Source organism: Aythya ferina (genome assembly GCF_964211825.1).
Source record: "Aythya ferina genome assembly, chromosome: 6".
NCBI classification, from domain to species: Eukaryota; Metazoa; Chordata; class Aves; order Anseriformes; family Anatidae; genus Aythya; species Aythya ferina.
The window spans coordinates 11,424,929-11,566,784 of record NC_140303.1 but is presented as its reverse complement, the minus strand read 5'-3'; the positions used below and the strand labels follow the sequence as shown (position 1 = coordinate 11,566,784).

Genomic DNA, 141,856 nt, shown 5'->3' with positions numbered 1-141,856 from the left:
GGGCTGCCCAGGGAGGAGGTTGTAGGCACCATCCCTGGGGGTGCTCAAGGAGAGGTTGGACGTGGTGCTTGGGGACATGGTGATACTGGCATTAGGGGGATGGTTGGGCCAGACAGTCTTGGAGCTCCTTCCCAGCCGTAATGGTTCTATGAAATGCTTCACTGTGAGCAGTAGCTCCGTTTTTGCTTCCTTCAGCAGTACTGTAGTTATAAAACTGCAGATTTTTAGGCTGGTTTTGGCGGTGGTTGGTTTTCCATCTGTTCTTCCAGTCTTCTGACAGAAACTAATGAGTTTTCTTTAATTTGTCATGGGGAAACACCAGAGGTGAAGTTGCATGGTGCTTGTAGGTAATATTGCTTGAGTTGGCTTTGTTTTAGCAATTATAATCCAAAGAGCATTTGCAGAAACTATTCAGGGTAGGTGATGATCCCTGGAAAACAGTAAGAATAGCTGGGGATGATATCCACTGTGGCACAGCTAATCACCTCCTCCTGGCTTAGGTGAGCTTGTAAATCACATGTGTAATTAAATCAAGTAGCTGCATAATTGGCTTCCTGAGAGTGCCTGCTGCACTGCCCTTTTGCAATAAGCTTTTAGCAATTTATCAGTCATTTCACTTTTTAAATTATGGTGGGCTATCAAAATTTTATAACTTTGTGATAATTCATTTTTCCCACTTGCATGATTTGTGAGGCCTGCTGAAGTGTGGCAGTGCTTAGGCTGCTTTTTAGGAAGGGCAGCTTGAGTGAGCAAAGAAATTGTGCTTTGGCTGGAACTTCCAGAATGGAAAGTTCCAGAATGGATGGAATTTTTCTTCCTGCGTGGAACTGAAATTCAGGTCAAGGTAGATGAAATCATGAGTACTTAGAACAGCTTGTGAGGAGATATAAAGATGGTTACCACTTCCCTCAGCAAGAGCTAGAACATAGCATGGTGAAATGTCACTTCCTTGTTGATGCAGCAAAACAAAGCTAAATTTTCTAACTAAAACTTGTGATGTGTACAAGTTACTCTGCATAGAAAGATACAACGACTTACAAAGTACTGCAGCAACTTGTCCACAGCTATTACCTGATGTGAAATCAGCAACTGCCTAGGAGTGCTTGGTTTTACTGAACTTAGCTGCTTGCTTAGTTGGTAAGATGTCCTGCTTTTAAAATATCTAACTAAATTCCTTGTGCCTGTTTTTTAGGCCCCTGGAGGAATTGCTACGCCTCTTGTTTATGGCCAGCTTCTGGCTTTATACCTGTTGCATAATGACATGTAAGTGGCTTGTATTAATCTTCAACTTCAGGTAGTGGATTTGTTACTGTTAGGCTGATCAGGACTGATCTGTAGCTGCCAGAATGCTAATGGTTTGTTGTGGGATTAACAAAATGCATGTAGGTAATGCTGTGTTCTTGAAGTAAATTAAAGTCTAGACTTCAGCCTCACAGCCCCTTACTCTGTTGGAATATTTTCCTCTGTTGGCTCTTGTCCACCTTCGTAACTGAAGGGGCAGATTTCAGTTGTTTAAGTGGTGAAATGGGCTCAACTGGAAAGCATGGAACACTTTGGTGTTTGACTCGTGGCTCTTCCAAGCTTTGCTCACTTTGAATAAGATTGCAGGCTGCTGCTTGTGTCTACAGCGTGGTAGGGCAGCTTTAAACTAAAAGTGAGGGACACTGATGGTTTAAAGATGTTAAATCTGCATCTGCATCCCTCTGAATGATCCTTTAAATTTAATCTGGTGGGCTGTTACTGCATCCCTGTATGAACTTGATTCTTTGCATTTAGTTTTATTGATGTGCTGCTGGTTACTTGTTCTGGCAGAGTAAACAACACTGCCACATTCGATGACAAAGCCAAAGCTAATGTCAGGGTGGTGATTCCATGATTTTAGTGTTTTCTTGTATTGTAGCTGTATGTTATTTTGGGGCAAAATTCCATTCTGTACTGATGTTGAATATTAGCTTTAGTTAATTAATCCTGACTTGGTGTTGTAGAACTGTGCTTTAATAAGATGCAGTGAATCTTATTTTCTGTTTTGTGTTTTAAATCTTTTGGAGCATTTCTAATCAGTTCCATTCTAGATTTCCTCAGCTGTGCTCTAAAGATCGATGACTAGATATTTCAATTAAATGCATGTGAGAAAGCTGAGTTGAGAAGAGCAAGCACTCTAAATCTTTGATCCCCAAAGCAGGGTGCAGGCACACTAAGAACACTTTCTTGTACTACTAACAAATAATGTTAATCTGGAATTGCATTTTTGGCTCATCATTTTAAGGTTCTATTTCTGTGTTTTATATCAGTACAATACTGCATCTGTATAATTTCTAAATAAATGTTTATTGGTGGTGGTGCTACTTAGAAAGGTTTTACTGATAAGTGCATGATCCAAGTTTGAAGACCACCAGTCTAAATGAAAAATTACACTGTAGAAAGTTAATTTTGTTTGTATTTGTTCAATATGCAACTGTTCCAAAAACGGTGTAAACCTATTTTTTGTGAAGTTCTGCTTGTGGTAGAAATGTGGAAAACCTCTTCTCAGCTTTTATTCAATGAGTCCATTAATGAACTATATTGTTGTGACTGTCGTGTCTTCTTGAAAATAACTTTTTTTCTACTTCATCAGACATAAAAGGAATTTGAAACCACCAAGATTGTGCCATGCTTGTGTTAATTTTAACATCTGAATGAATGTTTTGGTGTCCCCTTGTAGCAAACATTCGGTCACTGAGAAACATTTTTGAATTTCATTTTTCTAGGAATAATGCACGATATCTTTGGAAAAGAATTCCTCCTGCTATTAAATCTGTAAGTATTTCATAAAATGCCAGCTGATACTAAAACAGTTTTGTGTAAGCTTGCACATGATTTTTTTCCCCCTCCAAGGATTCTGTTGGGTGAGTAGCTTTGGGCTCAGTTCTCTGCTGTGAGCTGCATGTCCAGCAGATGGCATACTGGTCTTCCTAAAGTCTTCTAGTTGCAGATTTGACTATTCTCTCTTCTTTACAAAGTAATCTGTGATGCAGGATTCTGTAAATCTGGAGTTCTTCTTTGAAAGCCTTGTGGTAAGGGGTAGTCAGCTGGAGGAATTCAATGGCTGTGTCCTGAATACCTGATTCTGAGATGGGGCCACATTCCACCTGAAGGTGTAAAATACCTTGTGCAGTGAAATGCAACTTCAGATAAATTGCACCATCAGATTTAACTTTCTGAAGGCACTTCGGTTTGCACTGCATGTGGATCAAAGATGTATGTTGAGCATTTAGCTAAATATACTAGGAATGCCTCCAAACCTTACTTGTTGTTTCAGTTTGAGATGTTTTTTCAAAGAAACAGTTGGGGTCGTATATTTTACAAGAAACAAGTGCTCTGTAGTCCTGAATTAAGAAGTCTCAGGGTCAAGATGGGACCTGTCACATGGTTCTGAAAGACTTTTTTATTGAAAAAAAAAATATCAGTTCAGTCAGCAGTTGGCTGAACCAAATCTCATCTGGGCTTTCTCTGAAACTTGCTGTGTTTGAACAGCAGCATTCTGTGAGTAGCTGGTCTGGTTTTTAGGTGTAACTTGTATTTGGTGTGAAGCAACATTCTTATTGGGGAGTGGAAATTTGTTGCATGGGTTATTTCAGGAAGGTTACACCTCTGAAAGCATAGCATTTTACATTGGTAAAATGGTCATTGCAGAGAACAGACAACTATGGATTAACTGTTTTTTGTCTCAACAGGCAAATGCTGAACTTGGTGCAGTTTGGTCAGTAGGCCAACGAATCTGGCAAAGAGACTTCCCAGGAATCTATACAACAATCAGTGCGCACCAGTGGTCTGAGACCATTCAACCAATCATGGAAGCACTTAGAGGTACCTTAATTTTTTTGTTCTTGACAAGCAACAGCTTAGTATCATTATAAACCAAAGGTATGTTGTTGCCAAGCATTTGTTTGTTTTAATTAAGGGATCTCAGGTATCAAGTGTAAATGAAAAAAGCTCATTAGAAAAACTTTTATGTATGACTTAGAATGCTTTTATTTATTGTGTCTGGTTGTGTATTCTTACTGGATTTTCACACAGCGTTTGGCTCTGTAATAGCAAAATGGGCTACTAGGCACTCAACTTTATCCAACTCGTTTAACCAGAAGCGTAGGCAGCTTGGTTTGACATTTCAGAACCTTGTGATGCTTATGAAAGTTTCTTTTAAGTGTGGCTTTAAACAAATGCTTTAGTAGTTATAGGCTGTATAATAGTTACATGCAAATAAACAGTCTTGCTACTAGAGGGCGCTACAGACTGCTAAAAATCTTCCAAGTTGTTTTGCAGTAATTTCTGTGAGTTTTAGGAACAACTGATTTGTAGGTGCTTTGGTACTAAAGACGTGGGGGTAAAAGAAATGATTGTAACTAATTGCTATTTTTCATGATTTTCTGATTCAGAACTATTTGAGAAATCCATTTCAAATGGCAAATGCAGTCAAAAGTGGAATTCCTCAAACTGCAGTTTACATCCTGGTGGTAGTACCCAAGCTGCTGCAAACAACATTTTGAAGTTGAAAGCAATCTGACAGATTTTGCCATGGACATAAGCAAGCTATTGTCAGTATCTGCTGACTGAGACTTGAACAAATTGTGGAAAGGAAGGGGGAACTTTGAGGTTTTAGTGGTTTTCCCATCTGGATTGTGTGCTGTTTGGATTGGAAACATATTCTGAGGTTTCTTGGCTATGGAGATTAGTATGTCTGCTTACATTTATCTCTTTTTAGATGCAACTAGGAGGCGAGCTTTTGGACTGGTTTCTCAAGCATATACATCAATAGTTGCAGATGATTTTGCAGCCTTTGTTGGGCTTCCTGTAGAAGAAGCTGTGAAAGGTACTTTCTGCTAATTCACTGAGTAACTTTTCTGTGAAAGATTGAGATCAGAGAGCCATAAGTGGTAAATAAATGTATATATATAGCTTGAGTTTATTTTAGAGGAAGTTGATGAGGCAGTGCATAGAGGTAAATGGCTTAGTTTTAGATAAATGTTTCAGTTTTACTTGCTACCAGTTACCTTTATCCCCTTCTACCTGTGGAAGCATCAAAGCAATTCACTGGTAAACAGTGAAGGTAGTGGGCTAAACTGGTTTCATGTGCTATTACTTTCAAGAGCTTGCTTGTTGAACTAAATGTCTAAATACTTATGAGAAATATCTCTGTTACAGCATATAGGCAGCATACAGAGATGCTTTTCTACTGGTCTTAGTGTGTATCTGTTCTGTTTCTAACAACTGTATAAGATTTGTTCTTAAAAACTTTAAAAATGTCTTTTCAGGTGTGTTAGAACAGGGCTGGCAAGCAGACTTTTCCACTCGTATGGTAATGCCTAAAAAGCCAGGTGGGTGGAGCTGTTGTTTCATTGGACATTGAATTTACCATTCTAATAACTATGCAATAGTTTCTAATTAAAATTTTGCATAATGTTATTTCAGATATTTTATGTGGACCTATGCAGCTGTAAAACATGGGATGTTTATGAAATGTAGGAAGTACAGAGTAGTGGGTTTTGTTTGGTCTTACAAGCAGTCTGGATTAAACTAAATCCTCAAATTAACATTTTTAAACAAAAGCAGACAGGATATGCTGACTTCTCCAGCTCCTCCTCTGCTGCTGGCTCTGACTCATTGGAACATAAGTTGGATGACCTCAAATGACATGTCTTAATCTAATAAAGATGAGTAAAAATATACCATTTTTAAACCTGAGAACTTTTTCAGAAGTTAAACTTCTTTAGGTAGGGTTTTAGTAGATCTTTGTGCTGAGGACCTCAACTTGTTGAATAATTTCCTTTGCTTTTAAAACTTTTTCTATGGAATCTTTTAACTGTCTTGGTGTTGATAACAATCTGTGTTGCTGCAAAGCTCAGCCTGCGAAAACACTTTTTCATAGTGGTATCTACGGCTGTTTTCTGTTTGAGGCAAAGATAAATGTTAAGCTGTGAAGGCGGAGATAAAATGACTGCTCTTAAGCTGTACAGTACTATTCTAGAAGCAGGAGCCAAACTGTCATGCATCTAAAGAGAACATAACCAAACAGAGTCCTGAGCTCTTTGACCATTTTTTTCATGAACTAGTTGCAAAATAAGCTGTTTTGAGAGCTAGTTACGTGTGGTTCTTTTCCAAAAATGAGCGCAAGAGCTACTATTGGGACAAAAGAAAGAGGCAGGAGGTGTTCACTGTTCTGAAGCTGCATGTCTAGTTCACTGAGCACTGGGTATTGTATGTTTTAAATATGAACTAAAACCTGGGCAATGAACAGCCTTAATTTTAAATACCTGTTTATCCAGGTTTGGCTTGGTGCATATAATCATTTAAAACTGGTCCATGGGGCTAACTTCTGTTATGTTTTTTCTGTAGGTGTACTGGAAGCGTCCTTTAACAGATTTATTCCTTCATCAGGTACTTCCTGTTTGTGTACAATTTGCTTGCACATGTTGAAGACTTGCATGATTAATATGATCAGTTTCATAACTCAGCACCACAGAACAGGAAAATACAATTGGGCTGCTTAAATATTTCTCCCTCAGTCTTCTCTTCCACTTACATACGAATCTGCAATTTAAATGGTGCTCAAGATTCACACTTACACAGCTGATTCCAGAGCAGGAGTAGGCAGTTGCTGTAAAACAAAAAGGGGTTTGGCTGAAATTTCTGATGAAAAGGCAGTTTTTTCACAAAGCAGCTCTGAGTAGCCTTCATTGCTTTCATGAGGAGGGATTTCTGAAGTCTTCTGTGTGTAAGAAATTTTTTTCTTAAAGTGTAGCTGTAGGTTGAGGTGTGTTGTATTTTGTCATGCTGATTCCCAGAATAGTTTCTTTTTTTATGAGAAGTAACAGATCTGAATTGGTGGCTTGTTGTGTCTAACACAGTTGCCAGAAGTGTCTTCAGTTTACAGATTTAGTTTGAAGAGCTAGGGTCTTGCTTCTTGAAACTATTCTAAGCAGTATGTCTTGCTCAACTACTGCTAACTTTTCAGGAAGAATAAACAATGCAATTTTCCTGACTTTAATTTTTGATTTTTCGTTCCTGCCACGTCTAGCTGGTTCTAGCCACTTGTCTTCTACCCCGTCCTTAAATTGTAGTTCCACATTGGTGTTTTTTTAAGTATCTGCATGTGCACTGCGTTCTCCTGCAACCTGTGCAGTGTTTTGTTGGTTAGGTAACCAACAGATCTGTGGTATCTTCAGTATGCCAGCTTGTAAGGAAAGGAGCACCTGAAGAGCTCCAGCAGTGTTTTTATTCAGGTCCAGGGAATATTCAATAATCACAGATCCCAGTATATGCAAAAAAAAAAAAAAATTTTGAAGCCTGCTGACAACTGGAACTTGGTAGAAGTATCTTTGCTGTTAGTAACTCTTTTGTGATTTAGTTGTGCAGATGACAGAAAAGTATTTTATCAGCTAATGCTGCATAGGCAGAAGTTACAGTTCAGATGTGCCCCCCCTAAGATTCTCATGTGTTTAATATTTTCCATTGATTTATTTTCTTAATTTTATTAATGCTGTGTTTTTGACTTTCATTATTTTTTCTAGAACCTGCTCCTGTTCCACCAATTCCAAATGAACAGCAGTTGGCCAGATTGACCGACTATGTGGCTTTCCTTGAAAATTGATTATCCTGCTTCTCTATCCAGAGCAACTTGGGAATCCTGTGTACTGACAGTTCTAGAAATCTAAGACTTATTTGTATCTGTTAAATGTTGCAGCATCCCTTACTCAAATGTGTAAAGTATATCATGTATGTTATCCCAGTTTGCGTTTGCCAAAGCCAAGATAGCAACCAAAACAGTCTTTTAACTCCTGTAATTTTTGTTCAGTAGGTACACAGCAGTATTACTTAGTAAGTTTTTTTTTTTTTTTTTACTGGCCTGTAGCCAAGAGATGCAGAACTTTTTTTTCCAGGTTTATCAGAAATGGAGAAGAAAAGCTTTGAGGAATGAAGCAGGTTAAGTGTACTGGGGGATTAATGTTACTGGGTTACCTGCTTCTGCGGTGAGCACTGCTGTGCTTATCGCAGGTCAGTTGTGTGTTGATCTAAAGTACAAAGCGTGGAAGACTGCTATCCATATCTGTAGAGAGCAAATGTTTTGATGAAACAGTAACTTAAATAAGAAAACTATTTACAGTAACCCTTTTGCAAGTCTATTTGTGACATTTTTTTATAGTTGAACTTTTTTTTCTTGTCGGTCTTTCTGATTTGTTCAATCTTCCTTTTTGTTTTGTGAGAAATTTCACATCAGGCATGTTCTTATGGCAGAGTAATCGATGTTCACCTTGAGGAAGAATTTTACTTTTTGGAAGGCTTTATTTTTGAGTGAGCGCACATAGGACACTAGAGTTTTTGCTTGGGAACTGTACCCCTTAGAGCCTGTCATGTCATGTTTCTTTTCAGTATGCTGAGCCAGGATCTGCTACAAACGACTCTTACCTGCCTAAGCTTTCTGGATTGGTCCTGCAGTTACTGGAAAGGAATTTGAAAATCGGAGTAGGTGTTCTGGAGTAGAGGCCAGTCAGGGTAGGGATGATATTTTATGCTGCAGTATCAGTTTGAAGAATAGATTTCCTGTACCAGAGCACTGCTTTGTTAATTTTTAAGTTGAGAGTGGATTTTAGAAGCAAGAAAAGACTTGTATTCCCTGGCTTCTTATTCTTCTTATTATGCTGGTAAAAAGACTGTGGGAGAATAGTGGTGCTCTAAAGGGCAGTGCATGCTTTCACTTCTCACCCCCCATTCTTCAACATATTCGGTGGTTTTGTCATTGAAGATGGCAGGTGTGCTCTATGTTTTGATTGTTTTTCCAGTGTGCACTACCTACTGTACATTCCTTTAGGGGAATGTGTTTGGGAGGAATTGTAAACCGTGCACTGCTGCTTTGAGAGCTCCCTTTATATGTAAACATTTAGTCAAAGTGATTATTTATTTGAAACCCACCTAAGACTTGGATTTCTTAAGATGATGCAGATTTATTTTCAGTGATATTAAAGAACGCGTTTACATTGATCTTGTGTGCTTGATTTTTAATTTTCCTTAGAGTAAAATTCTGGTTTGGATAGTTTAATGGATTCTTATTGGCCTAATTTGTACAGGGCTAGTTACAGATTAGTGCAATGCTTTGTGCCTAAACATGTATTCAGAACAGCTTCATGTACAGCAATTGTATGAGTTTATATTAAAAACAAAGCACTGATGCCACACAGGAGTCCTGTAAAAATGTTTGAAGGTGTAAAGTACTTGAACTAGGTGAAAATTTCCCCTTCTATGCATGTACTGGGCAACGCTGTTGCAGTTTTTGTGCAGGACATGGAAACAATCCTACTTTCAGTAACAGAAGTTGAACATGATTGCTAACTTGGCTAAATACTTGGCTAATTACTTGCACTTAAGTGTTAATAGGAGAAGAGTACTGTGTATGCTGTTAATCTGACTAAAGTATAGTAGCTTGGCTCTTTTCTCCAGTGCTAGCAAGCTCATCACTTTGGAATAGTATCTGGTCTGCTGCAAAATTAAAGCTGGCTGTTAACTTTGGGTGTGGGATTAACTTGTTTCTTGTCTTGAGTTCTGTGCTCTCAGCTTTGCTGTTATGTTTTGTCTTTGTAACCCAAACTGTTCCAGATCTTTTATCCTCGTTGCCTTTTTGGGGAGTTTCTGGTTTCCTGTTAGTTTTTAAGTCCATCTGCTTGTTACTGTCTCAATAGTGGATATAGCATGGCTTACCACAGTGGCAGTGTATCTTGTTTTGTTTTTTTTCCTGATCCTTTTGAAGATTGCCTTTGTTCTACCATCTTTTGAACACTGCTCTGTTCTCAGAGTAATAGTGACAGTTATTTCAGTATCTTTCATCAGTAGTGATAACTAGTTTGTGCATCACTGCATATCCATATTCATTTTTTTTCCCTCTGGTTAATGTGCTACATGCATGGATAACAAACGCACAGTGAAACAGTCGGTAAAATTAAGGTGTTTCTGGTCTCTGCAATCAGAATTTACTATCACTTCTTGAGTAACTTCAATGTTTACATTCTTGCCTTGCTAGTGTAAATAAGTTTTGAATATAGCAGGTTTTGTGATTGGTGGTGGTCTCCTTTGTTATGAGAACTAAACTCCCTGCTACTCAACCAGTCACTGATATATGGATAGATCTTTTCCATTAGCTTGCAGAGGTTTTTTGGGGGGGAAAATCACTATGTGAAGTAGGCCACTCAATCCACATCTGTTGATTCTTCCTGGAAAAAGCTAGCAGATCTGAAGCTGCATGCAAAATGCAACTCCACACTTCCTCAGAAATACTTCTCTCCTTTTTTCACTAGCACAAATGCTTTTTGATTCTCCTGTGTAGATACTGAACACCCTGTCTTGATTTTCAGGTTTAAATAGGCAGGTGAGGAGTGGGCTGAGTCTTAATACCTCTAGCTCCTTTATGAAGTTGTAAATGTTAGTGGTGTTGGGGTGTTGGAGCCAAATGAAATGCTCTGCTTAGTGTCTGAGCAAGGCAAATGGGACAAGCTGCTGTATTCATGTTAATTTGGAGTAAAACTAATGTATCATTGGCAGTACACTAAGATACAGCTTAAAACAAATGCCTTTGTGGGCAAAATTCTTAACTGTCATGGGACCTTTAATGAACTTATTTGGCTCGTATTGAGCTAATATAAGGCAAAAGTACAAATTTTGCAATGTGCTCTTCAAATCAGCGAGCCTTTTCTCATTTTGTAGCTGACCATCAGTTGATTCGCAATACCTCCAAATAGGGAATTTACATCCATTGGCAGGTGTGGCTTAATCCTCCGTGGAGATTGCAATGTGCTGTCCTGAATAACTTGGTTTCTGAGGTTAGTTATCCCATAGCTCCAGAGTGGGAAGGAGGGATATCTCAGAGTACTCTGAAATGATGGGGTTCAGTTTTAAATTACTGGATCAGAGTTTGGAGTTACAGCAGACAACTGAATTTCACTATCAATTTAGTGGCTGAAGGCAAATGCAGCTTTTCCATGTTAGCAGAGGGTCGCTAGGCAGGGTAGAAGGAGGGATGTTATTGTATAACATAGCTTGCCTAGTGAGCTTAAGATGATTTCTCTCAATGTCTGAGAAAGTTGTGTGTAGAGCTATTGTCAACCAAGCAAGCTGAGGGTAGAAGTTCCTTTCTTGTAAAGGCAGTGAGGAGTCTGCAGGAACTGCTGTTATGATGTGCATTAGAGCAAGCCTGGCTTTCAGTTGGTGACTGTACTTGTATATTATGGAGAAGTATAAACAACTTAGTGACACATAGCATTGCAAAAGTTGAAGTTATACATCTTTGCTTTTAAAAAAAAATGTTCCTTTCTCTTTTGGCTTGGGCCTATTTTGTTCTAAAATACTGCAGTCTCCAAGGGGTCAATAACAAATTCTGCTGAATGGAAACATTAGTCCATCTGTTAGATGTGATCCATGTTAAAAGATTTCAGTTTACACTTTCACTGCTTTGGCAAGCCAAGCATAGCTTTGTGCTGCTTTGTCCAGAGCTCTGTCTTAGTAAACTGTTTGTGTAAATAAGTTTGTAAAGTAAGATCTTTTGGCATTTGAATGCTTACCTGGGCTGCTTTAACACTGTGCTTTCAACCCAGCAATGAAGAGGAAATATTTTTGTGCTTTCATTTGTTTTTTAATTGAAGCAAGTAATGTGGGTTTTGGAGTTCTTCCAAACGCTTTTGTCAGCAGTGTGCTGGAACTCTGGAGTGGGAGGACCTTTGGATTAAACCATTAAGAATTCAGCTGGGAGCAGGGATTCTTGAAACTTTTTGAAAAAAGTTCCATTTCAACTCAGTGTTTTCCATTTTCATCTGCATCCCACATGTAACTGAAAATCATTTCTTTGCGTTGTTAGTCTCTCCTACACAGGTCAGTGATCACTTACCTGTGGTTTCAGTTACTGTAGAGAAAGCTGTCTTCAGCTCAAATATGGTTAAAGGAGAAACTGGATATGGAGGCAGAATAGTGAGGTACGGCTCCCTGCTGAAGATCCTCATGGAAACCTTGCCTGGGTTTGAAGGACAAAGCTTAGTAAGCTTTTGAGGATCTGATGGGAGATGTTAGTGACTCAGTTAAATGCATTCTGCTCCATTTTCCTGTAGAAAACTGTCTTGCTGAAAATTACATGGGAATGGCACAGATGTTGCTATGGTACACTTAGATTCTGCTGCAGATATGTTACTTAGGCTAATATTTTTCTGTGGTTTTGTAACCTGGATAGATGGTGAAAACCAGTGCAGGTTTTCCTTCATTGCTCAAATGCTGAGTGTTTGAGAAGGTTGTGTTATGAAGGAAAGGGCATCAGCTCAGCCTGGTGCTACTCATTCCTCAGGTGGCATGAGAAGTGCTGGTTGCGACCAGTTTGTTCTGGTGATTGGACCCAAGATACACACCACTGTGCTTTGGGAATCTCATGGTGAGAGAAAAGAATCCAATAACTTCCAGGTTTTTAAAATGAATGCTGAAGATGATTCAAGGTGGTCATAAGGCTTCTGTCTAGGCAAAGGAGAGAGCTAACATTGTTGTCATTATGTCTGTATTCCGGCAGCCTGCTGTGTATGTGGCAGTAAAGCCCTGTGAGAGAAAGTAGGGCAGAACTGGAAGATGATCTTGGGTGGGTGGCTTGTTGTGGCTGTGTCCTTCCGTGTTGGAGTTGGATGGGCTGTCAATGTGTTGGTGTTCCCTCCCGTGCGCTGCAAGGATTAGTTTGGCCCTTCCACTTCCATAGCCAAGAGCAATTCAGAGCATCTGCTGCGCAGAGCCTGGCTTCCTGGATTGACAGCAGCAGTTCTGACACCCTTGTAAGGTGTCAAATATTTATTAATGTTTGATAGTGTCCAAGAGCAACTAAAATATAATAGTAAAAAAAAACTGCTTAGGATTTTAGTTTGAATAGGCTTAGTCTTGTGAAAACCAGAGCTTGTAAGATACTGTGCAAGTCCACAGGGAAGCTTTTCTCTTCAGGTCCCAGCTGGTGATCACATCTGTTCCCATTTACTTACATATGCATCTTTTAATATGTAGTTTCTTGAAACTTTTCTTGTAGTTTAGTAAATGATTAGTAAGCTTTGTACAGTCCATTTATGAATGTTAAAATCAAAGCCCAGGTTTATTTGTTACAATCTAGTGTTTCTGTCAGAAGCAGTGGGAAACAAAAGTAAATGGCTGTTTTATGAAGATGCCTCAAAGCGCCTAAATGTTGAGATAGTGGTCTATGCACTTTGACACCAACTATCTTAAGTCTGAGAAACACTGCTGGATGCTGCTGATGGACCTTGTGGCTCTGTATTTTGGAGCTGGTGCTCCAAATGATGCAAGTTATGAGCCACCTTGCTGTTTTGGCAGTCTGCTGCACTGAGGTTTTGTAGTTTCAGCCTGGTTTGCTGTTGATACGACTTTAATACAAAACAAACCCCTGCTTTTGTCAAGTGTCAGATTTCAAACAAAAGAAGGTTAAGCAGTTAGCTGCCAGTGGACCATGACAAATGGAAGGCAAATGACTTTCAGGTTGGTGATGAGAAGCAAACATTAAAAAAATATTTGATTCTCATATTATGCCAACTAGCCTGGGAAGCTTGCTACTTTTTTTTAATGTATTTGTGTTGAGCAGCAGAAAGTAGCTTGCATTCCTGGTGTCCTGTCCTTGGTGTGGGTTGTTAATGCTTTCACAGCAAAGAACTCCAGGTGGGATGGTAGGGCTGTGAGCCATAACTCAATGTAAATGGTGAGAGGACTTGTTAAGCATTAGAAATCAGGATGCTTACAATTGATTTTGAAGCACTGCAGTAAATGGATGTCTCTCTTGAGCATGACCTCAGGCTAAGTAGCAGTACAAGGCTGGGAAGGAATGGAGACTTTTGGAGCAGGAGCCCAGTTTGTTTATTCTATGAGAGCCTTTTGTTATGTTGGGATAACAACAGAACAGACAGTGCTGAATTAACAGTGCTAACTCATGACTAGTATCTCACTTTGTATTATAACAGCACAGCCAAGCTGAGATTAATGTAAAAGTATGTGATGAGAATCTGTCTGAGGTGAGAGGACTTGTAGATCACTGACTGCACTGAGAACAGGACTTAACCTCTGATTCGCAAGGTAGGGCACACTCCCTTGTGGGTGTTTTAATCTGACAGATGCTTGAGGTATATGAAGCCCGTTTTATTTCTTTCTACGTAGACTTGAGCCTGCCTCAGCACACAAGCTCAAATGGCAGTCCTCTGCTTCTGACCCTCATGAACTCAGGAAAGAAGATGACACGTTGTGCTTTCCTGTCCTATTTGGGATCTGGCTTTAGACTTCAAGTGTATGAATAAACTCGTGTGACTTAATGAAGTATGATGCATAGTGAAAGTCTCACTGTGTAACTGAAGTCAACAGCAAACAAAGGGAACTGTGCTTCAAGCATATTACTTTAGTTCCAACTCACGTACTGCATTTTTAGTCTGTCAGTACAGTGCAGCTGATTCGAGGTAAATGGAGTATTCATTTTATTCTGACCTTATGCTGAAAGCAAGGTTATATAGCTGCACTTTTCATATACTCCTATATTTTTACAAATTGGTTAGCTGCATATATACTATCTGCTCCCACGTATTTAATGCTTAATACTGTTTGTGTGATAACTCACAATGTCAAATGGGCTCAGCCTTAGTCTGATGCATCACCAATGCTTGATCTTCCAGAGTTGGGCTCTTGGGATCTAGCTGACGTAAAATCTGTGGAACTCCATATGTATTCAGTCTTCCAGGTGAGCCTGTGCTAAACTTTGAGTGAAAAACACTGGAGATTGCCTTCTCTCATTTTGTGGAACAGCACCTATGTGAGACTAACGTTGTCCACACAAAGGACGTTGTTCATGCTACCTCTGCAAAGGCTGAAGCAAACATTATTACAATGAAATCCAAAGGTAAATCAGACCACCTGCATTATCAGTTGACTCACCTACATTGCCAGTTGACTGACACATGAATTTTGGGTGATGGAACAGGAGCAAATCTTGCAAGTGCTTCTATACTAGGTGGAGAACCTGAAAATACACACGGTAACTAAACTGCTAGACAACAATCAATCACCCGGCTGTAATGTGCTGGAATGATAGAGGTAGTGTTACCAGGCCACAAACATTACAGGAGGAAGTGGGATGCGCATGGGATAACAGTGTAAAAATACTGGGTGTTTTAGGGTGGGACTTACTGTGAAATCATCAAGGCTGATGTCCTCTATTGCTTTTTTTATTGCCTGGATGTTAGAAATATATCCTTAAGAGCAGAAGGCTGAGAAAATGCTTGGGACAGATGGTAGTAGTGGGGTATTCCCACCTCATAGACCCCAAAGTCTCCCTGGGGTGAGACGTAGAGAACTTGAATGCAATTGTAGTTGCAGCCTAGAGCAGCTAGTGGTAGATGAGAAGACTTGTTTTTTGTTTCAGTGCCAGTTTGAGAGATGATAGCCAGAGATAACAGCTGTATGATAGCTATGGTAACATGATTAGGCTTCAAGTGTGGTTGGAGAGAGCAGACAGATGTTCTTTTTGTAGTTTTGTTTTTAAACTATCAGAAGCAACATGCCTACGATGCATCTTGCAATATACAACCTGGATACTTAAAGCTAATGTCTCAGAAACCCAGGTAAAACATGCCTTGCTGCAAGTAGAAGTGTAACATCCCTCTAATGGCTTGGTGGGAAAGCTGAGGAAGTGTTTTGGGAAAGAGCATGTTAGAAAGCTTGTGCAAACAAGGAGCACTGAAAAGCCTGTAAAATGTGGAATATCAAATGTAAACAGGAAACAAAGGGCAAAACCAGAAGCAGTGATTTGCAAAAGGTGCTTGAACATATGGGACTGTAGGCCCTTGATTGTATTGCAGGTGCGAAGTCAACAAGGGAATTTCCAGGGACGTGCCATGGCAGAGGAAGAAGTGGTAGGAGCTTAATGACTTTGCATCTGTCTCTGCTGCTGCAGGGATTGGGTGGATTTCTACCTCCAAAATGTTGTCTGCATTGGAGTGGCTCTGGGTACCTGGATAAGCATACGGTAGATGTACAGGATACATCAGGCTGTGTAAGCAAGGGAGATAGCAGGGAGTTGCCAAGACCGTGATATTTATCTGAGAGTCCTGAAAGAACTTGAGTATTCGACTGGAAAATTGCAGGCAAATGTCCAGCCTTCTGTTGCAAAGAGTTACTGTGTCAGAGGCCTTAAGGGTCTGTCGGGGTTATTCCTGTTCACAGAAAGGTCTCTGGGAGCTAGAAGCTGTCAGTTATCTTTCTGTGAATAAAAATTGGTGGTAAAGATAATGAACACTAAACATAAAGATAAGTACAGTTTATTTGGGAAGAACCGCTATGGCTTCTGTAAAGAAAATTGTCTGTGAAGAAAACCAGCCTTATTTGCTGGAACACTAGCAGTGTGTCTTTAGACATGTGGATAAAGGGGATCTAGTCAATGTAAGAGCTGTCTGACATTGTCAGAGGCCCAATATTCACCAACCATTGAGGAAATAATATTACTATAGGATCAGAGGAAAGTTTCTTCAAGTTCTAAAAGCTGCTTAAAGGGTAGAAAGCAAAAGGTAGGGCTTACTAGTCACTGCAATAGAGAAGAGTCAGACTTGGGGCCCCAGAAGTAAATACTGGGAAAAAATCATTTGGTATTTTTCTTATTCCAGGAGAAGGCAAACAATCTGTCAGTGGTACTGTGCTCTTTCAGGTAGTCAGTGCAGCACTGTTGACAAGAAGTGAAAATCTCCCCCAACTGACTGGATGACTGAAGTGGTAGCAGGTGGGTTTCAGTGCACTGTGGATAAAGGTAGGACAGAACATCTAGAAGGGAAAATAGTCAACAATTGTCTGTGTGATGCTGAACTTAAAACTGGCACTTGTAAATTTGGAAAGAGACTGGAGAGTCCTTATTGATAGCTATATAATGTCATAATGTGCAGCAGTGGAAAAAAGCCAAGAGGCTGCTAAGCATCAAGGAGAGTATTGAGAGCAAGATGGTATCATCCTGTTAGGTAAAACTTCGGTGCACTTGCACAAATGCCTGTTTGAGTGTTATGGTTCAGACTTCCACTTCAAGAATTAGAGTGGGGTTGGAGAAGTAGAAAAGGGTCTGTGAAATGATGTAAGGGGATAGAGCAGTTTCCTTCTAGGTAGCCACTGAAAATGCCGGGACACTCCAGTTAAGAAGAATGTATAGAAGAGCATGAGGCTTATGAAAGCATGAAGGCAGTGGATAAGCTGAATGCAGAGCTACTTTGATGAATCCCCTGATTCCAGAGGTAGGGAACACTTGAACGTTAGTTTAAAGCAGGTGAAGCATAGTTATGTACAGCACATAGTGAGCTTGGGGAACTTGTTACTGCAGGAGGAGCTTCAGGCAGAGTGTGTAGTCCCAAAAGGATTGTGAACTCAGAGGCGTCAGACCTGTATATAGAAAATAAAAAGAGGTAAAGATGTGCCTTCTAGCATCTCTATTCTAGTGGGTGCTGGAGGAATCTGAGCCAAAAGATCCACTGAGAACAGCCAGGCCTAAACAGCATCAGATTGGCACCATGCTGGGCAGGCTGATGGGCTAGACTGACCTTTGGTCTGACCCTGTGTGATATTTCCTATGCTCCCATCTTTTTGAGCCCATTTCTCACAGGTAGTGTGTTCCTTTTTCTGTCTCACACCAGCACTTGGAGAACAGTACATTTTTCTTGGCTGATTTGGGCAGGAGCCTGTGAGTTTTGGAGGACAGTTGTGAAAGAGCTGGTATGGAAATATGAGCTGTGAATTTCTAACATCCTTGGATGCTGGTTGTAATGAAGCGTGCAGTTACATTCTGACATGTCCAAGAACCTTGTTTGTTTTCTAAGCAGTTATTTACTAAATTAAGGATTACTTACTAGATTTCAGACAAAAAGCATCTTACTGTATGTTCAAGCAGTCAATGGATGAAAGCTGCTTTTGGAACATAAAGACCCAAAGGACGTGAATCCCTGCTGATTTGTGGGGCATGTCGTAGCATTTTGTTTGCCTCCCATGGCCCCTGCGTGTTTGTGGTCCTTTAACATCTGGTGAGTTAAGTTCAGGATTAGTAAATGCTCCCATGGGGTTCTGAACAGCAAATTCCACTTTCATGTTACAATACTAGCTGGTTACAAGATAAACATCTAATTAATAGAGAAGATTCCCCTTTGATTAACACTCCAGGTCTGTGCTGAAGTAATTGATTTAGATTTCCAACCTGGTCTCATTAATGCAGACTACGGTGTGTAACTTCAAGTAAAATCAGTGTGAGAACCTTTTGTATGCTACTTCAGATAGCTGGAGAGGAAATAGGTCAATGGGAATTCCTGGAATGGCGTTCAAAGGTTTAGTGTCTCTAAGCCCTAATGCTGGGAAAACTTTGTGACCACAGGAAAGTCAGTCAGACCTTTAACACACTATCTCTTAGGCTCTATGTCAGGGCAGAGTTCCTTTCTCTTGCTTCCACCACTCCTCTTTTTACCATATGTCTCCTCGGATTATGTCATTTTACATGTATATATGATGTCTGTCATGATGTAGTTGACTCCTGGGGTGCTCATGTTCCACTTAACGCTTTAAAAAGTAAGGAAGCATGTGGGAGTAGAATTGGGAGTGGGATGAACTTGGATATTCCAAAGCAGTTGGATTTTTTCCCCCTTGCTGTTCAAAGTGACTCATCCAAACCATGTGTTGTGTGTCCAGTTGTTACTTGGTTTTGTAATAGCTGATTTCCATGGGACTTCTTAAATGCAAATCACCTGGGGGGTTTATCTAGACTCATTCTTTCTTGCTCTTTGGCTACCTGCCCAGGTCTCAGCTGGTTTAAGGATTTAACAGAGCGCAGCTGAGCTGTTAATTGATTGTGATGAGTTTTCTTTGGATGCTGGAGGTGAGCACACCTTTGGGAACAGAAAAGAGAGAGTGCCCTGTTTTTAAAATGCAAAGTGGTTAGTTTTAAAAATGGTTAGTTTTAAGACCACAGTAAGAATGGCCTGAGGGTGGACAGATGAGGCTTGGTTTTGAAACTTGTGTCAACTAGTTGAAGGTCTGAGATTGCTTGAAGTGGGGACATAGTTTTGTGCGCTTTCAGAACGTAAGGGGAATTTTGTTTCTTATTCAAGGATGGGATTTGCCTTACTGCCTTTAGGCATGTGCCAGAAAAGCTGCTAAGACCACCGGCAGCACTGGAAGTGAGCAAGTTATTCTCCAGGCCACATAGTCCTAAAAATCTTGGTGGGTTATTAAGATGGATAAAGCTGTCAGCTGGTGCCTTTGATCTGCTTTTCAGTTCAGATAGAACCTGCTGCTACAGAGGGAGAGATGTGTTAAGCTCGTGTAATTGTTGGTTAATTTTCCCCCAAATTAATTACAGGGATGTAATTAAGACACACATCTTCACCGGTATCTCCCAACTAGCACCTTGATCCAAGCTTGGAGTTGAGAAGACACTGAAATCTTCAAACCAGCAGAGAAGAGACTCGCTGCTGTGAGCACCCCAGTGATTTGTAGGAAGCCCCTGACCTAGGGAGGGAGATGAGTTTTGCTGATGTCTGGGAGATGAGAGGCCTAGGCTGAAAGTCCACTATGTTGCTGGCAGCAGCTGCAACTTTCCATACCTTTGGTTGTTCAGTGCAGAAAGAATATCTATGACTTATTCCCCTTTAGCAGTGTCAGTTCTCAACCAAGGAAGAAGGGAGAGCTGTGTTTTACTGGCCAGTCAATTAACATTTTTGTGAAATGCACTTTGGGATGCTTCTGTAGCATGAAATAAACTTTCATTGCTTGAGGGTGTTTTTACTTAAAAGAATGTGTTTGAGAAAACAGATTATAAGCCAGGCACTGCAAAGTTTATACCTGTCTTGGAGGGTTAAAATAAGGTGTAACAAGTAGCTCTTCCTATCTTCATGGCTTGTCCAAATACCATAATTAAGCCAAGGCTTTCAAAATGCAGCAAGCTTCACATTCTGACTTTATGGATCTGAAAGACGGATGGTCTTCAGTGTTTGTTGCGAAAGACTGAAAAAGCTCAAGTTCTTCTTGGCTGAGAAATAAAACCTGGTAGGGTTGCACTTAATGGCATCCTTTTAAATTTCCCTGTGGATGGGTCAGTGCCTGTGACCACAAAGCCTGGTGAGAGGAGAAAGTGAGCATGCTTCTGGTAGCCTGCACGGTTTGTAGGTAAATCCCCAGTCCCCAGGGAAGTGACAGGTGGTATTACTGACAGCTCTGAGGACCCTCTGGAGGCTTTGCTGATGCCCTTATTGTTAGGTGGTGGGTGTGTTATTTCCCCCTTGCAGGAGGGGTAGCTGTGGAGTGCTTAACCACCTGCCTTAATGGATTGCTCCCAGATGGCCTTGGAGAACGTGGCTAAGTCCATGCAGCAAATGGACATTGAGTTGTGTGTTAACTGCTCCCATGTCTTCTTGCAGCATGCTACACCTTGCACAGAGGGCTTCCACTCCCTTGATTTGTGGGAGGTTGCAGATGTGCCAGCAAGTGCTGTAAATAATGTCAGCAAGTCAGCTGCTCTTCCAAGGGAGCTTCAGGCTTTCTTTAATCAATGTCACCTGTAAGCAGCACTTCCTTGAATCCACAGAATACCTCTGTAGAAATCCCAGGATGGGGATGGATTATTTTAAGTTATGATGAGGGAAGGTGTGTACAGTGTGAGGCAAACCAGGGCTTGTGAAGCTTATTTATTACCATCAGCTTCCTTTTCTGAGGAGTAATAGCCAGAGGGCGGGGAAAGAGGAGAGAGGAGAATAAAGTTTGAGTGTGCTGCAGACGCTGGTGGTGGGACAGGAGGTCCTGCACTAAGCATTACAAAGATGCAGTTGTGTTCTCTCACTGGGAGGTGACAGAGTAAAGGAGGAGCAACTTGGGCAACAGCATTTTTTCTGTTTGAGAGCGTCTGGTAACCTGCAAATGTGAGATCTGCAGCATCACTGTTTGGTCTAGTATAGTTGATTTGTGAGTAAGTTGGCTTTTAAAAACAAACCAAAGCCCAAACTGTGGGTTTTGAGTATTTACCTGAGGATGAGATCAGCGAATGTTTGTTTTGCCTAGTTTAGTGGCCAAGGGAACAACCATGTCTAATAGCTGGAAGCAGCCTGTAGAGATCACATGTGGCTTCTGGGGCGTTCTTCCCCTTAGGCAAGGAAGCTGAAGGTTTCTGGAGCACTTATTTTAGTAGCAGTCTGGTTAATGCATGCCATTCTGGTGATATGCAGAGGCACAGCCATGCAGCTGGCCTTTGTGTGGAAAATGCCAAAACCTTGTCCCTTCTGTTACAGACCAATGTGGGTTTTAGATCGCAAGCACCTGTTTTACACCTCAGAAAACAGCATAACTCTTCTGATCCTGGAGATCTGAGCATATGTAGGTGTTCACATAGTCACCGATGGCTTCTGAGTGGCAGGTGCTATGGTATCACCTGTGTAAATTATCACTACTATAAAGAAAAGGTCTTTTATTGGGTGATACAGTGGTCAGACTACTATCACTAAACCTGTTGTTCAAAAGCTCGTACTCTAAACTTGTTTTCCCAAGTGTCATCTTAGCAGATGATTCTCCATGTACTTGTGGGTATGAGAATGTATGTTCACTGCTCAGTTTTGCCTTCCTAGTAATGATCAAAGCTTGAGTGTTCAATTGTTCTAGTTAACGGTATGGTGTTTTTGTTTTTTGTAGTTAAAAATCTAGTAATTACTCCATGGTAACACAGGTCGTAGAGGAGCGTTCTGTGGTCACTCTTTGCACACAAGCAGTGATTTTTTTTTGTGTCAGAGGATCACTACCAAAAGCCACCACTTCTGTTGCTGCATATTTGGAAAGACAAGCTGTCAGGGAGCCTTGCTCTCTCTTCTTGGACTCCTCTCCTGACGGACCATGGTGGGTGATCATGATGAGAGCATAACCACTGCAGCAGACCCTTTTCTAAACTTAGCAGCTCCTGGACCTGCAGACATGGATATAGAGGATATACAGAGGAAGTGCAGGTGGGAATTGCAAGCAGACAAAACTTTCCCTAGAGTAGCTGCAATGTAAAAGAGCCAAGATAGCAAGATAAAAATCAAAGAAGGAATTTCATGGTGGTAGTGAGTTCATTGTTTCCATTTGGATGCTGCTAAAGGAGAAAGTCCTGAAACCTGAAAGGGAAAAAATAAGTCTATATGCTGATGGACAGGAAAGGAGTGAACCTGTTGTTCAAAATTCTGCCTGTTCATTCAGCCACCCTTTTCTGGAGTAGTTCAGCTTGGTGGAAAGCAGGTACCCAGGTATTATTCTGTCTAGGTTCTGAAATCAGTTCTGAACTCTCAGTTGAGTGAGTGATGGAGGTTTTACTGCAAGGACCTGACTTGCTGTCTCTTGTGAGAAATCTTGGGAGCAGTTCTCAGTCCTCATTCTGCACCCCGAGCATTCACAGTGCAAGAAGAGATGCTGATGTAAAGAACACCAAGCCCAGCCAGAGGAAATAGGGAGATCTGGCCTTGAATGTGAAGTGAAAATATCTAGCTGAGTAGAAGAAAACCAAACATCAAATTAGTGGATTATAGCGTGGTTCTGAGTCTGCTGGTAACTTAAGGAAACAAGACCCAGCTTGGCCACACTCAGAGCAGCTTCATGCCATGCAGGGTTCTCTCCTCCTGTGTCAGCAAAGTGAAATGTTTCCTTAGACTCTCCCTGTTCCTCTGCAGATAGGAAGGCTGGGTCTTGTAAGAATTTATTCTAAGTCTTGGGAGGTCTAGATTAGCAGAGTTGATCCAAAATCTTTACAGATTTTGGAGAGCAGTTTCAACTGTTTTGATTCGTTTGGACTTGGTATGTTGGAGATCCATTTATCTTGAAATAGGAAAGGTTCAAATCTGGATCTGCATGCTCACCTGGCCTTTACCTCTACTTTGAGAGATCCTTGGTGTTTACTTGGAGCTTTTGTTGTTGCAGATGGAAAACCTCCAGTTCTGTCCTCATAAGTTTAGAGGTCATTCAACTTCAGAGAAGTGAGAAGGATTCCTCCCCTGCAATTTAGTGCAAGTACTCGTTGGATATCTGAGAGGTTTGAAAATCTCTTCATCAATAATTAGCTCACAGAACATTAGGGGTTTCATTTCCAGGCATGCTACAAAACAAAAGCTTTCATTTCTTCTGTATTAGCTGAAGCTGGAAATACTCTGCAATGATAGCAAAAAGCCAGTAGGATATTTCAACTGAGCTGATGTCTGGGGGAGGAAGGGAAGTATCTTCTTTTACTGTCTTAGATACATGTTTGTTTTAAATCTTTTGGCCACAGCAGAAGGCTGAAAAAGAACAGTGTGTTTCTGTAGTTTCCTAGGACTGTCTAGCCTTGGGGGCAAGAGGTCTCTCTTTAAAAATCATTTCCTGTTCAGTTTATCTCCTCAGGGTTTTGACAGTTCCCTCTGTAGCCAGTTAAAGTCTTCTGCTGACTTAGTGCAAGTTGATTTGGATCAAAATACACAATTTTAAGTGTGGAAGAACTTAGTAGATCTGACTAATTAGTGCTTGAAAACAAGGCTGCGTACTCTGATACAACAAGTAAAATGGCTTTTTCTCTTCCAGCTGCTGTGAACAGGAGTAGTAATACTGGCTGTGGAGCTTTAAATGTCACTGATATTAGCTCATCAGTAGAAGTAATGGACAATCAGTTTGAATACTTGCATTAGTCCACTGGGAAGTTAAATTGCTCTGTTTGTTCTTTCATAGAAGGGTGTTAATTGATACCACAATGCTTTTTCTTATAAGCAGCTTCACTGCTTTACTCTTTATAGAAATAAAACTTTTATGTTGGTTGAATGGTCCCACTGTGACATTAGCATATGAGCTAGGAAGCATATAGGAATCTAGTCAAGCTGAGAGAATATTTTCACCCTTTAAAAAATTTTTACTCTAACTTGCACCTATCCAGTTCTCCGGAGTTTGGTATCTGAAGAGCTCTTGATGAAGCCATAATTATTTTTGATGTTTTTTTTGAGAGCAAGACTCTTTAGAGGAACACTTTTGCAAATATTACTGTCCCAACAAAAAGCCATTAAAAAGAAATTCCAATTTACTTGAAACTTAGCAACCTTCTGTAATTACTACTCAGAATACCAGGCTGTAGGAAGGGCCCTGCAGGAGGCACAGCTGTGGTGGGAGTGCGCTGCTTTTAACGAGGGGAATATGTTAAAAGGATTCAAAAGGTAAGGAGTGCTTGTAAGCTGTGACCCCACACATGTCCCAGTGCCTGTCCTGGAAAGCACTGAGGTACCCTGGTGGCAGTGCCTGTACCAGATTGTGGGCATCCCCCTCTCCCCAGGTGACCCAGGGCTCCTTTGATTCCCTAGTACCACCCTGGTAAAGAAATGGAGGCAACACCAGCCCAGTTACTCAGCCTGTCTAAACAAGAAACACGATTGTGTGCTGAGATCTTCAGAAAGTGAGGCAGAACATATGGGAATCCAAAAAAAGGGGGAAAGTGCATTAGTGATTAGTCTTTAATAACCAGCTTCTTCCAACATTTTTGCAAATATCAACTGAATCATTCTGAAGGCTTGTCATTTTTCCTGTGGTTAGAGTTCCCAGACTTTTGTAAGATGTGTCCCATTAGAAGCACGGATCTTCTCCAGCGTCTCTTAGTGATCTGGGCTATTATAAACAAAAGTCAAGAAACCATAGCTCAGAGCTTTTACAAAATATCTATAAATGTAGCATTGACACAGCCAAGGTTGGATGTAAGAGGCAGTGTCATGATTCATGCAGGGCTCTAACAAAAATTTACTTAATGCTATGATATTTGTAAAAGGTGCATTTCTTGTGCCTTGGTACAGCAAATGCCAAAGACTATAAACGATAGCACTTTGCCTGGGCTCAGTGTGGAACCAGATATTTGGATTATCTTGCTCTCAAGGACCCATATTTCATTCTTTTTGTCATTTGCCATTTGTCAGAATGCCAAGTCTCATTATTCCCCAGATTCCACTATTCTTTGGGGGAGCAAGCACAATAAAACTTAGCGTGCTAAACAATTTTTGTAAACCTTATCAGAAAATAGTATTTTTTTAACAGAAATTTGGGGTTGGGAGAGAACATTTTATAATTCCTGCTTGAATGGTCTCATGTGGTGTTTTTGGGAAGAGGATTGAAACTGGGAATTGGCTACGCAGTCTACATCGTGAGACCCAACCAGACAGTAGGAACAATACATCTTCCAGAGCATGCAAGACAAAAGGTGGAGTCGTGTTCCTACTAAGCCCAGGGGAAATCTCCCACTGACTTCAGAGAGAACAAGAAGCCACCTCAAATCTAGCACGACATCTGGACCATGCATCTGGCAAGAAGGCAAGAGAGCTGTGGGAAGGAATTGTGCAGGCTCTGATGGCTTGGCACATGGTAAGAAAGACTGCCTAAAGCATAGAAAAAAAGAGGAAAAAGAGGAGGGAAGAGGTTATGGATATCTTTAATCTTCGTTTCAGGTCTTTTTCTCAGTTTTCTAAGAGTGAGAAGATAAAGCTGCTCCCCTTCCCTCTTACCTATGGATCTCATGCTATCTTTAGGTATGTAGTGCAGAACTTAAACTTCACTAAATGAGTAAAGTTTCCAGCTATAGTCACCAAAACTTTTTTTTAATGAAGGAGTGGAGTTGCAGAAATACTGGTACATCCAGAGTCTTGTCACACAACACCACCGCTTTCTTTCCCGTGGCATCATATGCAGCACATATCCAAATGATGTCTTTCCCATTGAGCCTTCTTGGGCAGCAGGTGTGCCGTTGAAGTGGTCAATTAAAAGAAAAAGCTCTTGACTCAAAGAAAGGCCTTCCTGCCCGGTTACTGGAGGGCTCTCATGTATTATGTGCAGTTGGCAAACCCTAGACAACTCAGCTTCTTGTCCCTGCAGTGTGTTTAATAGAACTCATGACATGTTGCTCAGAGATTCTTCAACATGCATGTTTGAAAGCTAGTGTGTTTTTTTTGTTTGTTTTCTTGTGTTATAATATTTGGCAGAACTGATCCCAGCACTTGCCATTGCAGTGATTTGTTGTCCTGCAGATGGTAGTGGTCAGCTCTGGAGCAGTAAAGTCAGTAAGAGGAATAACTGGGGAAATTGAAACCCTCATCACATCTGAAGTGTTAGAGTTACAATATTTTGCCCTGTTGAATTGCTTTTTATGTAAACCCACTTAACTGAGAACTCATAGGCATTTCTTGCAGGTGAAGGCAGGGAGTATGAGCTGTGATACTTGGTGGTACTTTCCCAGCCTAAGTGTGTGATTGAGAAGAAGGAGCAGTAGAAGGCATGTTAGGAAATGCTGTATTTTGGAGGATTTCTCTCCCCCATGCTTTTTAATGTGATTTGGCACATTTTTGTGTAATTCCTCTGGCCCATGTAGAAAGGTACACCTGAGATAGAGGAGATGGATTCAGCTAGAGGAGCTCAGAATTGGAAAGAAGATGAGACAATATGCACCAAAAAAAAAAAAAAAAGACATGGCAAGGTTAACAACAAAAGCTTGTATTAGTTTTGATATCGAGGCTGGAGCTTTGACTTACTTTTTTTTTTTTAAATTAGGCCATAAGCACCTCTGCAGTTTTGTAACCCTCCCAGGGTACATGTTAAGGACAAAGTAGAAACCCTTGTGGTTCAGAGATACTTTACCACGTCTGCAACACAAACACAAAAGGTAGTGTAAGTTTAAGGCTCTAAATCATGTCTACGTTCAGGTAGAGGCTGGCTGTAGCCTGTGTGCTGACTTCTTTCACTCCCAATGGCAGCCTTCTCTGTGCAACCCAGTAGCTTGCTGGGGAATGAATCAGTAGGGAGAAGAGCTGTAATTGATTACAGCGGACAACTTTTACCCAGTGCAAGACAGGAGAGCTCCTCTGACTCTTTTGGAGCTATGCTGACTCAGAGCAGGAAGAGACCTCCCTCAAGTTTCTCCTGACTGTCTCCTGGGCTCATTTGTTTTTCATATAGTGGTGGGTTCTGCTGCATGGACCGCAAGCCGAGAGCTGCTTTCCTCTGACATCTCTGCTTTGCAGTCCTGGAGGAGGCCACTGGCACAGACCCCTCTCCTTGAAGAGGTTAAGCAAATGGGCTATATTGGCTTCGTTGCAGGATGGAGCTGGTAGGAAATTGAGTGGTGTGCAGTGCCAAACCCATGATGTGTGCTCTTTCTATTGGGAACACTGAGTCATAAAAGGAAATAAAAGCTGTTACATTTCTGTGTGATGAAAAAAACGGCTCCAGTCTAGCCTCGTATGAATTCATACGATTTCTGTCCAATGAACACTTTCCCTATTATATATGAAACCTGGCTCCTTTTAGTAGAAATTCAATTTATTTCAGTCGAAAAGAATCGGGCGTCACCTTGGATAGGCCTTCTCCTTCCTCACCCCCAAGTCAGGGCCAAACGCTAGTCTTGTGACTTTCTAAATACAATCTGTGTTCCTTATTTGCTGTTATTTTAATTTAGCTGAGAAGACCTTGGCAACATCTCCCTTTGGCTGTGTTGTCAGCTGGTTGTGGTGTTGGCCAGTTGTCCAAAGTATGTTTGGTAGAAAGTAGAGAAGGAAGTGCTTCTAGTAGCCATGGGTCCCAACTCTAATTCTGGTTTCAGGTGCAGAGCAAGATTATAAGATATCACCAGGAGAAAAGCAGCATCAGCTACTTTGAGGCAAGGAGTCTCATGAGAGCATGTGAGTGTTCTCACTTCCTACACCCCACCGTAAAGTGCAGTAGGTAAGTGCCAGGTTCTATTGCCTGACCAGGCACAAAGAGGTGGTGGTCTGATGCTGTTTTCTTCATATGTAGGCAAAGCTTAGGCAAAAAAAAAATGATTTCTGACTACTGAAATTATGAACTCATGCACAGTTGAGTTAGTTTGTCCACAGACTGCTACAGTAATTGAGATTTCTGCAGCTGCTTCTTTATGTTGCCTCTTTGAATAAATGCCTAATGTAAACTGATAGAGCTCCATCTGCCTTTAGTAGAAGCAGTGTAAGCGGAAAGGGAAACTGCCCGTTTGTTCTTGCTGGATGGTCCATGTTTCGCTTTGTCAGTGCTCAGATGTAGCCGAAGGAATTGCTGCTGCTCACATGCCACAACAGTTGATAATTGTGTGAGTTTTCTCCTGTGTCTTAGCTGGGCACAGTTGCTCAGCTATCATGGTTTTGCTGGTGAGAGGCTAAGTTCTTGGGGTAGGGTCACTTGGCTGTTGAGAGGTTGAATAAGAGGATCTCCTGAGTGAGGCTGTTTTGAGGTGGCAATGTGACCGAGCTATACAGTAGCCAGCTAGCTGGAAAGCGTGGAGCCCAGCTACTGTCAGAAGGCTTCATGTTAAGAAGCAGCCAGCTGCATGAAGGTAAGCTGAGGAGCCTGGGTGGGAGTGCTGTGGCCACTGGCTCATAGATGGATGTTACCTTTCTGCAGTTGCACTCTGCTTTTATTAGCCAGGTGATGTGGACATTGGGCATGGTAAACTGCTTGCTTCCTTGTCTGAGCCAACCCAAAGGGCAAATGAGGTGCTTGCTTCTTATTATGCTGCAGGTTCATGTCACCAGTAACAACTGCCTGCGTGCAGACTGGGTCCAAGCAATGGGATTCTTCCAAGCAGCATCTCCTGTGATGTGTGTGTTTAGGAGAGCTCTGCTGTTCTGTTCTCCAGTGCGATGTATGAGCGAGGTTAGACACTTGGTGAGAATTGGATTTGGCAATTGTCTTGACAAACTTGACAACTGGGCAACTAAATTCACTTCTAGCTACCTTACATTGTGCTAGTGAAACTTTGTTTTGATTGAACTCGTTTTAAATGGTTGTTTTCTGTGTGCCCTGCAAATGCACCCTTGCTGTTCAGTTCAGCATTCTGAATAAAATGCTGAAGCTCTCAGTGCATGTGAGTTCTTGGAGGCAGGTTGGCTTCCTGCCCACAGAGGGAACAGAATTTAGAGCCAGGAACTCTTGAGTTAGTCAATTCCTTGTTAGGGGTGTGCACTGTGGCCTTTGGCATAGCAGTGCTGTTCCTTAACTCTGCTTCTCTGCCAGGGAACTGGAGGTAATTATGGTACCTACCATTTGCAGGAGCGTGGAGGATTAGCTGAGATGTATGCAGCTTCTTTCAAAATGTAAAATGGCACATCAGCTGAGTATTATTTTGTTATATTTATTGAGCGCTGAGCACTTTGGGGTTGTTGGATGAAAGATCTTATATAAATGGCACTTAATTATTATTATTACTAGAGAGGGACTAGTACAAAAGCAGTTTATCTGGGAATCCATGAAACAAAGGTCTAGAGCATACTGCCAACATCTGCTACCGCTTAGAACTTCAACCCACTTACAGTGTGAGCTACTTGAGCTTGGAGATGCACACAGAGGAGTTGTTTTGCAATTGCTGAGTTGCAGCCGTCCTTTGGTCAGGCTGCTTGTATGTTAGATAAATTCTCTACGCCCTGCCCTGAGGGAAATACTCTGTCCTGGTAGGACCGTGACAGGGATCTCGTGATATTTGTATCACAAGTCTGCTGTAAGCTTTGCTGTTTCCCTCCTCACAGAGCTGAACAGAAACGTGCACTGATGTTTTTCGTTTGTGACCTCAAGTGTCCTCCCTAACGCGAGCAGGACTGTACTGTACAGCACAGCGCAAAGTTTTCCAAGGCAGGTAATAAAGCTTTCTGTTGGCTTGAAGCCCTAACGGCTTCAAACTGTTGGGTTTCAGCAAGTGGAAAAATCCATTAGTGTGTTGCTTGGCTCTGTGTGCTCCAGCTGCTTTGCTTCTGGAGTGGTGGGAAGGTAAGCAGGAGCTCACCCCTTGGCCTGAAGAGAAATGGTAACCTTGCACTAACCATCTACTGTGAGGTGTCTGCCCAGCGCCTTCTGAAACCTTCTGCCCCAAAAGTTGGTTGCTTATTACTGTGGCAGGCTCTTTGGGCCCATTTCCTAGCAATTTGGCTGATCCTATAATGAGTTCACTGACAGGCTTGCTTGCTTCTAGCTCTTTCTGCAGGGTGGGAGCAGGTAGGGTGAAGGGCTTTGTTTTAATGGTGCTGTTTCTGTATATATTGTTGGCCAACAAACCATCACCAGCTTGTTTCTGTGAGAAAAGCTGTTTGTCATGAGGAGCAGACTGTAAATGAGTGGTGGAAAGGTTTTGTAAGGTGACTGAACTAAAATGTTTTACCCCAGAGAACCATCCAGATTCATCTGCTGTATCTTCCAGCAGCAGTTGTATTTTAATTTTTTGTACACATACTTCAACATTTTAAAAATAGTTTTGCATTTATACTTTTTACTCAGGGAAACCTTTTCTTTGGGACTTGGGGAAAAGAGAAGTACTGGTGAGTACTGCTTTTCCTATGGGACCTTTCTTCTGGCCTTAGCAGCTCAACTACACACAGAAGCAACAAGCACACCTAAAAAGAGAAGCTGTGAATAATTTAAGTACTTGTATTCCTGTTTGTTCTTTCCTGGTCTTATGACATGTATTTCTTTCCACCTGAATATGTGTGGAGGAATGTTTTCTCTAGCAGCTGCCCACCCATGAATGCGTACAAGAAGAGACTTGTGGTTGCTCAGCATGCTTGCATCAGTAATGTTTTGGCTGAGAGTAGTGCCAGTCACAGGAGTGCCCTGTGCTCGGGTTACATCTGTGATTGCTTTTGTATTTGCTTTGTTAGAATACCAGGAAGGAAGATTAGAAGATTACTGCAGTAGTTTGTAGTCCATGCTTCAGGAGACACATACCATTCTCCATTCCTTGACTGGGCTTTTTGGTGGTAAAAGCTGGTCAGCCTCCCTTCACTCTGTACAAGAGAGCCTTGCAGGGGTAAAGAATGGCAGGGATTAGTTCCCGGTTACTTATGGTGACAGGAGCTGTAATTTCCACTGATAAATCTATGGGTTCTGGTTTTGAACGTGACTCTGGCTTCCCACATGTGCTGGATCATAAGAGTGCATGGCAGGGGAAATATTAATTTAGGCATGGAAGATCAGTCCTTTTGCCAGTGGCTCAGTAGAATGGAACTTAGTATGTGAATTCTTGTTTTTGCAGAGATCTTGCTGCTTTTTAGTGCAGTGGATCCAGATTTCCTTCCAAAGGCAAGTGAGAACATTGCACATAATGACCTGTCTATATTTGACTTCGAGGACTGACTACATTTCAAATTGCATTAAGTAGTACTTATCACATCATTTCTGATTCTAAACTGCTTGGTTTCAGTGCTTCATGATCTGCTTTACCTAGTTATTGATGTTTAACAGGATAATTTCCTCTATTAATAAGGAACTCATATTCTTCCCAGTCTTCCTAAAGTTTCCCTTTGGGAGCAATTAAAGCTGGCTTCTGACATTTTAACCTTTTATACTGCCTTTGATACTTTTCTAACCAAAGTCTTAAGTCTTAGAGCCTAGTGGTTTTGAATCTGTAAGGCAGAACCTCCCAGATCGAAAAATTGAAACATTTTTTCTACATATTCTCTTTAAATTTTTAGGGCTTGTTAGTTCCGAAGGCCTTACTGAACTATAGCTGCAAAGTTAATTCTTCATAAAGTATGATTGCAGGAGAAGGGTCTTAAATACATGCTAGATATGTCAGAAGTTGACAGCACTGCATGGAGTATTGTTGATTTATTATTCCCTGTACTGATTTGAACAGTCACTGATATTGGATATTGCTCAGAAGCTGATGTAAATATTGTCACCTTCAAGCCGTATATATAAAAGTTACACAGGCTGAAGTTCAGGCTGATCAGATGGCCCTGCTGAGAGCTTTCTGGCATTTAAAATCTAGGCTGTATGGGGAACACACTGCATATGTAGTGTTATGGTGCATATTCTAGCAGGGGAAGTGAGATCAGGACATACCATACACCACTGTGTTTGGGAAGGTCATAGCCAATCTCATGCTGATGGCGTGTGCTGCTAGGGTAGCCCCTGGTGCTGGGGAGGAATAAATCCTGGTACTGCTGTAACTGAGTTGGCACTCCAGTTTTGTAATGCCTGAGAACTCCTAAGCACAGCCACTGCTGAATTTGTTCCTCAAGACCCTTGAGCAGACCTATATTGGGTATTTGGAAAGAAGGCCTGGTCCTTCTGAATGCTGTGCCCTCTTGGAGCAGGGGCTGAGCAAATTCTTTGTCTTCCTTGCAGTAGATCCAGGAAATGTTTTGTTCCTGGTGATAGTCCATCAGGGCTGCTTTGAGGAGATGCTCTGGCTGGCATTCAGCTCAAGCCTTGACGCTTGCTCCAGAAGTGCTTCTGCCAAATGCTTTGCCACTTACTGCTGCTGAGCACCAACTGTTTGTTCTCTGCAAGGTGGGGAACTGCTGGGAAGTGGATGTGTTTGGTGATTCATAACTCCCATGAATGCATCCCACTAATTCCCAGCCAAAATACTTTCACCCTCACTCACACCAGATACCACCTTTACTCCAGGATCTTTTCCATCAGTCCTGCAGACTGCAGTGCGTAAAGGTGATAAAAGGTTTAGTGCAGAAAGAGGCTCTGGGGGCTCCTCTGAAAAAACAGATGGGTTGACCTGAGGCAAGAAACACCCGTGTGTAGTCAGCAGGCATTCAAGTTACCAAAGTAACTTCTGTTTTCATCTGTTACTGCTGCTAGTTGCTATTGCCAACACAGAGGAGATAGCAGAAAAAACACAGTTACCCCTTGATTTGGCTCTAGGAATATGTTGCAATTCAACAAGAAGCAGGATCAATTTAAGTAGGTGCTTTGAGAAGCTTTCTCAGCTCTCCTCGTTTTCAGTGGGACTGTGCTAATCCTTCATTGGATCTATATTTAATAGAAAGCCAGACATGATATTTCCTCTGGATCTTTAGCTATGTATAGCAGGGATTTGTTATAATAGGGCCTATTTTAAGCACCTTAAAACATGTGCTGACACTAAAATGGTTTAAGGTTCGTGTATGTTGATGCCAAAACAGGACTCATTCAGTCATTCATCTGCACTATTAGACACTAGAAAAATCATGCTCAACCAGATTGTGCTGCTTGTGCTGCTGCTGTGAGTGGTTAAACTCCACGTTTCTCACTGATAGCTCAGGTCTGAGGTAGGTGCCTCCTGAGTCTGCACAAAACCAGCCTCCAGAAGTGAGGCTGTATAGCCTGCAGTCAACAAATCAGTTACATCTGCTTTCCCTAGGGAAGTGAAGGGGATGAAGTGGCTGCTGTTTGTGCCACTGAGATTTGAGGCAGCAGGACGAAGACCCAAGGTGGAGGCAGCACACATGTGGAAAGCCACAGACTGGAGACACCAGGCCTGAAGATTGTAATTTGTAGCTGACCCTTTCTTCTGGGCCTGGATCATGGAGCTGCTTCTTGCCCGAGGGTCAGTGTCAGAACACAGCACCAGTTTGAACCTTAATCTTCCACAGGATGGAAGCTCAGCCTCAGGAAATGGGGAGCATCAGGTCAGGTGTTTGCATCTCCCCGTAACTATTTGAGCTCACTGTGTAGAGAAAAGAAAGGCAATGGTGTCTTTACTGGCACAGCGTTTGAAGGACCTGGATGTGAGCATCAGGCAATACTTGAAGCTGTTGTGACCTAATGATATTAGCAGAGCCTGGAAAGGAAGAAATTGTTTTCCTGCTGGTGTGAAGTGGTGGAAAAATGTTGTAGTACCATTAATCATGAAGCTATGGGCCTTGATAGCCACTTCCATCATATAGAGAGATGAGTGTTCTTTTCATCAGTTCTTTTCTGTTTCTCATCCGTGACATGGGGATGATTTTGGTTGTTAATTTCCCTAGATGTAATGGAAGGATATTTGTCCTGTGCTTTGAACTTACATTTGGTTATCTGGTGAAATGGATGGACTTTGACCAAATCCCATTAAGCATATCTAGTCATCAAAGAGATGCCTGGGACTGAATCTGCTAGCTACAGTAAGTTCTGTTCAAGTGTGAATTGGGCCATTTCAGCTGGGCTGATGATGTTGAAGGCTGTTGGGAGCGATGGGAGCTGGCTCATGCTTTGAGGGGGCAATGCCAGGCAGGAGTTGGTCACCGAGTGACTGATACTGCCGCATCCGCCCTGCTCCCCTCCCTCAGGCTAAAGCTTTTCTTGGAAACTTTAGCTATGCTGGCTCTGGCTGGGCTTCTGGGCAGTTTGTGGAAAACTTAAACATCCTTGTACTTCTGTTCACTTTCAGGTCTTCAATAAAGCACAGCAATGAGCCAAGCCCTGTCAACTTAATCTGGTTAATGTGGCCTTCCAAACAGTGATGGATAAAAAGTTGGCCTCAGCCCCCCAGTTGGTGGTAGTTATTTTCTTTATGGCTATTCCTAGCAGTCTCCAGGGTGTTCAGGTTACAGAAAAGGGGTGACTCAGCTATATCAACATTTGAGCTGCCTTACAACGCTGTCTGTCTCTCAACCATGTGAAGAGCTTGAACAAACTCGGAGTGGAGCTGATGCGTGTGGTTAGCTGAGCTGAATCTTGGCCACAGCGGGAGACGGACTCTTCTCCTTTGCTCAATGATGAACCATTGACAAGTTTGGCTGGTGCTAAAGTTTAGCAACCTTTGTTTTAGAAATTCAGAATTAAACAACAGTCTCGAGATGTTTGTTTTGTTTGGGACTGAGATACAGAAAACTTCAGCATGTTCTGACTTTTTCTTGTCCATGAAGTAATATTTTATTTTACAGCTTTGTTCAGCGTTAGCTGGAGTCAGGGCTCAAGAATCTGCCCAAGTTCACACTGTATCTGTGGCAGAGCTAGAAATAAGCCCCGTGTCTACAGAGACGTGGCCTTCGTGACAGGCAGTTCTTGAGGTGTTTTGTCCCCTCCTGCTGTGTGAACAGAAGGCTGGACTGGAGCGCCTGCCTTGACGGAGTTTTTCCTTTTGCAAGGAATAAAGGAGGATTCACTCCTTCCAGTGGGAATGAGGATCGCCTCTGTGCTAAAGTCCATGAATTGCGAGTGATGAAGCTGAACACTATGTACAGATCAGAAATGTAGCTTTGCCTGAGAATTAAAGATTTAGGAAGAACTGAGTCATGGCCTTGGCAGTGGCCTGGAACATACAGCAAGTATTTATGTTGGGTGTGGGATGTAATGCTGCTGCTCGCTACCATTGCAGTAAAAGCTTTAAGTCTGTCTAGTAATGATTGCTGGAGACTTCCTGGGAGCAGGAAGCTCAAGAAGGCTGTTGGGCAATGCTGTGGGATTTCTCTAAACCAAATCAGCTTCCTAGCCATTGTCTTAAATCTCTAAACCTGCTCTGCTCCCCAAGCTGAATGCACCCGTTGCTGTCAGGCTAAGTCATGCAGTTTAGGCACTTGGATTAGAAAGCAGGAGGCATGCTTTTTTTTTTTTTTTTCTGGGAGATGGAGGTACAAACACATCTAGTACAAACAGCTTTTTCCCTTTACTGTCTGGGTGGGGAGGAATTTTTTAATAGGAATGAAAAAATGAGGTGTAATTCTTTTTCCATGTGGAATCTGAGGGGGTAGAAATCACACCTCCAATAAAAAGAGAAAAGTGTATTTTTGGATCTGTTGAGGACATGAAAATCTTCTTGTTTCAGTTCAGCTTCAACAGCTGAGCTTGGAAAAAAAATCTGTAGAAGAAAGAAACATTGTTTTAAATAAAACCACTTTAGGCTCTTGGAACTTTTCCCTTGAAAAAAGTTGAAATGAAACATCTTGAGAAATTTGAAACTTAAAGCTCATCTGGAATAACCCTTTCCTGTGAATATGTTCACGAGGTCCTGTTTGCTCCCCTGCTTTGGTGAAATATTCCTAGACTAATCCTTCAAAGTCTCTTCCCCGCACTCAAACCAAATGTTATTCAAAGAATGTTTCAATGGAGGGAGTAGAAATGTCAAGGTGTATTTGTATTAGGGAGCACCTAATATCAGTTTGAATCATATGAATGATGCTGTACTTGAGACTGGAGAGACCAGCATGCTGAAGGCTGAGTGCTTTGTTTTTTCCCCCCTACTTTCCTAATTTCTGTCTACAAACATATATTGTTGCCATGCTTTGAATGCTGTTGGGAAACAGAACTTGATCACACTTTCCCCTATCACTTGCTTTCAGGTAGCCAAGTTACTTAAGACCAGTGTGGGGAGAGATTGCTGGCTGGGACAACTCAGAGCATCTAGAGTAAGCTTCTGCTGTGCCTTGCCCTCGGGGGCAGTCTTTCTCTGTTAATTATTTAAAGAGAGATTCTGTCTGGCTGCGTTTGGTCCCCTAGAACAGCACGATGTGATAATCTCCCCATGAAATCCTGGCTTGCTGAAATGATGAAAATATCCCTGTTGACACCCTGGATTTTACCTGCAGCCCTACAGTGACTGAGCATGACACTTATTTTCAATCCAGTTCTTCTGGGGGCTCAGCTTCTTAAAAGCAAAGCCCTAAGGATCACGTCTGGCACTGTCTCCTAGGTAATGTAATGGACTGTGATCCTTAAAGGCTGCTACACGCAGGGAAGAACTTGGTCTGGTACAAACAGGACAGCCACGTACAGCTATGGTTAATTTATGCACTCTGCTATTCGGCTGAGACACATCCCTCTTGGTTTTGCTTGCCATCAGCTTCAGCTGCCATCGTGGTCATACAGAGTACAAAGGCAATACCAAGCAGGAGCTATGTTAATTGGTTTATCATTTTTTCCTCTAATCTTCCAGTTTTGCCATCTTCTGTTCCTCTATACCTGTTGTTTTATATGGAACACTTCGAATGGAAACACTGAGTTTTTACCTGCTGTTAGTTGCAGACACCATAACACTAAGCATGCAGACAGAGCCAGGACTGAAAGCTGGTGTTGGGGATGCCAGGACTGGGATTCTGTAAGTTTTAACCAACCAGACTGCCATCATCTGTGTAACTTCCCCCAACGTCACCATTGCTCAAGAGGTAGAAGCAGAATCCAGCGTGAAACTTCTCATGCTACAAGGTTTGCGTGGTCACACAGTGACTAAAACTTCCTGATGAGTTAATTCCACTGATGTGGAAGGGCTTGTGCATGTCCCAGCTGCTGGAGAGGGAGCTGTGGCTCTGTGCAGCCAGGAAGAGCCATGCTCGGTGTTCTGTGGCTCCCCTGGGGGCTGGTGTCACTGCTGTCCGGGTGCCAGTGGTGGGATATAGATGAGAGCTCTGCAGGTTACTGCTTGGGCACAACTAGATTAAAGCACAAACTTTAAGGCAAAGGCCATGTAAACTCAACTAATCAGGCTTAAAAACGGCAAAGCAAAATTAGTGAGAGCCAATAACAGGAGAAAGCAGGTATTTTCTGTGTTTGAGAATATAAAAACGGCTCTGCTAGATCAGACTATAGGCTTGCCTGGTTTGGCATCTCAATCCTCACATGGTGCAGGGTTAGAGGTCTAGTGAGAGCATAAGAATAGAGCACATACGTAGCAATACTTCACCCAGATACCCTCCGGGTCTCCAGCAGCTGTGGCTGGGAGGCTTCCTGAGCCAGAAATGGTTCCTTTGTTTATTCTCATTTTTATTTCTGAAAACACTTATCTCCTCCAGCACAGGGAATTGCAGAAGGTCCTGCTGCTACCTGCTTCCACAGCCCAGTGTAGCTGGCCTTCCTGGGTGCAACGTGACTTCCTTGGTGCAGGTCAGTTTAGTCCAGCTGCTCTTCTTCCCCGTGGGGCTGTGGTTTGCCTGGCTTGGAGGACAGCCTGTGCTCACAGAGTGAGCAGGATATGCTCCGCTGCCTTTGGCTTCTGACTGTGATGCCAGCACGGGTCTGAAGGGTGGCTATCGGGAAGGAAGAGGGCAGCACTCTCAGCTCTTAAGCTGGTAAGAGAGGAAACCCAGGCTGTGGTTTATCTGTTGAAAATAGTGCTTTCTGCAGAGGCAGACTTGGCTCTTAAGTGAAAAAAGTCAGTTTGCTGCTGCTACAAGCATCTATGTGTGTGCTGTCTCGTCACGACATTACCTTGGATGCCCTGGTTTCCATGTCCATCAGCTGGAATGGGACCAGTTTTTGCTGTCACTGGGACAGCAACATGCCCATTGCTTTTATATGTGCCTTGCAGTTCAAACCAAATCTGATTTGCACTTGGCATCACAGACTAATGAAGTTGAGCACATGCAGGGACAATGCCAAGCAATAACCCTTGCCATATCCCAGGACTGCACTAGAAGTCACTCTTGTTCTGTACTGAGGCTGTTCTGGTAGCTATCTGACAGTTAGTAAAGAAATATGTCACCACTAAGGATACCACAAAACTTCTTTGTATGATAATGGAGACATTCCTTGTCTGGTTTCCTAGTGAATCAGAGTGAACGTTTACTTGCCAGGACTCCTACTCAAATGTTTTCTGAGAATATTAGTCTAGGGTCCTGATGCTGTTCTCCAGAAGTCTCCTAGGCAGCCAAGCCAAGACAGCAGAAGGTACTTCATGAGCCAGTCCAAGGTCCTACAGCCTCCAACCTTTTTGCATGATGAAGTTTCCATTGTGGCTTTGCAAGACCAGAGTCCAAACACAAAATTGACTTGTGCAGAAGGTGCAATTCACTTGTTTCAGTGCACCACAGTGGTGTCGGGGGGGGGTTCGGGTAAAAGCCCCACTCTTCCTCTTTCTATGAAGTGTGAAGTCTTGCAAAGAGCTTCAGGTATGAATCTCAGAAGCAGTGTCTAGTTCTTTTCCAGTGTAATCACTGGGAAATCTAATTACTGTTTATCTGCCTCTAAAATGCTGTGGTATGTACCTCCTGAGATGAATTCATAGTATCAATATATAATACTCTTGAATGGAAGAGGGGATGAAAATGCAAACCTGAATAGGTGGAAGGGTCAGAGTCTGAATCAGTGCTCGAGGGTGACATACATTTTCTGGGTGTTTCTAAGAAGATTAAGGTAAGTACTTTGCAAAATGAGTGGCTTCATCTCTTGTGTTTCCTTTTTTTTCCCCAGTGTCTTGATCTGCCATGCTAGTAGGAATACTGTTACTTCAAAATTTGATGCCCTCCTTTTCTTCTGGCGCACTGAACAAAATGCTGGAGCCTTAACCACAAGCCTTGCTTTAATTAGGCCTGTTTCGAAGAGCAGACATACACACATGCTGTAAAGAATTATGGACTGTCCCTGCCAAGGATGCCATCAAATGACTGAGTAAAAAGGAACTTTTACAAACAAATAAAAGTCGTTACTGGGGGAGGTGTTAGTAATGAAAGGCCTGCAAACAAAATGCAGTCTGTCTCTGTCGTTCCCAACCACCACTTTTTTTTTTGAGCTCATTTCTTTTTAGTGGACTTCATGGGATAAATACCCTGCACTTCCTCTGAAGAAAGGGACCTGCAGGTTTCGCAATAGCTCCTGTCATGTCTGTCTGTCCACCCTACTACAGATGTAGTTTTGCACAGATGTAGTGACCGTCAGTCTGCTCTAATAAGCACTAGGGCTGATGAGGTGTGGGAATTCAGGAGTGGGGGAATGGAAAAAGATAACACATTTGGTTTGGGCTAGCTAGGAAACATGTTGATGGAGCTGGAAAATATGACTTGGCACTGAGGATTTTGTTTAGTGAGTAGAGGTGAATAGCTGAGAAATGGGAACTGGTTTGTCTTCCTGGCTTTTGGATCATGTAGTCAGTTTTCCTTTTGTGTTACCTTTGTTTGCCTTGCTGGCTGTTAGGGCTTTGCAGGGCACTGAGCTGACAATGTGAGAGCAGCAGCTCTTTGCTGCTGGGAGGTCACTGCTCCCTGGCAGAGCAGCACTGCTGTGTCCTTCCCCTCCAGTTCCTTCAGCAAAGCAATTGTTATTTCTTAGTGTAATATTAGGAGGTTGGTGACACCTGGTCTGCGTGCCCAAGAGTTCTTCATATCCTGGGCTGGATGTAGGTTTAGGTTCCCTAAATGACCATTTAGGTTTCCTATATGATGGCTTTATTCTCCTCTCTTTTGCTGGCATCCCTTATCAGCTTAGCTTGATTGCTCTCTGAGCCAGAACCTGGTTCTCAAGGGAAGCAAGATCAGTGACTAAAGAGGCCTGTCCTCCCAGCTCTTTCATTGGCAAAGATGCCACAAAAGAGTGCCTGCTCCTCACGCCTCTTTAATCACTGATCTTTTCCCTAAACCCTTTAAGGAAGCAACTGGCAATGTGAAGAAGAGAACCCACGTCTCTTGAAGGATGAGAGAAGCTCAGCTCTGAGCTGGAGGCTGACTGGGGCTTTCCAGGGCAAACTGGAGTGGTTTGGCAGATGCCTGGGGGCTGGAAGAGGTACCCGAAGGAGAAAGGTTGATCAAGAGAAGTGGGAGGGCAAGGCCAAAGGGCCTGGGATGGAGGAGGCAGTGTGTGCAGCAGTGGTGCTGGTCTGATGCTGGTCACGAGCTCGAACAGCTGGTAGAAAATGGATGATGCAGGAGCAGCATCACTGGAGTTGGAAGCAGTCAAAGGCTTGGCTTCTTACACAGCAAATGTTTCTGGGAATCGTGATGGGGGGAAAAAAAAGCTCAGCTGGAGCAGGAGCGTGCAGCTGGGAGCTTAGAGACCCTGCCAGTTTCTCCCTCCTTGCTGTCAGTGCAAAGAAAAGCAAGGGAATTCATTTAAAAGGATTTCACATGATGCAATTACATCTTTCCTGAGGTTTGTGAGGCAGATGCCTTGCTGATATGTCTTGCTTTTGCATCCTACGCAGATTGCCCCTGAGGGCTGTATCCTGGTTGCTCTGTCTACGCAATCCAGCCATGACTTTCTCCAGATGAAAACCTCTGCTCTAGAGAAACCAAGGACCTAAGCTGCTGCTCTGAATGAAACAGTGATACTGGACAGCTTAGGTAGGAACCTTAGGTGGGAATAATTCCCCTAAATGAGGGGGAAAATGGGAATAAATAGGATTTACTCTGTGCTAGTGCTCACTGCTCCTTTCCTGCTGTCTGCATAGCCTGGTAGTAACCTCACTACCTAGTGCAACATGTACTTTTAGCGCTTCTCAGCTTCAGTGACACAGCACATATGTGCTGTGTATCTCCTACAAATGCTTGGAAAGCCCCCGTACTGTGTGTTGCTGAGCTGGCATTCACAGGAGCTGTGTGTAACTACTGCAAGGCACTTGCTGGTGAAGACTGCAAGCTTAGGTGGCTGAACACAAAGCAGAGATCAGGTCCCTCTGTTCAGGAGCTGTCTCACTTCAGAAGCATGAGCAGATAGCAACATTTTCCATGTTGTATCGTTAGAACTCTTGCATCTGGTGTGGCACGTGCCCAGCAAGGCTGCTGTTAGGCAAGGGGGCTTGTGCTCAAGGATCTGGATGCAGCTGCCTGCAGCAGAAAAGGCTCCAAACCCCCCTCTGTCCCTTGCTGGACCCAATAAGGCAACCCTAGAAGTTGGAGTTGTCCTGCCCAGTGTTTGAATGCCCTCCAGTTAAAAGAGGATCTCAAGGGAGGTGTCAGAGCAGCAGTAGCTAAGTGCCTTTACCTGCTAGAGCTTCTGACTGGTGCCAGGAGCTGGGGGCAGGTGTCTGTCACAGTGGAAGATGTGGGCAGAGGTCTACGAGTAACTAACTCATTTGGGAATGTTTCCCTGCTTGCTTCATCTTGAGATGACCCTGGCTTAACTAAAAGGGTTGCTGCCTTCTGTACTGAGCAGGAGGAGAGGCCATAGGCACAGCCTGGATCCTCTGGATGATGAGAAGGAGTAATCCTCCAACAGATGGCTTTCTCCCCTTCCTAATAGTGTAAGATTATCAGGGCAGCTATGGTTTAGGCCTTCCAATTTCAACCCATCCCACATTTATTTTGAAAATGTTCCTGTGTTGAATGCTTGTGGTCCTGTTTGTAAAACTGTGCTTTGAGATTCTTGCTTGTAATGGTCCTCTGCACTTCCTTTCCCTTGTGGCTTGATGCTCTCCAGTTTTGCTTCTGGGTTTGCGTTCACTTTCTCCCCATCTTTCTACATAACTTCCTTGGCACCCTTACATTTGCTTGCATCTCTCCTAATTGTTTGTGTGGCTGATGTCTGAGCAGCACGCATTTCCAAGTGACCTTGACACAGCAGAGCTGGATATCTGCAGCAGGGTGATTTAGGCTCCTTGTTATTACACTGTTCAATGCTCCATAGCAAGCTGGACCAGAAAGCAAGCCTTCATTAAAGGCTGTAGAGAAAACACTGCACTTTGATAGTTTTCCCCCCTTTTCAGGTTCAGCCTTTCCACTCTGTTACGATCTGTGTGCCCAGTGTCAGTGGGTGCATTGCAGTGACTCTCAGACAGATGTAGGTTAATGCTCAGGAGGTCTGTGGGCTTCCCCTTACACCTCCATCTAGTTCTGCCACCTCGGGTATTGCTTTTGTGGGTGAAACTGATGGATGGACTTATTTGTGTAAGTAAGGATGGCAGAAGGGAGGTGTAGTAGGAAATAAATGCATCATTAAAGACAGTGGTAAACATCCACAGGGATCCACAGCTTCATGTTGTAGTTGTGTCTGTAAAGTGGGGGACAAAATACCAATGGAGAATGTATGGGGTAAGTTTTTCCACAGCTATGATTCTTCGAGAACTATTATTTGAAAACCTTTATATTTAACAAATCAAAACAAAAAAATGTTTTTTTTAATTGCATTTAATTGATTGCCCACTTCTGGGAAAAGCCTTACTCTGAAAATATCTATTTTGGTCGAAATAAACACTTTCCACTGGAGTAAAGACAGTTAAATGTGGAATGTTTTGACCCATTGTAGTCTTACTCCTGACTTTATGTAGTAATTAGTCTGGAAGTATAAGTTTCTCTAATGATTCAGACTACTAGAAACATCTGCTTTCCCATGGAACATGGGACACTCACTACAGCATTTGAAAATGGAGAGCATGCATCACTCTCATCTTAGTCACCATAAAACCATCGGCTCCACAGTTTAAGTTGAGGGACTTTAATTGCAGTGCGGATATCTTATTCAGCCCAATGCAATGCACTTCTGGTTGTGCTGCGGGGATCCCTTTTCCTTGGCTGGACTGGGGCCAGCTGCCCGTATTTGGAGTGTGTGGCCAAACATCAGATGCATCCGAATAAGCAGAATAATCATTAGCAGACTAAACACATTTCAAATTTGTTTAAAATGTTGACCGAGTTTAATGACTGGGAAATGTCTCTTCTGTGACATTAAGCTACTCTTGTGTCCCTGCCAATGCCAGTCTTTCTTGTGGTTAGGTCTAAAAGCTCCGAGTCCCCTGAACTGTACCAAAATCTTCCTTTAATTGCAGTAACTGCTGGATGGGGGCCAATCTGTCATATGCCTGAGCATCTACAAGCATTAATAGTTAGGTCTTCACAGCAACCCCTGGGGAGTAAAACGTTATAGCCATTATCCTCCTCTTTCAGATGGGAAAGCTGGATCGGGAACAGATAATCCTGGTCTGTTTAGCTTGGGGTGACCTGGGGGAAGCTGGTGGCAGAGCCAGCTAAAAGCAGAGATCAGTCATTAGTTGAGTTCACTGTACAACCCCTGTTTCTTTAGCAAAACTGGTTGGTGATTGCTGGTGGCCAAGGAGAAAGGGAAACAGAAGTGTTTCAGATCTCAGCTGTGCTGGAAGGGAACAAACAGAGCCCATGTGTGGGTAACTTGTATCCCTTCCTCTTCATGCACCTAGTAGGTTATACCTACTAATAACCAGTTTCATGGTTATGATTAAGGCTTTTATCTGTTTTGGTTCTTAGTCCTGGTCTTACCCCAACATCACACTCTGTTCCTTCTTGATTCCTTTGCATTTGTACTCAAATTTCCAAATCACGAAGGTGGGAGTATCAACACTTACATTGATTTGGAGATGGAGCAGCGACAGCTGTGATGAACAGCACATGTGCTACATCCATCTAGGGGCTGATCTGACCGTGTCTCACACCGGTATATCTAGACCATAGGCAGCAAGGGTGGCCAGCCCTTGTAGGGTCTCGTGCAAATGCTCCCACAGCAAGAGGACAGCAGTGCTGCTGTAGATCCTGGCCCAGAGGTGTGCCTTTTGGCTAAAGCTCTGCTCGAGGTACAGGGGTACTGGAGTGCAGCCCTCCTGCCTACATGTCTGCTCCTTTGCTAATTTGACTGTTTTCTCCCAGGCTGTGGTTTTGGGAGAGTTTATAATGCGTCTGTGATCCATAAAGATTCTCTGGCTCCCTGTTTCTCTGGAGCTAAGGATGTTATTAAATATAGCCTCCCACCAAATACCATTAATAATCACACACAGGCTTTAGTCACAAACCAACCTCTGTGAGTAATGCAGGCAGAGCTAACACACTTCTTCCCTGGCCTTCCACAGGCAATGGGAATGCTGAATAAGAGCTAAGCAAGCAACAAGGATGGTTCTTCTTCAGCCAAAAAAAAAAAAAGGTGCCTGCAGTCACTAGGTATTGTCTGGTGTTAACATTGAGCTTTCACATGGCCACAGCTGAAACATGTTGAAGACACTGAGCACAGATCCTGTGTAGTCCAGGGGTAGAGCTGCTTTTCCATGGGCAGTCAGCTGGTTGGCAAGGCAGGAGCAGAAGTTTCCACCACGAAACTGTCCTTTGAGTTTAACAAGACATTTAAGCACATACCTCCTGGCAGAGGTGAGGCCTTGGGCTCAGGGATGCTGCTTATATTTAAGGCTAAACATAAGTTTGAGCATCCTGATGAAGCAGTGCTTTGGATGAGAGTTAAAGGATGAATTCCTGAGCAAGCCTTTCCTACCTAGAGAGAAAGTTTTCATCCTAGGCTTAAGTTCCTTACAGCTGATCCTTGCCTTCCTCTTCTAAAATCATTTGTCTTGAATAGCAATGTAGCTGGTTGTTTCAACCTGCTCCTGTTATGTGTCTGCCTGCTGCAATTATTTTTGTACAGTCAAAAGTTTAATTTTTCTGTTTGTACCTACATAGTAAAAGGCATGTTGACATGGGCAAGATCAGAACTTTTTTTTTTTTTTGAAATCCTTTGAATGGCAAGAATGAAGATGTAGAATTCATGGCAGGTTGCTGTGTTTACAAACTGAAGGACTCAAAAGATTTAGCTTTCCAAAGCAACTGCAGTCATTAAAACATCTTTCTAATTGTTTCTGGCTTTTCTTAAGAATTAAAGCTTCTTCAGAGCTTTAATTTTGTTCAGGACAGGGCATTCAGAGCTCAAGTTGGATGTGTAATTTCATGTTATGCTTATGAAGTCATGAAGGCATCTGGATGCAGTATGAAAACCCTCAACCAAAAACTTTGATGTCTCTTTCAGATAATCACAGGGCTTACTCCGCTAAACCATGTGTTTATTGGATTTGGTTGGAAGACCAGGTAAGAACAAAACTGATATTGTTGAATCTAAATGTTAAGACTAAATAAATCACTTCAGGGATGGTCAACTGTGAATGTTACCTGTTCTCAATGCCTAGTTGGTTCTTTAACAATTAATTCACAACAATCACGCATATCAAACAAATTAAGTAGAGAGCAATCTGTGCAGTGGTAATAGGCTTGTGTAATAAATACGGATTCAAAGCAGCATTGTTGGCATGCTGTTATCCTTATCAGGAAGTAAAGAAGTAGTAAACTGTGCGTGTAGCTTTGCATTTGCAACACGTGACTTGTTTAAATTCATCAGCATCAGTCCTTTAGTTACCAAGTGGGGATATGTTTGCAAATTATATAAAAATTTTTGTTTCTGTTAATTTTTTTGCAGAGTTCTTAAAAATAAGTGCTCCCAAGTACCCTTGACTTCTTAATGCCCTCCTTTATCTTGTTGTAGTCTTCAACTTGAGAATTGCAGCCTGAGTGTTTAGTTTAAAAAAAAAAAAAAAAAAAAAAAAAAACTCCTGCTCTTACAGACATCAGAATATTTGGAGAGACACTGAATAGCATGTTTGTCCTGCCTGATTCATTTACTGCTAACTTTCCAGTGCTTTACATCACTTCTAAATAGGAAAACTCAACTAATGGTAATAAAAGCTGAGGCAGCACCTATTATGCATTGTCCCAGGATGGAGAGCTTTACCCTGGTTTTATTGCTGGGTATCTCTATTGCTGCTAAACCTGCAGTTTACAGAATAATGCAAGATGTGGTGTACTGATGACATCCTTATTTATCTTTCCCCAGTCTTCTGTAAGCTTTTCAATAATATTTCTGTGTTCTTAATGTCTGATACGTGGTCATGCTGTTACTGGCAGGTGTGATGATACCTGCTCTGATGAGAATAGCTCTAGCAGATCAGTCAGGGGGTCCATCTTGCCCAGCATTATGTCTCCAGCAGCAGCCATGGGTGGGTGCTGTAAGGCAGAGCTCAGCATCGCTGTACGTGATGTCTTCCTCTTATATTCACCTGGCATTCAACAACTTTCAGTATGATTTCTATCACTGATAATTGCGCTTTCTGTGTTGTGTTTGTAGGAGAGTACTGTTTTAAGAGAATCTGTCCATGAAGAAAAAGTAGCATTGTTGGCTGTTTATCTCCATGTATTTTCATATATGCTCTTTCATATATGCTTTTTCACCACTGTCTCTGCCTTAGAAGTTTCTAAAGGTATCACAGACACCCCTAGGAGAGTTTGTTTCTGAGCTGAGCAGAAAAAGTTAATTAAGTTTCTGATTATAGTGTTCCTGAATTCTGCTTTTTCACATAGCAAGGTCACAGCTGTTTAGTCCGTGGTTGGAATTACCCCTCTAAGTATTTCCAAGGAAGTCCTTGAAGTGAACTACTTGAAATGATGCAGCATAAAAAGAATGCGATCGCTATAACATTTATCTCTTCCTGTTTCCAAGGCCAAAAGAAGCTGGAAAAGAGGGAATGCAAAGAAGTATATTGGAGTGTGACCCTGGTTGGAAAGTAACTTTGTTCTTTATGTTGGGAAGCTCTCTGCTATCAGCCTGCTTCAGGATGGCTGGCAAAACATCTCATGTTCCCTGCATACACAAGCCCTTCACTGCATTCAGCACAGTGAGAGAGATCCTCAGTGATCAGTAGAAGGCAGACAGCAATGAAGTGGTGTCAGTTTGTGCCAACTCATCTTTAAATCTACATTTAGGCCATGTTTTCTGTGTTACCCAAGTAGCTCACAGATTTGGAGCGTTTGTGTTTCTTGCACACCAGATGAACTCTGCTGTAACTGTCTTCTGTTGTGCTCTGCAGGGACAAGAGATCTTCAAAGAGAAGAAATGCATCCTTTACTACGAGATAGGAAGCAAACTGGGATGTCTTCCAAAGGATCCGTGCCTGAAACTGAAGCCAGCTGACGACTGGCGGAGAGTTCCTAGTCTCTTGAAATCCCCCTTCAATCCCCACCCCTCGGCTTGGGGGGTTGCTGAACTGTAACAGGTAATGGGGAACAGAGTAAAGAGTCTTCTGGGAACTGCTGCAGGATAATGGCTTGTGTCTGAGCTGAAAACAGGTCGGGGACTGGTGGATCAGCATCCAGCAGCAGCCATGTGGATGGCCTGGAGGAAGCAGCTGAAAGCAAACTTTGTTTACTGTATTGTTTTCAAGGATTGGCTAGGTTGCCTCCTTATCTGTGATTTATGCATCTCTTGAATATGCTGCTCATCTGTCTGCGTGAGGGGACTCACTGCCTTGGGATTAAAGCTGGGAAGTGCTTTTGGAAAAACAGAAGATGTGCTGGATGCGGATAGTGTCTCTGGCCTGGCAGGTTCACACAGTGCTTTTTATTCCATTAAGAGGAAAATTGATTATATTATTTGGAGAGAGGTATTCCTTTGAGGGGGAGATCATAATTTACTTACAAAACATGCACGCAATGTCCTGTTGCTATGATCTCAAGAGAAACAAACAAGTTTCCTATTCAGTGAGCTGTGCCCCAAAAGCTCTGTCTTCCTCCTTATGCGGGCATGCCTCCCACTTGAGGCTTTCTCCTTTCCTTAGGTACCCAAAAGACAAGTTGCCTTGCCTTTATCTAGGTCTCTGATTATCTGTGGATCTCAGAATCAGGTGTTACCACCTTCCAGAGCCATTGTGCATTTATAATATCATGGGAGGATGAAGATGGCCCTGGAGTGAAGCATTCCTGCTGACCTTTCTTTCACTTCTGACTCTTTGGACTATGAATAGATCTTTTCACCAGGTGGCAGATTCTTCACCTCTTGTGGACCTCAGAATAAAATCAAAAGGCGGTCAAGGTAGAGGATAATTGGATTAAAAATAGGTTTTGAGATAATGTGATGGTTCCTCGTGGTCTTAGTCTCTGAGCTTATAACTGAAGGACATGCAGTGCCTAGTGTCAAGGTTGTAGTGAGAAGCAGCTAAATGTAGCTAAGCACCAAACTGCAAGAGAGACTGTGCTATAGCAGGGTGGGATAATCTGGCCCATGTGGGACCACATGTGCTACCCCCAGTGTCTCAGAGCACCATTATTACACGAATAGTGGTCAATGAAATAACTACGTGAGCTGGACCATGCTCATTCATCTCAGCTCTCTTCTGAGGGCTGATAATGGTGAGAAATTCTGGGCCAGCCACACCTCCCCGGGGATTTCTCGGCTGCTTGTGTAATCCCTGATTTGCTGGACCAGATGATCTCCAGCAGTGTGGGGCCTCCCCTTCCGAGCATAGCTGCTGTTTGCTCTAGGATTTCCCAGCATGTTCAGGCAGCAGTGAGTCTACTGCTTGCCTGGAAGGCTCAGACCTCTTGTGGATGCATGAAGTGGCTGAGTGGCACACCAGCAGCCCTCTGAGAGAGCTGAATTTCACTGCCAATAGTCATTGCACAGGTCTGCTGGATGCTTCCTGAAATTTGGCTAATGGAGAAGATCTTAAATGCCTTCTGGACTCAGTCTCTGGGCAGGATGGAAGCACAAATACAAATATACTCAGTGGGATTTAAAGAGATACAGGTTACAACTAATTTATATTTTGTGGTGTAACCTGGCCCTGCCTGAGCTGCAATAGGAAAAAAATTTCTGTGCAATCCCAGTTGTTAAATTCGTATCTATTTCTGTCAAACCAAGTGGGAAAACCCTTGGGTCCAATTTAATGGGTTGAGAGAGAAATGACTCAGTCACCAAGCTTGGAGTCCCAGCTGAGTCTGTCGCCCTGCCCCACTGAATGCAGTATTTGACAAAAAGATTGATTTCTGCTGGCTTACTGGGGATTTTTGTTCCATGTTGCAAAACCATGTCCTGATGGCTTCTGTTCTCCACTGTGCCCTGTCCTATGAGCTAGACCTTCAGTGCTCTCAAAGCGTGATGAGGAATGAACAGTTTCTAACCTGTTTATGTGGCCTCTGTCTCCTCATCACCAGGTTTCACGGACTATTTCTGCAAGCATCTTTTCTCTTATGTATGCCCCACAATGAAGGGGTGAAGACTTTGCATATTACAGCTGCTAAGGATTTAGCAATGTGTTTTTTTCTAAAGCACTTACCCTATGATGAACTCCACTTCTCCTGAAACTAATGGTGAATGATCTTGATTTCTGTGGGTTACGGTTAGAGCAACAATAGGATTTTCATAAAATCCCACAGGTTCAGCCAAGATTTCAGCATTCACCATCCTGAATTCTCTTTAAAGACAAAGAAAATCTCAAGAGAGCTTAAGTGAACCATTTCCTCTGTTCGTTTCAGCCCACAACATGGGAGGAGAGTGCACTCATGAACTTGCTTTAATATGCAGCCTAAGATTATCATGTAAAAGAGGGAACCTGAACAAACGTTGATGAACTTCCAGATATGTGAACATGTCAACTGAAGTTAAATGAAACTTATCCATGAAGTATCAGGGCTTCTTGTGACTAGTCTCTACCCTAAAATAGTGATAGTGACATTACTCTTAGGGGAAACAGATTGCTGCTAAAAATTATCACCAGTACCAATCCTAACCCCAAAATCCATGTTATTAGGCTATAGAGTTAAAACCTCACTAAAATGAAGTGGCTAGGTTATATTTCTCATGTTTCTCTTATTATTCGTGGGTTTTTTATTTCCCTCTCATCAGGAGATCGGGGTTTTCAAGTTCTCTGTGTGTTCTGTATATGAGACTCACTCTCATATTCCCTGAGTGGACAGATAACTGGCTTGGGGAATGACAGCCACTGGGTATGATGCTATCTCACCTCCTTTGCTGCTTGCTAGCCCAGAGGACCATTAGGCACATTTGACTGGGCTCAGCTCTTGGAGAAAGACAGAATTTCCATTTCACTGCATCTGGGGCCTGACCCTTGAGTCCCTACTGGAAAGTGTTTGTCCATCAAAAAGAAATATTATAGCTCTTTCCTGCAGCTGATTAAAACAGTTCAGTGTCCTCAGCATCACCTGGCTTGGCAAAACACTGCAGGTTGATTGAAGCCTCCACTGAAGCCAGCTTTTAAGCTCTCCATCTCCTGGAAGTAGCACTGTAAGGACTGCAGCTGTCAGAGCAGGCAGAATAGAGCTGCAGCTCCCTGTCTGCTCCTAGCATGTTTTCCTGGCTCTGTACCTCTGTGTGGTAAAAAGTGATGTTTAGTATCTATGGGAAATACTAAGGATTTCACTGTCGTCTGCTTTGGAGCCTCCTTCAGCTGCAACTGAGGAGATAGGAAGAATTTGGCTGCTGTTCTCTGCTCCTGCACCACCCAGCCCATACTGACAGCTACAGCAACTCAGTGGCTACTGTATTTTTCATGGCCCTTCTGGCAGGGAGAGAGGAGAGGGAATGCAGCTACTTCAATACCCCCTTGTCTCAAGCACGTCTGTCTTTCCCCAACAGCCCCCTTGGTGGTGCATAGCTCTTACAGAAGCTGGCTTCGTATTAGAGGGAAAGTAAAACCTATTTATAGACAGCCAGAGCATGTTATTCAAGGGTAGGCTGTTGACTCATGCCCATCTGATATCATTTAACGGATTAGTTATTGCCGGTGAACAAAAATAAATGGTGTTACACCCTTCTGGTCAATAGAATTAACTTTTCTTAAGCTGGCATTTGCTTGTCCAGCACAACATTAGCTCTCGAGGATTCTGCTATAGGTGTATGCATTGTTGGGAAGGTGCCAATCTGAGTAATCTGAGTTTCTTTGGAATTATGATGACGTAAACAGAAGTACGAGTTCAGCAGAACTAGTGGAGAGCCTTCAACTTTGTTGCTTACCTTCAGTCTCTTTTAAAAAGACATACAGAATTCAGGGGGAAGGAGACAGAAAGGCAGCCCTGTTAACACCAAAGGTTCCTCCTCTTCTACGGTAGAGTCTTAGAAAGGTCCTTCTCTCCTCCTCATCCCAGTCTGTCTTGGGAGGATTTGGTTTGTTAAATAGGAATTACATTCTGTTTCCTGTCTGTCTTGAGCCATTTGCTCTTGGTGTCAATTTTCAAGCCCTGAATCACTGTTTGGGGATGCAGGCTGGAAAGCTGATGGGAACTGATTGCCTATCAGCAGCTGAGATGCACTTCTTGGCTTCGCTGTTCTTGGGAATCACACAGTGCAGACTAGGAAAACATCATGCGCATAGTGTAAGAGACCAAACACTCCTCATGGGATGAGTGCATAAAATCATAAAGCAAACACTGATTGCAGACTTTGGGACATGAGAGAGGTGTGTATGGGGGGGGAAATACCAACTCCTAATGCTTTGTCTTGCTGTTCGGGGGCAGGGAAAGAAATACTAAAGGAATTAATGCAGTTACTTTTCTTTTTTTCAGGTCAGAGTTGAAATTAACCATGAGATATTTAACACTGAAGTAGACAGAGCAAATACTTAAATTGTTGGACCGAATGTCTCTTCCCAAAGAGGAACACGCACAACTTGCTTGGTGTAAGGTCACACTCATCAGCAAGGTCCTTGGTTCCTTCATACAGCTGGGATTATGAAACCAAGCCAAAGCTGCAGGCATCCTGCTGCAACGTAACAGAAGGGAGATACAAAGGGCAGGTGACGAAAACTGGCTTTGGAACGGGCCTCCCATACAAACCTTATGCTGCTTCCACTCTGGCTGCTCTGGGACACGTTGGCTCTGTGAAACCAGACCAGTAGATAGGTGAGAGATTGAAATTTGGGACTGTTTTTATCCCAAATGAGAGTGGGAACCGTGAGAATGGAACTCAGAGCTAACGTCCTAGCTGATGCTAATCCTTCATAGGGTCTGGAAAACCTCCTTTAGTATTCTGCTCTGACCCATTAGATAGGAAGTGCAAAACTTAGTTGTCTTCTCTCCAGGTTAGAGCTGCATATGCTGGGCTATGCTCCTGTTTAACCAGAAAATTTAGCCTGGATTTGAGGAGGAAAAAAAAGTCTTTCCTTGAGATAAACTTCATCGTAAAAGTGTATTTATTTTTCCTGACAAAACACTATTTTTTCATTTGGTGAGAAATCCATCCAAAAGCACACAGTAAGAAAGCACATCACAAGAATACAGGCAAAGTAGTTGTCAACAATTAGAATAGTCACTTGGAGAGGGGCCTGAAAAAGCTAAATAAATAAAGCTGCTGTATTTGTGATATGTTGATTAATGATGTGGCAATAGCTGAGACATGTCTGTAATAACTAATTGGCTTTAAAAAACCTATGCAGAGCCAGGATCCTCTTTGGGCTGAAGGGGCATTTGCAGTTTGCCAGCAAGGCAAACATTGGGATCAAACCCAACAGATCTGGGAAATCACAGCAAAGCCCAGAAAGCACATGCCTGATCCTACCCTTCCTCCAAAAATAATTGATATATATAGATAAAATGGAGCAGAAAGAATATTGCTACCATTGGAGAAAGGGTGAAAGACTGAGGTGTCCAAGTCAGGCAGGAGGCCCATGTCAGAGCCAGGAGCTGAAATCACCTCTCCTGAGGACGGTCTTTTAATGTCACTGCCAAGAGTGATATTAACTAAGAGCTGACCTTCCTGTGGCTCCTGTCATGTCAAATCCCTGTGCTCTGTGGGCCCTGCCATTTGCATCCACCTTCTTTGGTTTATCATTTTTGTTCATCTGCCCTCGGTCTGCTCTCTGAGTGGGTGAGCATCACCAGGGAAAGGTCTGGGGATGGATTAGTGTGGGGAAAAAAACAGGTTCTTTTCAACCCAAACTCCTGCAGAAGTTTAATGCTGTGATGGAGAAGGGTTAGGTTGTGCAGTGTGGTTCAGAAGGGGGGGGAGGAGGAGAGCAGGAATTAACCCTGAGGCATGAAATGAGAAGATTCCCCAGGACAGCCTTTGGGGACTGCCAGGATCTCAGGATCTGCTCTGTGCAGCCTGGGGGAAACAGAAGAAAGCTCGGCCCTGACAGCAGGCAGGAGGGATGGAGTTAACTGATGACAAAATTTCACCTCTTTGCTTTTCTCCTCCTTTTAGGAAAACCTCGTCTCGGAGAAAGGAGCTGGCTTTACAGAGTTAGGTGGCCCTAGGAGTTCAGGGTGCTGCTGGAAGCTGGCAGAGGCTGCTCCATGGAGAAGAGGAGATGGAGGGGGTGAGTGAACAGGCTGAGCCGCTGTGTTTGGTTGTATTTGGTGGTGGCGAGGAGCATGTCAGCAACAGGTGCTTCACACGTGCTGGGTGGCAGCGATCATGCTGGAGTTGGCTGTCTTCGTGCCAGCTCAGATGGGTTCAGCGGGAGGGGTGGGCTCTGGCCCAACAGCAAAGCAGGTGTAGGTCTGCACCCTGGTACTTTGGTACCAGGCCCCATTCACATTGTGGGAATAGGAGGAGCAGTGTGAGAAAATCTAACTTAAAAGGGAACAAAAAGGGAACATTATCAGAGGAGCTGGTTCCATCCTCCCAATGCCAAGATGTTCACCTTGCAGACAGGTGCCTTAGATATGTCTTGTCCCAAGAAAAATGGTAAGGAAGGGACAACTTATGTGAGCAGAGACCTCTTCCCTTAGAAAGAGCCTGTTTCACAGGGAGTGGCAAAGCCTCTTGAACAGTGCTGCTCCACCAACTCCAGTCATAACGAGCTTTTCAGCAGCTAGTAGGGGTGCAGTCCCTGACTAGTTGCATTTGCCCAATCCCTGACCTTTTAGGTCGGTGGGAAGAGTCCCAGGCAGTCAGCAGGCTTGAGAAAGAGCCCCAAATGACAGAGGAAATCAGGCTTTGGGATCTTTAAGCTGTTATTGCTGCTTGGCTCATGGCTGTGGGTATTTTTGTGTGTGTGCAGCTGTTGGGAGAACTGGGGGTGGCTACTGGGAGATGATTAAACGCATGTGACATCCCTGAGGTGAAGGAGCTCTGCGGTGAGGCCGTAGAATGTTACAACAACACTAAGAACCAGCAAGTCTGGCAGGCATTACTATTTGGCAGGACTGTACCCTGGGGAGCAGATATTGGCTCTGCTGTGAGATTTCTCAGGCTATTTGTGCAAAGACAGCACCCACCACTCCCAGTGTTACATGAACAAGGCCAAAGATGCTCTGTTGCCTCCACAGAACTTACTGCTTAGAAAAGAAATGAGGAGGAGAGCTAAAGGGGCTGTTTAAAGCTTGAAATCCTAAAAGAAACAGGGATTGCTCAAACGTGGGTGCTAAAAGCCAGGCTTTTCCAGCCACCTTTAGGTGCCTTCTTAAATGGGTCTCTGCCCCCTGTGGAGGAGGGAGAGCTCATCTGCTCCAGCAGCCTGCTCTAAGGATCACGCCAGCCTTGTTGGCCTGGTCCTTTATCAGTTGTACAGAGGAAGAGAGGCACTTAACCTCCCATGAGAGCTCAACCACCCTGGGGTATCTGTATTTATTGGTGCCAAGGGTATAAGAGCAGGTCTAAAAGCCAAATTATGGAAGTCCTGGGCTTGAGACCCAGTGGGAATGTTGAGACTTCAAACCTTCTTCAGAGAAAATATCTAAGAAGCCACAGAGTTTATTATTATGTTTATAATCGTCTCCTGAGCTTCAGAATTAAAGAACGGAGGGTGCAGGCTGAGAGATCTGTTGGTCCGTAAAGCTTCTGGCTGTTGTGGAAGCTCCTGCTTTCAGGTGTGCGCTGTCAGGCAGCAGCTAAGTGAGATGCATGGCTGGGCTGCTTGCAGCTGCTGGCTCCTCTCTCTTCCCAAATCTGCTTCTAAGAAGGGTCAGAGTCAGGGCAACAACCAAAGTGCCAGGGAAAACTTTCAGTGGTGATGGCTCTAGTTCTCTGTCTGCAGAGCTGAAAATGGAGAGGGACCAAAAAAAAGTCTGAAACCCCACAATGATAATAATAATCCCCAATTCCCTCACGGTCAGTCTCATCTCACTCCACCCTTTATTTTCTCCTCCAGCAGGAAAACGTTCCCCCAGCACTGCTGGCACCCTTAGCAGGACAGATCCGGTGCTGGGGGTCAGGCAGAGAGATAGCGAGAAGGACTGGGTTTCGTACAGGACAGGGAGTCCAAATCATTGCTGTGCCAGAGGTTTTTTCCATGTGACATGAAGCCTGCCTTTTAAAGCCTTATCTGTCTCAATCCTACAGTTACATGGGAGAGTTCTTTACCCTACCAGCGTCAAGGAGGCAGGATTTGACTCCAACTTGTCCCCACTCTCAGGTGTGAAAGCACAGCACGTGTAGCACCAGGCAACCCTGTACTTCACAAGTACATCTGAACAACGTTGCTGCACAGCACAATTTAGCCAGGCACACTTACCAGAAACAAAAAACCACCATGGGGCGGTCTCTGCTCAGAGAGGGAGGTCCCAGAAGGCTGCATATCAGCCCACAGCATGCCTTGGGATGTGCTGTACGGACGCTGAGCAGCTGGGTCCCTCTGGACCGCTGGGCTCTCACTAGCAGAGCTGGCCATAGGACTCAGAACAGGTGTTATGAATTTTGAGGCTTTGCTTTTTTTTTTTTTTATAAAGCGGCGCAAGAGCATCTGGTCTGTCGTGCTCTGAGGTCATTTAATGATTTCCAGGACTGCCAGGAAATAGAAAATTCTTCTGCAGTGTAGAATGTGTAGAGCAAACAAATATATATACATATGCAGGGAAGCAGAGCAGGGTGTAGTATTTTATGAAATATTACAGTGAAGCGGCTTCCAGCGATTTTGCCTTAGGAAGCTGCGCAGCTGTTTCAAGCTGTCAAGCACTCAGGGAGATGATCTGTATTTGCATGACAAAGGCAAAAAAAACAACATAGCATCTGCATTACTTCTTTCTTTGTGTGCCATGCTGGGGTGCCTTCCAGCTCCTCTCTCAGATAGGGGATAGGGCTGATTCTGCCTGCAGCCAAGGATCACGGAGGTGTTACCTTGTCGCCAAAACCCACCTTTTATCTGGAGAACGTGATGTTTTGGGCTGCAGCCCAACAACCCAAATGGAAGTTTAATGAAGCCAGTGGGAATCTTTCCATGAAGTGCTCAAGGGTTTGCCTTGGATTTCATTTGCTCTCTGTAGATCTGACCCAAGGCCAGTGGAATGACTCTTATTTTGGGATATGCACACTGTCCCTTTGAGGAATGTTTCAGAGGTTAGGAAGAGCTCACCTCCGGATGAGTACCAGGGTCCTGCTTCCCCGTGGAGCACGTGGGGTCCCACGGACCTCCTCATCCCTGATATCTTAACGAGGTGCTCATAAGGACATGGAGTGTTGCTGCCAGGGGCTCCTAGTACAAATCACCCACTGCCTGCAAGGCAGCTGTGCATGCTCATGCTGTTTTCCAACTGGCCATCAACATCTGCTTTGTCAATGTATTGATTTTTTTTCTTAGACAACTCACTGATGAATTTCCACAACATGTGATTTTTATTTAATCTGCCTTGTTCTCTCTAGGAACAAGCAAGCGTGTTGTAGCTTTCCAGAGAACAGAAACTGTGCTTGCCAACCCACCTGTGTTTGGCTCTTTTTGCAGAGATAAGGATGTATTCATTTCACTAGTGTGGGAGTACCTTTGTAAAACTCTCCAGATCCATGTAATCTGGTGCTTGAGAACCTACAGTAATTTAGCATTACCATCTCTGTAGCAGTTATTAAATGTACCTGGATTACAACAGCACCCAGGGGCTTTAATTGACCCTGGGGCTGCACACTATGCAGACAGAGCTGAAAAGATCCCCTGCCTAGTGTAATCGCATAAAATAGCCAAACAAGTTACTGTTAATCCTCCTGTTTTACATCTCAGGGATTGGGGAATGGAGAAAGTGATTATTTTCCAAAGTTTGTGCAGAGACGAAGCTGTGAGTGCTGCTCCCTGGACTCCCACACCATAGCACCAGGACCCCCAGCAGGTGCCACTTGTGTTTCCCATTTGGTCTTGCTGATGGCTCCTCTAGATCCCGACCTTTTGTAGTGGGAAGCCCTATAAAGCTCTTTTAGGAGCAACTGCTCTGTCATGTCATTTAAAGCTTGGCTTTCTCCTTGAGGAAGCTGAAGTTTTCCTTTCACTCTTGAAACTTGTGGTGTCTTCAGCTGCTGCATTACAGGAGATCAATCAATATGATCCTGCATGAAATTTTCTCAACAGCTCCATCCCATCCAGGATTTGTATTTTCTGAAAGCTGTCCCAAAAGCGATGATGAATGCGTGCATCACTTTGGATCTGCTCAGAGCAAGCGGTATGCCAGAATTATTACAGACTTTAAAAGTCAAATGTGGGAGTAATAAAATGCTTAAACAGATTATCGTGCTTTGATGGTCCTGCTCAGGTAGAGGAGTGCATCTTTGCACCTCTTTTGCATGCATGACCTCTCTTCCCATTAATCCAAAGGACAGCCAGACTTCACTGCCAGAAAACTTTTTTTTTTTTTTGCTCTATCTGGATGAAACTGGGTGAAACAGCAAGGACTGGACAGTCTGATTGCAACACGTGGGTAGGGGCTGCAGTTTGTGGTATGCTGGAGCCAAGATTGGGTGCAGCAGAGCCTGGCTTGAGGCAGGGACTGTAGATGCACAACTCTGCTAATACTTTGGGACAGATTTATACATATGGTGATTGGAGACAGACTGCCCTGCAGCATGATTTGTTTGGGTTTGCAGATTTCGAAGTGCTCTAATTGCCTTTTAAACAGCCATCCCTTTATTTCAGGAAACCTGCCTCAGGCTTTCCCCGTTCAAATTCCAGATTCCCATGGAAATCCAGGAGTCTGGGAACATTTCAGGCTGGTGTTTATGCTTTGTGGTGTCTTGGCTTTTTCTGTCAATGTTAGACGCTACATGTAAAGCAAATACTATAGAAAAATACCAAAATAAAGATCTTAGGAAAGGGTTCACCTTTAATTTTGTTGACAAGATGGGAAACAGAGCTTTAACCCCAAGCCTTTCATCATGTTGCAGTTACCCAGGCTTAGAATAAACAGTCTGAAGACAGCAGGATAGCACACGGCTTGCCAGTGGTTTGCTTCATTCAAGTCTTACCTACCAAATGTTCAGGCTAGGCCAGCTGCGTTCTTTATGTATTTTGTGGCATTCTGTGAGCTTTCTAGGAAAAAAAAAAAAAAAAAAGTTTCCCATTACAAGTTCCTGCAACCAAATATAGTTCTAGCTCCTACTCTAAGAGCACTTTTGATGTGCTGTTCAAAGCAAATCCATCGAAGGAGGATCCTGTTAATAAAACTCGGGAGACGCGAGAGGTCAAGTGACGCGAGTAAACAGAGCTTTCTGTCTGCTTGGAGCTCCTATTCACAGCTGAGAGGAATTTGTCCTGCTGAAAAAGCTAGTTTTAAATATGGAGGTTGCTCGTTGAAGCGGAAAAAATTACTTCATGCTTTTGGATTGCATAAAGACACACATCTATGTTTTTCTGGTACTCCCAAATCTATCCAGGGACAACTCCTATTTGATATTTACTTTCCATCAAAAGAAACTCCAAACCAGCATACTTAAGCCTTTGGTGTTCTTTAGATTTGTAACGGCATTTTAGCAAGTCAGTAACAGAATCATTTGTAATGTGAGATGAGTTGTCATTGTTTACATTTATCACCTAATTAGAACTTAGAATCACAGGATATCCCGAGTTGGAGGGGATCCATAAGGATCATCGAGTCCAACTCCTGGCACCAACTTAAATTAGTGTCAGACAAGGCATCAGTAATACAAACTCTCCCATTTAGGCAGCAGTATAACTCAGTGAATTTAAAAGACACCAAGCTGGCAAAAAATTGCTTCTTCCTCAAGTCCGTCCATTTTCACCTGACAGCTTTTTGGGGGAGTATGCAGGTATCTCACGCAGCACCCATGGATTCATAGCAGAGGTGAATATGTCAGTCAATATGTAAGTCTTAACCTTTTTTGTGGTTTCTGAGGTTCATGCATCACTTCTGAATGGAGTCCAAGGTATTTGATCTCCTCTGTAGGCTCATGATGAAGCCATATTTCCCCATAGATATGTGCAAGCTCAGCTTAATGAGCCTCCCAGCTCTGTTACAGCTTCTAAACGGTTGTCTGCGATCATGTCATCAGCTTAAGCTACATCAAGCTTTTGTCAGGCAATTTTTGCAATATTAGAGCAATGCTAAATTGACCTGATTTACTGTCCTTAAAACTATTCCCACATAACTGAAATGCCCGAACAATTAATGTTCGATGTGTCGTATGCCTTTGGCTTGAACTCAGCCAGACTACAATGCTAATGGCTTTCATATGGCTCTATTCCCCCCCACCCTGGAAAGGAAAAAGGACAGCTTTGCGTTGACATGCTAGGAAGATTAACGCTGATTAGGTTTTTGAAGGCAAAACTTCCCCCAGAATGAGGTATGATGCCAGGGCTAGCTGTTAATACAATCCAAGCATATCTGGTGCTGTGCCCTTGGCCCAGGGCTGGGAAGATTCAGTTTTGCTCAGCCTGTTGGATGCTGTTGGATGTTTTCAAGCTGCTCTTGCAGGACAGCGCTGCTTTCAGTGGTGAGGGCCAGCCTGTGGGCATGTAACCTGGGGAAAGGGTCAAGTGGATAAAAATTTCCATGAGTATATGCTGATTTTAGGATAGCATGTGCGCAAGTGGAGGAGATCCAAGTTCTGGCTTGAACTGCATCAATAAACAATTTGGCATTTAATTAGTCAAAGAGAAACTTTGGGGGGGAAAAAGTTCTTGATTAAAGAGCGCTTGAAATCTTGTCTGTTGATCTTTCAAAATAATAATTAAAAAATAAAAGACCAAAGTGTTCTGGATTTAATTAGATATTTAGTTGGTGAAGAGATTTCTCTATACTGTTGAAAGCTAGTTCCCTTGTTTAACATCAGGAGTGATTTGTTTTCAACAAGAATTGTTGCACAACTAAATGTTAAACTCTTCATTGTAAAAGGACCAAAGTAAAACATTTTGGCTTTACTGACAACATTTCTAGTGTTTTCCCAAGCAAAATAAATTTGATGAATTCTGCACAAATTCATTAATGACTTCGTTCAGCCCCCATGTACAGTGTTGATGAGGAGCATGGGAATGAGATTGAATAAAAAAGAGTTTGTTGGCTCACAAAATGCTTATTTTCAATCTTTCAGTTAGGTTCCCAGAGACGTTCTCTGCCTGAACTTCTGAATTTTAGCCTCCACATCTTCAGTACACCCTTACTGTATCTCAGGAGAGCCATAACTTGCATGGAGAGACAGACGGCAGGGCGGTACTAGTCACTGCTGGTCCTGAAACGAATTCAGTGGGCAGGAGCCATTCCAGGGACAGAGACCAAGTCCCAGATGGATGTGTCCTTGGAGAAACATTTCTTCCCTACTTCCTACAAGCTCTGAAGACCCAGTGTTCCTGAAAATGAAGTCACTTGAGTCTGCCTGGAACTCATTGGATGTCTTCCTTGCTCAGCGTACGTTTTCCACGTTCTTCGTGGAGTCGGGGTTGGGTTTGTCTTGCTTAGCCATAGGCATCTAGAAATATGTTACTTTGCCCACACTTGTACGCACTGATAAGAGCTAGAGGAGGAGACGGTGCCTTCAGGAGGTGCATCCTGCAGCTGCCAGGCTGGGTGTCCATCTTCGATGTGTCTCCATCCGCAGAGGTCAGATGTGCACTTTCTAATAGATGCCAGACTTGTAGACATCTGGCTGTGTGGTGATGAGGTCTGTACATCTTTCTCTGCAAGATATAGTGGAAACCCTCCCATACGTCTGTAGGCCTGGTACTTTTCCACCTCCCTATTTTATCAAATGATTAATAGTAATAAAATGTGGCAATTTATCATTGAATTTCTGGCGTACAACTGAGACTCCAGTCCTTGTGTTGCACCAGCCAGAATCATTTTTAAAGGAAGTGCAGGCGGATGCTGCAGCCTTACACGTACATAGCTGGAGGAGGTGCTGGTGATCTGCAGGAGATTGCCCCAGACAGCAGCTGGCCAGGGCTATCTTTAGCTGAGGAACCTCTGTTTTTGAAATGTGCTGGATTTTTGTTGTTGTTCTTTTTCCCAGAAAGAGACTCACGATATCACTTTCATTTGCACATGGCCTGGTGCTTTCAGCTGGCTTTCCACCCTCCCTTTCACTTAACTGGGATAACTCCAGCGGGCAAAATACTTTGTCTGACAGAATGCTTATGCCCCAGATGTCTTATATGGGAGTCCTGCGTGTGAGGTACTGATCTGAAGGAGCTGTAGCCTGCCTTTGGGAAGTCTGCCCTGTATACTGGGTAGCAGGCAGCCCACTGGGCTGGATTCCCTGCATCTGCCAGGTTTTCACCAGTTGTATCTGTTCTAGTTTCAGGTTGGTGCCAGCAAGATTCACGTCTCCCATAGCTGATAGGGACAGCTGCATGCAGGGGAAGCTATCTGTACCCAACAGCAATGACCAGTCACATTTCCCTGTAGTACACCACCTTGGGGGATTCATTTGCTGCTGCTGTTACAGAGATAAGGAGGCTAATTGCAGCTGAAAATTTCATTTCTGATGGCACACCCAGCCCCATAGTTTTTTTTTCTCTGCTTCTTGTCATTCGATAACCCTGAGCTTCTTGTCAGAGTGAGGGCTGCCAGCAGCAATGGAGAGAGGTGCTCATCTCTTGGCACAGATGCTTTATGTAGCCACAAACCCAGAGGGCTCCTACAGCGCTTGCTGCTCCCTCTTGCTCCTGCCTATTCCTAACATCCAGAAGTGGCCCTGCAGAAGCCACTTCCTGTTTTTTCAGTCCTCCAGCAAGGTTATCAAAACAAGACAGCTTTATCAAGAAAAAGCATGCCTCACAAAATAAAAACTGGAAGATTTGGCTTCGTTTGAAGGTTTTGGATCTTATTGAAATACCTCAGCGTGGGCACAGGCACTGTGTCAACCATGTGGGCCATCAGCCTCGTAAAACGCATATTGTGTGTGAGCTTCTGTGTGCCCTGAAACCTCAAACCCACTCTTTCAGTGTAACCTGAACTTATAATTTCTGGCTAGGGAGACTGAATTAAGAGAAGCCTGTGGTATCCTTCAGGGATGGAAAAGAGCATTTTTGGAAAACCTGAACTGGCCACAGCCTGCTGAACATCCAGCGAATAGCTGCTGACAGGAAGATAGCACATGGTGTATGCTCTGTGGGGACTCGCTCCCTTCTTTCCTCTCCTTCTTGGCTTCGTGCCTTCTACTAGCAATTTCCATGGCTATCGTCCTGATGACATTCCTGTCTCATTCATCCCTCAGCTTTTGGACGTGGTCGTCAGTCACAGAGCAAAAATCCTGACCTGGTTTGGCTCAGAACTGGTCACTGTTCCCAGCCCTCCCCACAAGCCCCTACGCAGATTTCTGTGGCTGTGGACGCCTACAACTCTTTGAGTCTCACGAGCAGCACTGAGAACCAGCTCCATCCACAGCTCCAAGGGGGCCTCTCTTTCTTCCAAGTGACTCACAGTCGACATCCACGAAGGCCCTTTCTTCCAGAAGGCACCCAAAGACCCTGGACGTGTTGCAAAAAAAAGGCAAAAGTCATTTGGAAACTGCTGTAACATTGGGCCAAAATGTACAAAAAAAAAAAAAAAAATTGCAAAGTGGGGTTTGCCTCCACAGGGAAGAGGCTGGCTGAAATACATTCCTCCCACCTACCTTCAGACAGACTGAGTCATGCTGTGCAGCTGCTTCTCTCCCTCTGTTGGCTGCAGAGTCCTGCTTACCTAGCTTAGTGGGCCTTTTAACTTCTAGAGTCCTTGCAGGGTTCTTTATTACCATAATTTCTCTTCTCAGTGGAATTTGGTGCACTTACTTAGCAAGTCAGTAGGCAGTATTTCTGGATGCTCATGCAACACGTTGAACCATAGCCTCAGCTCAGCCTAACACAATGCACAGAGAGAGAAAGAACATTGGGAGCTTGCTCCTTTTAGGCTCCTGATTTTAATAGGTGAGGATTGAAAGGAAATTGCCACTGCTGGGGTGGATGCACAAGGAATGAGCAACTACTGATGGGCACTGGACGTCCCCAGTGCTGCTCTGATGGAAGCACAGGGAGAAGCTCCACAGGTCTGTGAAACTCCAGGCTTTGAAGTTTTCAGGTAATCTGCAAAAGCTCTCAGTTATATCTGTGAGAAGTCCCAGAAGTGCAAATATTTTTACTTCTTATGGGCCTCCTCGCTATCGAGACAGGCTGAAGTGCCCCTGGTCCTTCTGTGTGGTGGTAGAAGCTTGCCCAGCCACCGAGCAGCTGGTTTGTGTTTTAATATAACACAGGAATAGACTAAAGAGTGTAAAACTTATGGTTTTAAGGCAGGCAAAAATTGTTTGGGCACATGAGAAGGATGCTTGCAAATTTTGGTTAACGTTGTGTGTGTCTGAAGGCAGAGTTTGGATTTAAGGATCAGTTCTCTACAGTGCTGAGTGAGAGGAGGCTAATTTTAACAAAGCTATTTTTCCCATAGCATTTCATATTTCTGTGACTGCACATCCCACTGTACAGCCCTCACCGCAGTTATTACATCATGAACTTAATATCTCTCCCTGGGAAACGAAAGACTTCTTAGGAAAAAAAATAAAAAGAGGGGAGAAAAAGAAGGAAGTGTTCGAAAAAATCCAGAAAACCTCCAATTCCTCTAGGGTCCCCAGCTGTGCTGTGTGTTGTCCCAGCTGAGCTCCAGATATTTCCGCTCCGCGCGTTAATGCATTCAAGGAGAAATCAAAGCGACTGTCTTGAGCGTGCTCCGGACCCGGGGTGTACGTCCTACCTCGGAACAACCCTAATCCCTGAGGTTGCAGTCCTTTAATCTTCCCTCCGTATGGGATTAGGGCTGAGCACAAGCTTTCCGGAGCTCATTAGGGCTTTCTGCCTGTCGGGGTGTGAACCCACAGGCAAATCTTCAGATCCTTCACGGCCCCTGTGGTCTGGAAGCCACAGCCCCTGCCAGATCACGTCGGGTGATGCAGCGATTTTTTCCTTCCATGGTAAGGAGAGGAAAAGCAGCGCTTCTCTTGTCACCATTGCGTGTCTTGTCACTGCTGCTCTCCAAAAGGAAGTCTCCTCTGGTGGGTGGCCAAGCACCGATGGCCTTGAGGCAGCCCTGGGTGGCAATTGATGCAGCACAGCAAGAAGGGACTGCTGGATGCCTTGCCTCATGAGGTGGATTCAGTCTAATGCCAGCTGAACCCAACCCTGAGCACAAAGCCAGGGTTTGGTGAGTCATAAATGAGAACCCTTGCCACAGTCCCCTTGTCCTCGTGTCCTTAAGGAATCTCTGCACAGGGTTGTCACCACGAGGCAAAGCAGAACCTTGTGCCACAGCACCACTGCTCTTGGGGCTGGCTCTGCAAGGTGGGAGCCTCCTCTCCAGCCTGGTGCCTGCATCCCTGCAGAAGCATTTCAAGGAAAAGCAGGAGCGTGACGAACTGAATGCCTGGCAAAAATGATCTGGCTGCCTCCTCGATGAAGATGCAAGGAGCTGGGCTGACCTTGACTGGTGGATTCATGCATGTGGTTTTCCTGGTTCGTAAATCTCCGAGTTCTGAGCTGCTGTGGCTGTCGTGCAGACATCCCCCAGCCCTAGTGCCCTGTGCTGTCCCTCAGGCTTCAGCAGGATGGGGTTCGTGTCCTTGCCAAAAGGCCCCTTCCCTCCAGGTTCCCTGTTCCCTCTGATTGCTTGCTTAGATGGGAAGTTTGGTAGCTGAGAAAAAAGCCACGTCACTTACCAGCTAATAAAGGGAAAACTGGAATGGCAGGCAAAAGCCATCACATGGATTTATTTTTTTTGGAAGCCTACCTACATTTGTATGTATTCTGCGTTTCTATGAATGCTCAGATATAGGATGTCCTCATGTGGATTTTCCTCCAGCAACTTCAAAACATTCTTTCCATTGACTTCAGTGGCAAGAGCTCAACTGGAGGCAAAGAAACAAAGCAGTTTGGGGAAAAAATGAAGTGAAAAGTGATAAAATGTAGTATTACTTGTGTAGGATTGCATTTCTTGGAATTTGAGTGATTTTTATCATCGGCTACAAGACTGCCAGAATTTAGGCTATTGCTTCATGATTCTGCTTTGAAAATACTTGAATTCAGTGGAAATAGCTGAAAGCCAACAACTGCAGAAGCATTAACACTGAGAGCAGCTGACAACAAGGGAAGAAAAACTGCTTGAGAAGGGCAATAGTCATGTTGTTGGGGGTTCGAGAAACACAGGCTTTATCCCTGGTTTTGCCAGGGACTTTGAGTGATTTTTGGTGTATATTGATTGACCTCAAGGGTTAAGACGGGCTGTGACATGATCTGAACCACAGCAGGGGTTCATTTCTCTGGAACAGCCCTGAAACTAGCCCAGGTTCCTCATCCAAAGTGAAGCCTGCCTTTCCCCAAAGGATTTGTGTTTCCTTCCAAGCTTGCATCTACTTACAGGCAATAGGAAGAGAAAGGTGGTTTTGAGAGCACATGAATTTCGGAATAGAAAATTATGGTGTTTTGGTGAGCTTCTTGTGCTCTGCTGAGCTCCAACTCACAGTAGAGGTGGGGTTAAGGACTGAGTGAGAAGAGCCAGATTTGTACCTCGTAGCTCAAGTTTTGGATTTAGGCACAAGATGGATGGTCGCTACAGGGCAGATGCTGTTAGGTGTCATTATAAGGTGAATGCTGAGGATCTGCGTGGCCCTGCTTTTCTTTCTTCTCCTTCCCATGCCTAATTGCCATGTTCCAGATACCTTGGTAATTTCTTTATTTAGGCCAACAGAAAGGGCAAAGGCAATGTAATGGGTTTTAGCCTTAATTTCCTTCTACCCCTGGTTACAAGGCTATAGGATGCAATTGCGTAGCTGTAGGAGGAGGTCCTGGAGCTTTGCCCCAGCATACTCTTTGGTAAGCCCCATCACACGTTCAGTAGCTTTTAGGCTATTTTGACAAGCTGTCCTCCAAGCAGCCACCACCGAGTGCGAAGGAGTCGGGGAGATTTGCTGATAATTAGAAGTACTGCGAGGAGGAGAACGTGTTGTGAAAGGGCTCCAAAAAAAAGTGAAATAACGGCTCCCTTCCTAAAAAGGAAATATCCCAGTATGTTTTTCCTGGCAGAGGACTCCTGTCAGGGTCAAGATCAGCAAGCAGTGCCCCTCACCACCACTGCCTGCGTGGTGCTCAGGAGATGTATGACAAGCATACATCTCCTGACACATAGCAGGGGACTTCACACCTTATAAAATCCCCTTAATTTAGCTGTAACTTTGCAATAAGCAAACTTCAACCTAAATAGTGTATCTGTCCTATAAAGAAGCTACTGTTTTCTGGCATGCAACCTCAGGCCATTAATCTCACTGCTCACGTTGCTCCGATCCTCCCTGGGGCTTAACAAATGTTTCGGGCACATTGTTAGCACAACAAATTAAAGTGGGAACTTGGGAAATGATACGCTGAGAGTTTATTTGCACGGTTTAGCAGCATAGACTCTTCTTCAACCGTGGAGCACAGGCATGGGTCCCTCCCTGCAGTGTAGGGAAGGTGGTAGTAGAGGAAAACCAAATACACCATGGGACTCTTCAGCATGGGGTGGCCCAACATGGCCAGAGCAGCTGCTCAGAACAGCTGTGTTCCCCATAATTTAGCCTCTTGACCTATGCAAGCTTTTATTTTATAGTTCTTTTCTCCGTATTCAGCCCTTCATTTCTCCAGAAGTTTCTCTGCCCCAAAAGGTTCCTTGACAGCATCTGACCGCCCGATGTCTCAGCTTGCTTGAGGAGTTGGATGAAACTCATCTCTTTCAGGACGTATCAGGTGAACTTCCAATGGCTGCTTGTGCAATCCAGCTCAGCATGGCTTTTCAGATTTATTTGTCACCCCAGCTCTCAGCCCAGTCATGGCTTGCTTTGTGCCACCTAGTGCTTACATTTCTTGGAGTCTTTTCAAATAAGATCTTGCGTCTTCGCAAAACCAACCAGTTCATGGCATGGCTTATTGGGAAATAGAAATTCAGAGGTGGCAATCATGCCTTACTGGGAAACACAAGTTCCTGTTGCATCTCAGAAGTGGCAGTCATCTTGCTGAAGGTCTCAGCAGAGTCCTCACCCTCATCCTGCTGATTTCAGAATGACATCTAACACCAGCACAACCAAAACTACACAACCTACAATCAGTAGGAAGCATGTGGCCGCTTTGACATCGTTCCACATATTTTAAGATCACGGATCACGAACAGGGAAATTTGTTCCAGAAAAAAAAATCACTGGAGCCATTCATTCATGTCCAACCCCAGTTACTGAGGTTAGTCTGTGGATTAACACATGTGTGCATCGCTAGGTGTAGGCATGCACACACACATCACTTCAAGCCAGGGTGGTTCTCCTGCAGAAAAAAGGGGTGAAGTCTTGCCCTGATTCATGCGATGGGCATTTGCAGACGTGTCTCCCAGCACAGCATCCTGGCCAAGCTGGGCATGGAGCCGGTGGGTGGAGGAGTGAGGCTCAGTCCTGGGAGGCTGAATTTTGGCTGCCCATGCTCCATGGCAGACCTGGCTCAAAAAATCTCAGCAGCCAATCTGCAATTTCTGCTTTATAAGCCAGTGAAGCATCTGATGGGGTTTGCTTTTGCTTTGCTTTCTTCATTTTTTCTTTCAGGAGCAGGAAAAGCGGGAGTGAAGCCAGAGCGATTACTGGGGTTATGGAGCTGCCTGGTTTTACTAAAGTCACAGGTTCTGCCCCAAAATCCCAGCTCGCTGGGGCTCAGGGAGTCTCCAGTCCTCCGTGGGAAGGATCCATGGGAAAGCTTCAGCAGTAACCCCCTAAAAACCCACTGGAATAAGTGACGGTGGCTGTGAGGAAAGAAAATTCTGGTATTTTCTTAAGAAACCCTAACTTTTAAGGTAACAGCAGGACTTTCCCAAGTTTTGACTCATCTTTTTTGGACGGGCTGTGGCCAGAGGTGGAAGCTTGGCTTCCCATGGGGTGGCTACGAGGTCCCTGGTGGAGGCCACTGCAGCAGGGAGAGCACAGCTCCCACGTGCTTGGGAAATCCTTGATAGCACGAACTTCTTCAAAGTCCTTGGGTTCACCTTGCGGGTTTCTCACTTTTCCCCCCCCCCCCCCCTTATTTGCTTGTTGGCCTGAAAGCTTAATTTTTTTGGAACTGGATGTTCCCTTACAGAGACGACAGCCGCATGGCTAATTCCCACTCATTGGACACCTTTCCTGGGGCAAATTCCCCCTTTTTCTGTGCCTCTCCAGCTCATTAGCTCCAGGCTGGGATTTAGGCCATCGGCTAGCTTTGAATTTGGTTGTTTTCTTTTCTGTCCTTGGCACAGGAGGGACACAGGCCATGACTAAACTTTTCTGGTTCTGGTGCCAGCACAATCATGTGAGAGGTTCAGAGGCTGAAGAAAATGCTTCGGAATCGCATCTGAAAAAGGAGATTTTGCAGCTTTTTGTACATCGGGCTGCACATGAAGAGGAGGCAGAAGTCAGACAACGCCAACCATCAAGCATTTTCCAGCCTGGTGCATCTCTGGTAGCAGCCAGAAGTAGGTACCCTATGGCAGAGGAGTGGCAGGGTGAGAAAGGAGCTGACAAAACCCAAATAAACCTGGGACCTGCTCTCGGGAGCTCTTGGGTAGGGTTTTCTGGGACATTGATGGGAAATGTGTCCCGGCTCACAGAGGTCAGCATCCCAGCATCTTGCCCTTGCTGCTCACAAGCCCTGAGCACATGCAGGAGGAGGCAGCCAGCACCCACCGCTGCTTCCCTCATCCTGCTTCCCCTAACGAGGCTGTTTGTGGCCTTGGGCATCGTTTCACCCACATTAATCATTCCCCTTCTCCATCCTAGGACAGGAACAGGGGCACAAGGGACGTGTGGTGCATGCAGGCAGCCCTGGGCTCTGGCCTAGTGCCCGTGTCAGTGCTCTCTGCCTGCCCTTCATGTTTTCCTACAAACCAATGTGAGGCTTGTAAAACTGCCGTCCCTTCCACATTAACCCAGCTCACACCTCTGCTTCTTCCAGGGGCTCGGCTCCAGCGGAGCTCAGAGCTGCAGGAAGCTCCCCAGCTTTGAGGAAAAAAAACAGAAAAAAAGACAAATGGGGTTGGTCCTCTGGCCGTGCAACGGGCAGGATGCTCCTGTGGATGGCTCCGTGATGGCAATCTCCACCCCACCTGTCCCAAGCTTGCAAGACTGGAAGTATTTGGCCAAAATGTAAGTAAGTAAATGGAAGAAAAAATATCTTTTTGTTCTTTTTGTTTGTTTGTTTTCCTCTCCTCGGGTGTAAGCGGAGGTGCAGAGCCACGTGGAGGGGGGGTAATTGGGGTTTTGGACACGAAGCATCATGGGTGGCGTCCTGGCCAGCTGTGTGCTTAGATCAGCCTGGACCTGGAAATGTTCCTGCTCCTTGCTGGCTCCTTTTGTCCCCCTCTGTGCCCCCTCCACCACCTGAACGAGTGGGGTTTACAGACCCTGGAGCTGGCAGGAAAGGGAAGCAAACCCAAAAAACATGTGAGCTGCCTTGTTATTGTCCTCACCTGATGAAACAAACAGTTAGAAGCCCCCAATGAAAGGCATCTCTGGGGGGGAGGCTTGCAGCCAGCTCATAAATCAAAAGTGCACCTAACTTTTTCCCTCCTGGCTGTGCCAGCTCTGTTTGGCTTGGCAGCCCGTCCTCATTTTCAGGGCATTAAGGAACCGAATTAAATAATTGAGAACCTTTTCCTTTGCTAGTGCTGTCCCTTGGCCTGCTGTGAGAAACATCTCAAATAATTTTCTTCAGACAGGATCTTCTGTGAAGCTATTTTATTCGCGATTGCAATGGCAGGCATCCTGTCAATCAGGAGCGCATTTTAGTAAACAATTCCTAACCTTTTATTCCCCATTACCCGACGCCTGATCACCTCCCCTGTTTCCTCATTGGCTGAGTACTACAGGTTCACAAGCTACTCGACGCTCCTCTATACCATATATGTACAATATTTCTTTTTTTCTACCCTTTAATTTCTCCTTTCTTATGTTTTGAGAACTTGTGCTCTTTGTTTTACTGTTCACAGAATCATGGAATCGCAGAATTTCTAGGTTGGAAGAGACCTCAAGATCATCGAGTCCAACCTCTGACCTAACGCTAACAGTCCCCACTAAACCATTTCCCTAAGCTCTACATCTAAACGTCTTTTAAAGACCTCCAGGGATGGTGACTCCACCACTTCCCTGGGCAGCCTGTTCCAATGCCTCACAACCCTTTCAGTAAAGAAGTTCCTCCTAAGATCTAACCTAAACCTCCCCTGGCTCAACTTAAGCCCATTCCCCCTCGTCCTGTCACCAGGCACGTGGGAGAACAGGCCAACCCCCACCTCACTACAGCCTCCCTTGAGGTACCTATAGAGAGCGATAAGGTCGCCCCTGAGCCTCCTCTTCTCCAGGCTGAACAAGCCCAGCTCCCTCAGCCGCTCCTCGTAGGACTTGTTCTCCAGGCCCCTCACCAGCTTCGTTGCCCTTCTCTGCACCCGCTCAAGCACCTCGATGTCCTTCTTGTAGCGAGGGGCCCAAAACTGAACACAGTACTCGAGGTGCGGCCTCACCAGAGCCGAGTACAGGGGGACGATCACCTCCCTAGCCCTGCTGGCCACACTGCTTCTTATGCAAGCCAGGATGCCGTTGGCCTTCTTGGCCACCTGAGCACACTGCTGGCTCATATTCAGCCGACTATCCACCATCACTCCCAGGTCCTTCTCTGCCTGGCAGCTTTCCAACCATTCCTCTCCCAGCCTGTAGCTCTGCTTGGGGTTATTGCGCCCCAGGTGCAGGACCCGGCACTTGGCCTTGTTGAACTTCATGCAGTTGACCTCAGCCCATCGGTGCAGCCTATCCAGATCCTCCTGCAGAGCTTTCCTACCCTCAAGCAGATCGACACACGCACCTAACTTGGTGTCATCTGCAAACCTACTGAGGGTGCACTCGATGCCCTCGTCCAGATCATCGATGAAGATATTAAAGAGGACCGGCCCCAGCACTGAGCCCTGGGGGACGCCACTAGTGACTGGCCTCCAACTGGACTTGGCTCCATTCACCACGACTCTTTGGGCCTGGCTATCCAGCCAGTTTCTAACCCAACGAAGTGTGTGCCAGTCCAAGCCAAGAGCAGCCAGTTTCTTGAGGAGAATGCTGTGGGAGACGGTGTCAAAAGCCTTGCTGAAGTCAAGGTAGACCACATCCACAGCCTTTCCCTCATCCACCCAGCGCGTCACTTTGTCATAGAAGGAGATCAGGTTCGTCAAGCAGGACCTGCCTTTCACAAACCCATGCTGACTAGGCCTGATCGCCTGCTTGCCCTGCAAGTGCTGCATGATGACTCTCAAGATAATCCGCTCCATGAGCTTCCCTGGAACTGAGGTCAAACTGACAGGCCTGTAGTTTCCCGGGTCTGCCCTCCGGCCCTTCTTGTAGATGGGCGTCACGTTTGCTAGCCGCCAGTCAACTGGGACCTCCCCTGATAGCCAGGACTGCTGATAAATGATGGAAAGCGGCTTGGCCAGCTCCTCTTTCAGTACCCTTGGGTGGATCCCATCCGGCCCCATCGACTTGTGCACATCCAAGTGCCGTAGCAGGTCACCAACCATTTCTTCATGGATAGTGAGGGCCACATTCTGCTCCCCATCCCTTTCCACCAGCTCAGGGTACTGGGTATCCAGAGAACAACCGGTATTGCCGCTAAAGACTGAGGCAAAGAAGGCATTAAGCACCTCCGCCTTTTCCTCATCTTTTGTAACTAGGTTTCCCCCTGCATCCAGTAAAGTATGTTGATTTTGAAAGAATTATTCTCACACTGCTCATCCTGTTTTTCTCAAGAAACGTTCTGGATTAATTGGAAATGCTGCTTTTTTCCTCCATCCTATCACTAATCCATTGAGAATAGGTATTACTAAAATAAAATACATCATTTCTATGTATATATACACACCCCTCTAATAATTAATTATTATTTCTTAAGATAAAGAACAACATTCACAAACTAATAAGGATTCTTCTAGTGGGGATTGAATACCCTCCTTTTTCTCCCACTTCCAGAGAGTGTTCCCTGGAAACACTCAAATTCTGCGTAATTCAATCCCTTTTACTCATTAATACATTAAGAATTCTTCTGAGGAGAAGTTGACGGTTTACAACAGATAGTTTTAACAGTTTTAAGCTTAAAAGTCTTTGTTAAGTTTGCAGTCTCTCAGGTATCAGCGCTTTTTAACTGATGCTTTTACCCAGGTATGAGTCCACCCTTTCTTGCCCATTCTTACTGTCGTATCGGTTGTCAGGAGCACTTGGAACAGTCCGTCCCACTCAGGTTGCAGTTTCAGATCTCTCCATGTCTGCATCAGATCCCAGTCTCCTGCTCGGAATGGATGGATCAGGACTTCCAAGGGTGGGGTTTGAGCTAACAGTCCCAGGTTCCTGAGAGATGACAAAGAGGATGATAGCCCGAGTAAATAGTTCTTAAGAAAAGCATCTTTTGTTTCAAGTTGAGGTAATTCATTCCCTTTGTCCATGTACAGCAACTTTTACTTCTTTTTAGTTTTGTGTAGAGGTAGCTCAGCAGTTCTCTGAATCCTCTCTGGATTTATTCTTTGTCCCCCCTCAGACGCCAGATGCCCTAAATACTTGACTTCTCCTTCTACGTATTGTAATTTATTTTCCTATACTTTCAAGCCCTGTTTTGCCAGAAAGACGAATAGCTTGTTGGTGGCTTCCTTCTCAACCGTTTTCTTCTGTCCTGACAATAAAAGATCATCCACGTTACTCCAGAATTTGTTCTAGAACTTGCCCAAAAAAACCCTGAGGTAAAATTGTCCATCTGTATTGCTGCTTCCACACCATTTCAGAGTCTTTCCATTCAAAGGCAAATATATCTTTGCTCTCAGGGTCTGAGAGCACCCCATTAATAATACCGTTATTCCAGCCTAACAATTTACTGCTTGAACGCCCAATTTCATCATCAAATTCTTTCCCAACAAGGTAGTCCCTGCCTCGGGTGCATACAATAATTGCCCAGTGATCATTCTATCCCTAGTCTCAGCTCGGTGTCCCCAAAAAGTGGCACTGTTATCCCAGTCCCTTCTACCCCCATCACGTTTAGGGTTTCATTAGTTAATTTAAGCCTTAATACTTTACAGGCCGGTGATAACCTGGCTGCCTCAGTGTATTGGGTTGACATGGCAAGGTTCTGGTAGCAGGGGAGCTGTAGGGGTAGCCCCTGGGAGAAGAATCCAGCAGCTGCCCCATGTGAGATAAGGACCCGTTTCAGCCGGCTCCAAAGGGCCCACTGCTGCCCGGAGCCAAGCCATGAGCAATGCAGTTTAAATCTCTATGAGAGCAGACCCAAGAAAAGGAAAAAAAAAAAATGCTGCACAACAGCAGCTGGGAGAGCGAGGAGGGAGAAACCTCCCTGCAGACACCAAGGTCAGTGCCGAGGAGGGGGAGCGCAGTGCAGAGGTGCTCCAGGTGCTGGAGCCAAAGCCCCCCCGCGGCCCACAGAGAGGCCCCTGGTGGGGAAGGCAGACCCCCACAGCCCATGGTGTGCCGTAGCGGAGCAGATCTCTGTGCTGCAGCCCAGGAAGGTCGGCACCCCACAACAGAGCAGGGGGAAGAGTGACCGTGAAGGAGCAGGGGGAATGAAGCACCACGGACTGATGGCAGCCCGTAACGATAACTGTAGAGTGATCCCCGTTGAGGTACACTTGAGGAACCCTTGAGGTACACTTTTTTCCTTTGTCAGGGAACCAGCTTTCTGAGAAGCCCTGACTCCCCTATTCTGAATTTATAACAGCAATCCCTCCTCCTTCTTCCACTCCGGATACTCCTATCTGAAGTGGCCAGCCTGGCCACGCTTAAAACATCTTCTCAGAACCTGTCCCTGCTAGGATTTAGGCTGCAACACAGGTAGCTTTCCTTGTCTGCTATTCCTCCATCTCTCTTCCTCTCCTTTCCATCCTGGGCCCTCTATCTCCCCCCGCCTCACTACCCAGTACGCTGTGAATACCATTTGTTTTGCTCTCTCCTTTTCCTTCTCATCTCCCCTCCTGGCATACACCTTCATGCCACCTGCACTGCTCACTCCATCCTCCCACTTTCTGGAGCTTTTCCTGTCTATCTGGCCTGGCTTTAATCACTAAATGAACTTTAAAGAGCCCATGGGCTACCAGGTCCTCAGGATTCATCCCGGAGTACTTTCTAATTCTGACCCCGAGTCTCTCCTAGGGTTTCTATGTTGTGGGTTGTTGTTATTGCAGTTGGATAAGCAGATATTTCTGCTCTATCGGAATTACTCTTGGTCTGGAAGGGGCTGTTAGTTTCCCATTCTTGCATAGCTGCCTGGCGAATCATTCCCCTCCAAAACATTCTTCTCCAGTGAGTAACATACTCAAGATTGACATTTCCCCCCCAGGAATACAAATTAGGCCTTAGAAACAGATTTGACTGTTCTGCTAGGCCCTCAGTTAAAGACTTCATTTCCTTCTTAAAACTCCCAACCTCTCTGCTGGTAAGGGGGGAGTGGCACCGGCTCCGCATCGGCCCTGCACGGCCCCAAGACCCCACTGGGACCCCCCCGCCTCTGCTCCTGCCTCTCCACGCTCCCCAGCGTGACTTCTCCAGGGACAGCATCAACTGCAGTCCCTGTCTCCCCTCCTGGAGCACCTGCCGCTGCCTCCGGTGCAATATTAGGATTATAGGGAGCATTACTTGATTCCTCCTCCAAAACCAGAACCTTATTGTTTGCATATAAATTTCAAGCGTGAATTTTCATCAGACCCATATTTTGGCCAAAATACTGAAGTTCCTTTTATTATATTTTTAGGTCAGACAGTTACACAGCATCAAACCATTTTTAATTATATATTTTTAAATCTTTTTTTCCCTACTTTTTGGCTTGTCTTTCCAAATCCTTACCGTTCTCTCCAAAGGGCTATCTTTAGGCACAATCCCAGGGTCTCCAACCCCACTGCTGACTGTTGGAACCCTTAATCCCCAGCTCTTCCTGATGTGCTGCTGAGGACTTCACCACCCACAGGGTACCACACGCCTTTACCTAGGATTAGGACCGAGGTGGGGTGTACTGCCAAGCACCTCACCATGCTCAGGTACTGTACACCTAAGGGCCCAAGACTCTCTTTCACTCCTCTCCTCTCTCTTTCGTTTCGTCCCTCTCCAGCTCGCAGGACTTTGTTCATCCCCTCGTGGGACTACAGAGCCTCGTGGATGAGGACTCCACACTCTCTGCACTAAAAGTGCATCTCATCCACACTCATTCACACCAGAGTCTCCCTGAACCCAACCTGAGGCAAGATACGGTAAAGTTTCCCTTACCTCGGTCCATGCACGGCTTCCCGGTCCGGGTTATCAGCAGTAATCCCAGTGCCTGTTCCCGATCCGGGCTGGAATATATGTGGGCTGTGTCCGTGTATGTCTGTGCTGGCCTCCCTTCTCCCCAGAGCTTCGCTGAGCCTGTCTTTAAATTAACAGCCTCAATCCTTTGCCAGCCGCACCGAGATAACCCACCACCCGTGACGGGACCGCTTGTGCTGGCAAGAAATCTGTGGCAGGTGACAAGATCCCGGACGAGCCCCCAAATTGTGAGAAACATCTCAAATAATTTTCTTCAGACAGGATCTTCTGTGAAGCTATTTTATTCGCGATTGCAATGGCGGGCGGCCTGTCAATCAGGAGTGCATTTTGGTAAACAAATCCTAACCTTTTATTCCCTATTACCCGACGCCTGATCACCTCCCCTGTTTCCTCGTTGGCTGAGTACTACAGGTTCACAAGCTACTCGACGCTCCTCTATACCATATATGTACAGTTTTTCTTTTTTTCTACCCTTTAATTTCTCCTTTCCTATGTTTTGAGAACTTGTGCTCTTTGTTTTACTGTTCTCACACTGCTCATCGTGTTTTTCTCAAGCTTCTACCTTATTTTGGAACAGTGGGGCCTTCTACTGCCTGCTTATCTACTTAGCATTTCTCTTTATTATGACTACGCAACTACCTTGGAATACAGAAAATTGGTTCTCTACTGCAAAAACACAATTTTGTTTCTCACCCTGCCACCAGGCTCATTGAGGGACGGGCAGCTGGGCTTTGCCTGCTTTTTATCCACATCCACACTGGGGAAGAGCTCAGGATGGTCGCTGCCACCCATCTCAGCAGCCCCTCTCCTCCTCCACATATCCCTTCTGCTCTGATCTCATTTGTCTTTCTCCTGTCCCTGTGATGAGTGGTGGATGCAGGCTTTTATTTTATTTTTTATTTTCCATAGAAAATTTGGTGTTCGTCCCAAGGGGCCGGGGAGGGCTGATGCCCCTTTTCAGCCCCGAATCGGTTGCATTGATCCAGAAGCAGGACAGGGAGGATTTTTCCAGAGCATCCCAGCAGCGTGGCCGCCAGGAACATCAGGCTCTCCCTCCTGGCTTTTATTTGCTTCGAAATACCGTCCAGACATTTCTGCTGAAAAACCAGGGGGAAATGGGCCAAACAATGAAGGTTTTGAGGATGTGTTTTCAGCCCAGCACTCAGCCCTGCGCTGCTGGGAGGTGAAGGGCAGGGGGAGAGCAGGTTGGAGGGAGGTGGAAAGGCAGAATGAGGAGTTTAATGAGCTGGTTTGGAGGCTGCGAGGGCCAGGCTGGGCATTTTGGGGCTGCTCTCTAGCAAATCTTTAGTGGTAGTGACAATTTTAACATGTTGTAACACAAAAACCTGCCAGTGCTGCTTTCCAGCTCTATGTTCCCCTCTCCATGCTGCTGCACCAAGGCAAGCAGAACACTGGGAGGGAGCTTCTGAAGCATGCTGTGCTGAGCAGGTACAAAAATTGCTATTAAATGACTTAAATTCCCCTTAAATAACTTTATATTTCACCCCGCACAGCCTTGGCAATGATGAAGGTCTGTGCTGTCAGCAGTGGGTTTCTCCCAGCCCAGCTTGCAAGGAGCCATGGCGATGCTTTCTGAGAAACCGGTGTAAATGAAGGAAAGGAAAAAATTAATAATTGGAGGAAATTACTCGAAATTCTGCCTGCTAGCTAGCCTCCAGCCTCTGGAAAACGTCGCTGTGCGGCTGCAGCGGCTGGGCTGCTGCGGGCGGGTGAAGGCAGGAAGAAAAATGACCCCGTGTCGCTCTTACAAACAGCTTCCCGAAAGCAGCCTGCGGCTAGGAATGCTGCTGGATGCAATCCCTTGGAGGAGGAGAAAGTCCAGGGGAACGTATTTTTGTCTTTCCGAAGGATAAATCATCCGAGCCTGAGGCTGCCCTGGAAAAGTTGTAGCTTGGGGGCATTGCTGGGGTGCCGGACAGGGAGGATCTCACACCCCGTGATTTATGGTGGGGCTGAACCCCCCTGGGGCTGCCAGGAGGTATCCTGACAATTGCAGACCCAAGAAAGGTTTGCCAAGATGCTGGCCTCGGAAGAAGGGGTCGTAAAATATTTTCTGTTTCAAACAAATCTCCTCTTCCCTCCCCAGCCACAGTGTGGTGCTTGGCTCTGCTCCTCGCCATCCCGTGCCCAAAACCAGCCTCCTGCAGCCAAAATCTGCTTGGCATCGGTGGGCTTTAAGCGCTGCCTCGTGCCCTCTGAGCCCAGGTGAGTGGCCGTGGCGTGGGTCAACCCTACTCAACCACTGCTAAAATAGAAAATATATATAAATATAACCTGTGGCACTCCTATGGGGCTGCACAGGAGTCAGGGAGCTGAATCCCGGGGATCCTGGCCCCCAGAGCAGTGCAGGTGTTTGGGGATGGGGAGATCTCAGTGCCTGAAGCCACTGTGCTGGAAATTGGTGCTGAATTCTCTCCTGACCCCCCAGCAAGGTTGCTAAAATGGGATAAAAAAAGCCATAATCCATCCTGGCTCCAGGACAGGGGCAGTATGGGCGGGATGGGTTTTGTTCCCAGTCCCCGCCGTGCCCACACTGGTTCCCAGTCCTGAACAGCACCACGATAATTTCTCGAGGTTCTCCCAGCCCCGGGGACATCCGAGCTCAAAAATAAACCCACAGCAGAGACGGGGGAGCAGGGAAAGGGCAGCCGACCCCGCTGGCAAAGCTGTGCAGCCGCCAGCCAAGGATGCCTCCGAAGAGGGTGCCAAGGGAGGAAGGAAGGGCTAATTACTGCTAATTGCATTGCACTGCGGCTCGTCTGTCGGGGAAGGGCCCTTCCCCAAGGAAAAGGGGGTTCCCTGTCTGCAGCAGCCCCAGGGGCTATGCGGGATGGGGCTCTCCTCCTCCTACCCCACAGAGGAGCAAGCTCACAGCTGGGTTTTGTCCTGGTGGACCCCAAAGCTGCTGCTGTTTGCACGGTTTGCCAGATCTGTCTAAATTCCCCTTCTTTTCCACAAAATCTCACAGCAAGAAAATAATCAGGGGGAGCACCAGACAGACCCCAAGAGCACCTTCCCAGGAGCTAGAAACACCCCTGCATGGTGCAAAGTTTGCCCAGCTCGGTGACCTCCCCACTTTATCCGTGCCGTAAGGCTCTGTAGAGCCATCCAGGCTTGTCCTCAAGCTTCTCCCTTTTTTTTTTTTTCCCCTTTTCAGCCTCCTTTCCCCTCTTTCCCCCTCCTCCGCCAGGCTGGCAGCGCCCCAGCCATGAGCTCACACCGTTCGCCGCTGGGTCCCGGATGTGCATGGGAGGCAGCGGGACAGCAAAAAATGAGTGCAGAAAAAAAAAAAAAAGAATTAAAGGAAGCTCTGTGCAGCTCCCATAGGGTTTTTTTATTAGGGGGGCAATAATCACAATAATGGGGGGAGCTGGGTCCTGTTTTGGGAGGACCACTGAGGTCTGAGCCACGGTGCAGGTTCAGGGGTCTGCAGGAGGTGCAGAGCATCTTGCAGGAGCAGGTCTGCAGGGGGGACAGGTGGTACATTTTGATCATAATTTTGTTTTATTTTGTTTTTTTTTTTTTTTTTCTCCCCTTTTACAGCTCCCCAGGTATGGCAACTCGGTGTTATTCCTGCGGGGGATGCGATCAATGATAAATTCGGGGTCATGGTGTCTCCCTTGGCGTAACCACCTGAAGGTATGTGCAAGTGGAAAGAAGCGCAGGGGGGGCTCTGATTTTCACCTCTGCCTCCTACAGCCTCCTGGCACCAGGCACTGCACCTTTTCCTGCTTGCTGCTGTTTTAAAAGAGCGACCCAATTAATCTTGCTGGCATCCTTTTCTTGCAGGAAAATCCATACAAAGAGACATCAGGACCTTTGAGGCAGAATTGACAAGTGCCACTTGGTTTTGGAGCAGAGCCCGGACACGGGGCACATCCCGATGCAAGAGGGTGCAAAATACTCCAGGTAAAGCCCGCCCTGTGTCATCCCGAGGTGCTGGGGGTGCTTTGGTGCAAATATAACGACTGATGGAGCGTTATTTGTGCTCCGTGCTCTCCAGAGCCTCCCCTTGGCACTCAACAGGAGCTGCTGCAGGATGCAGCTTGGGCACTGTGGCCTCGATTCCCAAACTCCTCCAACCTACCGAGGGCTGCTGTCGGCATTCCCAGGGCTTCTCAGCCGGGAAATAGCAGCCATCTCTGCGGAGAGCCTGATGTCACAAGATTTTTCAGCCTGATTTCCAGAGCAGCAGTCTGGATGCGCTTCAAACCTCTGACTGCTTTTTCCAACCAGCGTTGTTGCTTAGGATTTTGGGGGGGATTTTTTTTCTTCTTCTTTTTTTTTTTTTTTTTTTTTTCCGGGCTCTCCCTTCCCCAGCTCTCAGCCTGTCTTGCGGAGCTGCCGATTGAGCAATCGGTGTCTGTTCCTTAGACACGTCACCGTGGAAATTCCTGAGATTGCTGGTGGGGACCCACACGAAATTAGCCCGGGCTGGGGAGGAGGAAGAGAAGGAGGAGGAGGAGAGGAGGAGGAGGAGGCAGCTGCCCAGGAGATGGGTTTGCTGCAGGAGCAAATCCTTTCTGCTCGTCCTCTCCTGGAGCAGCCACTTCCAGGGGCTGGCTGTCAAGAAGATTTGCGAGGGGCTGTTCTTCTCCCCTCTCCTTTTTACGTGACCACCAGCACCAGCCGGCCCCACAGAGGAACACAGCTTGCGCGGGGCTGAGCAGGACACAGCGCGCTCTTTTGCAATCAGCTTGGCTCTGGATTGCAAAAAAAAAAAAATGCCTTTTTAATCTTTTTTTTCCCCAAAAAAAATTAAAAAAGGAGTTGTTCCAGTGGCTGCCTGTCACAAGGGGAAGAGGGGTGGGAATGAGGTGCCAGTTTCACAGCGCTTCTTGCTGATGCTGAAATTCTCCCCTCCCGCTTTCAGGATGAAGCCACGCCAGGCACCTGGGGGCTCATTTCGCTCTCCCCAGCAGCAGATGCTTTTGTGCTTGGCGGCCGAACCCAAAAATCTGCCTTGGCCTGCTGGGAAATGGGAGGTAAGAGGCTGTTTGGTGAGGACACCCTGACTTGTCCCGCTTCAGGGAGCATCCTCCCTTGGGAATCGCTTGCTGGGAGAATTAGCGTGGCTTTATTTTATCCCCTACCATGAGCTGCACATGGTCCACATTTTACCACTGCAGAGTGAGATGTAGCTCCTCTGTGGTCCACTGAAGGGTTTTTTTGTGTCAACATGTGCATTTTTGGGTTTCCCTCTGGGCTACGTGCTGCTTTTAGGCCCATATGGATGCCTACAACCTGCTCTGCATCTGGGTTTTCAGGTGCAAAGAAGGGGTGCTCCTAAGGGAGCACCCTCATGGCCACAAAAAAAAGCACAGAGAGCAATAAAAGCATTTGAGGAGCTCTTCAGGGGCTTTTCCAAGCTTATTTTTGACTTCCAGCAGTTTTGGAAGTGAGGAAATAAGGCAGTGACCATGGCACTGCCATGGGTTAGTGGGGAACGTCAGGCTCGCTGCAGTGAGCCTGATCAGTTCTCCCTGTCTGCAGAATTAATCACTTAAGGCCTTTCAGGTTTCTACCTCCAGTTCTTTGACCATGCTCAAAATCTGCAGGTTCCCTACACGGGCTATGTAACATACATTAATTACATGCAAATTAAATGATTCCTGTCTTGTTTTCAAGCGTGATAATGCCTTTGGCCTTTGCCTTTGTGCAGTGGAGCCCCTCACATCTGGGACAAGGACTCCAGCAGCACACTGGGGTGGTTTCACCCCACAAGCTGCTGGGGTAGAAAGGGAATTTTGGGGTTTTCCTGCATTTTTCTCTGCTGGAGAAGGGAGCTGCAGCTCACCCAAGGGTATGGGTGACCTCTGGGAGCCATGCGTGGACTCCAGCATCTTTCACCTGCCAAAGCAGGTTTGGAGGCTGTTTTTTTGGGCAGGTTTGAGAGCTGGGTGTTATTCTCAGGTATTTCCCTGACCATGAGCTGAGCTAGGAGGGTGCATGCCTCAGTCACAAACCACTTGGGTTGGCGTGGTCCCCCTTTGGCTCACCCATCCCAAAAGCTTCTCAGCATGGTTGTCCCAAAATCTCCCCTTCCCTGGGGTGGTGAAACAACCACGCCACGTTTAAAAATATAGGTGGCATCCCCAAAGCTTCAGCCCCTCCATCTGCCCTCCCAGCCTCTCTTTCCAGGAGGTCAAAGGGGTGCCTGTGTGCGAGGCTTCAGACCCGAATCCATGGGGTTACATCTCTGTGATAGCGGGATTTCGTGGAGCAAGGCGGTGAGGTCACGGCAGCCGGCCGCGCTTTTATTTCCGCGGGGTCTCTATAGCAGCCAGCGACAAAACAAAACATATATTCCTCCGAAGCAGAGTTTCCTGGCTGGTGGCGCTCATTTTTCTTTACGAGCTGACTTTGGAAGAGAGCGGAGCGGCAGCTCATGGAAAATGGGATGTCTTTCTCCCCGCTGTCTGCTCCTCCGTCCCGGCAGATAAAGGTTAGACATCTGTTTCAGATCTGCTTTAACCGAAGGACAGACCCGCTCCTGCCATCCCATAAATCATGCAGAGTGCAGGCCCTGCTAATTGCTGGGGCTCTTTGTCCCAAGATGTCCAGTGCAGCCGTGGGCAGGCAGTGCCCACGCTTCCTGCCTTTCCCTAGCGGTCCCTCAGTGCTCTGAAGCTGGACATCACCCACACGGGTGAGGGTCTGGGGACTCCCACGTGCCCAAATCTCACTTGGGTACATCCCCTATTTTCAGGAGCACACCAGGTGAAAATACACACGTTTCCTAAAAACCTTCACCTCAGAATTATGCTTACAGCATACGGCGTTGCTTCAAGCGTGGCGTTCCTGGAAAACCCACGGAGATGTGTATCTGTACATTTAGGTTATTTTAGATTGGCTTCTTGTACCGATGCAATAAACTTAATACCGGCTAATAAAACATTTCAGAGCCACTTTGCCTCCCCTTGTAAAGGTTTCCCTAGATGGAGATAATTAAATGCAAAACTACAGCGTTAAGAAAACCCAACCAAGCGCTCAAAAGCTGGTGCTTTCCCACATTTAAGGGTCTGGCTGCAAAGCTTAACTCTGCTCCATATCCTCCTCTCCATTTTTACGGTACCATCAGCACCATAAAGGATTACGTCTCGGCCCTGGTGTTGAGTCCTGAGGTTTTCACCAGCAGCCTTGTAGCTCGCTCACATCCAAGGGCAGCAAGGGGATCCATTTGGGGGGAATTATTTAGACAAAGCTCTGCAGGGCTGATGTGTGCCATGCTGACCCTGTGTTGGAGACCCGCACCAAGTCTCAGTGAGGTTCAGACCGAGCAGGCTGGAGCAGGACGGGGAGGCCAAGTCACCTCTCCACTAACAGTGAGTGTTTTTACGAGACGTCCTGGCAATTAGTGGAAGAAGAGACGCAGCTGTCGATGCACTGGAAGTCACAGTTTATAGGGAGTGATAATATCTTTTATTAGGCTCCAGAAAGCAGGATTTGGGGCACATGAGTCCTGTTCTGAGCCGCAGCTGAGGGTGTGAGAGCATCAGCCCCGCCACGGGGCACATCCTCCAGGGGCTTACCAGGGCTCTGTGCCCCCCGGGACAGACCTGAGCTCCCCAGGGTGCAGAGGCTTCGCTTCCAGTGGGGCTTTTATTTCAGCTTATGGGGAAATGCTGCGTTGAGACCAGCTTTTAGTTCTCTGCTGTCTCATTATAGAGCAGGTGTTGAAGATTGATGCTATACCTCTCAAAACAAATGATGCATAGGCATCATCAGATGGTGTGTGAGACGTTTGATATTAAGGGTAGAAGCCTGTCCTTTGAACCTAGTAAGCAAAAAACTGGGAAATTAATGGCTTCTCAGGCTTTTAATTTTTGATGCAGATTTAGATGGGGTGTCCTGCTTAAAGGATGGTGTCCCTGGACTGCATCATCCTTTGCTTCACACATCCATCCCTTGAATTCCTCGACACAGTGACTGCTGCGTGTCCTGTAGGATGCTGCGAAGCAATGGTTTCACTCGGCTTGTACAAGAACACGTTAATTAGGATTGAGTTTATAAGGAAGGGAAAACAGCAAGCGCAGGGTTTAGAGAAGCATTTGGAGGTTTTCATGCTTTCTTTTTTTTTTTTTTTTTTTTTTTTTTGTCCCCTGGCAATGAACCCAAGAGGAGAAGCGCATCGCTTCGTCGGGGCGGTGCTGAGCGGGACGCCTGCCCCGAGCTATTTTTACTCCTGGTCGCGTCCTGCAGCCACGCTGGCAGATGCTCTCCCAGCTGCAGATGACTTCCATGTGTAACCCCTTTTGGCTGCTGGCCGGGGGCCTAGGGCGTAGCTTGCTGCCTTGCAGGGCTCCACAGAGCAGGGCCATGCCCAACACCCCGGGGGTCGGCAGCAATGGGGGTCCCTTCCCAGCCCGCACCTTCCCAAAGCCTTCCCTGGATCATCCAGGTTGGGAAAAGGGTAGGGTGGGAAGGATGAATCATGGGTCATTTTAACCTGGGTGCTCCCAGATTGAAAGGAGAGGCTGCGGAGGAGGCTGGAGCGTGGGATGTGTCCGCCCTGCAGGCAGGCAATGCTTAAAGGCCATCAGGGAAAAAGGGGGGTCTCCAGCATGCCCTCGGGGCACGGTGAAAAGCAGGGCAGGCTGCTCTGCCCTTCAGAGCAGCTACGGGGAAACAATTGCAATAAAAATTTTAAAAGAAACAGTAAAAAATCAGTCCACCTTTTAACGAAGCCCTTACAACGTGCTTGGTGCTGAGCAGAGCACAGCTGCCAGGGCTCGGCTCGTGCAGGAACCCCAGCCAGGCACAAGTGGCTCTGTACTGTCCCCCCACGGGGACAAAGCCTGGAGCAGCCCCTGGGATCCATCTGCAGCCCCACGCAGACCTCTTTAATCCTGCTGCTCCCAGGTTTTGCAGGATGTTGTCTGGACTCGCCTCAAACGACCCAGGGGCTTTGGAGGAGCCCCTTTTTGGGGAATCCCTCTTTGGAGGAGCCCCTTTCCCAACAGTGACAGACGCCCCCAGAGGTTGGTTGCTCCCACGTGTTCATCTGCTTTGTGCTTTTTGGGCAGATTTTGCCATTGTTTTCTGACCAATTTTAGCTTCCTTGAGTGAACCCTGTGGTCGCCATGGCCAAGGACAGCAAAGCAGACCCCCGGGGATGCCCATGGAGTTGTGTAGGTGGAAAGGGATCTTTGGATCTTCCAACACCCTGCTCAAAGCAGGGTCAGCTGAGGCTGGGTTGCTCAGAGCAACGTCCTGCCTCGTGTAAACCCCTCCAGGATGGAGATCTCATGGCCATCTCCTGGGACATCCCATTTTCCAACTTTCCCAAGCTGGAAACCCCCAGGTTACCAGCAGCATCTCAGAGATTTCCCCTGAATGTTCACGCTACAGCCATCCTCCCTTTAAGGGCCATTAGGGATTTCACACCAAATACATTGTTTCCAGACTGAAAAATCATTCCCCTGATGCCTACCACAGCTTTAAAAAGAATGGGACAAAAGCACGAGTTTCTCAAAACCTCCATTAGACTTTATTTAAAAGTTCTTTGTATAGACTTCCTGACACAGAGTCCACAATAAAAATAAAATCCCCACTCCAGCCCGCCCACCTCCCCCCAAGATTGCTTTGCTTTGTATTTTATAAAACAGACAACATTAGAAGAATGCCAGAGACATTCTACACCACAATTTAAAAATTCATTAACTGAGGCCTTGGTCCCAGCAGTGCATTTGCATTCAGAAACCTTGCTTCCTTTGCCTCGCTAGTTTGGTTGGCCACATATGTTACAAATGCATACGAGAGATCTAGTTGGAAATCTAATCCAGCAAAAGGAGAAAAAAAAAAAAAAAAAAAAAAAAAAAAGGAAGAATGAAAAATTGAACCGCTTGTTTATCAGAATTAGCTACTCTCTTACTCGAAGGCTTTCCAAGTAAAGTTATGCTCAGTTATGAAAATGATAAAAGCAAGCACGTAACAGTTGCAGTGAAATTATTATGATTTCTTTTTCTTTTTTTTTTTTTTTCTTTTTTTTTTAGATTTGCTGATTTTTGCATTGCCCGAATTGGAAAGAAAGGGTAATTTGGAAACGTGTTCAGACACGGTAACAATCTGCAATCAGGTAAATACTTCGCAACGTTGAAGCTATACAATATAACCCGGGCAGGGGTAGGACTCAGTCCACAAACAGTTTAGCACCATATTGATAGGTCATGTAGCAAAACACTTTCTTCAAGGTTTGCTTCGGGAGTTAAAAGCATGAAATAGTACAGTGCAAGGTAGTCTATACCCTTAGCTTCTATGGGGATAAGGTGGCGACGGCTGACGCTCCTGGCTGTCCCAGAGGTATGTGTTGGCAGGTCGCTGGCTCTATGTTCCTATCGTCGTCACCACGCCAGGGTTAATGTTGCCTGGGAAAGGTTGGTGGAGAAGGAGAAAATAGATAAGGTTGGGATGCTGGGGAAGGACCAGGGTGGCTGCCAGGACTTGCTGCAACCACTTGGGTCTAGCTAAGGCCTCAAGGAGGGGCGTGGGTGCTTACCAGGGACGCAAACTTTTTCACATTCTTTCTGCGTGTTAAATCGGTTCTCGTTGCCCCCGCAGCCGCCGTACCAGAACCTGGCGCAGCTCTTGGTCTTGGGGTCGTAGTACCACTTCAGCACGAAGTCCCTGCAGGTCCCCTCTTCCTTCTGCAGCCGGCAGATGTCCGTGGCTGCAAGGAGAAGCAGGAGCACCAAGGGTAAGCAAGAGGTCTGGGGCCCTGGGCTAAGCACGGGCTCTCTCGGTGTTTGTGAAGTGCCTGAGAGAAGGGCTGGCATGCGAGGTCAGAACGGGCAACCACAGCCTAGGCTTTGCCTGGTCTTCTAAGACTAAATCCAGTCTCTAAGTTTGCAAAGAGAAGGGTTTTGGGTGTCCGTGCCCAGCGCTGAGCCCCAGGGAATGCATGCATCCACACTGGGATGGATAAAGGCAGCAAGAAGGACGTGTGCTGCAAATCCAGGGGATTTGCAGGAAATGAGTTGGCGGGCATCAACTGGGTTGCAATGGAAAAAGTATTTTCACCATCATTTTCCAATTAAAAAGCGTGGCTTTCCCTGAAAAGAGGAATCTTCTGTGTGAAGATGCTCCTGGACCTACCGCATGCTGCCCCACGGCATCCCACTTCTCTTACTGGAAAAGTGGTGGACAAAATAACAAAGCACCGGGATGTGTTAAATTAAATTAAATAATTAAATTGCCAACTAAATAAATAAATAACTTTTTTTTTTCCCAAAAGGAAAAATAAACCAAGATATGCAGAGTACACCAGCAAAAAGTGGTCAGGAAATCCAGGACCTGAAATTGCCTTGTGATAACCTCATCTAAGGACTGTGCCCTTTGTAATGTGCTGCAGGCCATGTGCCAGGAATCAAGGTACTCTGTCCTACCAGAAACAGGGTCCCAAATATCCACGAGTGGACATAATGGAAAAGTATAGAGATATAGGGCGAATGTACGAAAGGGTGCGTTTGCAAGCAAGTTTCTTTGGGGTCTGATGAGAGGAAAGGCTTGCTAAACCCTGATAAAATGTTCACAGGAAGAAGCACACAGAAGATTATCCCCAAAATCCCAACTAGAAAGTAGGTCTGGCAGCAAATCCTAGGAAATAAGAAAGCGCTGGTGGCAGGTTTGCTTTGGAGGAAGTTGCGGCCGGTGCTGGCGGCTGCCCAGCGCCCAGGAATGCTGCAGCCAGCAGGACAGGGGGAGGCAAAAATCGGTGTCACGGACCCTACACTGACCAGACCCCAGGGACGGGCAGGTCCTGCCTAAAACCTCCCTACCTGCTCATTTCGATTGCATTTTCCCTCTTTTTTGCATGCTGTGAGCATGGGGCCAAGTGGGTCAAACCCAAGCAGTGGCCAAGGTTTGGGGTAGGGTCTGGGAACGTGACCTACTGGGAGAGGAGAAGTGTTGAAAAGGTCCCTCCTGCCTGCTGATGGTTTTGTTTGTTCTGCTCTAAAAGCAGCTTGTTGAAGTCTTTCTTAACTTCTGCTTTTCCTAGGAATTTGAAATCAATATTGACCTTCCGATTCAAGCTCTGCTATCATGCTCCGGCAGCCAAAAGCTTCCCCATCCCTTTGGCAGGCTCTTTGCCCTTGGGGTTCAATTTTTTAAGAAATCCTCCTCTCTTCTTTCCTGTCATTCCGGAATACCAAAAGCCAGCAGATGCAAACACAAAGACTACTGCTCCAAACCCAGTGCAACCCCTCACGAAGCCAACCAGCCAGAAAACATGCAGCTTCTGGAGTGGTAAGGTATTTTTTTTCCACAGCACAGGATCTGGGCAGCCCAGCGTTTGGACCCCGCTGTCCCCTTTGTGACTGGCAGTGGCTCTCAGGATCAGCCGAGGCACTGAGAAATTCAACAAACACTTTGGAGGCAGATCTGATTTGCTGGCTTCAGGAAAGCAGCTGCGCTATCATAGCTGAAAAAAAAAATCCCTTGAATCATAACCTTCAGTTTGCCTGCCCTAATATTCACGCCGTGCGGGGTGGTGCCACACGAGTGGGGTTTTTAATTCATCCTGCAGAGAAAATGTGTCTGGGCTTCTCACCTGCACTTAGATTTAATTTTGTTATGGTAAAAAAAAATATAAAAAGTCTATAAATTGCAGCAATTAAAGGTTATCAGAGCACTTAAAAGGGTTTCCAGGGGGAGATGGATCTGGAGCACACCCAAAGAGCCCTGAGGTTTGGGAGGCCAAGGCATTTCTCAGCACTGCACCTGGCTCCGGTCCTTGCAATGGGCTGAACTGAGAGTCCAGCCCAACATCCAGAGTTTTAAAAGCTGAGCTGCAAGCTCCTGTGTCTCCTTTTCCACAGTGGATTCAAGCTGTGGTTTAGCAGAAACCAAAAAGAGAAGAGGGAGAAAGCAGTGAATGGAGCGAGGGGACCCTGGTGGGGCGGGCAGAGACACGAGCATCCCTCCAGGGCCCCTCGGTTGCTTTTCTTGACTCTCTGCCCAGGGCAGAATGGCGCCAAGTTCGTGAAATATCAATTTAGCCTGAACAACAGTTGCTGGAAACATCATCAAGGCATGTGATGATGATCAGAAGGGGCTGGATGAGGGGCCGGGGCGAGCAGAAAGGCGCGCCCTCCGGAGAAAAGCACATCAGGGAGGCTTCCCCGCTCCGTCAGGGTGAAACCCCGGTCCAGATTGATGCCACAGGTTTCTGCACGAGCTATGTGCTGATGCCTCTGGCCAAAAAGACCCCAGACTGCGACCAAATTTGTCCATGGTGCCTGGTTGTAGCACTGTGCAATCTCCTTTTGGAGCAGCTGCTGCCCCAGGTGCCTGGGGGTGGAAAGGCTGGACCGAGGCTGCACCATGGCCAGGGGCAAGAATGCCCAAGTCTGATTTAAGGAGCCTAAAATCCACACAAGAAGACCAAACGGGTGGGAGGGGGCCTTTTCTAACAGGATTAAAGCCCTGCCCTCGGTACCAGAGCTTGCATTGCTCCTGGGTTTCCCCCATTTCTTTGCAAAATGCCCTGAAAGACCAAGAGAAGAAAGCTGCTATGATAGCAGGGCTTTGCTGCAGTCAGGTTCCCATCCCATCCCTGCTCAGCCAACACAGGCGATTGTAAGTCACTGCTTTCTTCCCAGCTCCTGAAACCCAGGAGGTTAGAAACGCCTCCAGGAGAGGAGTTCATTGCCATTTTCCCGTGGGTGCCTTCCTCAGCTTCGTTTTTTTTTTATCTTTTGCTGCAAAAGGAAAACATCTGCATGCAAGCCCCGTGCCACGTGGAGTCATTTTCCGTGTGAAGTGTTCTGGATGCAGGCAGTGAAGCATTTGTGGTTTGCACCACGGCAAGGGCGCAGTGCTGAGTGGTGGCATCGGTCATGCAGCGACAACACGAACCGCTTTGGGACCTGCAGGTCAGTGACCGCACACTTCTCCCGAAATCCTGCACGTGATTTTGCTGCCAGCTGTGGTTTGCACTTGGGTCGTGCAAATATGACAGCCCCTGGGGTGAGACATGGCATGCAGGCAACTTGCTCATGCAAAGCAGGTGCTGGGGCGTGGTCAGGTCAAGGAGCAGATGAAAACCAAGTCTGTGCTGCTGGTGATCTTGTGCTGGACAAGCTCGGATGCATGCTATGAAATGATGAAGGTGAAGTAATGGATTTGCTTTGGTTTATGGTTATTTTGTGTATGTGTTACCTGACGATAATCTTTTCTCAAGGGGTGGCTGCTTGGCTTTCTCAGCTGCTGCTGGAGGAAAAATTGTGTGGGTTTGGTTTTTAAATGGTGTTTTCTCTCTGATGCAAACATTATTTGCAAACATGATACAATGTGAAAGGATTAACCCCCACGTGGTACTTACATGGTTTCAAGCATTTGCTAATGCACTCAGCTTCGGTCTCAAATCTATTGGCATTACCAGCGCAGCCACCATACCAACCCTGGCTGCAGATCTTGTGTTTGTAGTCAAAGAACCACACAACCTGATAGTCCTTGCACTGCATGCCCATGTCAAAGTCCAGCAAGCAAGGGTCTGCCAAATCTGCATGTCAAAAGGTGCAAAGGTTAAATGATCCTGAAAGAGTTAAAAGCTGAAAAGGGAAAGAGATCCAGGAAAGGGAAAAAAAATAATAATAATAAAATAAATGAAGCATTTAAAAACACCAGAAGCCAAGGGGGCTGGATCAGCCCATGCACCTGATGCTCCAGCCCAATGTGAGGCTCGCAGAATTTCCTCAACCCATGATTTCTGTTCCCCCCCTTGCTAAGCACCAACCCAGCATGTCCCCAGGCCCCTGCACTGGGGTGGCACGGGCAGGACTGGGCCTTCACACACCTCCCCCCTGTCTGCTTGCAAAGCTCTTTGCCTGGCTGTAACTTTAATTCTTAAGTGTGCTTACTTTATCTTTAAGGCAAGCCACACCTGGTAGGCGTTAGGGCTTGATGAGGATTTAAGCATGTTCCTTTCCTGCCCAGAAATGATAACTTGAGGCCCAGATCCCAGAGTTTTTATTAGCAAAGGCCATCCCTGCGAGCAGCTGCTTTGCCTATATAAGGATGCCAGAATCCGGGGCTTCCTCTGAGGTCTGTAAGATTTATGCACGGGTCTTTCCCATTGCACAGAGAACTAGAGAAGACTCAGTTAAACGACCTATCCCTCGTGCCCTGCTCTGTTTAATATCCTCAGCCTGCTGAAAAACCGCAGATTAACAGCACCGTCCTCGGAGGCCTTCCTAAAATGTTTTCCCCCTACTCCAGGTGCCATAAATCCTTGGGCAGAGGCATTTGCTACAAACGGGTCATGAAAGGAGGCGAGATGGAGAGGTTTTGCGTTGACAGACCCACACAGAGCTACACCTTGTCTCCACAGGGCTGGCAGGTAAGAGGTTAAGCAAAGCCATAGAGGGGTGACAGTCACCTTGAGGGAACAAGCCAGGGGACAGTGTCACCATGCACGGGTGGCACCTTGCACGAGGAGCCACTCAGAGCATCACAGCGGTGGTGGGATGAGTGCCAAGATGCAGATGAGATGAAATGAGAAGAGATGTTCCCTGCTCCACCAGTAATTTGAGCCCCATCCCAGACCTCCACCTGCTGCTCAGCGCATTTCACACCCAGCTCCCCAGGCTGGGGAGAAGATGAGCCACAGTACAAGCAAAAAGCTTTTTTTTTTTTTTTTTTTTTTTTCTTTAAAAAAAAAAAAAAAAAAAAAAGAGAATATATGGGGATGAGGAAAGAGTCTTAGATGCCAGATCCACATCCAAATTGGTGACAGTGATGGCTTTATGGAGGCTACAGACCTTTCCAGATCTGTGGAGGAAGGGCAGTAGAGTATGACTGTGCATTATATGGCAGATGTAAGGAGCCTGGTGTCAACGAATGCCACGAGACAATGCTTGAACAGCTACAGTGATTATGGGTTACTAACGAGGGTTAATGTGATTATCAGCAGAATAGGATCTGACAGCTTGCTCGTTAGTGGTTTACTGTGATGAGCCACTGATGGCAGGGAGTAACCTGGTGGGACGCTGTCAGCAGGCCAAATCCAAGGGTTGTACACTGGCTGTCGGTGGAGGACTTGTGTGTTAAGTGAGGGAGCCAAGACCTGTTCTTTGTGATAAATCAGGAGAGATGGGGCAAACAGGAGCATGTTTCATGTCTACAGCTACGTCTCCATGCACTGGGTGGGCCATGGGGCACAGCGTGTCCCTGGGGAGTGGCCAGCACCTGGGCCCTGTCTCATCTCCTGATGACGGGACCTGGTCTGAGTCCTCCATGAAGATCCCAGAGCCTTCTGCAGGCTCGGGATCCTGCACAGGGCTGAGGCCTCAGACAGGGAGCCAAGGCTGTCATCCAGATTCCTTGGTCCTGGCGGGGCTACGCTTGCTCTGCAAAGGGCCAGGTTTGGGATCGGGCAAGGGGAAGACCGATGCCGACGGCCAAGATCTCCATGGGGGTCCCACCAGAGCCCCCCAGCCCCACTACTCACCGCTCTCAGGCCCTTCCAGCGGCTCGGTGTTCATCATCATGTTGGCCAGGGACACCTTGGGCTGCGCCGGGGTCTCTGGGGAGGACAGAAGGAGCGGTCAGCCAAGGGCAACCAGATCCTGCAGCAACACCCTCCGGGAGCCCCACCGCGAGCAGGAGCGGGGCCAAGGCTTGGCCATAAACAACCCCCCTGGCCCCAGCTCCAGCACGGGGAGCGGGGGACACACAAGCTGCAGGAGTCAGGCCTGGATGTGTTTACCCCAGCACATACGTTTTGCAGCAGTGTTTATTGGATGCAGCTGGCAGGATGAGTAATCCACTGCTGCCTGGCCGTGCCGGCACGGTTCGTGTTGCAGCAATGCTTGGTCGGTCTCTTGGTGGCTACGGAGGGGACCCACCAGGCTCTGCTTTTGGTGGCCACGGCTCTCCTCGCAGCGTGGGCCTGCACAGGGGCTCTGGAGAAGCAGCCATGGCCTTGCTGTAGCCAGATTAGCTTTGCTCCTCCGGTCTTAGAGAGGGCAGAAAACCACAGCGTGCTCCAGGGGAACAAAGAGGCCATGATGGAGCTTCTACTGCTGTCCTGCAGCCTTCTAGGATTTGTGCATTGTATAAAGGCCTTTAAAGAAGCTGTGACACACTCCTGCCATCACAGCCTGACAACCCTCTGGGAACTGCAGTTGAAGATTGTCACTGGGGGGGGATAAAATCCCTTGGGGTGGAAAGCAGATCATGGTTCATATCGCAGCACTCCTCACCTGATTGCACCGTGCCCTTTGCGTGGGGCTGGGCACTGCTGCCTGCCCAATCTGTTCCCATTTGAGATGTACACTATAGGAAACGCAGCTTCCCTGGGCACCGAGGGCTCTAAGTCAGCACATGCAAATGTTCCTTCTACAAACTGTTGTATTTTCACAACATTTTTGTGGGCACATTTATTGCTCGCGAAGGTAAGAGCCCTCAGACCTGATCCAAACGTGCTGAAGCCATTGGACAGGCTCCCCATGGGCACTGGAGGAGGCTCCAAAGTGCCAGAACAAGCCAGATGCAGCACTGGCGGCACCAGCACAAACTTTACCACACCAGCCAGCCAAGGCGCCTCTACGCCAAGCTATTAAAAAAATAAAAGTAAAAAAATGTTGGCTTTGCCTTATACAGCAAGTTTTGGCCATGCCAAAGGGTTTGGTGAGTTTCAGATGTGATCTCTGCACATGGAGCCTGGATTCCCAAAAGACTAAACCCACCATTTAATCCCTTCTCTATGCCTTTTTTGGATATTGTAGTATGCAAAGCAGATAAGTGGCTATGGAAATTGCTGTTGGAGAAACAGCTTTTCTTGGTTATTTTGTAATCACGCTGGACTGAATTTACTCTGTTTTAACCCAGTTTGACTCCTATTAATTACTGCAGTGCTGTCTGGACCCCACCAAGCCCCATTGTGCAAAGCCTTCTGCACGCACAATAAGACAAACACCCCTCTGAGACTGGCTTTAATTTTCCCACAATCTGGGTCCATTTTACACCACCAAAGTGTCAACTTGAATTTGCCAAAGAAACACATCCATGTTTCACAGCCAGGTCCTGCCGCTGGGACAGAGGATACCAGACATGCAGTGACACAACTGAGCATTGCCAGGGCTGGGATCACTGGTACTGAATGGCTCCCCATCCCTTACACATTTTTTCCATATTTTTTTTTGTGTCCAGTATCTTAACGTGAAAAAAAAAAAGTTTGTTTTCGCCAAGGGGTACTTACTTGTGCTGAATGCGCCTGTGTAGGTTACTTTGGGTTGGGATTTCAGGTAGCCAGTGATGACTACGAGGTATTTCTGTCCACCTCGGAGGCCTCCGATGACACGCTCGGTGCCGGTTAGGTTTTGTTTCAGCACAAGAGAGTGGTCGTGTGCCAAGGTGATGGAGAGATCAAATACGTAGGTGTTGTGTGGCTCGGGGCTGGCCCAGCGCAGCCTGGCACTGTTCTCGGTGATATCTGTGATCTGGATGTCGCTCGTCTTGGCTGCAGTTCAGAATCAGAAGAAGCACTGAGCAAGGACGTGGAGAGGAAAGCTCTCAAGGAAAGGTGTCTCAGCGCTGCAGGAACTGATTTTTAGTCCGCAGCAAATAAATCTGTGGTGGTCGAACCCCCCCCAGCACTGCAGGGAGGCTTTTTTTCATGGCCCAGATAAAGATCTGATAGCAAAGCCTGCCAAAGATCCAACATAACCTTACATGGGTCAAAGAAGCTGTTAGGGAAAGGTGTTCCTGCTATGGAGGAGCATTGGATGAGGCCTTTAGAAACACTACTTGGAAGCAACAATGGAATAAGAAATAACCAGAAACTCTTGTTCCTCTCAAGCTCATGAAAGCGTTGACCTTGTGAAAGCTGTTTTCACATGGATGTTTAACATTGCTGGTTAAGCATCCCCCTGCTTTGACAGATGTTCTCTGTTACTTCGTCTCACCCACAGCTGCCTGCATCCCCTCGCAGAAGCACATGGGAAGGCTCCTTTACGTGAGCTGCACTCACATGAAGGAGCTTCACCATTCCTCAAAAGGTCCCCACGATGGTTCAGTGATGAATGAACTGCAGCTATTTATATTAGCTGACGGAGAATTCAAACAACCCCATTGTGTGAACCACCATAAATAGCAAAACTTAGCCAGGGGGATGAAAACACTGACAGCAAATGGGCCACACTAGAAAGAGAAGCGTTCTGTCACTGCATTGCTGAGCTAGCCAGCAGACGATGGGTTGTCCCCTTCTTAGACATCCTGCTTGTGTTTTGCCTTGAGGCATCCAGCCCCTGACCAGGTCTTTGGGCAAACTTTGCAGCACAGATGTTAACAAAGCCTCAACAACCCCACCCCAGCTCAGATTTCCAGTTCTGCCCCTAAACATTTCTTTCTGCAAGCACAATACTTGTCCTCCCGGTGATGATTTTCTCATCGGGATCGTCCTCTCAAGGAGGAAGAAAAGATACAACTCACTATGGCACAGAGAAGCTCAGACAAAGGAGAGGCACTGCTCTCAGGGGGACAGCCTTTCACGTACCTCCTTGTCTTCTCCTGCCACTTGCTGCTGCAGTCGTGGTGCTCGCCGTGGTGCGGCTGGTGGCTTTGGTGTTGGCTGCCGTGCTTGCAGCGCTCTGCGTGGTGGTGTTCATCTGCACCGTGGTGGTTCGGGCCGTGGCTCTGGTCTGGGCCGTGGTGCTGGCAGTGGTGGTCCTGGCACGGGCATTGGTGCTGGCAGCAGGCTTGGTGCTGGTACTTTGCGTGGTGCTGGTGCTTACGGTTCGGCTTATGGTCACGTTGGGTGCCGTGTACCTATCGGAGCAAAAGCAGCTGATATGTCTGAAGCACTATATAAGCAGAATTTTGGAAGTCTGGGGGAGCTAACATAGAAACCAGTGGTAAGAACCCCTCCCGAGGTAAATAGTCTGTCAGCTTTGGGTAAGCTCACAGGCAAGCAATGGAAACACTACAGGAAAATACAGGAGAGCACTGCCTGTCACTAGGGGCACAGATCTGCCTTCGCAGCACCCATCGGAGTGAATTCAGCACAGACACTTCTGCAGCTTGCCTCATTCCTAGGGACTCGACCTTCAAAGCTAGGACACGTGCCAGCAGTGAGTGGGGCTTGGTGACATAAGCTTTCACGTATGTTCATAAAGTGTAAGGGTATATTCTATGGCAGATCCTGAGTATCAGAGAGTCCATGGCAGCCCAACCTCTGAAAACAGTTCTTTCAGTTGAAAAGCCCAAGTTAACAATTTCTGGAAATCCTGACCTGCATGATGACAATAGCATATGGCTACTTCATACATAAATGAACGTGAAGTTTAATACAAATTTAAAATATGTGTGCACTTGTCTGCTTTCTCTAGTAGATAAATCTCTTGGTCTTTTGATACAGGCTGTTAGCACAGCTCATCCTCTTGGAGACAAACCACTACTTACACTGCTTTATGTCCAGCATGTCCAGAGCTCTTGGCTAGCTGATCGTTCTGGAGCCACTCACACTGCTTCCTTATTTCTGGAGACAGGTAGAAAGCAAAGTCACCTAGAGAAGGAGAGAGGCTGGCATTAAACTCTGGTGTTGAGGACAGTGGTCACCTACCAACAGTGCTCTATATATATTTCTTTCTGAATTAAAAAAGCTCTTCTCTCTTCGCTTGCTCCTGTTAAAAGCTTGGATTATCTCTTGATGTTTGGTGTGGTCAGTGCAGCATCCTGGGCAGGGAGATTTGTTATTCCAACACACAAACATGAGAGCAGTAACTGCAAGATATTAGAGGGCTTTATGTCTTAGTCCATCCCATGTAAACAGCATTCTCATAGCAAAGCACTTCCAACCACACAGCATTCTTCTGAGAGCTGGAAGTTTCCAGGACCCCTGTAAGCAGTAACTAGAAAAATCAAAACAAGCAAACCTAAATATTTATCTGCAGGGAAATATGTGCATACATTGGCTTCTTATTCTACTGCAAGACAAGCTGAGATTCAGATTTTCAAGGTAGTCTGTACATCCCAAACATGCTGATGTTGTTTATGACATTGAGCAAAGAATCCTGCTTGTCTGGTCCCTAAATCTGCATAGAGCAACTCCAGATCTCTGCCTGAGCTAGCCAAATGCCTGCTGGACATGGCATTTATGCTGAAATTGGGAAGAAGGATTTGTTGGTTGTTCAGGGAGCTCAGGTAATCAGGAGACTACCACTTCAGTGGGACCCACTGCCCAAAGAGGTGGTCAGGCCAGAGCCCACCCAACAAACAGGCAGGAGGGCCCAGCCTGGCACACTGAGGTCATACATTGCTCCTTCTGTAATATTCTGGCCGCAGGATGTTTTACTTACTTCTGATAAAAGATGGCAGCAGTCTCCCAAAGCGGAGCAAGTTCTCTTCATGAAGCTCTCCTGGTTTGTAAACCAATTTGAAGAACACATCATGTGGCTCACTAGCTAGGCTGTAGATATTCTTGACATCCACCTTCCTGCCAATGCCCAAGACAACAAAGAAATACCCTTTGCATTTTGCAGAAATTACAGTCTTCTGCAAGTAGTCAAGTTCTTCTTTTGTCATTTGGCCAGTTACCATCAGAACTATGACTTTTAGATCCCGAGGGTTTGGTGCACTTTCAAAAATGTGAGCCATTGTGTGTTCAATTGCATTTCCCATAGCCATTGTGCCGTAGAGCTGGGTCATTCGGTTGTTTAGGTAATTAATAATCTTCTCTTTGGATCCATAATCGGTTAGTGAAAACTCTGTTTTCACTGGTGGGAAGCTTGAGTTGGTTTCATGCTCATAAGGAGCTTGCTGGAGAACTGCCACTCTTGCATGGTGATGAGATATTTTTGGCTCAGAGCTGATTTCCATGTTACTTATGAGGTGGGAAATGTACTTCCTCATCTCGTTGAACTGCAGAGGTGTGGTGGACTCCGAGCTGTCGATGATGAAGGCTATGTCAATGTCTACATCTGTTGGGGCTGCCCGTCTGTCTCTGAACACGGGTCTCTGACTACCATAACCACAGATGGGATCGGGCTCACACACATCTAGGGAAGAAATACAGCAGGTTTCACTTGGAGGAATCAAAGATAACCCTCCCTTGTCACTATTAAAATCTGTTGTTTCATGTGAAACACTACCAAGCCATGTACATTCACCACTCCGTCACGTGATAACAAATCATTTCATCCCAAAATACATTTAGCTGTGCACGTAGTATTTTTTCATGTGCTCTTTTGTCCAAAGACATCCCAGAAGCTCTCTGTCATAAATGGCAGAAGGCCATATTTTAGAACTATTGGTATTTGGGCTGTCAGAATGGTAACAGGCCAAAAACAGAGCTTCTCTTCACAATGTGGAGAACACCCATACTGAACAGGGAGCCTCATTCACAACGCCAATGTTTTCTACTCAACCCAAGAGTACGAATCCCTTGTCTTCAGCAACAAAAGGGATGAATTCCCCCTGGGCTTCCCTTCTGCATCACTGACAACCAACTGCTGTGCAACCAGAAGGATCTGGCACAGTCTAGAGGGGAAATTGGATGCTTTACCCAGACAAACGTGACAAGTCAAGAGCCTCCGGATAGTTTCATTCAGCTGGCTGCCACTGGCTGGAAGAACAATTGCATGTCCAACTGCTGTGTTGTTGATCTGGTTAGATGCAAACAAAAAAAAATGTGGTGTTAGTAATGCTGCCTTGGGTTATTTTCAGCTCAAAGTAGGGGAGGGCAATCTTGTGGACAACTCTAAGGGATTTTCTCTACCCAGCATGCTGTTTTTTGGAGGAGCCTAATACACTTGTTGTCAGTTAATGGGACTAGTTTAGGCATAAAAAGTCCCACCAAAAGGTTCAAACACTTGAACCAGTGCTTGATGTATTGGGAATTTTGGTGCTTTAAGTCTCTGGACCTTAGCTCTCCCTCTACTAAAGATGCTACCACATGTCTACCTTCCCACACTTTGCCTTTCTGCCTCAGTCAGGTCTTTCTCACAGTGGGGACCATCTTTTCTTCTGTTTCATACCACCCTTGGCATACTGGAGCCATGGTCTGGGAACCAACTGGCTCGTTGAAACATCAACTAGTGCTTTGCACCAGACATTTTGGATTTTCCTCCTAATAGACGTGCTAGATGCATTTGTACAGCATTGCTTTCTCAGCAGTAAGCAGGCCTGTAGAAGCCAACCAGCAGCCAACAGATAAAAGCCATCAATCTCCCAGGGAAACGGGCTGGGGTCATAAGCAGAAAAGGAAAGAAAAAGCGAACGGCTCCAACCTCCAGAGCTCTCTCGAGAACCGCATCCTGCCTGCTGGTGAGGAACACAGGAATGACCCCAGCATCATAGAGCTTCAGCACGGCGTCGTTGAGCTGCGGGGAGGCTCTCGTCTCCCCGTTGCTGAAAAAGACAGCCACCTTCCTCATTAGGAACCCACTTCGGGCACGCTTGAAGGTGTTCCTGGCCACAAAGGACATGGCGGTCTCCAGGCTGCGTGGCTTTGTGGTGAGGGTTGCCTGGAAGTTTTGGATCTGCTGGAGAAGGGCTGATTTCTTCCTGGCGTCAGCAAAGCGGATCTCCGTGGTGACCTCGTTGTTGTAGGTGACCAGGGCCACCCGCGCACCCCGGGGGCAGTTGCTTTCAGCAATGGTTAAGTTGTTGACCACCCTGAGCACGGTTTGCTTCATCCTGTTGAAAACTTCCCTCCCAACGCCTGAGGAGGTGTCGATAGCGAAGGCCAGCTCAGTTGGGAAGACGGGGCACTCCTTGGGACCTGCCAGAAAGATGTGTTGGGAACAAAACGTGCCCCAGACAGTTGTCAGGGTCCAAACGTACTCAGTGGAAGTCAATCATTCATACCACATATGTGGGGAGAACAACAGTTCAGGGTCCAGAACATCAGGATTTAAAGAACTAATGGTGACTTACCATAGCAGCAAGCTGTGGAAAAGATGGAGGAAAAAAAAACAGTTCAGTCAGTGCCATTTATGTTACATGGCTGTCAGACAAGGGTAGCAATGGGGAATTAGCAAGGCACTGATGTACTCACGGCATTTGTCTTTGATGTTCTGCACAAGATCACATTGCTTTAGAAAATAAAATGAAAGATTGTTAGAAAGGGAAAATGAAAAAAAAATATATTTCAAACTAAGACAGAAGCAATGCTACACTTACGCTTAAGGATCGTCCTTTTTCACCTTTGAATCCCTGTTAAAAACAAAAAATAATAATGGTGCAATGTGTATTTTCAGGGTGTCCCATGAACCCAGATGGAATGACTGTTTAACCATGGATCATGAAGAAGTTAAGGAAAAACCTGCCTGTTTTCAGTTTGGTTTCCAGGAACGGTGAGAACTATTTTCTTCCTTCCTTATTAATCATGCTAGATTGCGAGTCAGATCCTTTATGTCAGAAATGTCACTCTCCCCACATTGGCTGTAGAGTGAGACACATTCCTCCTTGAAGGGTCAATGCCTCTGAAGTTCCCAGTTACCCAGGGGATTTCACACCCACCTTATGATGGCTACAGGCACAGGGGCAGTTTGGATAAGTTAAGCCCAGACAAGGGTGAGACAGACAAGGTTTCTCTCCTTGCCTCCCTCCATTCTTACAGCACTGAAGGAGGTGACACTAGGTCAGGAGGTGACACAAAGGAGGAGCGGTATCTCTGCACAATGCCACCTACAGCGGGGATAAATCACTTTTGGCCCAATTGATGAATGCCCTGATAACACACCATAACATGCCCTGATAACACCAACAGCAGGAGGGCGAGGAATATACCTAGCTGAGGCCACAGCCAAAAGGGACATTTAAGGTGCTGTAAGTTCACGTGCAAGACAATCCAAGTCATCTTGGCCTCTCTAGAGTGCTAGGGAAACAGTAAGAGACAAAGTACTTCTTCCATGAGGTCTTAGAAAATTAAGATCTGACATCTTCCTAGGAGGTAGTTCGAAGTGGCACGTAAAGTAAAAAGGACTTTGGCCCAGGTGCAGTTAGCAGGAGATGGAAGTGGGCATGATTTTCAACTCCTGGCACCCACAGGGACCACCATGTTTCTCAGAGAAGCAGCCAGGAGGCTCTCCAGGGGAAAAGCCAGAGGCTTCACCCACAATAAAATGAGCACTTACAGATGGCCCAGGGTATCCAATCTCTCCTTTCTGGCCAGGTGTCCCAGGATCTCCAGCGTTTCCCTAGAAAGAGAACAGAGAAGCCCTCTCCATGAGTGTCTGCAGGAGGACTCGCAGGAGCATGGGTCAAAAGGTGGGGGAGAAGTGCAAATCTTTCAGGTCATTTATGTACAGGGGGAAAAATGTGCCACAAACTTACTCTGCGGCCTCTGTTTCCTTTAGGGCCAGGGCCTCCAGCACCACCTCGGTCGCCAGGTCCGCCCTGGGTGGGGAAAAACAGAAATGTAAGCTCTAAATCTGCACAAGTCTTTAGGTCACAGAGACATTGTTTGGAAAATGAGCCATTCATGGGCCACACTGTACCTTGGGGCCTGGGTAGCCTATGAAGCCACGTTCTCCCTGAAAGAAACATAAGGGTTTATTGGAATACAGGGTTTTGCAAAATGAAGCTGATAATGCAGACAGATTAACCTCCTCCTTGGAGATGATATACAGTGGCATAACCAAGACAAAGGCAGAGGAGATGGATTTGAAGAATCTTGCCTGATTTTCTCACCAGGCTACATTTAGGAATAATTTTTGTCCCTGAATTGAACCCCTCTGAGTTCACCTAGGCTCTGCCCTTGTCCATAGAGCTCTTGGCTAGTTTTTTGTCCGTGACAACTCATGTCGGTGCTGAGCAGACACCTACCTTTCTGCCCTTGGGACCCGGGCCACCAATTCCATCTCGGCCATCATCACCCTAAAATGGGAAAGCAAATGGCATTGGTATGCAGTCATATGGGACTGGCTTAAAGCTCACAGAACCAGCAACATCAAGAGGAAGAACTCACTGATGCCACAGACCCTTGAAAAGCCCTTCTACAGATAAAATTACTTTTAGGGGAAAAAAATAGAAAAAAGTGGTGCTAAAGCTACAAGTGTGAATTGAAGCCTACCTAGCATACATGTGCAAAGTGTAAAACCCATGTGGAAGTGAGCAATAGGGAGCAGGTTGGGACCTGCAGCTTTGAAGGTGTGAGTGCATGGCCACGCTTACCATCTCTCCTCGTGGGCCTTGCTGTCCATTTGGCCCTTTGGGTCCAGGGTTTCCAGGCTCGCCCTGAAAAAAGAAGCACCTGTTCAAGCAAGTGCTAAACCTCTAGGCAAATCTAAGCCTTCCCCACCCCATCAGCACCAGTTTCTTTGCACAGACTTCTCTGTTCAGCGAAACAGGAGCCTAAAAGAGCAGCCAGAGCACAGACCTTGCTCTAGTCCACACCGTGCAAGCCAATGGAGATGAGTTAAATTTGCCCCAAGATGTTCATCTCCAGTATTTTTTAAAGCCCATTCCTATCCAGAATAGGATTATTCTAATTGCTGTTTTAGTTGCTGATGTCCACAGCTCATGGAGACATACCTTTCGTCCCAGGGGACCGATCCTGCCCCGCTCTCCTGGGGTTCCTGGTGGCCCACCACCAGCCTGGAACAGAAAGAGGGGGAGGCATGTTGGCAACAAGTCCATAAAACTGGGTGCCTGAAACTACTGAACTGAGTCACCATATAAATTGTGCGTTGAATACTAGGGCTGGTGCCCCTCGAAGCAGTGTAGGAAATTCAGAAGTCAAATTCACGGTTAGGAAATGCAAAGTTAGGAAATGCCATAGGCAAAGTCCTGCTCAGGACAGGGAAATGCAAGAAGTGCCTGGTTTTATGGCCATGAGCCTTGCTAGGGAAAATGGCCAGAGGGAGAAATAAATTATTGGGACCCCTGTAGCTGTACTCTGGTCTCAAAGGCTGGAGGATGTCACTGAGATTGCCCTGCCAGTCACCAAAAGATGTTCATCATCCTGAAACATCACAAACCATAATGGGCCATACCCTGAAGTCCTGACCCCCTTATGGTTGCTTTAACTGCCTTTTCTGTAACTCCCAGTCTAGAAATCTTTAGCATAAGTAGAGAGGGAATCGCACTGGAAGGGTGTGCTACATGAGTGAAACTGAACTGGAGCCCTAGGGGGCGAATCGGGAAGATAAATAGGCTGTGTCTTATGATGCTCAGCAAGATTTTCTTGCTGAGCACCATTGGGTCCTTGGCTGGGAATGAGCAGAAGGATTTACCCTGGGCCCTGGAACGCCTTGCTCTCCTCTTATGCCTGGTGTGCCAAGCTGGCCAGGGGGACCCTGCGCAGGAGGAAAGAGAAACAGTGTCAAAACACATGGGCAGGGACACACCAGCAATACAGCAGACCACAGGGGAAAATAAACATTACAGCACCCAAGAGATGGTTTCCAAAGAGGTCACACCTTGGGTGGTGCAAGTGCAGTGTTGCCCACCCATTCCCAGCAGTTCATGCTGCCAAGACCCTTTGAGGACACAGATGTGACAAGGTAACACAAATGTTACCACACAAGACATAAATTTTGCCTTCCCATGCCTGTCCACTCACTGACCTGTGGCCCTCTCATGCCTTGTTCTCCAGGCGGTCCGTCCTGACCAAGTGAGCCCTTGGTACCCTTGAGGTGCAAAACAGGACAAAGCGGGTTAGCAAGGGGGGACGTGGCAAAGGGCAGGGGATGTCAGGGCATGGGAAACTGCTTTATGCCACACCAAGGGCAGGGAAGAACAGTTTTTATTTATTTATTTTGTAGAATTAAGTTTACAACAAAGAACAAGCACAGAAACAGAGGGGAAATCCACCTCCTGCAATCAATGGGCATAAATCCACACATTCCCTTTATGCTTTGGCCCCATCAGCTGCCCTGATGGCATCACCATCCCTGGCTGGGGAAGCATCCATCCCAATTCCACTGCAGCAAGAGGGAGGACAAACACTCACCTTAACTCCTATCGGTCCCCTGCGTCCTGCCATGCCCTGCAAGCACAGAAATGATGGGATGTGTTAGGCAAGGACATAAGCTTTCCCCTTACTCATATTCCCCTGGGCCCATAGACAGGCAGGAGTGTGTGTTGTGCCACTGCAAGGGACTGGTGGCAGCAAGGAACAGATCCCCAGGCTTGGGTTTTGCTCCAATTTGGTTGTTGTCTTTTAAAAATTAGCAGCTAAATGTGGACATGTTCACCAGAGTAAATCAGTTGTAGCCCCACTGGTTTTAGCAGAGTTACTCCGGTGGGAATAAAATCAGGATTCGACCTTAAAAGTCTATAAAAGCCAGCTAACCACCAGGCATTTTCCTTTTGAGTGTGACTTATACCCCCCCACCTCCCCTTTAAATCTGAACTCCTTAAACTGCAGAACAAAATGCATGGGAAGGCAGGAAGGAAGAAGTTATTGCCCAGCAAATCTCAGCTCACCTTCCTCCCGACTCCGCCGTCTTGGCCACTCAGCCCCACGGGTCCAGGCTCTCCCTAAGGGAAAAGCAAAATGGGTGAGAGCCCTGAGTTGAGCAGGCTCACGTCTCAAAAGCTGTGTCCTTTCACACCTGCACACAAAGTACTCGAAATTCTGGTATAGCTGGAGATCTCTCTAACAGCAGAGGCTCTCCATCAAGATTCTGAGCTAGGTCAAGCTGACCCAAAGAAGTCCCTTCTTTAGGAAATTCCTTCTGACACTTTAGGATGTATTTTAATTCTGGACTGACCCAAAAATGAGTCAGTTTTGAAATTTTCCCAGGTAAGTGTGTTCATTTTTTTTCCCCACTGATACATAACAGCATATGAAGTTAATTTTGAAGTACAAACCTGTTCTCAGGGACAAAGAGGCATTGAGAAAAAAACAAAAACACCACTTTTTACACAAAACATCATCTAAACTGATATCTTCCCAAAGGAAGTTTTGATTGTAAACCAACAACATTTTCCAACAAAATATTCCTTTTGAATAGGCAAGATGAATTTAAGAGTCTTGCACCTTTTCACTTACTTTCTCTGTTCCATCCCATTGCAAAAAAAAAAAAAAAAAAAAAAAAAAAAAAGACAACAGAGAAACTTTACCATTAGTCCAATTTCACCCTTTTGGCCTCTGATTCCCCGTTGAGTATTATCAGCTCCTGAATCTCCCTGAAAGCAAGAGAGCGATGAGAAACATCTGTGTGAGTGGGACAAGAAAGTCAGACATCGTAAACTGTTGTTATAGCTCAGAAACAACATTTCTTTTCTTTTTTTCATTTCTTTTGACAGAACTAGGTGAAATCCATAATTTTGTTGTTGTAGACAGATGCAGCTTTTCAGCTGAAAACTAACAATATCAAAAAAAGAAGCAGAAAGGGGTTTTTACTATATTGAACCCGTGATTGGCAGCTTGGTGTCAAGAGGCACGTGTTACCCCTATGCCATCTCTGTCAGTGCCAACTTGCCATAAAACCCTTGCACCAACAGAAGACTTTGAGCTTGTAGATCCATCAATTGCATCCCAGTCTGCCAGTTTGCCTTTGGGCACCGCTTGTAGAAACCCCCCCAGTCCCAGCTATGGGGCAGGGAGGCTTTGTGTGCCCTCAGCTGCTTGCAGGGGACCCCCAGGGCTGGCAGCAAGTGGGGAAAATGAAGAAAATGCCTGAGCAATAGTTACCGGGTCTCCACGGAGCCCACGGTCACCCCGTTCTCCTCGTTCGCCTTTGGCCCCCTTGTCACCCTGTGGGAAAGGAAGAAGGGTTAGCGAGTGGCCCCTGATGCCCAGGACATCTCTGCTGCAACTTCCCCTCAGCCCCCAGGGGCTTTCCACCCTCCCTTTAGCCCTTTATGAGAGTAAATGTGATGGAAACCTACCCTCCTGCCAGAGGATCCCTTCTCTCCAGAGGAGCCTGGCAAGCCTTTGTCTCCCTGCAAAATAACAAATGATTTAGAAGAGTGTTTGCCACTTCCAGGGCCCTGCCAGCAGAACAACTCTCTGTAAAGAGGAACGTAATTAAAACGACTGACCTCTTCTCCATCAATGCCATCCAGACCCATTTCTCCCAGTTCACCCTGTGGAAGAGAGGTAAGGGGCAAAGGTTCACCAAGGGAAGGGGGAGCCGGGGTGGGGGGTGGATGCTGATGCACCCAGACCCTCGTGCTCACTGCTGTGGCATGGGGAAATAGCTCCGTACCTTCTCTCCTGGGAATCCACGAGAGCCCTAAAAAGATTAGGAAAAAAAAAAGGGCAATTAGGGCATTGCTGCCTGCTGTGGGTGGTGGTGGGGAAGGGCACAGAGCCAGGGCTGGCTGCATGGGGTTTTTCCATCCTGCTTTTCTCCTGCATGAGCCTTCTTCTTCAGCTGCCTCCCAGACATTAGTGCCAAGGTAAAATATGTGTGTCCTGGCTTTTAGCCAGCTGATCCAACAAAAGAGCCCGTTCCTTAGCCATAACTCTTTCTCCACAAATAAATTACTTAGATTACCACTGACTTTTCTCTCTCCCTACGCCCCTTCTTAAATGAATCCAGACCTCAGGGGCAGGACAGAGCCTCGGCTTAGTCCAAGGCTGGACAGCTTTTTAAAGACTCAGTAGCTCAGCTGCAACTGATGGGCTCAGCCCATGCACTCCCCTGCTCCCTGCCAGAGGATCCTGCTGTCGGAGCAAACGGTAGGAAATATCACCTTAACATTGCTGAATGCTACCCATAAATATTACACGTTTCACCGCCTTTCCTAGCTTGTGGTGCAGCTGCTGCCTGAAGCTTTGCTCGAGGATCCCCTTTGAAGCAGCAGCCCTGGCTCACGCAGGCTCCTTCCAAACCTACCTTGGTTCCTCTGTGCCCGGGGCATCCCTGGAAGCCCTGAGTCCCGTTCATTCCTGGAGGTCCACGCTCACCCTGTGGCACAGAGGGGAAAATGCAATGGTCAGGGCTCCCCTGCTGCACAGGGTTCTTCTGCTACATGCATGTTTTGGCAAGCGTGCAATGTGGTTTGTCCCAACCCATGTGTGTGGAAGCACTGCATGGTAATAACAGGAGCCAAAAGAGCATCAGGTTTTGGGGGGTCAGCACCCGGCCACGTCTGCAGGACTGTCCCCACCACCTCCTGCCCGCAGCTTTCATCGTGCAGAGGCCAGCTGCAAGGCTTCACAGCAGAGAGAGGCACATCCTTGCCAAGCTCTCGGCCACGAAAGAGCTTTGTGAAATTTCTCCGTCCCAAAAATGGCCACGAGAACCCCTCAGAGCTCGGCAGAGGTGTCTAACCCAGCCCTGACCTTACTCTGACAGCAGCACTTGGCCCCTGCTTGTGGTGCTGGAAAAGAGGAGCGCACCATCGGCCCCTTGGCCTGGGCCTCACCCTCTGGGTGTGATGCGTGCGGGGTTGTTTATCCCAGGGGTGACGTGGGGCTCGTGAGGTAAGAGTTTGGATGAAACGGTGCTAGTAAGAAATCACGGGACTCGTGTTGTGTGTTGCTGTTGTGGGCAGAAACAGGGAGCTCTTCCCCTCGGCTCTCCAGGAGCTCCTCGCTGACCTCCTCCCAGGAGCAGCTGGGGACTGGGCCAACAGTTCAGCCACTAGCTGGGGAGGGCACATCCTCCCCCCACATCCCCAGTGGAAAATATATGGTGAAAAAAACTCTGAATGCTTTGCTACAGTGAGGTCCCTAGTTTGGGCAGCACAAGCAGAGCAGGACAATCACTCACCGGCCCTCCTTCATCACCAGGATAGCCTCTGTAGCCAATGTCACCCGTAGCACCCTAGAAGAGAACACAGAGCATTTTTCACTTCTTTCATAGGCCAAAAATGAGGAGAAAGAGGAGCATGAGCTCCGTGCCAGCATTACTCAGTGCAACCTGTGTCAGCCACCCATCAGCGCCGCAGTGGACACTGGCACACAGAGACCCTCAGCAGGGGTGCCACCACCCCAGATGAAGTGACCCACCTTTTGTCCTATGGGGCCAGGCTGTCCTCTGTCTCCTTCCTGCCCTGAGCACTTGCAATGGACCCCACAGCACGTCCTTTCTGCAATGTTGTCCTGCAGGGAAACACAAACAGCACAACAGAAGGTGTTAGAAACCTGGCAGAGCCCCAGCACCCTAAGTCCTGCGTGGCTTCAGGTCCATGCAATCACCCCTGTGCCAAGTATAACATTGGTCCAGCAGCATTTTGGGGTCTCTCCACCTGGAAACAGCCACGGCAGCATGAGAAAGTGATGTGTGTTTGTGGACAGATTAGGTTGTGTGGTTAGGGAAATCAAATCAACTTTATCTTTTCTTAATGGATGTCAGAGGAAAGGGTTTAAATGGGAACCAACTGGAGCAGAAAGTCACAGAGGGCATTTAGTAGGAGGTCAGTCCCCAGAACTGTGCCTGTCAGTGAAAGCAATCCCATCTCGGAAGAAACAGATCCAGGCTGTGGAATAGTGCAAGAGAAAGTTGTGGCAGTGAGTATCTGCAACCAGCAACCCACAGGCTGAGAACAATTTGAAAGTACACAGCAAAAAAAAAAAAAAAAGGAAAGTTTCAGAGAAATCACAGCTTGGTTTTGCATCATCCACTAGAAAGAAAAAATCCTTTTCTTTGCCAAGTACATTGCTGGCTACAAATGCTTCCTGCCAGCTTTGCACATTCACATTTTGAAAGGATTTTCCTAAGTCAACTGGATTACGTGGGGATGGGCTGAAAACTAGTTCTTGTCCCAAAAAACAAGGTTCATTCCCAAGTGTCTGCACTTTGCTTTACACAGAAGGGCCCAGCAAGGGGTTACCATAGCGTACTTGGGGGCTAAACCTAGTTTTATTAAACCTGCTGGAAAAGGAGGCTTCTGGTGCTGATCACATCACTTCTGATGTGAAGTGGAGAGGAACTGGGCTTAAAAGGGATGACAACAATTATTTCAATAAACTCAAGTGAGACTATGTATATGGGAGGGGAGTAAAACTCTGAGTTTTTGCCTGGAAGAAAACAAAACTCCTTCATCTGTCAAAACCATATCTAATATACAGGCACTGTATGAGCTCGGGGAATGAAACCTAGAAAGTGGTGCTTCTTTAGCCCTGACGAGGCAGGAGGGTGTTTCCCACACACTTGCAGTAAGGTTAAGAAAACAGCAGTATAAATATAGATGGAGGGTGAACTTTTTGGCACAGCACTTGTAGAGAGCTTCTTAACCTCTTCCATTCAACCTAGTCCCATTGGGCTGAATGCTCTGCAGCCTCAGCAGGAGCAGGGCTCCTCTGGGACAGGCACCAGACAGGGCAGTGCCACGATCGGCTCTTAACTCTATTTGCTATGACATCTGTAAAAAGCAGAAATGAGGTAGGGAGACATGATGGCTGGAGCCAAGAGGGTGTCACTCGGCGATGGTCCAGATCCAGCCTTTTTGGGTTTTCTCCATCACAGCCAGGCAGTGCTGCCTGTGCCAAGTCACTTACGAGCTGCTCCGCCAACTCAAATTCCAGGTCCAGGAGATTGGCTCTCAGCGGCCTGTTGTAGGTGAAACCCCGCCCGAACTCCAGCTGCATCACCTCCTCGAGATTCTTCACTTGCTCCAGCCCAACAAAGATGAGAGCATTGACACCTGAAAGGGGGCAAAGCAGAAGGAGCTGTGATGGGACGTGGCACTCTGCAGAGCCCGCGCACCCTTGGCTATGAAGCTGGGCTGTTCCCTGCCTCTTCAGCTGCAAACGGAGGTTGTTTGATCAAGAACAAGCTCTTTTGGTGCAAATTGCCTGCCTGCTTAGCTGCTTGGGTGCAAAATATCACAGGAAGATTATGAAGAACATGCATGTATGTAGAAATCACTGCTAATTTATTGAAATCCTTGCTATTCAATCCTATTTGTTGCTGTCAAAATGTGGCTGATGCATGAGAAATAGTGGTAAAATACGTGACACATTAACAGGGGCTATAATTACTTCCTTAAAGAGTAAAAATCTACCTTGTTTATGCAGATCAACTGAAGCAGCACTCAGCTGATCCATCGAGTCATCTGCACCGTCAGTAAAATGGATTACGACCTGGGGGAGAAACAAATTTATGTCAGGATCCTGAGCTTTTTGGGTTTGCAGCACAATCATGATGAACCTGACGGGCATCCTTGCCAGGAGGGCTTTATCCAAGAGGAGATGGGGAAATTGCTACACCCTTTCCACCTTTGTGGGCCACCAAGTTTTGGATTTCTGTGCCAGATGTGGTGCCCATGGGCCCTGGCTCAGCAATGGTCGGGGCAGGACCTTGACAATGTGCTGGGAGCGAGCAGGTGACCAAAAGTCAGGGCTTTATTTATGAATATGCAATCACGTTATCAACCAAAATTATCAAAGAGCAACTCTTCTTGTCAAACAGAGCATATCAGAAGTCAGCTTTCCTGTCCAACACCCTCCCATGGGCCTGTGCTTTGACTTACTTTGGTGCTGCCGGAGGGCGCTGACCTGAACTTGCTCTGGTAGGATTTCAGCGTATCGGCCGTGAGGAAATAGGGCCCGCGGGTACTCATGGCTTGAAACCTCTTGAAGAGCTCAGGCTGGTACTCGGAGAAGTCCAGTCCCTCCACGGGCCCACCCTGGGCCTGGGCCATGATGGCCACCCTGACGTTAGGCCCCTGGCTGCCAGTGCAGCTGATCTTCTGCATGCGCGTTATTCTGTTCAGCACAGACTCGACGGTGTGCTCCAGCCTCCTCTGGGCGTTGAAGATGTTCTGGCCGTTTCTGACGTCTGTCACATCGAAGCCAAGTATCACGTCTAGGTCGCACTCTGAAAGGGAAATGCGGAGGGAGAAGAGAGGAGGTCATCCCAGCCCCGCTCCAGCAGGAACACCCCGAGCAGGGTGCCCAGCCCCACGTCCCAGCACCTCCTGAAGCTCTCCAAAGAGGAGACCCCCCAGGCCCTGGGATTTTCCCAATTATTCTGTTAGACATTAGACAGGGCACTTTTATCTTAATTTATAACCACTAGTGCTCTGGCTTTATCTCATGTACACATCTCATATCTCATAAGGTCAAGTGGGAACCCTGGATGATCAAGCATGAAAAATTCTATTTCCAGCAGATCATGCATGTCAGGGACTGAATGGCCAAGGGGTTCAACCGGCCTGTGAGAAATACTGTGGGCAGAACAAGGACCGTCACTTTGCATTTTGGCACTGAACAAGTTGCCTCCCAATATGATGAAGTGTCTGGCATCACGTGCCTATACCTCGTCAAGGCAGAAATACGGGCTGGACGAGTCCATCAAAATGTGTTGGATCCTAAAAGCCACCACTGGGAGCGACTTGAGCATGTTATGAAAGGTTTGTGCTTACCTCTGGTAACATCCGTCGTTCCTGGGCACAACTTCTCCTGCATAGCGGCTGCCAGCGTAACCAAGACCTGCTCATTCAGTTCAGACAGCTCCTGAGCTGTTGACACTCTGAAACTCGTGGCACTCTCGCTGGCCAGCTTGCTGACTTCCTCCAGGTCGATGTTTCGTACACCGACTGCAAATACCTTGACGCCTTTCTGTGCGATTGCCAAGGAGGCACTCTGCCCATCGTCTGAGGATTTCCCCCCTGTGACGATGAAGGCAATTTGAGGCACCCTCTGGTCAATTCGGCTGCCAGCCTCCTTCACAAAGTGTTTTGCCTGGAGATGCTTGATGGCTGCACCGGTGTTGGCCACGCGGCCACCTTTGTAGATCACTTTGTTGATGGCATCTAAAATCTGAGGCTTACTGGAGTAATCCTTGAGGAAGAACTCATCGGTGACATCTGAGTTGTACTGTGCCAGTCCTACCTGGATAGAGTCACCGTCCTCATAGATGGCATCCACTACGGAGTACACAAACTGGAGGACTTCTTGGAAGTTATCTCTCCCCAGATTGATGGAGCCATCCAGCAAAAACACAATGTCAGCCTGCTTCTTGCCTCCTGAAAAATAAATATATAAAGAAAATGCAGTTATTAAACATTGTGACTTTTATAATATTTCAGATGCTTAGTGCTTTGTGAAATAGTTTTGTTTTTCTCTCTCCTTTCAAACTTTACTTGGTCTTTGGCACCATCTTACATCCATACAAGAAGAAAGGTTTATGCAACACATTGATTATGCATCATGTAACATTACTTGTTTTTGTGATATTCTCATCTCTTTTCAAATTGAATTCTATGCCTTCTTTTTTCTTTTTATGCCCAAGAAGACAGTCTTCAAAATGGTCTTTAAAGCAATATGACTAAACTGTTGGGAATCAGAAGGAGTTATTATGGAGACATTTACACATTGTACAAATTCTATCTATGCTCAATGCAAAAAAGTCTACAGGATGAATAATAGCAGTCTTACCAGGTTCTACAGAGCCAGGGGTTTCTGTTGTAAGTATTGGAAGCTCTTCAAGAATATTCTGCACTCTCTTTTCTAAAGTTGGCAGTCCCGTGAAGTCCTGTACTACAAGCACACGGTCAGGATCATTGGTAATGACCTGCAGCTGGTTCCTGTCTACATTCCTGGCTCCTACACCCAGAGGTTTAATAATCGTCGAGGCGATCACGTTAGCGGGCCTGTTGACGTCATCCTGGGACCGATCTCCGAGGATGACGACGAGGTGCTGTGGCACTCCATCTTCTATCCTGCTCCCTGCGGACTTGATGAAGTAGTTCTTCACCACATAGTCTAGGGCTTTGCCAGCATTCACAGGGGAACCCCCTCGAAGCCTCAAGCGGCGGATGGCTTGCAACACGGCATTTTTGGATTTGTGGGTTTTCAGGTAGAACTCAGGGAAGACGTTATTGCTGAACTGCACCACGCCAATTCGCACCTTGTTTGGTCCAACTTCAAGCTGCTGAACAATTCTGCTGATGAAATCCCGAATGTGAGCGAGCCCATCAGACCTAACACTGTCGGAGCTGTCAATAAGGAAGACTATGTCCTTTTCCTCACCAGAAACTTCTACAGGGAAGAAAGAAGAGGAAGAGTTATTTGTGTGCCAAGTCTTTGCTTAAGCTTTGTAGGAGGATTTCTGTGATATCTGTTCTCAAGTGATGTAAAACTACACAACATATTTTAGCCAACTTTAGGCATGGTGCTTTGCAGAGCTTCTCCAGAAGGGCTTCTGTGTGAGTGCATGCACGTGTTAACAGTCTGCCTAATATATCTAAGCATGCATTACTCAGATCCTTATCTGCTTTATTCTTGGACAGTCTTCTCTGGATTTGTCAATGTTTCCATCTTTGTTTTGCCCCAGATTTATGTCTGATTTTCCTAGAGAGCTGCTAAATACGCAATTGTCACACATTGCAGTCTTTGACTTTAAAATCAAATTAAATAATGTATTTAGTTACTAAGGCTGAATGTCCACATATCTAAAAGTGGTCTCCTAAAATAGTATGTGTGCTGCCTTTGCTTTTAACTAAGGAAAACTTTAGCTTAGAAGGAAGGGATTGAAAATTTTTTACCTCGTTGGGCAATATTTACTTGAACAGCAACACAGAGGCAGATGGTAGTGACAGGGCCTTACCTACAGTTGTGGTCACATCTCCCAAGAGCTGTCTGATTTGGTCCACAGTCAGGGTCTCAATAGGAGTCAACAGCTTCTGTTCAAGGCTGGGCAGCTCCTGGAAGCTGGAGACTTGGTACACATAGTCAGGGCTAAGGGAAATCTGTACCATCTCCTCAGGATCCATGTTCTTCGCTACAACCAGAGGTGCCACCCCTACTTGTTTGACTTGCAGTGATGGGAACTCTAAGTCGTCATCTGACTTGCGGGAGGAGAGGATGACCAAAAACTGAGGGACACCCTCTTCTATACGGCTCCCAGAGGGCCGGGTGAAGATGGTCTTTGCCACAAATTCAAGGGCCTCCCCGACGTTCACCTGCTGGCCTCCCTGTGGCCGCAGCCGCCTCACGGCACTTTGCACCTCGTCCTTGGTGGAGTGGGCATTGAGCAGGAACTCCACGTGGGGGTGCTCGCTGAACTGGACCACTGAAATCCGGGTGGTGTCGAAGCCCACGTCCAGGTTGGTCACTATCCTCTCGATGAGGTCGCGGACAAGGTAGAACTCCTGGGCAGCATAGCGGGAGCCGTCGACCATGAACACAACGTCCCTCTTCACACCCGCTGCGGAAAAGAAGGCAGCAGTCAGAGGATGCACCAGGCATTGCCTACGGGGAGCAGCTAAGCTCATCATCTACATCACTGGCCCGTGCCTTTGGCCACGGGGAGGATGCTCATTGTTTCTTTCCCCGTGATTTCTCCTGGGAGGCCCTGCAGGCAGCTCTGGGTTCAACCCAGAGACTGGACCAATCTGCTCGGTGCATTCTCAGGCGGTGCAAGAATGCAGAACAGTGTTTTCCAGGGAAAAAGAAGCAAGAGGGAGCAGGGGAAACATGGAACAATAATTTCTTGTGGGATCTCCACACAAGGAAATGTAGCTCGGTGATGCTCTTTACTCAGGGCAGGCTGCCAGACAGCCTGGGGCTGCTTTACACTTGGTACCACCCCTCTTTCCTTGGCTTTCTCCTCTAGGACAGCTTCTATCCCATTATTCTCTTAGCTTCTGCTATTTCCAAGAAAACATTTTCTGCAGTGATAATTCAGGTCAAAGCCTGAATTATTGCTGAGTATCACACTGACAAATGAGGCTGGGGGAAAGCAGACTGACTGAAGGGAAGGGACAGATAGAGTAGGATGGTGGATTTCGAAGGGACTCATCAGGGTTGGGTACCCTTCACGACTTCGGGACAGGTTTACACTGGATGGGTTTCATTCAAAGCAAGACCAGAAATGGAAGATCTGATCCTTTTCCACTCTCCCTTCCCCCTGTGAATGAGCATAGCATATGTTAGACACATCAGAAGAAGGTCTCACATTTAGCAGAAAGGTGACCTGGATTTGCAGTTGTGTGGAGGTGTCCCTGTAGCATCTAAATATTGCAATTTCCATTCCGGGAGGAATAGTATGGACTGAAATAACAGCCCATTGACTTTAAATGAGATTAAAGTCCTGGCATTCACTTTATGTAGCTTCCATGTGGATACAACATGGACCACTTTGTAGGACCGCAATTAAACATTGCTCAGCTAAATGACATAGTTCCTACTAACCCTAAGTACACCAAAAAAAAAAAAAAAATAGTGAAACAGTGAGATCAAGATGGATGTGTAGCCATGACCATCTTTGCTTTTCTGTTTGTGTTGCAACCATGATGTTACTAAACATCATATTTTGCCGCTGGCTCTTGGTGCAGACACAAACATCTTCTCACCTGGGCTGGGTGATGTAAAAACCAGATCAGGGGCAAGTGACTCTATTTCTTTCTTGGTCAGCCGGATGACTCTGTTGGAGACGACCTGCTGCACTGAATCCAGCTGGCTGAAGTCAGGCACAGAGATAGCAAAATCGGGGAGGAAGGAAATTGTCTGCAGCTCCGTGAGGTCAGCATTTCCAATCCCGATGCCAAAGGGCACTGTGCCGCTTGTCTTGAGGACCACCGAGGGCCTCCTCACGTCATCCTGGGACCGGTCAGCAGTGAGCAGAATCAGGAACTGTGGGACACCCTCAGCTATCCTGCTGCCACTCGACACCGTGAACACGTTCCTGATGAGATAGTCGAGGGCTGCTCCAGTGTTCAGAGGAGATCCTCCCATAACTGTCAGCCCCTGGATGGCACTGACTATATCTGCTTTGTCTTCATAGGCATCGAGTAAGAATTCGGGTTGTACGGCATTGCTGTACTGCACGATGGCAACACGGACCTTGTCGCGGCCAATATCCAGGCTTTCAACAACTCTTTGGACAAAGGTCTTCAGCAGAGGGAAACCTCTTCTGACACCATCCGAGCCGTCGATTAGAAACACCACGTCCTTCTTCTCACCTCTCTCAACTACTGTTTGAGACAAGTAAGGGAAGGGGGGAACAAGTGAGATTCTCTTTGGAAGTGATTATCATTACCTGAGCGCACTGAATCGAAGGAGTGCAAGAGGCTGGGGAGGGGAAGGCGAGGTGTCAGAACGGGCGGTTCGGTTCCTTTGCAATCGGATGCAATCCCTGGCGAAGAGGCAGATGGGTGGAAGTTGGTGGGAACCACAGTGCAACATGTGCTGTGCCTTACCCACCAAGTCATAGAATCATAGACCCATAGGAAATAGGGTGCCAAGGGCTTCCGGGTGCCATCCCCTACCAGAGGGCAGAAGAGACTGGGATATCAGGGATTTTAGCTCCCAGAAAAGCCTCAGTTTCAGAAGAAAATGTCTTCATAGGTTTACTGTTGAGAGGGTGCTCACAAGGAGCCAATGAAGAGAGAAAAGCTTTCCTCAAGCATCACCAAACTTAGAGATAAATGATCCTGCACATGCTCTGACAAAATAAGAATTTACTGAAAAGCGCATCCAACTGAAAATGCTGAAATGTTTTTTGTAAAATGCAAGTCACTGTGTTTTATTTTTTTTAAAAGGTTTGACTTCAAGCACAAAGAGTAGTAATTGTGAGTAGACATTGTTTTTTTAAAAAAAAAAAAAAAACACTGTGGTGAAATCTCAGAGATCTGAAAACAGCCGATGAGTGCTGCTGTTGACTAACAGAATTGCAAAACTTTGGCTCAGCAAAGCAGAAAATGTCATTGAGTCACAAATGCTGAACAGGACAATGTTATCCCCCAAAGTGTCATTGTCTTGTTTATAGCAAAGTCAGCGGGACAACGGGAGCATCATCTGTTCCTCTGAAGAAAATATTAAATGCCTGTTTATGAACACTAGAAATATAAAGAGTTATCGAGCACAGCTGAAGTCGTAATACAGACTTCAGACCAAAGTAATTATTTAGGAGGAATGTCAGAAACTTGGTAGGTTAACATATAGGACTGAAATATTCATATAGTTTGTTGAACAACAGAGGAAGGAAGATGGAGCAGATACTGCCTGGTGTATCCCAGCTCCATACACTTCCTCCGACGTTCAGGAGCAGAGAAAAAGTGTTCTAACATAAGACTCTAGGTAGAAGATAAAAGAGATATATTATACATACTCTTGTGAGGTGGCTTTCTTTTAGCTAAGAATATTAGGAATATTAAGTGGATGCAGCTACTGGTGAGCTGTTAGTGGAATCAGTTACAGTACCTGGTTGTCAAAGGGATTTTAAGCCCCTCTTCTGGGAAGGAGTTACAAAAGAATACAAGCTTCTTAATAGCATTTAAGGAAACCTAGCTACCCCTCTGAAAAGTGATGTAAATCAGGAGCTCTTCACTGACATGAAGCATGAGAGGATTCACATAGAAGAGCAAATGGGATCAGATTACTGAAGAGTAGTATTCCAAGCCAGCACCGGCCAAATCAGAAAGGCCACAGGCACAAAATGAGATCCAGCAAGAAGCATCCACAGAAGCAAGAGTTTGTTTTGTAAATACTTTACAATAAAAGGAAGATCAAAAATAGAGTTGGCCTTCTATGCAGTGAAAGCTCTTGATAGATGATGTCAACATGGGCAAAATGTTTAATGCCTTTGACATCCACCTCCCATAAAAAGTACAGCCTGCAGCTGGCTGACACAATTCCTTCCAGCAACATAGGGATATGGTTTCTGTCTTGCAGAAGAAAAGATCAGGCTAAGAATACTCAGATATACCTAAGCATAAGCTATTTTTGAAACAAATTGAGCCTGATGAACTTCTGACTATGGCACCGAAAGAGCAGTAGCACTCCCCTAACCATTGGTAATTCCCTCTGAGATCTTGTGGACTGGATGAGGAACAAGAAGACTGGCAAAAAGCAAATGCAGTGCCTATCTTCAAAAATGCAGGAAAGTAGATGGAGTACAGATGAGTCAGATAAAGTTCAGTTGCCTTCAAAAAAAGCAACCAAACGACCCCAAATTATTAAACAGTTTGTAAGCACCTAAAGACAACATGGTGTGTAGTAATCAAGACTGAATGGTCAAGAAATAATCATCTCAAGCCATCCTGAGTTCCTCTGGGATGTCACAAGCAGCTTTTTAACAGAGAGGATGTAGACATCAAATTTATTTACTTAACAAGGTTTTGATGTCACCTTCCCCAGCAATCTCATATAGATTCAAAAGATGTTGACAAGACAGAAATGGTTTGAAAAGGGAGGACACAGTTCAAGAGCACTGGTCACCTTAGTTTGCATTGAGGCAGAAGGAATCTGCACAGATACGGGAAGGGCAACGACTTCACTGAGAAAGGATGAGGTAAGATAAGACTAGGGGACATTATCTCTGGTCATTAGGTGCTGGTTGATATCAGAGAAACAAGGGTGAAAAGCTAGAAAACCTACAAAACCTACAAGGAACAAATGAATGACAGGTATGCAGCTAGAGACATGAGGACTGAGAAAAGACATACAGCAGATTTGAGGTGAGTGAAAGACTGTCAAACATAACACAGGAATGAGCTGACATCCGTGTTCCTGCTGAGCTTAAAGAGATGTAAAAGGCTTAAACTGTGACTAGGAAGGCAGAGGTTAAGGGAAACTGTCTACTGACAAGGATATTAAAGCAATTGCACAGGTTGATTAGGGAGATCAGGGAAATCTCCTCCACTGGAAGATTTTCAGAACAGATTAGAAAAATGACAGCCAGTCTTGGATGAGCAGATCTTGTTGGGGACAAAGGGATGTAGCAGATGGCACCCTGAGATCACTTCCAGCCCTATTTCTTTTTTATGTTTCTATGATTCTAAGTCCATCTGCCCAGAACTTTTAAGGAAAGGTGATGCAGAAGTCATTACTTTTCCTTGTCTCCTCCTGCTTCTGGGAGACAGGTCAATTCTCAAATTAGGGCTGCCTTTGGGAAGTCTCACAGATGGACACGGATAATTTCCAGTATCGCAGTGTCAATTTCTGTTTGTGGCCATGTGGTTCTTTTCTATGTTCTTTAATGACTCCATATTCATTTACTGAGCTTATAAAGGTAACTGAGTCAAGACCATCTAATTTATTGGTGCTTGTAGAAAACATAGAAACTGCCATCACATCCCTTAAGAAGTAACAGAGCAATAAACAGAGCTCCTCCAGAAAAGGGAGGATGGAAAGAGGAATTGAGACAAGCCTTAATTTGTTCCTTCTAGCCCTTGCCCAGCATAGCATGTCAATTTATTTGGCTGGGGCAATGACTCTCTGCTACTTCACATTTGTACCATGTTTTGCACACGAGTAACAGCATCTACTGCAGCTCTTGCAGCTGAACAAAAGGCTTTTTCCTTTGATGGCATCACTTATCTTTAAAACTGAGTTTGGATTTCAGTGCTTTGCTGGATCAGACCAGAGGAAAATCCAAGTAAAATAGCAATTTCTACGTAATCATTTTTAAACATCACCAGGCCAAATTGCCCCAGTTACCAAAGAGAAGGGGGCATGTAAATGGTGTTTCTCAGCCTCTCGGAAACCACAGAAACCCTGGGTCCCTGTACCTGTTGGCTGAAGCTGGATAGTTTTCAACAGGTTCACTATGTTTGGCTGAAGCTCTGAAATCCGAGCGAGGGAATCAACGTTCAGAATGAACTGCGGGGCATAAACTATCCTTTCCAGCTCTACAGGGTCAGCATTTTTGGCTTTGATAGCAAAGGTCACAACTCCGGCTTGCTTCAGAGCATCTGATGGTTGCTCCACATCGTCGGATGACCTCCCAGCGGCAAGGAGGACCAAGAACTGGGGAACTCCTTCTTCAATCCTGCTTCCAGCTTCCTTCACAAACAGCCTCCTTATGGCTTCCTCTAGCGCAACTCCAATGTTCAGTTGCTTCCCAGTTTTTAACTTCATCCTTTTCACTTTCAGAAGCATGTCATGCTTAGACGGAAGTTCAGAGAAGTCAAATTCAACTTGGATGTTGTCACTGAATTGAGCTACAGCTACTCGTGTGGCATCGGAACCCACGTTCAGGTCAGAAATGACTTTGTGTACAAAGTCCCGGACGGCAGGAAAGCTACCCAAGAGGTTGGCTGAACCATCAATCAGGAATAAAATATCTTTCTTGCTTTCTAGAATAAATTCACAAATGAAAAGAGGGGAAAAAAAGACATGAAGGCATTTTTCTTCTTAAATGTCATCCTAGAAACTTCTTTGTCTATTACCTGGATTTCAATATGCAAAGCAAGTGATTATCATTTCCCAAAGAATTCAGAGGCTACAAGATTAAACAGTACCTTTGCCGTATTTATCTAAGGAGGAAAGGAAAGCAAGGACACCTCTCCTAGGACTCAGTAAATTCAGGCACCATAATCTCATATCATATACTGTATCATAGCGTGTCATCTCAGTCATATCATAAATTAATCATATCAGAATAGGCCAGTGACATCTCTGTTCTAGCAACCTACCAACAATGGAGGCATGAAATACAATAGCAGTGGAGCATTTTTTTTTCCTATTTAAAGGCTCATTAAGCAATACATAGACATTAGTTTATACATACATACATAGAATATTTTCTGTATTCTCTTAAAGTACTTCTCTCAGTTGCATCACAAGGCAGTTAAATCCAGAGGTGACTTATGGCTTTGGGAGGAGAAAATTCCTTTTACCTGTTTCCATTTGATGTCTTTTTAATTTCATTGAATGTCCAAGGCACAATCGAGCACCTCATGTTTTTGTATCTTAATATTTTTCGTCTTAATCATCTCCTTTCCATACTAAACAATCCTGGATGTTTTTATGTCTTCATATGCATGTAGCCAGAATAAGAGAATTATTGAGCAAACATCTGTTTAGAAAGGGTTAAACTTGACAACAGTTTTTGAGCTTAAGGTTAGAGACTATCTTTGAAGTCAAAATCAGCCTCTGTGACAGCCTGATAATATCACTTCTTCAGAGAGGCTCTGGGAAGTGATTTATCTACCTGTACATGGCTAGACCTTTGCTCCTCTATGCTCGTTATCACTACTTCTACCTTTCCACACCACTCCTTGTGGCCAAAAGGACATACTCCCCTTGCCTGAGCTAGTACAGGCAATGCACTTGCAGGTTGTGATGTTATTATGGTGATAGAAAGGGAACACCTGGACAAGTGACTAGTGGGCAGAGACTCACTCTGATGGTCCCTCAGTCCTGACCTGCCTAAAATTGTGCTGTCTTTAGAGTGTGCTAGCAAAGACTTCAACAAAATGAAGAGCTGACTGTGTCAGGCCACATATTTAAGGTAAGCACAGTCCAAAATGCTTTGATGACTTGGACAAGCGTTAAGGTGTGCACTGGGAACAAACAGTCAAGAGAAACATAGTTAACTCAATGCAGTCAACATGAAGGAAGGTATATATTACCTGTTGGGGCGAGTGGAACCTCCTCCACACCTCCACTAACATATGTTGTTATAGGCTTATTTAACTCCTGGGGTAAAGCTGTCAGATCACTGAAATCATCCATAAAATATACCATTCTTGGATTAAATGCAATCTGTTCAAGCTCTGCCTTATCCGCATTCCTAACTCCAACAGCAAAAGTCAGCACTCCGGCCCGAGCTAATTCATTGGAAACTTGCAAGAAGGGATCGGCAGACTTCCCTGCCGTCACCAGGACTAGGACCTGTGGCACTTGTTCATTTATTCTGCTCCCACCAGCTTCAGTGAAGTGATTCGAAAGCACAAAGTTCAGTGCAGAGCCAGTGTTCAGCACTGACCCCCCCTTGGGCCTCAGCTGCCCCATGCGTTGAATTATGTCTGATTTGGTTTGGTATGAGTATAGAGAGAACTCGGTTTTAGGAGTGTCACTAAATTGCACTAAGCCAACTCGGATTTTGTCGCTTCCGACATCAAGGTAGTTAACTAGGGTCACAACAAAGTCACGCACAAAGGGGAAGTTGGCATTTCCGACGTTGAGTGATCCATCCAAAAGAAAGATGATATCCCTTTTGGTTACTTGAACTGCAGTAGAGCACAGAAAACAACATGAGACATCATAGAAAACAAAATAGATTTTTTTCATGTGTGCATACAGCATGCGCCGTACACACATGTAAACCTTGTTAGGAGGAAGGGGGAAGTGGGGAACAGAAAGAGAAGAGAAAGACTGTGATTAGCAAACAACAAATAACGAGGACCTTGCTGGACAACACTCAGTTTGGCAGAGAAGGTTTCTGACTCGAGTTGAAAAGTCTTTAAGCATCAGGTTTATCAACAGGGCTCAGTCTCTGTTATGGCAGATGATTTTGAAGGCTGCTAGTGCCAGAGTTGCATGTTCTGGGCCATGTCTTTAGCTGGCAGAAGCTTCCTTGATTTTGGTGGAGCAACACTGAATTTTGCCTGTAGACACCCTGCTGATCATCATGGGTTTGCTCAGGGCTTTCCACTGCAACTTTAGCAAATATTTCTGCGTTTTGGCACATAAGGCATTGCTTGACACCCAAAACTACCACCCCCTTGCTAAGACTTCCCCCAGACATCCCTGGACATAGAGGACCATGTCCTGCCCCCGAGCAGTGACTGCTGCAGCCATGCTACCCTTGTGCTGTGCGGCCAACAACGGCTGGCCCACAGTGCTGAGCGAGGCTCTGCTTCCATGGGAAAACTCTTCTGCCAAGTAACCAGTTTGGCTGGTATTTTGCGTGGGTATTAAAAATAGCTTTTACTATTGGCTTTGAGAAGTTGGTCTGGATGAGGCTGCAATGGCTGCCCGAGACACCTGCCTTTCCAATGACAGGATTTGGTGCAGAAAACTGCATTTTGATCTCTGCAGTTAAAGACATGCATGTAGCAGGCTGTAGGAAGGGGAAAACTCTCCACTTTTGCCAGTAACCGGACAGTTCTCAGCTCCTTCTTTAAGGCTAAACTCATCCTAGACTGTCTTTCAGCATTTGAGCCCTGAGACATAGATATGCAATATCACCCCAAAGACATTTCAAGTTCTCCCTTATGATTTTTTTTGTCTTAATACATCATGGCCAGATGACAGACCAAAATGCTGAAACTTTAAGGTCTCAGAGAAAGACGAGCTGGCTCTTCCAGTGTACCTATGGATGCTTTCCTCCAAATAAGTTATCTGAGAACATACTTATGCCCATTGCTAATGGCGTTCAATATCTTTCTGTTTTATCCCAATTACCTATGGATATATGGCTACATTCATCCATCTCTCTGGCTGGCCTTGTCACTGTAAGCTTGCTGTCCTAGTACTGAGCTATTAAAAACAGAAGTGAGAAGAGGGCTCTTTGCATTACAGGCATTGCTCTCAGATTCACAGATTGTCTTGTTTTTTTGCATTTTTAATTGTTCCCAGAACAGTTTCATTCAAGGCCCAGGGTGAGAAAATATCTTTAGATAATCTAGTTGAAATGTAACAGACAGCCCAGTGTCATAATTAGTTATGTTACTAATAATACTCTGTTTACAGAGTGGGATATGTTTACTTGCTTATTGCAAATGTGTGTAGCTGTGAGTACAGTCAAGCAAAAGGAGTACAAAAAACATAAGCTGCATGAATAAGCTTTAAAGAATAAGGAAGTTTAGGAACATTTTTAATTTGCATTGAAAAATAAAAATGTCGGGTTTGGTATGTAGCCATGCAAAACTGTATTAGCAGGAAACACATTCTGAAAAAAAGCTTATTAAGTAAGTCTCGTGATATTCATCTTAATTAAGGACAAGTATTGGCTAACTAATTTTAAAATGTCTGCTCTTTGTGTAGATCAGTCGTTGGCTTTTAATTTTTTAAGGACTCTTTCAAAAATCCATTCTATTTTGCCCTGTGGTTTATAATTTTAAATTACTTGGGGAAACTAGAAAAAAGAACATGGACATAGTTTGACACCCACTTAAGCCAATGGGAATCTCACTCTTGACCTTACTGGGAGCTGGAAGAAGTCCTATCTTACTAACGTTCATATGCCATGGGACAGAATTTCAAGGTTCAAATATGATCTATCATGACAAGAATTCAACCTCAGGCATCTCTACTGGGGACAAATCCTGAGAAATTTGGTATAAAATCTCTATGTAGATAAAACACCTTCTAAAATACCAGGAAACTTCCTCAGAAGACATGACTCTAGCTACTGGATTGCTTCCCAGTCTACTGATGTCAATGGAAAGAACAAGTTAAAAAGAATACACTGGCTTCACAGGGCTTTGAATCATCTTCTAAACAGATTAAATTAAAGTCAACACTCCACTAGTCTCATATACCTCTTATGGCATGAGCTGAATAAATGTTGATAAGAAATTATGTTACTGAAGCGGGTATTTCAGTCCAACAGTGTCAGGGTAGCTTTCTCTGAACATCTCCTTGAAGAAACTTTCTTGTTTTCTTTACACTCAGAACAATTTTTTTTTAACTTTCTTGAGTAAATATCCACTACGAATGATTTTCAAAATGGGAAAGAGATTATGATAGTCACAGTGTGTTCTGTTCATAGGTTACACAAATCCTGAATGAGAGAAAAAACCTCCACTGCACAATCTTAGCATTTATCTAGCAAGGCTTGTCTTTCACGTCTCTGCTTTAAATGTTGGTGACAAACGTGGAATGGGATAAAATCTCCAGAAAGTGTTGACAAAGGTATAATAACAAGCATGCTACCGAATTTGCCAATCTGTTCATGCACATTCTGCAAACCAAAGAGGCAATGTGTAGGTATGTTGAAACACGTACTTCATGCTTTTTCTTGTGATCACTACATGTAAAAAATAAGTTGGCAAAATCATAAACCATATCTCCTTCACTAGAACAAGGTGATTGATTACCTGATGGAGGTTCTTGGACAATCATTCCTCCAGAGAGTGTCCGGATGGGCGACAGCACTTCAGGAAGAATGGCTTGCATGAATTGAAGGCGGAAGTCATTTGGCTGGAACACGAAATCCCTCTCATGGGCAATTTCTTGGAGTTCTGCCGTGTCGGCATTTCTCGACCCAACAGCAAGGGTCACTATCCGGTTCCTTTTCATCTCTGCTGCAGGTTGGTCAACGGCATCCCTGGACTTACCACCTGTGATGAGCACCAGCATGGGGAGCACCCCTTCCTCCATCCTGCACCCGGCAGCACTGGTGAAGAAGTTGTTCCTCACAAAGTCCAGTGCCGAGCCAGTGTTGAGTGCTGTGCCGCCCATGAGCTTCATTTTCCTCACGTTAGCCATCACATCCTTTCTGTTCTGGTGGGTGTTAAAATAGAACTCTGGCTTCACAGTGTCTGCGTACTGTGCCACTGCAACTTGGATCAGGTCGGGTCCAACCTCCAGCCTTTGGACGATTTTGGCAACGAAATCACGAATTGCATTAAAGGGGCCAGTCCCCAAAGCTGTTGAGCCATCTATCAGGAAGACTATATCCTTCTTGTTCACTTCAATAACTGCAAGTAATGATACACACACGAATATAATGTCAGTGAAGGCTTCCATCACCCCCTCCACATCAATTCAACGTCAACAGCCCAGCAACAAACTTCTTGTTTGTTTGAGGTATAGTTACTTTCAACATGTTTATAAAGGTCTTGATTTCAAAACAGAATTGTGTTTTAGGTTCTAGTGGAGGGCTAGTAAGAAATCTGATTAAATGCTTCCCCTTTCAAAAACATAGATGAGTTGAAGAGTCACGAGAATTGCATTGCTTTTAAAATTTAATATTAAAATGCTTAAGCAGCAAAAACAAAAAAGAAGGGCAAAAATTCAGGAGAAATCCTGGTACTCAGCTGCGACATGAGACAAAATTATCAGGTGGTGCTCCATGGTCTGCAGTGGAGCCATCTGCATAATGCCAGAGAGCAGTTTGGTCTCATTTTTGGACTCATTTTCACAAGAGCAATGACACAAGTAAGGAACAGTCTCCACTTACTGAACATACCTGGACTGTGGGTCTTCGCGTCCTACATCTTATTTCTTATCTAACAAAAACAAGTTATGATTTTTCTTGGCACAGCCAGCCCAGTCATGGAAGAGCTGAATTCTATTCTGGTTGCCATGTCTTTAGTAAAATATGTCGCCTAGGCGGTAATCTCTGAAACTCTATATTGACGATGGCATAGGATGCAGAAAGAGCACAATTAGCTTTCCAGTTCCCAGGCTAAGTTTGAAGGAAGATAGTTAGGGGGAAAAAAAACTGTTGTGCAGCATTGAAACCAAAACACCATCATATTTAACACAGCAGATGTACATGATACAGCAGTAAATATTAACAAGACCAATGCTCATTATGACAAAAGCATTATACGTGATCACGATGGGAGGTAACCTCAACACTTTCTTTCAGCCGACCCCCATTTATTCTTCAAAGCAGCGAGCCATGGCTAGTATTGTGAAGAACCCCACTCACAACATCATCCACCCAGGTTGTGTCCTTAAATCACCTGCCCACCTATGAGCTCCTAAGGTGGAGTCAATACTCAAGGGCGCAAGTCCATTGCCCCCCAGGCTCAATGCACAGCCCCAGGGAGTCTGAGACCCAGCATCACCAGGACCTCACACCACTCAGGGCAAGTAGTAGCAAACACTCTCTGTCATGCCCAGATGGGAAAGGGCAGCCCCTCATCCCATCAGGGCTCCTCTGCATGGAGGCTATTTACTTTGGATTTGAAGAAAGAACAAAGCTTTGGCTGCAGTCCTCCTTGGCCCGACACCAGCTGGCCCCAGAAAGCAGTGCTGTTCTCCGTCAGGTTTCTCATGACAGGCAAGTGCTCTAAGATTGGGCTGCCCCAAGGAGTGATTTAGAGCTGGAGACAACTTCTGCAACTCGGCTGCCCCGGGACTGCTGAGAGACCCACCTCTGCTGGTGAGCCTTGCAATTGCCCCTCACCTACTGGTGGCTTGGACCAGCAGCGCGTTGACCGCCCAGGCTGTCCAAACAGAGCTACCCACACAGCTACGAGGATTTATTTAAGCTCTCCCCTTCCCAGAGCCAGGAGATATACAGTGTTCTTCCCCCCCGGTCAGGTTTTTTTTCTTCATCAATTACTGCGAGAAGGAGAGGGCTGAGTACAGGAAACTTTCCAAATGGAGAGCAACGCCTGAAATCCCTGCATTGTATCATCCAGAAAAGATGTCTGAAGTGCTTTCTTTGCTTGTCAGCAGCTAGATACCCAAAAATGGAGACCCTGGGGACTTTTGACTTTATATAGAAGTTTGTGGAAAACATCAAAGGGGCTTTGCAAAGACGAGGGAGGCCACGAAGCAATAGCTCCCTCCTCTACTAATTCCTCTCGCTTCTCTTGAATGCTGCAGTACATTTCCTTAGAGAAGAAGAATGCAAGAACTGAAACCAAAACCCACAGGAAGAAGGACCCCATGGTGCTATTTTCAATGGATAAAAAGCAAAAATATTTAGGGAAGGCTGTACACATCTCATAGGGTCTGATCCAGAGCCCAGTGAAGCCGATGGCAAGTCTCCCAGGAATTTCAAAGGGTTTGGGATCAAAGCATTATCTTTGACTGTCAAAGTCATTGCACTCTCCTAGGAATGTCAGAGGGTGACTCCCTCAAACCTGGCCCTGCACTGTTCCCTTCTCTTTGCCATCTCAACCATCTCTGGTGAAACACCACATCTGATTTAATCACCTACACTTCCCCAGTCACTAAAGGAGAGGGGAGAGAGGCAGAAAGGCACTTTGAGAGCCCCTTTCAACCCTAGTGTACAGCTCAAGAGCTCAAGTGAAGCAAGATGACTTCTTTACTGGACAGGAATACTTGGCATCTCCAAGGGGCTTTGCATCCCATTCCAGCTGCTCTGTGTGTCCCAAACCACTGCTTTATGCCCCAGACTTCCAAATGTATTTCCAAGGACACTAGGTAAAGGAAATTCCCTAAAGTTCCTCTGCAAACACCACCTTCTCTATTTAGCAGGTCCGCCTATAAGTGATTGCATGGGCTGATGCTACTGTAGTACCTTCTACAAACAAGCTGAGTGAAAAACATTCGAAGCACAGATGAAACCAAATGTACCAACATTTTTAATCTGGCTATTATCTGATTAAAACATTGAAAAGGAATACACTCATATTTTAAAAGCTCAGAGCATTGGACGTACTTCTGAACTAATGATCTCTGTCCTTCTAGCCCCCTGGAAATGTCCCACCTGCTGGGTTTAAAATTTGTGGGGCAGAAGATGGGTTTTCCATAGACTTGCTTGGGTTCTGTCATGCATGTTTTTAGCTAGACATGCATACTTCAGCTTATTTAGCTAAATATGGTTCTTGTGGGGCTCTGCAGGGAAAAGTTCTTTGTGTTTCTTCCTGCAATAATCAAGGCAAGGTCATAAAATGATCTTTTAGGCAAATTCCTCCCTTTGATTTGAGCCATGGGACAGCAAACATGTTTAGACATAGATTAATGAAGACATCTGGGATGCAGTTTTATAAGTCAACATACATCACGAGTTGAACAGCATGTACAGAACTCCAGACTGGCACTCAGATCCCCAAAGCCTTGTTTGCATTACACATTTTGGTGATTATCTGCAGGAACTCCAGCCTGGCCCTTCCCAGGGGCCTCCAAAATGCAACGTGTTGGGTCTTTCATAAAGCTCGCTATCAGTACATTTAATTCAGTCATAAAATCACAGGGTGAGAAACTCTTAATCACCTACATGCTCCATAAAACCAGCACACAGCACTGTGTGTTCATTATTCTACTGCACCCAAGCTAATGCTAGACCAGAAATAATGGCAATAAGGACTTAAGGTGATAAAGTGACCTCAGCAGAATATGGACACCCACATTTTTTATTTTTTTATTTATTTTTTTTCCCATGGCCTCATGGAAAGCTGCAAACTTAATTAGATTAGAGGTTGAAGGGAAACATAAGTTCGCAAGGTAGGGATTTTGCTTAAGAAGAACTAAGGGCTGTTTTGCTTCTAAGTTCAACAACACAATAGCCTCTAAATAAGCTTCAGGGTGGATTTTTACCCTTTTCCCAGTTATGGTGCACAGTTCCAATGAGGTAGGTCATTTTACTCTTTTAGTAAGCTGTCAATTTCAACCGTTTAAAACAGGGATCTATTTTACATCCCTATTGGCTTCCCTAGTCAAATTTCATTCTGATGCCACTTTCAACTGACATATAATGTAAGCTTACATGACATACATGTTTTCAGAGCCAAACATGCTGAATTGTTTACCTCCAGGGGTGCTTAGATACCATAATAAGGATTATATGGGCCTTTTTATACTCTTAGATACCACAATAAGGATTATATGGGTCTTTTTATACTCTTAGATACCACAATAAGGATTATATGAGCATTTTTATACTCTGCTTGTGTTCTTTAAAACTCCATGTCATGCAAGTTATAGACACAAAACCTTATGGTTTTCAAAAGAGAACCCACTGGGTAAATGAGTTTCTGCACATCAGTTGCACATTTTCTCCAAAATCAGACCAGAGAGATGCATTGCAAAAATAATTAAAAAGTAAAATTTGTTTTTAAAGCGTGCAAAGTTCATCAAAATGCAACAGTCTAGAAAGGCATACATACCTTCAGTCACAATGGTTGGGGCCTCTAACAAAATGAGTCTTTGGGCCACTCCAACAATGTTGGGCAGTAATAATTCTTGAAGAGCATCAAGGTTACGGATATCCAGGGCAGTAAATGCGAAGCTTCCATCAGTAGCAATCTGCTGCAGCTCTGCACTGTCAGCATTCTGGACCCCAATGCTAAACGAAAATATACTAGCTTGCTTCACCGCTAACAAGCCCTCTCGGATATCATCACTAGACTCTCCACCACTTATCAGCACTAAAATCTGAGGCACCGCTTCCTCTATCCTGCTGCCTCCCGCCTGGGTGAAGAGGTTCTCCACCACAAACTCCAGTGCTGCACCAATGTTAGCTTCCTCGCCACCGCGGAAACTAAGTGCCTTCACGGCATCCAGAACATCTGCTTTTGTGGAGTAGCTGTTCAAAGCGAACTCGGTTCTGGGTTCATCACTATACTGCACCACCCCAATGTGTATTTGCTGAGCTCCAACTCTGAGGCTTTCAATCAAATTTACAAGGAAATCACGTATGGCTGGAAAATTGACACTTCCGATGTTGTTTGATCCGTCAATAAGGAAAATAAGGTCAGCAGACTCTTGAGCTTTAAAAAAAGAAATGCAAAAGGTGAAAGCATTACAATGGGTGATTACATGCAGTTGTACAGTGTTCTGACATGTTTCGTGGAAAACCAGTAAGAAACACGAAAATGAGAAAACAAAACACATATTCACTGAGGAAGTGACGTTTTTGCCTCTTAGTTCTGCATTCTGATTGAATATGAGTTTCCAGCCCCGGCATCTGCTCCCCAGGGCTGGGCAAAACCTGAGCTCATGGCTGCTGTCACATGGGAGTCAGTGTTTTTGAGGAGAAAACTCTGCAAAATGTAATTTTTGGAAATCTAGGTCCACCACATCGCTTCTCAGTCCTGTCTAAATATTTAGATGGACAGAGACAAAAGAAAATGATGGATTTTGGTGGCAATTCACCCTGAAGAGTCTGGGTGACAACACAGTAATATTAAAAAGAGTTTTTCCTCCTTGAATTGCAGTCTCTCTCTCTTTTTTCGTTTTTTTTTTCTTTTTCTTTTCTTTTTCTTTTCTTTTCATTTTCTTTTCTTTTCTTTTCTTTTTCTCTTTTTTTTTTTTTTTTTTTTTTTTAAGAAAAAACACTATTTACATAGAAAGTTTCAGCCTCTCTTCTGCAATTCTATTATTTTGCTGTTTAAAAACAGAGGCTTCTCCCAGCAAAAGTAAATATTATTTGAAATGCATTTGTTAGAAGCAACTGAAAAGGTTTTGATTACAGTTTTTGCTCTGTAACTCTTTTACCAGCTGTCAAGCATATGCACAATGATATTTGTCCAGCAAACTGACCCACACAATTGTCTACCCATGCCATACAAGGCTGTCTTTTTGATTTGCACAGATGCATTGATTATCATCAATAGATGAGTTTGGTCTGTATTTTTTCTAGATATTTTCTGGACTCTCGATATTCAATCAAGGAATGCAGAATCAGGTTAAAACAGGGTGATGAAATCAGTCATGACACAATTATCCAACTCTATTTGTTGTGACTATACCCAGATGATCGCAAGCATCTGCTGAGAATATACACACACCAAACAAAACTTTAACATGGCATTAGCGTGGTTGTTGAGGGGGAAGCATTTTTTTTCTGTGAAACTTACCGAAGCAGACCCAAAATGGCCTGGTGTCTGCTCTTCCTCCTTTAGCTCAAGTAATTTTACCATCAAGATCACCAAGAGCTTTACGCATTCAACAGGCAGGGGAAGAAGACCCCAAAGTATGCTCAGATTGTTCATGCTACTATTTCTCCAATCTCATCAACAAATCAAACTTCAGACTATTTGCAAACGACTGAAAAGTTTGGAAATCTGGAAATCTGGTTCTCAGCTTTTTGAAAGCTGAAGGTGAACCCAGTAGCAGAACTGGCACGGAGTTTAGCAAAGCCAGGAATAAACCTGCTGTCTTTGCGATTAGAATCGTCAATAATTTTTTGGCCCCTGCGGAAGTTTTCTGGTAAATGTTTCATACACCACAATGCCGCCAAGAGACTCAGATATGCAATTCCAGCGACAAAGGGTCACCAGCTCCCTGAGCCAATTTTTGATGGCCAACCTCAGCTTGGAGAACATTGACGTGATTGAGAATTGCCAAGGACTTGGGGTCTCTTTTTCAACACGAAGTTGAAAGCTGTGAAAGTGCTTAGGGTTGGCTTTGCTGTGACATTTGTGGTTGGGTTGTACACGTTCTACTTCATAACGTAAAGGGAAGAGAAATCTCAAGGTGGTTCTACCCAGCACTGTTTCAGATACCCTGGCTGTCCTTTTGAGAAATGAGACTTCACACGCCGATGGGTGTCATCGCGGGTCACTCCCGCCAAAGAGAAAACAGATACAAAATGGATGTGTTGGATAATTTGTCATCACTGTAAAAACCTTTGTTCTTCAATGCACGTTTATGGAACAAGCTGGTGCTGGAGGACAAATAAAAGCATGCTTGTTACACAACTAAGCAAGGAGGGTCAGATGAGACAGACAGCTAAGATTTAACGAATATATCAGGGCAAAGTCGGGGCTGACTTCCATACTTACGATAGTCAGCTCTGGGGACTGCCACAGAACAACAGCTTTAGTACTCTATATTGGAAATACTACATGATTGTTGGTTTTGTTGTTGGTTTTTTTTTTGTTTTGTTTTGTTTTGTTTTGTTTTGTTTTTTATTGCATTTCTGTTTCACATACAGGTTCATTTCTAGTGAAACATCCATGACATTTTTACATATGTTAATGCTACATGGAGTTATCAGCAGAATAAATGACTTCCTAAACTCTTAATCAAACTTACTTGTACTATGCTTTGCACACCACATATTTTCATGCAAGGTTTAGGATCTGTAACATCTTTTTTCCATGTTTAATGGTACTCCACAGATTGCCTGTGCAAAGTGCACAGAGACAAAACTGCGATAGTAGGATTAGCTTAAATTTTGTGTTACAGCAGGGGAAGGAAACACTTGCAAATGCTATCTCTGAGAAGAAATGAACTCGGAAACACTCCCTGATGTACAAGAGGTAGGAATTTGCCTTTAAAGCTTTTTAAGGAAAGTCTGAGACTTGGGCCATTTGTAGTCTACAGGGCTACCAAAGACAAATTCCCCCATTGGTTTCAACATTGTGGCCCTTCATGGTGGAGATGCTCATATATGAGCATTCATATATATATCATATATAGCATTCATTTTACACATGAATCGACACGTTTTTTCTTAGAAATGGCAGTTTATCTCTTCTTTCTGCGGCAGCCGATTTCCTTCCCTGTGGCTTTCACGTGACTTGGATATTTGCCCTGTCAAGCACTTTGCACAAAAAAACACATGTGAGCACAGCCTGTTGGTGATGCTCGGTGTCATGCAGTGATGGAGAGTATCCAGTGGGGCTGACGTGAGGGTTAATCAGACAAGACAACACAGGGGATTAATGTTACACCTCATTACACTGCCATTGCCTTACGTTACCCCACAAGCTATTGACCTTCAGATGGAGTCTCAGGAATAAAAAGAAAGGTTTGATCTCTCAGACTTCTGTTTTGAAACACAACAAAGCTGCTCAGAAGGCCCTTTCCACGCTGTCATTTCATAAACAGAGAAGGGACAGAGGAAGGCTCTAATTTTTTCCAGGCAAATTCAGCCCCCAGCTTTTGGCCAGTGCAGATCCATTGAAGCCGACGCGGTTTGCAGAGATGTTTCGGTTAGGAGAAGGGCCCAGAGCCCCATCAGGTGGAAGTCATCAGCTTGTAGAGAAGGCATCTGAGTAGCATCTCGAAAGGGATTGCCAAACCACATGCCTTCTCTGAGCAGATGAGGAGCAAGGTCTGCAGGCTGGCTCAGAGATGGGGTTTTAGGGGAGCAGTTCTCTAAGCAGGCACTAATTTTGCTGTCTTCAGCCGAGAACAGGAAGAATAGTAAAGCTTTCCAGAGTCACCGTGCACTGGAATACGGACTCCCAGGACCCTTCTGGAACTGCAGGGCTTCGAGGGAGCTACGTTCCCAAAACCTGAAGGGGCTGCGAGGTCCTAGGGAGAGGGACAGATCTCCTGGCATGGCAGCACAGTGCTGCTCCTGGCCATGGTGACATCCCAAAGCCACACTCAGCTGGGACGTTCTCATCCCACCGTGCCGTCGGGGTCCCTTGCACAGACCACGTTTCCCACTGCGCCCACCAGGACATTCCCCCTGGTATCCCTGCAGCCAGCAGAGACCTGTGCAGTCTCCAGAGGGTTTAGGGTCAGGAGCAACATGGCTGATGTGGCTATCTCCTATTTCCCTACCTTGGGAGGTGGATAGGATGGGGCAATTTAATATATCTCCCATAAGAGCTCCCTACACTTGCCTTTCCATGCCATGGGTGCAAAAGGATGTCTCCAGGGGGGCTGCTGCCCCTGCCAGGGTCCTGGAGCACTGCCTCCTGCAACACGTAGCATGGGGGCTCGATTTTCAAACCACGGCATGCCCGATGGGCACAAGCACGGGGCCGTACGCTTCAAACCTTTGTTTTTAAACCTCTGAACGTCCATCTCAGTCTGCCCCTACAAAGGCTTCAAAGAGTGCAGCACCAGCAGTCACCATGCTGATGGGAGCTATCAGCATGGCCAGGACAGAGCGCAGCAGTTGGCCATTACCTGTGATGTCTTTAACCAGTCCTTTGGCCCCAGCCTTTTCTGGAGTCATGGATGTACGGACACTTGCCACTAAGTCTCCAACTATGCCGTGGAGAGCGGTAAAATTCTCTAGGTTGAAAAGGTGCGTATCGAAGGGCTCACTCGCTATTTCCTTTAACTCCCCTTCCACCGCATCCTGCACGCCGACCGCAAACATGTTTACATGGGCCGATTTAAGGACAGATGATGGCAGAGCCACATCATCCTGGGATCGTCCGTCCGTTAACACTATAATAACCTGGGGAACTCCTTCACTCGCTCTGCTTCCAGCAGCTTTAGTGAGATGGTTCTCGATTAGGTACTCTAATCCTTTTCCAGTCTTGGTGCCTCCCCCCATGTAAGGCATATTCGCAATATGGGACAGCACGTCTTGGTTAGAGGGGTACGTGTTTAACTGGAACTCTGTGTGGGGGTTTCCGCTGAACTGGACCAGTGCAAAACGAAAATCATTTCCTCCCACATCTAAAGCCTTTACAACATCATACAGAAACTCTCGAACGAGTTGGAAATGCTCCTTCCCAATGCTCCAAGAGGAATCCACTAGAAATATTATATCAGCCACAGCAACGGTTCTGACAGCTTTAAAAAAACAGATGGGGTTTAGGGTTTTCTACCAGCCAGCGCAAGCATTCCTCCTCGCACAAACGACCGACGGCCTCTTTGGCATGGGGGCACCAAAGCCCGGTTTCCCCTCGTCACCCCGAGCAAAACGAGAAGCACTGTGGACTCCAGGCAGAGACAGGAAGGGACAGCATGCGACCTACCCTTCCCTGGGAGGAAGGCAAGAAGATTCCCCCCTCCTGAGCCCTGCCTGCACGTGAATTTGGATGCCAGCCCCAGGTCAAAGCACGAGGTGCAAATTTAGGCTTGCTCAAACATAGCCTTGGCGCGTTTGCTGGCTTCCTGGTGGTACAAAGAAGCAGGGACTGCTCGTGGAAGCAGCCTGGGTGCTGGCCTTGGGTTTTCCGTGGTTTTTTACTTCCTCTAACCCCCTGGTGACACTGGCTCCGTTCCAAAGGATGCCAGCGCCATGAGAACCCAACAGCCTCCCTGCGGGTTGGCAGCAGTGCTCTTCTCGCTTCTCCCTTTTGCTCGTATGCATGCAATGAAATCAAAACAGCTCTTCCCAAGAGGAAACCCAATAAGGGTCTCCCTGGGAGCCAAAAACTCCACATCCAGCACCCCGGCCGCACAGAGCATCCTCCAACGCCGGCCATGGGCTAGCAACATGCTTGAGAGGGCCTAGGCCCGGGTCGGCCCAGCAGGGGCGGAGGAGCAGGAGGCAAATCACAACGTACCATGGACATGCACATTAAAAACCAAAGGGTGCGAACGTCTTGGTGTGAGCGAGCAGCATGTTGATAGAGGGGTGCTGTTGGGGTTGGTGGTCCTGTCTTACCTGCTTGCTGCTGGGCGCCAACCAAGCAAAGACCCAAGAGCAGGAGGCCAAGTATTGCCGCAAAGGGCAAATGCCGGTGTTTTCTCATTTTGGTCTGTTATTTCCCGTTTTCCTTTTATTCTCTTTGTTTCAAAGCACCCAATGTGAGACCTAAAGGAGAGAGAGGGAGAGGGAGAAGGAGGTTAATGGCCTGGCTGTTATTAAATACCTAATTGTTAATGGCTACTTGTTACCATCACACCTCCTGCAAGAAGAGGTCAACGCAAAGTTGTGCGACTGTCATCATATCCATGCCTGTGCTTAAACAGATGAAACACAAGACAGAAAAGCACAGACATGTTTTTTTGACACTTCCATGCTGCATTGGTGGGGAGAAATTATTTTAGTGCTGGTCAGGTCCCGCTTTGTAGAGGAGCCATCGTTCCCATCATGATGGCATTTAATCACTGCTGTAGGCTTAGACGGCTTTCTTCTTGCCTATACTGCCACAAGTAATATTGAATATAAAGCCTAGGTTTCTACCGTCAGTAAACAACCCTCAAACCTCCAAAATGCCTGACTGCCCTCTGCTCTGTCCTTCTTGCCCACAGGGGACCTGCCGAAAAATCCAGAAAAAGCATTCGCTCTTGCTGCTGCCATTCCTTATTCGAGTTTTGCAGAAGCCAGGATGATAATCCTGCTGGACTTCCCCCTTTGCCTCAGCTCACCTTTTCAGCTGTCCCAAGGATACAAATGGAAATTTAATTATTCCAGGCCCAAGCGATCTGCGTGTTCTGGCTATGTGGCAGAAAGCCCTTGGACTCCCTCAAGCTCGCATCCCTGGTGGTGGAATAGCCTGCGCCGGCTGATCGCGTTTTGGAAAGGCACCAAGGATAATATGTTATATGTCGTAGCCAAAATAGAATTTATGGAAGTTTGTTATCTATGATCCACCTGGCAAACCTTCTGAAACCATGTCTCCTTCAGGAAAGCTGTGTATGTGTTGTCATGGAGATGGCCAATTTATTATTTAATCCTCATTTCCAAGCCTGCAGCGCAGAAACCAGCAATCCTTGCTTCACTGAGAAAATATCCTCCCAAAAGGGAATGCAGTATTTAATGCTTCTCGTTCCCTAAATGAAGCTCAATTACTCAAACGGGCCAAAAGTGATTCAAATACATCAAGCTGTTAACCGGGTCATCATTTAAAAGAAAAAAAAAATCAATTTTCTCATCTCCATCCATCTACAGGATCCTAAGAGTGTTAAGTGGGAAGAACAATTCATCCTTTCCGCCGAGCCTTGCAAGTTGCAGAGATGGCAATATCTGGCATAGCCAGGGGGAGAAAAGGATGCCTTGACTTGGGGAAAGTTCAACACCTAAGTGGTCAGTCCTCGTTCCACCAAAGAGACACTTCACAGGGCTATCAGAGTGGGATTCGATGGAAAGAAGGGGATGATATCTACAGCCTTTCCCAAAACCTGGTGCGACCTTGATCCTTCCACTTGTTCCCTGCACATCAAAGCCCTGTGGCTCCCTCTCCTCCAACATTTGCCTTTCCAGATGCTCCACATGGCTGTGGGGCTTTGCCTTTTCTTGTAGCTTTTATGAAAGCCTTATAATGCCAGTCAGGCCCCGCTTTTCCACCCATTTTTTTCTGTATAATAATAATACTGATGGACAGAGAGGCACCAAGAGCCAACAGCTAGCATGCAGGAGGGAATGGGAATGGGAATGCAGGATGGATGTGGTGGGAATGTCTGCAGAGAATGCCTAAACACAGCCCACTGTGAAAGTGCTAATATTTCTTTCCCAAAAGGCAGAAAGTTATGCTGTTGTCCCCAGTATGGGCTGCTGGCACCCTACCCCTCCAGCAGTCCTTGCAGCTGGGGGAGAGCAGTCGAAATAAACGGGTGAAAATTCACATCCTGCCAGCTGCAAGATGACAGGGCTGACGCAAACATTTGGGGGGATTTTGGCTTAAGACATTGAGCAGCTGTGGAGAGTCTTGTGGGGCCCTTTACAGGCCAGGAGAAAGAAGCAGAAGGGGAAAGCCAACCTGCCGAAATGGGGCAGCTTCTCCTCCCACCAGCATGGTGGGACAACATCCAGCCTTGGGTTTCTTTCATTTGTCTCAGCCAACTTAGAAATACAATGCTTTATTATTATATTTTTTTTAACATTAATTCTTTTATTCATTTATTCAAGCAATAATAAGCTGGCTGCTCTTTTTAATCACCTTCTGTCCCGTTTTAGCCTTTAGGAGGCTCCAGATCTATTTCCAGCTTCCCCTGAGGCTGTAGTCTCAGTTACATGTAAGTGTAATCAGCCCTGCTGATTAACGGAGCTCCCAGGGGAGGAATTTTAGCCTCGAACTTCCCCAAAACCACCCTAAAATCACATGGGCTGTGAGCACGCCGTGCTGGTTATTAGGAGAGAGAGGCAGAGAAGTGGCTGGGAGGAAGTGACTGATGTCTCCTGGGGACTGGATGATAAAACAGGGAGAAAAAAGAGCCTTTAAGGCACAGATGCTCCCTATCAGGGCTCCTCATTTATCCCCCTATATAGAGGAGGTGCTGGGTGCGATGACCCTCCTATAGGAGGTGGAGGAGAAGCAGAGGTAATGTATTTTGTCTGACCACAGAAGCAGGAGGGCAAAAAAGGAGGGATGTGAATTTATGGTAATTCACCTTAATTTGTGGCCCCTGTCAGGTGTCTGTTCTGCAAGCTTATTCTTCTACTCTACTGTCTGAGGGGATTATTTTCATCCTGAATTTATCATTATTATTTCTAAGGGAGAGTTTCTTACAGTCCTGGGGGAGGAATCTCTGGTGGAGCTTTCGGTATAACCACTGCAAACTTGGCAAAAAGGCTGAAAAAGCTAACTACGGAGTGCTCTTAGCAAAGCAGTTTTCCCCAACCGCTAAGAATTAGCACTAAAATCTGGAGAAATAGGTCTGTTAATAACCCGTGTGTGAAAGGGCGTTGTGTAGTGTTCAGTAATCTGAAGTTTTTATGTCTGTCTTGAGTTTATATAGTGTGTGGTGACCTCTTAATGTAACAGTATGTCCTCCATTTCATCCAGAGCTATACATCTGTTACTAATAATGCCTTCAAAAAGCAATCACTTCTACTACTAACGCCATGAAGTGATTTCCTTAGATATTTTCCCCAGCAGCTATTTTCTGCTTCATGCATAGAGAAGTATGCAACAAGTCTGACATTTTACATAATCGTATATTTGACTGAGTGTTTCGAATTTACTTTCTAAAAATTGCTTGTGTGTGTGATTTTTTTTTTTCTTCACTAGAGCATAATTAAAACCTGAAAAAAAGTGCAAAGCAGATGAGAAGGCTTAAAAAAAGCAAAACATAAAAGGCAGGGGGGGAAAAACTTTGCTCCAGCTGTTGTGTATCGCTTTGATTCATTACATATGCCTCTCAGCTGGGCTGGCTGGCTGGCTTTGGGTGGGAGGCAGCTATGCCTTCAGTTTATATAGAAATGTGATGTGTGTCATACGTAGGCAGATAGGAATGGGCCCAGACACAGCCCTGGGGATGCCTCGCTGCCCCAGACCGAGGTATGTGTGGTCCTGTTTGCCTGTACAGCGCCATGGTGTTCCCCCAGAATACCTTAAATAAAAGCCTGCAAAGCGGTTGTGGCCCTAAATCCCCACTTTGTGCCTGTGGGGTGGGTTGTTTTGTGCTGGCAGTAGGGAAAAAGGGTTGTGGACTTGCAGATGTGTCCCAGCAGCTTTTCCATGAGGGATCAGGCAGGATGAAAGGGATGCCCTCATCATCCCATGGACAGGGCGGATGGGATGCTGCAAATATCATCCTTCCCCCAAAAAAAATCTGCTCTGTGGGGATTTCCAGAAGGCAGTGGTGGAGCCACAAGGCTGCAGCAAGTTTTCCTTGAGTGAGGACACCAGCCACCCAAAAAAGCCACCTGTGGCCACAGCACTGGGAAGGGGTGGCCTCAAAATCCCAGCATGGAGCCATCGTGGCTCAGGTTGCCCTCTGGAGGTGGCTGCCTGCTCCTCTCCTGGTTGGACGTGTTCCCCTTGGATCTCTGTGCCCTGACAGAGCTCTGAGCTGGGGAAAACATCGTCACAAGCTGCTCCCAGCAGTGGTTTGGGCACAGCAGAGGCTAGATGCTGTCACTTTTCCCTGTGAAATGGTTTGGGCACCCCAAAACGTGGCCACCTCTTCACTATCCAGCACCAGCCCTAAGCCAGGATGTTTCTACAGGCTCAGGACGAGCTCTGTGTGTTGGATCCCAAATTTATTCCCCTCAACTCAGCAGAGCTGGTCCTATTTGCAACAGCCCTTTTGGAAGGGTTTCCCTCTGTGCTGCTGGCATTGGCGGCACAGGGAAGGTGAGCACTGTCTCTGGGAATAGTTCCTCCTATAAACACAGACCTGAGCATTACAAGCTGCCCAGCCCAAAAGGGTGGAAAATCCTCCTGATTTGCAAGCCACTTTAATTTGAAAAACAGCATTCAGCACAGCTACGGGGCTGCTTTGCCTTTATCCCAACCAGCGGGTCCCCTGCTTACTAGCATCTAGTATAAATCACATTCATTCTTATAAGCACGCTGTTGGCTTAAAATCTGCTTGTTTTCCCTCTTCTGACTGAGACTTAAATAGAGTAGTTAATAAGAGGAAAGGGAGTATTTGCTGGAAAAAGAAAAAAAGAAAAAAAAAAAGGGAACTCCCTCAAAGATCAATGACTCTTTATGCACGGTACCCTAAGCCTCACGGCGCCTCTCCACCCAAACAAATCCCCTCCTTAATGTGGCACGCTGGTCACTTAAAAAGGTGGAAAAAGTGATGGGCATGTGGAGCTGTGGTGGTGCGTTGTGCCCGCCTGAGCCCAGCCCTGGGCAGGTTCAGGTTCATCCCTGTAACGTGAGGCTGGGAGAAAGCAACCCCAGGCTGCCAGAGCTCGCAGTGATGCAAGGAATAAGATGTTCCCTTCCCTCCTGCTCCCAGACAGGCACGTCTCAGAAATCACAGCAGTGACAGTGGTTTTCCTCTGCAAATATATTTCAAAAGCCAAAAAGGAGTTGCCAAAAAGTGGAAGGGCACTGAATGAATGAATGAATGACCGACGCAAGGCGTGCTGCCCCCCGCTCCGGACACAGCATCCCACCCCTGGCTGCAGTTAATTTCTCTGCAAAGAGGGAGTACCCGCTTGAATCTGTGCACAATGGGGAATAGGAAGCCCCGTGCTCTGGGTCTGGTCCCAGTGGGTCGAGGGGTGGTGCAGAGCCATGTCCCTGTCCCACCACCACATCCTCGGGGAGCCCCCCGGTTGCTTCCAGCTCAAGCTCAGGGATGCTCCGACCTCCACAAAGTTCCCAAACCAGGCACTTCTACCCCAAGAAGCAGCTGTTTAAGCACCCAACCATCGATACCAAAGTATAACTTTTTTTTTTCTTAAACCAGTCAGTAATAGGGTAAAGCCAGAAGCTTGAACAAAGCAGCGTTCCTCCCTCCCAGAGCCCACATGAACCATCGCAGCCACCAGGAAGGAGCCAAGCAGTCCCCGCTGCGCCCTCTGGGGGGAAAATGGCTTTGGCCACCTCCTCTCCGGCCGGTTTTGGCCCCTGTGCCCGCTCAGGAAACCAATTTGGCCACAATCACCCTCACCTCAGGCTCCGTTTGGGAGGGGAAGGCTCTGCCGAGGAGGGATGTGGCGGGGTGTCCCCACCATCGGTCACAGCCACCCTCTTGGAGGGGCTCACCCACCTCCCCAAGCACAAGCAGCCCCATAGACCAAGCATCCCAGAGACAGGTTCCCCAGAAAATCCCAATTTTTTTTTATTTTTTTTTTTTTGGTGGGGGGGCTCTGACTCCATGGGGCACCCCTCCTGGGAGAGATGCTTTCATCCCACAGTGGGGATTTCAAGGCATGGAAGGCAAGCGCTGTCCCGCAGCAGTGGAATAAAACCCTGCTGGGTGCTTTAAAATGAATTTAATTCAATTCCTTGTGGCCAGGAGCATCCCCGTGCACCTGCAATGCCTCGGCTCAGGGAGGAGGCTTTTGGGGTGCCCCGGTGTGAGCAAACCCGCTGCAGTGCTCCGCTTATCCACACCCGATGAAAAGCCAAAGGGTGGCTTCCCTCTGGGGACATTGCTCTGGGTTTTGCCTAAAACACCTTAAAAAAAATAAAAATTGACAGCTCAGCAAGGAAGGGAACCACCAAGAGAAGCGAGCACAGGCAAAGAGCTCCCGCACGGACAACGCCACTTACCCCTGAGCGAACCCCTGGAAAATAAAAAAAAAAAGTTGCTTATTCCGGGATTTTGGGGTTTTGTTGTTTTGTTTTTTTTCCTCTCCGAAGAGTTGCTCAGCCCCGCTGCATGGCTGTGCTGGTTCTGCCCAGGCTGCCTGCCTCCTCGCCGGCTTCCTCGGAGGGACGAGGACGCCGCGGGCACGCTGGTCCCCGTTGGGCGGCTGCCACGGGGTCTGTGCGGGGCCGGGAGAGGCGGCTGGCGTGGAACGGCTGGGGGCCGGGCGCTGCAAATGGGATCCAGATGCTTCTTGCTGAGGTCAGAATTGCTCATCACACACGGTCCTTCCCCCCCCCTGCACACTGCCCTCCCCTCCCCAGTGCTCCCCTGGGGACGCCTCCGCACTCGGCGGCTTCCCTGGCCCGAGTGTTTTCGCCTGTTATTCGTCTATGGAGGAGAAAAAAAAAAAAAAAAAAAAAAAAGAAAGAAAGAAAAAAAAAAAGAGAGAGAGAGAGAGAGGGAGGAAAAAAAAAAAAAAAAAGAGAGAGAGAGAAAAAAAAAATCCGGGTGGCGGGAGGTTATTCCAATAGCATGACTTTCACTCAGGAGCTAAGGGCTGGGCTTGGATGCTCACAGCATACAGGACACGCCAAGGACTGTACCAAGTTACGCAGGGCTCCCTCGAAGCCCTTCGGGATGCCCGAGGCTGCA

General features: G+C 45.8%; 2 protein-coding genes and 2 long non-coding RNA genes across 20 annotated transcripts in view; 3 read left to right on the top strand and 1 right to left on the bottom strand.

Annotated features, from left to right (window-relative positions):
• Positions 1 to 9,015, top strand: part of COPS8 (COP9 signalosome subunit 8) — a 9,405-nt gene extending 390 nt beyond the window's left edge. For both annotated transcript variants that reach the window (XM_084524770.1, XM_084524769.1), the window contains exons 2-8: positions 1,193 to 1,263; positions 2,748 to 2,796; positions 3,714 to 3,846; positions 4,742 to 4,849; positions 5,292 to 5,354; positions 6,373 to 6,414; positions 7,548 to 9,015. In XM_084524770.1, the coding sequence (XP_084380896.1) occupies positions 1,262 to 1,263; positions 2,748 to 2,796; positions 3,714 to 3,846; positions 4,742 to 4,849; positions 5,292 to 5,354; positions 6,373 to 6,414; positions 7,548 to 7,627 (477 nt within the window). In that variant the 5' untranslated portion in view covers positions 1,193 to 1,261 and the 3' untranslated portion in view covers positions 7,628 to 9,015. The remainder of the gene's footprint in view (positions 1 to 1,192; positions 1,264 to 2,747; positions 2,797 to 3,713; positions 3,847 to 4,741; positions 4,850 to 5,291; positions 5,355 to 6,372; positions 6,415 to 7,547) is intronic.
• Positions 9,016 to 44,972: 35,957 nt separating this feature from the next.
• Positions 44,973 to 80,489, top strand: LOC311439280. The gene is made up of 11 exons (XR_014694639.1): positions 44,973 to 45,254; positions 47,084 to 47,269; positions 51,573 to 51,908; positions 53,209 to 53,323; positions 60,250 to 67,979; positions 68,418 to 68,633; positions 69,113 to 69,303; positions 77,591 to 77,709; positions 79,048 to 79,143; positions 79,294 to 79,413; positions 80,378 to 80,489. It is a non-coding gene; the product is annotated as an uncharacterized lncRNA (long non-coding RNA).
• Positions 80,490 to 84,971: 4,482 nt separating this feature from the next.
• COL6A3 (collagen type VI alpha 3 chain) lies at positions 84,972 to 141,485 on the bottom strand. 11 transcript variants are annotated; one of them, XM_084523729.1, is made up of 45 exons: positions 141,166 to 141,485; positions 134,928 to 135,077; positions 133,490 to 134,107; positions 128,785 to 129,387; positions 124,069 to 124,671; positions 120,655 to 121,254; positions 118,810 to 119,376; positions 114,652 to 115,269; positions 112,905 to 113,504; positions 111,734 to 112,336; positions 110,719 to 111,321; positions 109,825 to 110,171; positions 109,357 to 109,435; positions 108,851 to 108,996; positions 107,360 to 107,452; positions 107,121 to 107,174; positions 106,242 to 106,313; positions 105,609 to 105,635; positions 105,442 to 105,486; positions 105,289 to 105,342; positions 105,092 to 105,154; positions 104,518 to 104,583; positions 103,879 to 103,932; positions 103,403 to 103,438; positions 103,017 to 103,079; positions 102,684 to 102,746; positions 101,983 to 102,045; positions 101,623 to 101,685; positions 101,275 to 101,325; positions 100,947 to 100,982; positions 100,783 to 100,845; positions 100,584 to 100,646; positions 99,628 to 99,660; positions 99,491 to 99,539; positions 98,733 to 99,226; positions 98,009 to 98,108; positions 96,804 to 97,502; positions 95,908 to 96,010; positions 95,003 to 95,274; positions 93,707 to 93,967; positions 91,955 to 92,029; positions 89,828 to 90,007; positions 89,665 to 89,715; positions 86,003 to 86,173; positions 84,972 to 85,871 (listed from the first exon to the last, which is right to left on the bottom strand). In XM_084523729.1, the coding sequence occupies exons 2-45, from the start codon at positions 135,013 to 135,015 to the stop codon at positions 85,831 to 85,833; spliced, it is 9,633 nt and encodes a 3,210-aa protein (XP_084379855.1). In that variant the 5' UTR covers positions 135,016 to 135,077; positions 141,166 to 141,485; the 3' UTR covers positions 84,972 to 85,830. The 11 variants fall into 11 exon arrangements, with proteins under 11 accessions (XP_084379855.1, XP_084379852.1, XP_084379856.1 ...); XM_084523726.1 differs by having other exon boundaries at positions 114,652 to 115,272; positions 141,166 to 141,484; XM_084523730.1 differs by having other exon boundaries at positions 89,665 to 89,712; positions 114,652 to 115,272; positions 141,166 to 141,484.
• LOC311438844 lies at positions 86,066 to 137,036 on the top strand. 6 transcript variants are annotated; one of them, XR_014694356.1, is made up of 6 exons: positions 86,066 to 86,200; positions 86,738 to 89,378; positions 90,724 to 90,844; positions 99,705 to 99,800; positions 105,387 to 105,499; positions 135,518 to 137,036. It is a non-coding gene; the product is annotated as an uncharacterized lncRNA (long non-coding RNA). The 6 variants fall into 6 exon arrangements; XR_014694357.1 differs by having other exon boundaries at positions 86,180 to 86,874; positions 87,503 to 89,378; XR_014694358.1 differs by having other exon boundaries at positions 86,180 to 87,750; positions 89,214 to 89,378.
• Positions 141,486 to 141,856: the final 371 nt, after the last annotated feature.

Excerpts from the sequence above, each read along its gene's own strand:
- COL6A3 (XM_084523726.1), bottom strand. The coding sequence starts at position 135,015 with ATGAGAAAACACCGGCATTTGCCCTTTGCGGCAATACTTGGCCTCCTG. Across the intron at positions 99,540-99,627 it reads AAAAAGGACGATCCTTAAGC|CAATGTGATCTTGTGCAGAA; the intron begins GTAAGTGTAGCA and ends TATTTTCTAAAG. Across the intron at positions 86,174-89,664 it reads TGAGAAAAGATTATCGTCAG|CCACGGACATCTGCCGGCTG; the intron begins GTAACACATACA and ends TTCTCCTTGCAG.